We start from the raw sequence: 144,179 nt of genomic DNA on the forward strand, positions 1-144,179 counted from the left end.
AAAATTTCCTCCTCTGCAATAATAGTTTTCTTTGTGCCTTCCTATATAAACTTCTTTGAGAGTCTCTTTATGATGCGCACTTCAAACCATGCAAACTTCACCGTACTGCTTTGCATTTAGAATCCCTATAGTAGAAGATGCAGCTTTATTTCTGCCAGGTGTGCAATGCTGGGAAAGTATTATAGACAGCTTGAACTGCTGGTGCAGATAATGATGTACACTGGCTAATGTTTAAATGCCCTAGACCATGTTCTTCTTGGTCATTCAAAACAGATTCCATGTAATCACGGCTTGTAGCTACAGTGCGATCATTACTGTTGCAACTGCTTGCACTGCCACCGAGCCCACATCTTGGAGAGCCCTGGGCTACAATTGCCTGATATATTGGCTCAGTGTTGAATTTATTATTGCCACTCTTGTGTTTGGGATTTGGTTTCACTGATCTATATATACCATTATTTACTAGTGAGTACATGGCAGTATCTGTGATGTTTTGGGAGTAATACAGTCCCAATGATCTCAAGTCATGGCAATTTCCAGCCAATGCAATAACACTTTGATCTGCACCATGTAAAAATAAATAAATAAATCAGCACAAATTTCATGTTCTGTTATTAAATTGAACGAAAGTTTTTGCAGTACATATGCTAACTTTCATTTTTATACCTGTTATTAACACATAACCACACAGGTCTAGAGCTCTTAACTCAAGGCAACATTGTGCCAATCCTGTAACACCAACATTAGTAACCATCTCACACCAACCCAGATTCAAAGATTGCAAGTGGCAGCAATTATGAGCCAGTTCCTGGGAATCACAACGTATATGCAAATGTTAGATACCAAACACAAGTTGGAGCTTTTGGATTGCAATTGATCCTATTTGACCTACTAAATTAGTAATGAAGAATAAACTTGCTTCCCATACCATCTTGAAAGTCAAAAAATTCCATTACAGAACCCTTTGATTTTCAAGAAATAAATAAAATCTGCCATACTTGCTAATAGACCTACCAATAAAGCTCTGTCAGATGCAGCTCTAATGCAGCCACACAAATTTAGATGCCTCAATTTGTTGCACTGCTCTGATAGAAAGATAAGTGCATGATCGCTGACTCTAGAACATCCACTCATGTTAAGCTTTTCTAGTAGACTACAACCACGTGCCAATGCCTCTAGAGATTTATCTGTTAGTTGTGTGTTGTTTGAAAGATCTATAGCACACAAATCATGGCAATGCTTTGCAACTATTTCTATTGCTTGTTTATTGAGTTGGTGTTGATTCTGGCGTAAATTAAGAGATTGCAAACAGTTGAACCTAGGAACAATTGACATGACCAAGTTGCTCATGTTTCGCTTACACCTACATTGCAAAAAGATATAGTCACTGCACTTGACATAAAAACACTCGTGATGAACCCCCACTTAAACACCTTTTGAGTAGGAATAGACTGAAAGAATTATATATGGTGCACAAAAGACCTACTATGAGGACATTTCAATGGAAAAACCTTTGGTGAAAAAGGAAAAGCTCTTTAGGAAAAATCAACTAGAATCTCCCTCTTTTAAGTTAAGCAAACATTTAATCTGTAGATGATAGACGTTAGCTTCAGGTGATTATAATTTGTAACGTCCACTATAATTACAATTTGAAGAGCAAAATTTAATGTAAAGACTTTTAACGTAAATTGGAGGCAAACAAACAGCTTGAAAGACAACAAAATGATATTCTGGTTATATCATTCACACACCATTAATAATAAATATATATTCCAATAATGACATTTCAACATATATATATATATATATATATATTCTGACATTTCAACATATAAGCGAAGGACACACACCACTAGCTGAATTTACAAATGCACTTTTGCACAATTATTTTAACTTGATGAAGATCAAGCCACCAATCTTGAGGTCCTAATTTATGGAAAAATGTAAGGAGTCCAACAGGATTTTCAAAAATGACTACTTTACTACAAGGAATGACCTTTAACGACATTAAGGTCCATACTAACACGGCAAGCCATAAAACTGCTTGCTAATGATGCCTCAGAGGGCTAAAATGCCTTAGAATGATGTTCAATCATACCAAAAAAATTGATGCTGAAATGTTAAGATTCACTACCACTGCTCACATATCAGTATATAGCAACCACAGAACTACAAAAAGCCAAAAAAAGGCCACCTTGGGTAAGAAACAAAGTAAATTTGCAAAACTGTAGGTAGCTTAACCCAAGTAGCTGGCATCATTTATTAAAAAATGTCCAAGGCAGTCACATGGGCATGAAACATAGGCAATCACATGGGCATGAAACATAATCACCACCTCATTTCCAGAACTGCTACAGAGGATTTCTCAATCAGACAGCTTGTTTGAAAAGGATAATTTCAAAACCCTTAGGAGGCATTACTTCTCTTGTTTCTTGTTAATCATTTAGACCACCATATCTATTCTTGTACTCAAGCTAAATTGTTCAATCATACTTAGAGATCCTTCTAATTTATTTTATCGACTATTATGATTGCTTTTTTCCTTGGCGAGGGGACCTTCCATGGCCCCAGTACTGTAAATTTCCTCAACAGTGAAAAAGATAGAATCAATTTTAATTGGCTTGGTTACTATAAAAAAGTAAACATCAAATTCTCACCATGAGAGTGAAAGATCTTGAACACCAACACAGATTACATCTCTCCAGCCAGTGCATACACCCAAGGAAACAATGATAGAGCGGTCATCCGCAAGCACAAGAATGCGCACAACGAGCTCCATGGGTAAATCATGCCATTTGGAATGCGTAGCATCATCTTCAATTTCAATCTGCACATTGTATAAAACACTATAATTCTGCACAACAGGATTCTTTTCTTGCTTGATCATTGTGAAGGGCATTGGCTCCAATGCTTGGGGTTGTTGGGGGATCATAGGTTTGATGTTTTCTTTCCCTGACATACTTAATGCTTAGCCAATTCCCCACCTTAATTCTCTTACAGTGTACACAATATGCTAAGTTATTAAAATCTGCACACACAAACACCAAAAGAATAAGTAACAGGAAGAAACAACAAAAAAATTAACTTCCAAAGCAAAAGCAACTTACAATAAGGTACAGAAGGCTAAAACACAAAAAAGTAACCTCATCAAATAGACAACAAAGTTATAAAGTTCTTAGTCATATTTATAAATTATAAGGATAAATAACCTTGCTCACATCAATAGGCGACTACTTTTCAAATCAATCAAGTTTAACCATTTGATGTCTCTATATAGAGTGATATGACTAGAGGCAGCACACAGCCATCACTTCATATACGATTTTGTTTACAACAAGGCTAACAATCTTGGTATCTTCAATTTCAATTTACATTCTAACAAATCAAGAATTGCGACCAATATAACAGTATTTATAATGTTTAAGCCCATACGTAAAATTTGTTTACGTGATTCCCAAGAGTGCTTAAGAGTTCAGTCTCTAAGTTCAAATAAAGAACTTATAGCACATTATTGATCATGTCTTTGTTATAGGGCCATGGGTCAGTCCTGTTTTAGGCCCCATACAATATCGATGCACAACATCCAAGTCAGTGCCAACAATAGAGAACAGAGAGAGAGAGAGAGAGAGAGAGAGAGAGAGAGAGAGAGAGAGAGAGAGAGAGAGAGAGAGAGAGAGAGAGAGAAGAGAGTTTATGCATCTAATGCAAGAGAACTTTCCAAAAAAGCAGGATAATCGGCCATGGGTCAGTCCTGTTTTAGGCCCCATACAATATCGATGCACAACATCCAAGGAGAGAGAGAGAGAGAGAGAGAGAGAGAGAGAGAGAGAGAGAGAGAGAGAGAGAGAGATTTTATGCATCTAATGCAAGAGAACTTTCCAAAAAAGCAGGATAATCTACTTTAAGAAAATAGTAAATACTACTTAACAAAATGTCAAACTGTGATAAAGGGAAGTCATGAAAAGATTAAAGAAACTTTACAAAAACAACAGATCAAATCAAATTAGTGTAGAACCTCTGTTTCATTAGGCTCCTGGATTAATTTGCAGAACTAGCATAATATCAATAGAAAGGTAATACGCCAAAAATTGTCACAAGAAACATAAAAAGGATTGGAAAGACTCTTGAAAACATGCTTGACAATTATATTGTCCTCCTCACCATTCTTGCAAGTAGGTGTATGTGGTTAAAAATAGTAGCTTCTACAAATATAATGTGAAAACACAATATATATTAATAATGATCCCGATTCATGAGTTGATGGGTGGGATGAGTTTTAGTGGTAAATCGTTAGGCTTTTATATGCCATACCACAATGAAAATGAGAGATAGAAGTCCTAGGTAGCTTTACAGATGAGATACCCTTGGTAAAGACACCTAAGTCAAAATTTGACCTACAAAACGAATTTACTAGTGCAAAAAAATATTAATTCATGGATTTGCCAAGAGAACACATGGGCAGTAGCATTTGCAGATGTATCATTGACCCAGGAAGTGTGGTGACATTGCCTTTGCACGGAAACTAAAATAAATTAAGTGCAATCAATATTTTATAGTTCTAAATCACTACAAAATAGTCTAGACCTGCACCTGTACAAACCTGGGATCAACCCAAAATGATGTATTATCAAGCTCTGGAATCACCAGAGTCAAATTCAAATACCATGCTATGGTCAGCATATCACAAATCTGTTCACTTAGACAGTAAAATTGCTACATTTTTCCAGAGCTTCTCATTACAACATAACATAATTCAATAAAACGCTCAATCTTTATGCCATTAGAAACATAGAAACATAAAAGGAATGTTAATATAGGTTCTTAATGTGACATAATAAGTTCTAAAATGATTAGTGCTCTTGAACATATAATTTTTAAACATACCGCTGCTCTCATTTGATTCAAACGTCCATTAAAGGACACCTTCAAGTAGCCATTATTGTTATATATTCCTGCAAAGAGAAAATTGTGCTCATAATTAAATATATATACAACTCAAACTTCAATAATAGCTAGACATGTTTTCTTAACTTATCAGACTTGTTAGTATTTAGAAAAAATTATCAATGATTCAAATGTCCTCCCTTTGTCAAACTGATTTTAAAACAAAAATGGATAAATATTCCATGTGAATAAAGCAATGATAATTTTACCTTCAATACATAAGACAACTTCTCTAGAGTAGTATACCATGGACTTCCTTGGAATACTTACTACATGTGAAGTGGTAAAGAGAAAATATTGACTATTTTACTAAGTGATTCTTGTCCAAAAATTATACATGTGCATTAGATTTGGAAGACTAATGGAATTGTATAGATTGACCTAGTAATAAACCATGTAAGAATCTAGATTGTATGAGATAGAAGGTCATTAGATTTAATCCTTGCCTGCTCTACTCTATCCCCAACATTTATGTCCATCTAGAATGAATTGAGATGATGGAAGTTGGATCCTCAAACTCTTACAATATTTTAAAAAATATATATTAACAACTTTAAGTCTCCATTTATGCAATTATATGACAATTTGTGTAATGATCTAGCCATCCTATCATTATGTTATGATGTGTAAAAATAGAGGGTGAGGCTGCAAAAGATTTCTGTGAAACAACAAGATCCAATACATACATTCTTGTCTAAAATTGATCACATTGTGTCTTAGGATATAGCTCTACAACCTCTACAGAAATCACTGACTTGAAGTATTAAAAAATTCTTAAAAGACGCATACCTTAATTTTATCCCATCCCTTCATATGCTAAAAATAGTCACAAAATGCAGTCTTGGTAGAAAACTTGGCAAGCCAAACAATCTAAACTTAGACTCAAAGTTAAAAACACAAATGACTAAAAACATGAGAACACCAAGAGTATCAAAAAATATAAAGTAATGTAGCGTACCTAAATAATATGAGTAATCTACATTTTATTAATCTGCATGGCCTTTAAAAATTGGTTTATTTAGCTGCAGGACAACCTAAAGCAAGGTATTTGTCCACTTCCATTGGCTATAAAGAGTGGGAATGAGAGTTCGGGTACCACCAGTGGTGCAGTGGTGCCATCAAAAGCGCTCATAAAGAATGTTCCCTGTTTTCTCTACAAAATAGGACAAGTTTGAACCAGTCATATATTCATCATTATGAGCTCTGTTTTGAGAAGCACCCGCTGCAATCTCTGCCCACTCTATATTGAAACAGGTTCCACATACACTGAACTAGAAGCCCAACGCAAGGGCATAATGTCAAACAATTTAGGGGCTTATTCTATTTTCGCACTCTGCCTGCATTTTAAACAGTCCATCTGCCATGTCTATGTTTCCATATTTTGTATGTGTGTCAAACGATTTACGTGTCTTACCTCTATTTTTGGATTTCACATGCAATACCCATGAGTGTTTTAAATCTTCTTTCTCATATTTCGATGGACATTCATATTACATGCAATCTTCTATATAAATTTCTCAGTGAGATTTTGTCAAACAATAGGCAAACATTTTATTTAGTTTAATATTTCATTAAGGCATTTTGTCAAATGGTTCAAGTGTGTTACCTATGCTTTTGCATTATGCATACATTCTACTAGGGTCGTTGCAATTTGAGGTATCTAAATAAATTCCTCTATCCTTTATGCTTCGATGAATATCAAGGCTCTGTTCTGAAGCCTCACATTTGGGTATGGCCAGGCAGGCAAAGGCTAAGGAGTATGACTTTACACCCACCATGCTTATGTGTTTTCATACGTGTCTAAAATAGTTTTCCTGCTTTGGCTGTGTACTTCTACTTGTATAGAGGGGTTTTTCAGAGCATTTTTTATAAACAACGGACAGGAAGAAAACAAAGACAAACTTCTAGCTCAGAAAAGACAAAGAAAGACATAGATTAGAAATCACAAATTCAAAAATTAGGCTAACATTATCCAAATGAATGATACAACACATGCGCACAATAGGTTTCATACAAAATGCATAAACAAATGGTGACAATCCCACAACACGAGTGCAATAAAAAATTAGGAGAAAAAGCCACACTTACAGCAAAAATCTACCAGACAATTGCAGACACAGATCCAAACAATCATTTTCGCATTCTTTAGAAACTTTGTGCTTATTTAATTAACAATTCAACACAAATTGATGCCCTATAGTATATGGCAAGTGTCGGGCATGCGCAAAAATTCATTCTTTTTATTACTAATTGTTGTTGTGCCTTGCATTCGACCACATATCCTAAGTCCAATCTCTGCAAGTGTTTTTTCCATAGACATCTGTTTCAAACCACTGTCAACAACCTTGTTTTGATGGCCTGCCATTGTCTCTGGAGACGTGCGTTCTCTCTCGTTGAGAACTGCGCAGCCCCTGCAAACCGCCACAAGGCAGCGCCAACAAAGCTCAGAGTGTAAACAATACACATGTTTACCGGACATACAAGGAAAAACGAGGAAATATTTACAAAGAAGCATGTTTGATTGGTTGCCAACACTTGCGTTTAATCACGCGTTAACCAAAATAGCCTTTGCTATAGTTTCCTGCAGGCAGGAACTACTAATAACTAGTGTATGAGTCGACCTTGGTAATAAAAGCAAACATGTGTCATTCATCAATTTTGAGAGATTAATCTTATCTGTTCTACTCAACCACAGGGAGTAAAGCGCTGTCGAGCACTACACATAAGGATGCTAAACACGAGCCCTGACAACAGATCAATCACATAAAATAAACCCACCAAAACAAGAGATCAAAATGACCTTGAGACATCAACACTGGCTCCATGATAAGGTGAAAAATCGATCTCCAACTAATCGGTTTGCAATTATGTAAATCTTTCCAGAATGTGGTGCCCACTAAATTGAGTTGGACGAGTTGGGTGCAACTCCACATACACAACACTTAGATTTGGTAATAATATCTCATGTCTATTGGAAACAATATCAACAATATGGGTCTCCTCGTGACTATAACACTCCAATGTGCAATAATCCAGATGCACAAGATTAACCTTGCTCTGATATCAAATAAGAGATTTTAGGCAAATAAAGAAATTTATCACACATCAAGTATTTTTTTCCTCTTCATCCCTTTCTTCAATGAGATATTAAAAATATATAAAAGTTACATCTCCTATTTTATAGGAGGAAATCCTATAACAAATTATCTATTTTGATGAGTTGTTTTAACAACTCAACAAACAAACATTTACCTCAACAAATAATCACAACTATAATAGCTACGTAACAACTCACATTATGTGAACACTAACAATACCTTTCCCAACAATATAAGTATACCATCGAATGAAATGAAATGAAAGTTTTTAATGACATCCACAAGTCCAAGTAGTCTATGAGGCTTGAGAGTTCAACCATGTAGAAACTAAAAAAAGTTCCAACGGACAAACCACAACCCTTATTATTTTCGACTATGCCCTATTTCTTTATTAATCATTTTTATTTTATTGTGGATTGCGATAAAGCAATTTTTTATTTTTTCTATATGTTCATCCTCAAAGAAAGTTGTTAAATATTTTACTTTTGGAATATTAACACAATTGATTCATATGTTCTTGTATGCTATACACTCCATGATGCAATGCCATTCTATTTTTCGTTGATCTTGATTTGTAGAGACATCAAACCTTGTTAGCCCACTCCACTTTAGGTGTTTTCTACTTCCTTGTTTTGCACCTAAAATGGTGTAAGCTAGTTTTTAGCTAGGTCACTAGCATTTTAGCTTTTCATTTCATATTGCCTTGTATAGTGCTTTTACTTGTGTTCAATTGTGAGATTGAATTTCTAGACATAATAATATTTTTTCACCTAAGTTATCTTGTTGACATGAATGCCTTGACTTTCTCTCTCACATACCTTTTGATTTATAATTTGCATTTGGACACTCTTGCACGATAATTTTCCTTTTATTAATTCACTTGGTGTTTTGCTTCATCATGCGTTATTTCTTTGATTTGACTTTTCCTTTGCTGCTATTTTGAGCCAGCCATGTCTTTCCATGTTCTCTATTCTCTTCAAATATACTAATATATGAATCATCACTACTATTTCAATTGGAAAGGCTCCAATATTAGCTAAGATAATGTCACATAAAATCTTGGAGTTTGTTTGAAATTGCTTGTAATTAAATATCTTTTTAATCTTTTTATTTGTCTCCATTTTGATATCAATGCGTTGTTACCCCAAGCTTCACAAGCATACAACACCACCGATGCAACAAGCAAGCCAAATTATATCTTCTTTATTTTCCAATACGAAAATTAAGTTGATCTCATTTGTTTAGACCTTACCTTATCTTAAGATTTACCTATCAACTTAATCATTGCACACTCGTACTCATATGGTTAAGTGTGGTGGGCACAGTCACATGGCTTGTGACTGCACTAGTACATGAATAACAAGTGTATGATCACATGGGCTATATCTTTTTTGGTGTTTGTAGGCTCTACTTGTACTCCAATTTCCTCACAAGCATAACTCTTTTTGCAAAGTTTTTGTCAACTATTGATGTTTGTTGTTAGTCCCTACCTATATAAGAAGGAGGCTATTGTTTTCATGTCAAAATAAATAAGCTCATTAATTCAATTCACCAGCTTGAAATTTTTTGTATTTATATAGTTTAATTTGGTTTTGCAAAAGTTTTGTATTTTTTTTCTATTAAACTGTTTCGTAATTTGTTATTTATTTGTTTTATCATTGGACATTGCGTATTTTGCTGAGGTTTATTTTTGAAAATATATATTATTAATCTTTATTAATTTGTGCATCGATATTTGTTTATTAATCTCATTCACTGTGTAATTAATTTCTGCATTGATATGTGTAATTAGCCGATAGGCTATTTAACGTGGGCATAGCCCACCGATATTGTCTCATGCACATCTAAAAAGTTCCACACCCGACCGATTTCCTTAAACTTTCGGCAGGCTAGAAAATGAGATGTCATTTGTTTACGATGGATACCATTTGAAAGAATTGATGACTAGACAACTCATAGGTTCCATCCTATACCTCTTCTTCATTCTTTGTTTGGGATCCAATGGACTCTAAGTTAGTATTGGCCCTTAGCTTCGGGAAAATGTTAGAATATCATATATCGTCGACTGACAGTAGCAGGTCCCACATAAGGAAAACATGAGCAACTCTGGTCGGAAACTGGCTAATTAAAGTCCTGTAGTTTTTTCTACACCCATGATGATAGATTTGATATTTTTTTGGATTTAATGGAACCAACATTAGTTTTGAATTTTATAAAAGAAAATATAAACTCTTTACTAGTGGCATCCATTGCTTCTTAATATATTTACTTATTGGAAAAGTCATGGAAGAGAAAAGAGTTGGGTGGATTGTGCAAGCCATATTGTCCAAATGTTAGATAGCTTAGAGCGTAAGCATTAGTTACTTGAGAACTCTAAATTTTTGCTTCTTTCTTTTGTTGTGAAGTTTCATGGGATAAATTAATATAGATAAATGCAATTGTAGGTAATAGAAACATTAGGTAATAAAAAAGGCTTATGTAGACATAGATATAAAAACATAAAGTAGATGTTTAACTAAAAAATATAAAGTAGATGTTTAACTAAAAAAACATAAAATGTAGAATAATTTTAAAAATAGTAAAAAAATATAAAAAACAAATACAATTTAAATATAGATTTAAATATATCAATGGAACATTAAGTAATAAAAAGGGCTTATGTAGATGCATATGTAACAAAAGTTTGAAAACTATTAGGTACTTTTACCATTAAAGCTAACTACATTCCTCTCATCTTTAAAGATGACTTGTTCTAAACTATAATATGATCTAAAATTACATTGTATGCACTGCTTATTAAAGATAGAAGATAAAGGTTACACTTATTACTAACTAATTTTATAGACTAATATGTTTCAACAACATGCTAATTATATTTATATAATATGATTCTACTATGTGTTAACAAATCATGGCTTGATTTAATGAAGAACTCAATATAATCACAATTTTAAATAGATTGAGATTGAGTTTAATTGTGCTTGCCAATAGTACGAGACCAAGAATTTAATTATAATTTAAAAGTTTGAATTATGATTCATGTCTTAGTGAGGAAGATGTAACATTAAAACAAATGAAAAACTCATATTCATATTTCTTGGTCAAGTGTTTCAATTTTTTTATTATAATCATGACTTCAATCATAATGACAATCTCCATTAAAAACATGTGAGCATTGGGTGTTACATCAAGTGTCCTTTTATTTATTGATGAAGTTAGTATTCTTTATAAAAGCTCACTAAAAAATCAAATCCACCCATCATGGATCCAAATTATGTTAGAGTTAAAATCCCCAAAGAGTTTCACTTTCTTTTATGAAAGAAGAAAATTGATATATAAGATTTATCTTAAGGATTTTGCTTTATATTATTGTTTATGATTTAAGTAGTATACAATGCCAAATAAAATATAGAGCAAAATACAGTAAGTTTTCAGCCTTATAACAAAGAGTTCAAGATTCAAAACAAGACATAAGACTTTCAACCCTCTGCAATGACTTCAAACCAAAAAGAAAAAAATGAAATAGGGACAATTACATTACAAAAGATTTGTTTCAAATGTGAAACATGCTTAAGCCCTTAACGACTATAAAATTAAGAATTGTTTGCTATCCTTTAAGGCAGACTCCACTTATTTGTGTATGGACTATTATTTAAAAGTTCAAAGCACAAGAGGATTTCAAAAAGACATTTCAGCCTCTAGACAAATAATGATTTATGTTTTATATTGTACAAATATTTTATATTAAATTTATAACTTCAAAACTTTAGTATATATTACTATCGGCTTTACAATTGCACCTCTATTTGGTGCAAGCGCTAGTAATATTAATAGTTTTATGGGTGTCATTAATGCTTTCTTGTGCTGTTAGCTTGCGCATTGTGTCTCACAATAAAATGGTTAGTGCATGATTAATATTCAATAAACCCAAAAACCATTTTATATGAAATATCAAGAAAGATTGAATAAGAACATCATGAAAACAAGACAAAATATACTCATGAAGCTCCCATTGCAAGTAGCTCTTCCTTGTCCTCCTTGCCTCCATGAACTTTGCTAGCTCCAAAGTTTGACTAATGGAGAGTTGGAGAGAGATGGAGTGAATGTGGATTGTTCCTTGTGCTCAACAAGATAAGTGGATTTTATAGGATTGGATTTGAGTGATGGATTATGAATTTGATAGATTTGAGAGAGGATTATAAGAGGATGAGAGAAGAAATAGGCAACATGACAATGCATGAGAAGTGGTTGATTTATGAGGAGAATAAGCTCCAATTTATAGATTGGAGAACTCCAATGGAGGGCCAAGATTGATTTGATCACGAAGGGTTGAGATTGATTTTAGATAGAAGGCATGGATCAAGGGTGCCTTGGGAAAATAAACATGAATATAAAATTCCTTGGAAAAGTGGGGGAGAAATTTGAATTTCAAACATGAGGAATTAAAAATTCCAAAATAAGGATGCATTGAGGGATTCAAAGAAATGTGAATTTTTTTTAGAGGCTCAATGTTGATGTGACATGAGTGGGAATTAAAAATTGACGGATAATGATAAGCGTGATTATGAGAGATTCTAGAAGGATTAATTAGGCTAAGTGGGATTAGGAAAAGTGATTTGTAGGAATCACATGACTAGGTTAATTAATTAAAATTAATTAACTGAGTGGGTTTAGAAGAAATGATTATTGGAGGGGATTTTTAGAAGAATAAGGGAATAATTAAATAAATTAATTATTGGACAATAGTGACAAGATTAATTAAATTAGATTTAATTGATTCTAAGAGGAATAAAGATAACACAATTAAATTAATTAATTATGTTGATAGGCTTAAATTAATTAAATATTAATTTTAGGTGTCCACACATTGATATTTCCATCTACAGGTTGTGAGTTGAAGAAAAGCCTATGTTTCGTTTATTCTCAGTAGAAAGGAGGAGAGCGGTGGGTAGATTCTATATGATATATTGTGGCTAAAGTGTACCCATTTTTAGAAATTTGGGCAGGAGCTTGAGGTGAATCACTTGCTATGGTTTCAAAATACTTTATTATGTTGTTTTCAAATTTAAAGCTCAAATTTTATAGTTCCTGAAAACAATTGTTAAAAAGGGTTTGTTATTTTGACTGATGTTTCTATGTCAAAAGAAATGAATATTAAACCGCTTCTTGCTTCCATTACATAGTCATTTGTTGCATGCTTGATGCTTTAGTCCAGACATTATGTGTAATTAACATTGTAGTCTATGTTTTCATCTATTTAAAAAAACTGAACACCCCTTTCACTCATTTTGCACATCAGATAAGTGGCAATCAAGATAAAAGCTTACATTAGAAACCATAACAGTTTTATACTTTTGTCAATTTATAACAATATATTTTAGGTGTACTATCACATTTTGTAAGCAAAATCAATTGTTCAAATTTGTTCTCTTTCATACTTTCCAATATAAGCTTCTATCTTTGTTGCCACTTCACTGATATGCATAATCAATCAATACGGAAAAAAAAAGAGTATTACTCCAGTGCACTAACCTGAAAATTACAACCTTTTTTGTCAAAAATTTGCTATTTATTTTGATTATCATTGCACATTGGGTATTTTGCTGGGCTTCATTTCTCGAAAATATTTTTATCAATCCTTATTGACCATGACATCTGTGCAATTTCACTAAACAACAGTTTTAAACTTTTGCCCATTAATACTCACACATTTAAAATAAAATGTTTTGCTTGCACTTAAACAAAAATATATTACTGTTACTTGATAATATATTGTTTTTCATGCATACTGTTGAGCATATCTGCTGGTGGATGTCGAAGACATGTACAAGTTATTCTATACAAAACAGTTTCACTTCAATCTACTTACTGCTATTTTCTAATGCAATTGACAGGGACTATAGCTCTCGAAGATGTAATAACCCACCTTGTTTAACCCAACAAAATTTGACCATTCTTTTTTTTTTTGTTTAATTTAATCATTTGTGTTTGATTCAATCGCATACTCTGGGTATCCATCGATTAGGATTAGGCATTCATCCATCCGGGATGAGCATCTAACCATACAGGTTAGGCATTTGTCCATACGAGGCAGGAGGTTTCATCTATCCAATACGGGATAGGCATCTACCCATACGGTGTAGGCATCTATCCAATTGGGATAGGAGGTGCTTTGGTCAGAGACTTAGACTCATCGAGACCATTCGGGTCCTGAGTCACTCACTAAGTACTACACTCTTCTAATAGGAGTGCACCGAGGTCGTCGTCCTTAGGAGAAATTAAAACAACATAATACAAGCTTGAATTCCGCCTCGAAATTTGGCTTAAAGCCTCGGGAAGTTAAGCGAATCCATACGTGATTCTTTTCGAGTATGCATTGAGTTACTTTTTCCTTTTTATTATACTTATCTTTCAAATTTAGGAATCTACTCAATCCTCCTTCTTACCAAACCTAGACCCCACCCATGAACGCCTGAGTACTAGGGATAACTCCGTCCCAAGACTACCTACATACCCGTTTCGGCACTGGATCAAGGCGTAAAGTATGTAGTTCTATTTTCTACTCTATGGTTTGATGTAAACTGATTAGTGGGTACGCAACCCTTTCTAGGGTCAATGTCTTAGACAGTTTCTCAGCGGTTGCTACCCACGGTGGTAGCACTTAAGCAAAGGCTCAAGATGGCCTATTGCTTGTGGCCTAAAACAACTAGATCTTAATACCTATCATAAGCGTCACCCTTGACCAAATTGTCAATCGTCAACAACTCTTCAAGATTAAATCAATTTCATAAAAGCATTTCACTCAATCAACCTTAAGGGGGTTTACTATGGTTTAACTCAGCGGATGTAAAATCATTTAAGGATTATCTTATTAGATTATCGATCCAAGGGGGATTACCCGCCCCTTGGATTTTAACTTCCAAGTGTCCCTTATTACTCCCCGACGATTTATAGGGACAATGCCACATACGTCGTTGATGCAGCTTTATTAGGCATTAAGTGTAGTAGTTCAACACGACGACATTACCCGTAAGCATGACCCAGAGGCACTGTATATACCGAACGCTGTTAGGTTTTGGTTTCCCGACTTCCTTTATTTAGTTTTCTAACTAAGAAGCTATGAAAAACATCATGCTTGAACACAATTATGGATTGAACGTACATAATTAGACATTGCAAAGTTTAATTAATTGAAACAACTACTTCGATGGCATTCAAGTACCACTTGATAAAAAAATACCATTCTTCTACAACTAAACTATTCAATATATAATTGCATGATAATGACAATTATGAACTCACATATTAAAATATGTAACTTGCATGAAGATGATGGAAATGTAACTTGCTCATCAATGAATGCAAATTAATATATAAGTAATTTGTATGATGCAAAAATAGTCTCATTTACAGACAAAATTAAGCAATGTTTACTTCTATCGTGAGAATAATTAGTTATAGAGTTATTAGTTCAAAATGAGCAATTAGTTTATACTTTTGGCAATTTTGGATCAAATCACAATAATAAGACTTAATTGTTTTAAATGAACCTAAAATTACCAACCAAGTAACCCAATAAATCTCAAATGGATTGAGAGATTCCAATTATACACAATAATTTAAAATTACAAATTTATTACACAATGATCCTAGTTATTTATAAATTTTCCTAAGTTTAATTTACTAACTTAAAATTTAAACTAAAGCAATTATTAACAATTAAACTTAAAATTTAAACTAAAGTAATTATTAACAAATTCCAATTTGCAATTTAAAAAATATATATAAAATCTAAATACATAAAAAAATAATAAGCGAAACTTTGTTTTAATAGTTAATGGGGGAGAGTGGGGGCCACGGGTCCCATCACCCCTGCGGACCTGCAGGTGCAGGCCCGCAGGGATGAGGGGACATCGTGGGCCCCTCCACTCCCCCTGCAGCCACTGCCGTGATAGTGACCACAGGGGTAGTGGAGGGTACCACTGCCCCGGCGGTTACCTTATCTCCACCTCCCCCCTGCACGTTGCCCAAAACAAATTCGCTTTGAGATGCGAATTCAATAACGTCGAAAAAATGTGAATGTAATTATTTATGTGTATAAAATATGGTAATTTAAAAAAATATATAATCTGGGTTTAATTAACTTTCCCATGAGAATAATAATAATATAGATAATAACGAGTAAATCTAATTAGGAAATTTATGATATAACTTTGATCTCAGGGGTTATAAACTGTTTGTGAATACACAAAGGAAGATCCTTTTTGTTTTTGAAGGCTATTCAGATAAAGATGAAGTCTTCACAATATAGTTGGAATTGAGGTAAATAGAGTTTTCTCAGGAAGAAATTATTTATATTAAACACCTAAATGTACACAGTTTTGTCACAGAGAGAGAGATTTATACTTTATTTCCACAGAGAATAATGAATACAGTGAAGTTTATACTCTATTTCCAAACGTTTTCTGTTCACAGTGAAGCAAGATTGCTCTTAGAGGAGAATGAATTAATTAAGGAATTAAGATTTACACACAAATGATCAAATCTACATTCAGAGAGAAATGAGGTTTTTTCCTCATAGGAAGATATTTAAATAACTACATATACAAATGATCAAACTTATATTCACACAGAGGCGAGATTTTTCACAGGGAAGTAAGATTTAATTTAAGAAATAAGATTTACATTCAAATTCCCATTCCAGTAATAAATTTAAGAGAAGAATAATAAGGAACAAGATTCATACACCAATGATTATCATTTAATCACACAGAGAAGAGTTCAATCTCAGAAAAAAGAAATTTAAATAAGGGAAAATATGATTTTTGCACAGATCAATTTTTTTTTTTGGAAAAGCAAAAGCAAGATCTGATATATATTTTTTTCCTAAAAAAAATTAAATAAATAATAAAGCTATCTTTTACATGCATTATATGAAAAATACTTTTATCAATATTTATCCCTAAATAAGAAGAAAAGATTTAAAATCTAATAATTATTAATTTTTATATAAAGGAAGATCTAGAAGCTATATTTTTTGATAATACAAATTTCTCATATGTAAATGAGAGATGACAAAAGAAGAGAACCTGGCTTATCAAAGCTCGATGTTGAATCCTCTCCAATCCTCTAGCTATCCTTTTTAGGTCCTTTCTTGCAACTTGAGAGAAATCTTTAAGAACAACTTAACAATTCTACAACGAAAATGAGACTACCAAAGAAGATCCTACTACTAAAAACTTGAAAATTTTTCTTCAAAACATAATCAACTCCCTCTTTTGAAAACTTGTATACAATATATAGGAAAAATCCCTTAATTCCACTATCTAGAGAAATTAATTAAGAATGAGATTCTTTTCCAATATTGGACTCATGCAAAATTGATTATAATCCTAGTGGGGGGGGGTTACATGCAAGGTATTGAAGATTCCTCTAGAGGCTTCTAATTCCTCCTACAACATTTGCCATAATTGGGACTGGGAAAATAAAAATAAAAATAAATAATGCCTTTTGAATTATATTCTCCAAGTGTGTGTTGTGGGTCCATTATTTATTCTTTTATAATATTCATTCAATTATTTTCAATAGCTCAACCAAAAATATAATATAATTGTATCAAATCAAAAAGAGATAAAAGAGGGTTGTGATAGAAGAGCTCTTGTTTGTATAAGATTGAATTGTCACACACATACACCATTGACCGTATTAACGTATTTATTAATTAATTAAAATTTAAAATACAACAATTTTTTTATTTTCTTCTAATTTTATTTAATAAATAAATACTCACTGCATAGACATGGCCATATAGGGTGACTGGAGCGTACACATGGCAAGATTTTTTAGTACCCATGTATTGTGCCCTTTGAGAAAGAGAACACGTCAGCAGCAGAGGTCCTTTGGGAAAGTGTTTTTAATGATGTTTCTGGATTGTCGCGCTAATAAATTATGATACCGAATGCGTTTTCGCAGGAAAAAATAAATACATTTTTACTGCACACTAGCAATCAATACACCTGATCTCAAGTGCTAGAATTAGTTTCCATCTGTAAGCGAAAGCCCACATGAACATTCTATATTGTCGCTCATAAAGAGATCAAAACTTTCAGAAGTGGCACTGCAAGGAAAACAAGCTTATTGAGGCAGGGAATTAATTGTTTTCAGCTTAAAGCATTAGTATGCTTTGATAACCGTGCAAATTGAAAAATTTAATGTTATATTAAAGTTTCATTGTCTAAGTTTTTGCTGGGGTTTATTTTATTTTATGTTTTCAAAAATATTTATGGTTTTCTCGTGCCAACACTGGCATTTGTACAGGTATTTTAATGGTTGTAGTTGGCATGCGTTGGTAATTGCCAGTAGGAGTTTTAATAGTTGTGCCATTCATTTTTAAAGAATGCACTCATTGCAGATGCAATTTTGTTGCATTCTCCTTTAGCAAGGGTGGAAGGCAGAACATTTTCTTTCCAGAAAGTTTCAAAAGAAGACGACGTAAATCCACAGCATAAATCTAGACGACATAAATCCACTGCATAAATTCAGGTATGGTCTATAATTTGGTATATATTGTTACCTTTCTAGACCATTATTTCTCTGTTTTTGTTATTAAAAATTTCTAATTTTTTTTTTCCCCTATGTTTTTTGCAAGTAAAAAATTCCAATTTTTTTGGTTGAAACCCCTATTTATGATAATGAAAACATAGCCGTTCAAATTTCAATGGGTTTTGTCCTGCCAAAAAAACAGCTTCGGTAACTACCCAGTTGCTTTGTCCCAGAATCAACTGGGGACAAAACTTTTTACGAACCCCAATTCGAATTGCCCTGATTTCACCTCTAATTTGACGATCATCGTAGAAACGCTCTTCCTTGCGGAAAAATGGCATCCTTCTAAAGATTGGTGTGCAATGGTTGGGCCATTAAAGCTTACAACGTTTTTCACAGCGAAACATACCTTCATTGCATATTGCAAAAGTGCTCTTGATTCGTCTCACCGGGTTGCAATTTCGATTCTCAATATCACAAAATTATAGAATAAACCCTAGGTAGGTTTTACTGTCATGTCTTTTTCTTCAGCCTCTTGCATTCAAGTCCTGTGCACAATGTCGGTTCAAATCCAGAAGTATCTTTATAATTTATTCAATCATCTTTTCAAATTTAAGCAAAAGCACCAAGAATACTACATCTTCCATCTACATTTTACCCAAGAATCTGCCTATGTTTTCAAACATATAGAGTTAATTGAAAACAATTTCTCTCCAACTCACTTACCCTTATAAGCAAAAGCTTGCAAAAGCGGAAGTCAGAACTCAGAAGTACTGCCATTCGCTATTTGTTGCCAGCACAAAATCTGTTGGGTACAACAGAAACCAGTTTGTTTTCCATTATATGTCAATACAAAGACAAAGCGTGACATGCATGGTGAAGTTGGCCAAAATGCTCCACCTTGTTAAATTTAGTGGCCAGTCTTGCTATTTGTAGCGATGATTAAACAGTAAATCCTCTAGTAGTTTATAGTGATATATTTTCATCTATGGTGGTTTTTTTCATTGAAGGAGGTCTTGAAATGAGGATTTTGCATGTTAGATATTGTAATCATTTAATTCGTTTCTTTGAAAAAATGAGCCTGCCTTGTTGAATTTAGAGCTTCTCTATGATAAATTTAATTTTCTGCTAAATACATCAAATAAGTTTACATAATTTGCCTGTGGCACTGTGAGCCATTTCAATTCTGACAGAGGTTGATGATACGTAGTTGCCAAAGTTCATGTGCCATGTTTATAACAAGGAACAATTAGGTCTGGAAAATTAAACACTCTAGGTAATTCTTGCATACATAGAAGTTGCAGGATTTTTTAAGCCGGACTTCACCAAGTGGCTCAATAGTAACATGGTTATTAGACCAGTTGCATAGTGTTGGATGTTGTCCAGACAGAGACTTTGAATTACAACAAAACTTGCGATGCCTTCACTCTTGGTTTCCCTTATATTCGCACTCCAGTACTGCTTTACATTTATTGACACTCCAGTGCTACCACTGCTACTGCTTGTACTTATGTACTCCATATCTTTTCTTTTCTAAACTAACAGAGAAAGAAAATAATGTCAGCTCTGCCCAGAATATTGCTGCATTTGCCACCAATTTTGTCTCGTGGTGAAGATAATGAGCAATAAAAAACAAGTCCCACAGTTACAAATTTTGTAATTGGTTCAGGCTATCACAGACAATGTTCCGTAGAGTCTAGTTAACAAAATCAATAGTTTCAATAATTTATATTTAACTTTGTTTAGTATTTAATACTCACTCAGCCTTTAATAACCTATTCCATATGAGTAGTAATTTCGTCCATGATCTTTTTGGTAAACAATCTCAATAATATCAGCAAAAACATCATCAGAATACCAAGTTAATTTTGCTTTCATTTTTTCCTTTTAATTGATGCATATCAATCATGTTGTCAACCCCATAATCAAAAGTGTAAGGGGTTCCATGAGTTTTAACTTCATATCACACCACTAGCCAAAATACAATTTAATTTTTATTTTATTTTAAAGGGATGGTTTCCATTCTGCACATTGATTCCTAGTAGAAAATACACATTGTATATCCTAAAACTTTGATAAACTTGAGTTTGGCAATCCACCTACATCATCTAGAGAGGATTTCAATGGAAAACCCAAATACAATGTGAGAGGCAGCTTAGGTCTCATCCTGAAACTTACACCATGACCTCATCAAATGATTACAACTTAAAAGAGGTGAGGAGATTTCAAGCCGCCAAGCTCTTAAGAGAATTCTCGTTGCAGAGGCCTGCCCTGTCCAATATTATAGTTACAAATTAATGTCCCTGACATATGAAAACTGAATAAGTTAAACCATTTTTCTTTTGATTATTATCTGCATTTATTCCATTTAAGTTTGGGCTCTAACATTTGTAATTACCATTGATTTTGGTGCTGCTATGCTTGGCAACTACATATGATGACAGGCTGATTTTGGGCATGCCATATTCCTTGAATCATGTTTGATTTTATGCCCTAAGGTTGTTTTCATATAGAACAACAATTTTGAATGCAAAGAATCATGTTAGAGGCATATGTTATTAGACAGGAGGGTTTGCTTGTTGACTGTTGAATGTCACTGCAAACTTAACTTTAGCTTGTTAAATCCAGCTCTGCTGTTGTATATGATAAGGTTATTAAATAATTTGCAATTCTAATTACAAAGAGTGGCTTGAATTTTCATTGCAATTTATGTAGGGAAACAATTTTTATTTATTTATTTTTGGTAATTATTAGGTCTGTGGTAGCTTTAAGTACCCTTAGGTTCTCAAATTCAGTTATACTTTGTTCTATTGTAAGGAAATTATTTGCAATCACCATTGCAAACATAGCCTCAAATTTTCCATGCAATTTCCTTACCGAAAGCTATACCACTAGATAGTGGATGCTGCACTGAAATCCTCTAACTATAGCAGCATTCAATTCATTCTTACTCTATGACACAGCTGAAACAGCTTGCATGGTGTAGCTATTAGTTTCCAGAAATTATCTATTTCGTTGTAATTTAAAGATTCGATCTAGATATTTATTTGGTTGGAGGAGCGTATAAAAATGAGCTACTGAAACTGTTCATTTCAGTGAAGTTTATGCAAATCTAACCTTGGAGTTAAAGACTATATGTAGCTATTTGCAAAGGATTCAGAGTCTATCTTCTCTCTAGCTTTACAGAGGCAACACCTGTGTTGCTATGGTCATGTTTTCAATTGAACATATGGTGAATGAAATGTAGATATCATTTTTTCAATTTGACAAAATTCCAACTGCAACCGGACTTGTGTATTTGCTTACTATTGGTTATCTCAGTATTATTTGCACATTACCTGTAAATTTATATATATTTTTCCGAATTTTAAAACTCTTTAGTAGTTAATGGTTTTTGATTTAAGAATAAAGTGCATGTTGATTCCTTTGCTACCAGCCTCCTCATTTTTTAATCGAACCTAATACACTTCATACCACTGCAAATCAGCATTGTCAATTCACTGCTCTTTTTTTTTTTTTTGGCAATAGGCAGGGACTCCAGCTCTAACAGAGCTCTTGTTCAAGGAAGGTATGGTGCTCGCTCATTATCTCAAGGGCATACTTTCTATTGAGGAATTAAAATATCTGTCGAATTGACGTCTCTAATTTGCTTTCCAATTTATCATGGCGTGCGCAGAAACTGAAGGGAAAAAATTATTGAACAATCTGTGTAAGCTGTTTGTCTAGCCTATTGGTTACAAATTTAAACTTTGCCCTATAGAATACACCCGAGCCAAGGAAAATTTTAGGAAACAATTGAAAAAAATGGACAAAATTTTTATGAAGCAAAACTTCCTTTATATAGAAACAGGAAAAATTAACCCGCAGTCCAAGAAGGTAACAGAGCAAGCTTTTGGTAAAACTGCTTAGAAGATTTTTCATGTCATATACTGTATAAAATCACATTTTGTGATTCATCATATAGATGAAAATAAATATCAATAACATTCTTTTCAAATAAAGAATAGAAAACTTTCTTTATATTTTTAGAGGGCCAAGGCTCAAAGTTGTTACACCTTCCTTTCAGAAAGAACTGGTATGGCTCCTCTGTCTCTTTTTAATATTTTTTTTTCCATTTTGGAGATTTTTTAAAGCCGGTAGGTCCCTAAATGGTTACTGTCTGGAAGTAAGGCCATCTTTTGATATCAGTCGAGTATTGAGTTTAGCAATCTATCCAAAAAATTGTTAGATATTTTGTCGTTTTCTTGGTATATCTTGGTTAAGATTATGTACCAGATGGCATGGAGCAAATTTGGCTCATTTTCTTGTGTGCATTAAACTTGAGTGGTATTTGTAAATGAGGTAAACATCAGATTCTAAAGATTAAAATCCAAGTTACACACAAAAGTATTCTATTAACCCCAATTCCTAGATTGTTTATTGCTATCATTGTAATATTACAACCCTTTAGACTCTTTCAGTGATGATTGTTTTCTCAAATGATTATTTCTTTTCTTATTGCCAGAAACCTTACATGTGAGGGTCATTTTAAGGCCATAGCCTAACTGGAAAGCTTCCTCGGCTAATGTGATCCCTCGTGGGAATAAGAATGCTTTTTTTTGCTTTGCTTTGTGTATATTGTACTTAGTTTGTAACCCCTTGGTTTGGGCCTTGTGACTGCATTTGGACGCAAATGAAACATTATAGCACACTCGAAAGAGCACTGAATTCCATTTTATAAATTATGCCTAAAATTATATTGTGGGAGTATATGCTGCAACTTCTCACTAGACTACAACCTGGCGGATCATTTCCTTCCAAGAGAGAGCTTTTTAAAACCCATTTGAATTGAATCCAAATTAACTCAAGAGAATTTCAAGATAGGATGCTAGTAAAATTTGGGATCTAAAAGTCTATTATTCTTCGCAGGTGGGTGCAAGCACAAATACAAGAGGAGACAAGCTCGTAGCTTTTTAATTTGGCAGTATGGCTGAGCTGAAGCCAACAGGATTGACATCATCACTCGCATTGCCTGAACAAAGACTGATTTGTCGAGTGTATGTTGGGATTTCTTTATCTTTCTGCTTATAAGTGTTTGTTTTAGCTTCTAAGAAATCACGAGGAAAACAATGCTTATTAGTAACACACCAAGGTGTGTACATATGTTGTGTCTACTTTCAAGAAGAATAATATCTTTAATCCGCTTTTTCTCTGCAGGTGTCAAAAACAATTTTCACAGTACACCTGTCCTCGCTGCAATGTGCGCTATTGTTCAGTTGCATGCTACAAGGTATCCTTCTATATGATCTATGTCAGAGCTTTCACCTTTGATTGAATGAAAAACAACTCTATAATTTGTGTCTATAATGGAAATTTGTCTATGATCCCCAGGAATATGTTCCCTGTAAAATTTGACCCCAATCCCTTATAGTGGGGCATTTTGGGGATGTGTAGGAAACACCCCCCCACCTCACCCCATCACTACATGATCTGAAAAAAAATTTATGAAATGTTTCAGGGATAAGCTTTTTTTTGGCCGGGAAATGACTAGCCTTCCCCTATGGCCTAAGAACTTTTATACATGACTAAAAGCAAAAAAAGGGATGTGGGCCCCTTTAAATCAACCTTAAACTTAAAACAAATACAAAAACAAGTAAAAGGAAAAAGTCAACCTCATTTTTGACGTTTTCCAATTTGCAAAGAAGAAGAGAAAGAGAAAAAGCAATACTGTGAAGAGGAGAACAACACTTGGAAGAAGGCAAGAGAGCATCAAATCCATATAATTTGAGCTAAGTTTACCATCGATTATTCATTTGCTCAAATCTCTTCACATTTTTTCCCTTTTTTTCTAAGGTTCCGAATACTTAAGAAGGGTTTTTTGTTCTATGTTTGCACTTACACCTGTGTTTTGAGGGTACTGAGAGTAGCAGTGAGGGTATTGAGAGTTTTGAAAGTGTTCAAATTCAACGTCATAGAAGTACTATTGGGGATTCTTTTGAGAGTGAGAGTGTTGTAGGAACTGTAAGTTCAAGTAACCCATTTGAATGCCTCTGAACTTTTCAAAACTATGCAAGGGACCTGTTTAATCCAAAAAAGCCTCTTTTACAATTTGAAATATGCATAGACATAGATGAAAAAAAAATTCAGGGGGAATTAGAGTATGGCTATGTCATTTGTGCAAGAAAGACCATGGAGGCAGTTACATGAGTTTATTCTCATCTTTTGTGCATAAGTGCGCTAAGGGTAAAAGGTTGTGAGAAAATAATTCTAGTTGAGAAGCCCAAGTTGACTAGGTTACACATGGAGGGGGAGACTAATGGAGACTATGCAACCTAGTGTGTCATTGCCTACCTAAACCATAGATGTTGGGAGTCAAAAGGGAGAGGGTTCTACTTTTACCAAGGCAAAGAAAGAACTCCTATTGTTGCAGGGTTGTTTAATTCACAATCACGAAAGGTGACCAAGTCTTTCATTGCCAAATTTTTTAATGTCCATATCATACCATTTCTTGTGGCACATTCTCCCTATTTAAAATAAATGTTCAAAGATGTACTTATTGTTAGTCCCTCATTTGTTCCCCTTGGAGAACATAAGTTACATACCACTCTCCTTGATAGAGAATATTTTAAGGTCATTGTCAGTTGAAGGGGGCACAATGAGCCAATAGGGACAGCTATTCCACGCATAACAGATCCAGATTTATATTGCTGGAGTTTCATGGCTAGTCCCTTCAAGAGCAAGCTACCACTACACCAAAAGCTTAGATTGATGGTTAATGACATCCAGTGGCATTAATAGTGAGGTTTTCCTCTAACTAGAGAGCCACATAGGCAAAGCCCTCATGGACAATGTGGCTGCCCGATTGTGGGTGGGTCCTAGCCCCAAGTACACACCCAACAAGAATATACACCATCATAGCACTAAGTCGAGATATCACAGCCCACCACACTCTATAGGACTCGAGCTTAAGACTTTGGCTTTGATACCAATGAGATATACATAGGGTTTCTTAGTCTGTTGTAACCAATTTTAAACCACTGATTCAAGTAGCAACTTAGAATTCAAATTCAATACAAACATAAAATTTGAATCATAGATAGATGCACAATAAGATAACAATTTCAAAAGATAACATATTTAGTTTTCGGGGTAAACAAGAGAACAAAATTTGGTACACATGCAATAGATAATGGTTGCTATAAGAAAATTAAATGTATTGAACAAATCTAAGAATTTCCCTTCACAATCTATTGCCTCTTAGAATAGGAAAAAATGCGATAGTGTCAGTAGCCTATTGATGTAAACAACTGACTAGCAATGGTACCTTTTCCTTAGGTGTTGGCAATTCAAAATCCTCTCAAATCGCCTTGTGAGCAGACCTATAATATGCTTGTTGCTGGATGACTTGTATAATTTGAGGGTCTTTCACCTACAAAGTCTAAAATCACCCTCCTCGTTATTTAGGGCATACATAACATTTAAGATCAATGATCCAATTGATTGGGACCCTACAAAAGCTTGAAGTCATCTCACACTCAGTCTTTGGTGATTTGAGGCGTGAAACCCTCAAATACCATTGAATTTACCTATAATGATATCCCGATTCTAGCTTTGCTTGATGTTTGGTAGAAATACTTGTTTTTCTTGGGTTGAATCTGATAACCAACTTGATTTTGGGTGCATGGGATGGTTTTTAATAAGTTCACTCCAATTTGTTTCCTGAAAATGCTTTAGGTTTGTTACAACGCCATCTAATCTGCTCTATGTGGTACCTCTGTTATCAACAATGGTTTGAGATGATTGGCGCAATACCTACTGAAGAATGGTTTCGTTCTCTTGAGTTCATTTATAGACTTGTTTTCTCCACTTGTGGAGTGATTGGAGATATAATCCTAAGTTACCAGTTCGGGTTTGAAGAACCCGGTACGCCGGTACGACAAAATTTTGAAAAGGGGTTTGGGTTCGTTAGTACAAAAACATGTAATTTTTTTTTATATATATATATATTTTGATATTTGTGAAGCCTATAAGCATGAATTAAAATTTGCACGTCACCTAGCATCATATAAACAACAAAACAAACATAAGCTTGTAATCATAGCATCATGATGATACCATAATAACATCATATACATCAAGTTTAATATCAAAATGACAAAATATTCAAGTATCATTGTTTCAACTTTCAACAATATAAAGTTTAATCATCAAATGGATCATCTAATTCATCCTCCTCATTGACAGTGACATTAGATGAGCCAATGCCACTTTTAGAGGTGAAATGAGTGAATATAATGTTTTAGAAGTCACTTTTAGGGTATAAGTTTCACTTTTTAGCAGGCAGAATTAAAAAAAAAATTAAATTTTGCATATAATTTGCTTTGTTGGGCCGCCCAGCCACCCGGGTTCGACTGGGTTCAACCAGGGTTCGCTTGGGTTCAACCCGGGTTCGCTTGGGTTCAACCAGGGACGAACCACCTCTGGGTTTTTCGAACCTTGGTCGAACCTAGTCCGAACTGGACTCGAACGAAGAACTCGTTCGAACCAGGACCGGTACCAAGGGGGTCCAAGGGCGAACCCGGTAACTTAGGAAAAAGCAAATCAGGAGTGCCATTGCAAGTCCTATTTCTATACAAACTATTCTACAATTAAACTTCTCTTTCTAGAATGACAATATCCTTTATTCTCTAATTGTCTAGTAATAAGGTTGTTCCTCTTGACTGATCGAATGAAGCTATATGTGGACCAATTCCTCTTTACAACAAAGGAAATGACAACCTAAGAAAAGAGGCAAATGGCATGTATCCTCAACTCTAGTGCATCCTTGCCAAGCCACAACCACCATCCAGTAGGGTTGACTCGAGCTAATGTAGCTCTATCTGTCTTCGCCTCTAATTTGTTGAAAAATGGACCACGGAGATTGACAAAAGCTAGCAACTATGTGTAAAGTATATAAGCCTCCTCATCAGTATAATTTTTTTAAGGGCTTTCGTGAGCCCTTCTTTAACCTCTTCATCATGGGATGGCAGCACTCACCTAAGCCTAGCTACATTTCATTTGAGATTTAGAGCATAGGTTGCCATACAACGTAGGGTGCTCATAGTATTCCACCACCACATCACAATCGACCTAATATGCTCTTCAAAAAATCCCAAAGTAGGATCCATGTTATGAATGGCTTGCTTCATCTACCCAAGCATGATTCAAATGTTTCATAAATCTCTCCAAAGCTAGAAGAGTATATATCAACATATCTTTTGACTTGTATAATAGGTGAGATTAAGGAGTAAACATATCTACAAATGCAAACAAGTCACAAAAATTAAAATTTCAAAATAAATAAAATACAAATCATAAAAAGTGAATGCTATTACAAAGAATGAAAAAAAATTTACAAGTTGGAAACATAAATAAATTAACTTTTTAAAATTTGAATAATAAAATCAGTAATTTCTTACCTACTTGTGGAACATTGCTTCTTCCTTTAGTCGTGCTTGCCTCTAGCCATCTACCCCACTTTGAGTTAACTACAATTAATCATTAAAGCTCTTGCACCTCAAGCATCCTATCATGTCCCTTCCCTATTGAGATTAGCCTCCCAACATAATTCTACCAAAGATGTTTCTTAACAACACTTAAATAAATATTCGTTAATTTATATTTAAATATAAAATAAACAATGAATAATAAAATATAATATAAAGCTAAAATTTAAACTTGAAATCTAGTGCCTAGATTTTGAGCCTTGGGGACCTATTTCCACAAGGGTATAAAGCCAAGTTAAAAGCAATTTTGGAGTTGACTTTTTTTTATAATTGACATTTTACAATTAGTACTGTTTGTCTTTCTTCAAAACGGACAAAAACCTTTGTTCAGAACACCTTGAGGTCAGCACAAAACCCCTACCTCATTGGATCAAAACTTTTATAGTGTTTTCTAACTATGAACTTCCTAAATGACATCAATAGTTGCTGATTACATCTAAGTTACCGGGTTCGCCCTTGGACCCCCTTGGTACTGGTCCTGTTCGAACGGGTTCTTGGTTCGAGTCCAGTTCGGATTGGGTTCGACCAAGGTTCGAAAAACCCAGAGGTGGTTCGTCCTTGGTCGAACCCAAGCGAACCCAGGTCGAACCCAGTCGAACCCGGGTGGCTGGGTGGCCCAAAAAAGCAAATTATATGCAAAATTTAATTTTTTTTTTAATTCCGCCTGCTAAAAAGTGAAACTTATACCCTAAAAGTGACTTCTAAAACATTATATTCACTCATTTCACCTCTAAAAGTGGCATTGGCTCATCTAATGTCAATGTCAATGAGGAGGATGAATTAGATGATCCATTTGATGATTAAACTTCATATTGTTGAAAGTTGAAACAATGATACTTGAATATTTTGTCATTTTGATATTAAACTTGATGTATATGATGCTATGATTACAAGCTTATGTTGTTTTGTTGTTTATATGATGCTATGTGACACGCAAATTTTAATTCATGCTTATAGGCTTCACAAATATCAAAAAATATATATATATATATATATATAAAATTTACATGTTTTTGTACTAACGAACCCTAACGAACCCAAACCCCTTTTCAAAATTTTGTCGTACTGGCGTACCGGGTTCTTCGAACCCGAACCAGTGCCCGAACCCAAACTGGTAACTTAGGCTTTTTCCTTATCACAACATCGAAAAGCTGACATCTCATTATGAGTCAGCAATGCATCATGCTTCCCTTATGTTAAATTTTTTTGAACCTCCTGGTTTGTGGGAATTTAGTTAGTTGATACATATGAATTCCTTCTTTGGCAATCTAGGCGTTACTAGAGTCTAGTAAGGCTTGCCATTTTACTAAGTATATTTTATGATTCTTTTGTGTCTACTATTTTTTATTGTGCTCTCTTTTTTCTGCAGCAACAGTTTTGTCCTTTCTTAATGCACACTCTCTTCTTGAATTGCTTACTACCTGTCTGATAAGTATATATATCTGCAACTTTAAAGATGTGACTGATGTCAAAATTTTCAGGCATATTCACCAAATAGACATTCTCATTTATTTGCTTGAGTATTTTGCATGTAAGTTTTTTCTCTTGTTTAAATTTATGTTAAGTTCCTATAGGAAAACTCCCTCTACAAAGTTAATCCATGAAGAGAAACAATCTTACCTCTAGACAATTAGAGAATAAAGGATATTGTCACACTGAAAAAAGAAGTTCAGTTGTAGAATAGTTTGTATAGAAATAGGACAGGCAAAGACACTCCTGATTTTCTTTTTCTTTATCATGACATCCAACAGCTGACAACATCTCATGCATGAGTCAGCAATGCATCATGCTCACCTTATGTTCAAAAATTTTGAACCTCTTGGTTCATGGGATTCTAGTTAAGTGATACTTATGAGCTCCTTCTTTGGCAATCCAGGTGTTCGCTAGAGTCTAGAAAGGCTTTTTTTTTCACTACATATATTTTATGATTTTAGGTTTCTACTTTTTTTCAATGTACTCCCCTTTTTTCTGTGGTAAATGTTGTGTCCATTCTTCATGCTCATTTTCTTCTTGAATTTCTTCACTCCGTCTAATAAGGATATATATCTGCAACTTTCAAGAGGGATTGACGTCAAAATTTTCAGGCATACTTACTAAATAGACATTCACAATGCTAATTATTTGCTTGATTATTCTGCATGGAACTTTTTTGCTTGCTTAAATTTATGATAAGTTCTTGTAGGAAATCTCCCCTTCCAAAGTTAAAACATGACTTGTTCATCAACTTGTTGCACCTTTGCTTTTATGATGTAAATCTGCACTTTTCTTATAATTTTGAGTTCTCATTCATGATTTGTAGCTTTAGCCTAACTTCTTGTTGCATACCAAACACATGCTCTGCAAAACCCTCCGCAGTTTGACTAACTCATGTTCCCTCAAGAAGATATATTAGATCTACCATCCCTCTTGGATTGTCTGCAAAAACAATCTAGAAAGGAGACCTACTCGTGGATCTGTTGACAATAAAAATGAAAGAAAACTTTGCCTATGTGAAAACTAAAGCCAGCGGCTAATCTCCACACAAATTGGCACTGTAAAAAAAATCCCAGATCTGCAAAACACAGTGTTTTTTCGCCTGATTTTTGGTGATTTTACAGTAATGGTGATGCAGATCATGAAGATTCAGCTACTGAAAATTTTGCAAAAATCTGTTGTGTTTTTGCGGATTTTAGAAACTATATGGAGTGCTGTTTTGTGTGGAGATTAGCCGCGTCCCAAACTAAATCCCACTATTGTGCTTCTTGTCGACTAGGCTCCGAAGCAAATTTCTCAAACTTGTATCTGCTAACTCTTTTTGCACATCTGTTTGTGGGGGTGGTAGGCCAAACTATATAGCAGCTTACTGTCAAGTTTTTCACATAATGTCTTGTAAAAGTAACTAAGGAACCTGTATCTTGGTCACTTGTGATTGTCTTAGGCAACCTATGTAAGTGCACAACATCTTTGAAAAATAAACAGCAATCTTACTCGCATTAGTTTTCTTGAGTGCAAAGAAATGGGCCATTTTGGAGAATTTATCCACTACAAAAATGGGATTGTTACCACTTTTTGTACAAGGAAGCCTAGGGACAAAGTCATTGAAAATTATAATCCTTGGCCCCTTAGGTATCGGTAAGAATTTATGTAAACTAGTGTTTTGCTGGCCACACATAGAAACCTGACAAACTATACATGTATTAACAAATTTATTGAATCCTTCCTCATTTGAAGCCAAAAAAGCTTTTCACTTACCAAGCTGTATGTTCTGTCTCTACCAAAATGTCTTCCCAAGCCTTTTGAATTCGTTTCCTTAATCAATTTTTTCACCCAGATCCAACAAGAATACAAAGTAGGAATTCCTTAAATATAAATGTCAGATAACAAATATTTTCCATAAAAATGTTTTCATACAACTCCTGGATCATTCACAGCCTCAATAATTTGGCTGACATAGGAATCAATAGCATATACTTCATTCATTTGTCCAAATCCAACAACCTCATTCATCATTGTGACAGATAGAAGATGTGGCATCATCCATAACATTAATTTTACGACTTATATGCTTTATTACAATTCAAAACTTCCAAAAATAAAACCCATTGGGCATGCTTATGTGACAATTTTGCTTGAGAATTTATATATTTCAGCTCTTGATCGCTTGTCAACATGATGAATTCACTATGCAAGAGATCATGCCTCCAGTGTGTTGACGTGTTTTTTAGGACAGCACCTAACACAGAATAAAGTTCCCAATAGTCACTTCACTCTCTCTTGATCAAAGTTTAACCGTATGCTAAGATTGTGACAAGATCAAATGGCTAACTCTAGGGTTCCTTCATGCAATGGATGTGACTCAGTTGGTAGATGTGATATACTGGTAATCCAAGGGGCCTTACATATTCTCAAGGAAGACTAGACAGTCTTTTAACTTTCAAGGAAGTTCACTTGCAAATAATTTATCAATGGTAGCTCTCTTTTAGGTTTTTTTGGGTTTGAAATGCAGAAAGTAAAGAGGAATGGTTTAGGAGGCTATGCTAAATCTAGTCTAACTCTAAGAACAAAGAGACAAGATCACTTGTGCAAAATCAAACCACACTTCCGCTTCGCCAGCATAGCACAACTACACGAAGGCAGTGCAATCTTCAGCGGTTGTGTAATAGTTTTTCACATCACCAATGAAAGCCATCAATTTGAACAACATTCACTAGATGTTTGAAGTTAAGCTCACACATACAAAAGGCTCAAACTAACCTTGCAAAGTTGGCAACAATCAGCTGCAAACCAAAGGTATGAGCACGGATCTCACAATAAGCAACCTCATCAAATCCCGTTCATCTAAATATTTGAAAGCAAATCTAATCTAAATGAAGAGAGTGAGACCATGCAAGTCTTAAAACAACACAAGAATACACCAACAACTTGAACAATGTATTAAGTGGATTGCTTCAAAACTTATAGCAACAATTTCTGAATACTATCTCTCCTCCCCTTTTATAAATGAGGGTGACCCCTTTATATAGGCCTCAAACCAAGAAGGCATGCAAACCCTAATTAGGGTTTTCCCCAAAAGATTCCCCACACAAGATGCAACAAGGTGGGAATCTACAATAAATTCCCCTTAAAACCCATATACAATCAATTCAAACATACCAAAAATGGCATCCATTTGTGCATTAAATGCACCGCTTTATCAAGCTTGTCCATCATGCAATGAATATTCCCTGTTCATAAATGTCCACCATTCCATGCGACCACAACATGCAAAAGGAATCTGTCATAAAATCATAAATATGGCGGCTGCATGCAAAAGATGCTCCATAAATTCACCATGCATTGACCGGTCCACCACTTGGTCAAAATATTCCTATAATAAGTGCGCCACCGCTACTTGATCAAAAGATTCTCGTCCAAGAATGGACGACAGTTGTTGCGCTCATTAATTGCATATGTGATGAATTTGGAGAAGACGGCTTCCAATTCACTCACAATGACACTTGGCGCACTCTCAATCTAGTATTCCATCAAGGTGATTTGCTCTTCGCTTTTGGAGAAAAAGTTCTCCCATTCCAACATCATTTCCTGCATCTTCATTGTGCTGGATAATGAAGAAACATTTCCAAAATGTTCCTTGGAAAATCATCCTACAAAGAAGAATTCATGCAACTGGAACCTCAAGAAGTTCAGCGTCACTCCATTCTTATTCAACTTCTTTGCAAATAATGCCTCAATTGCGCTGATAATCTCTTTCTGTATCCTTCTAATTGAGTCTTTTAAAGTTAAAGACTCCATGCTGAATCGTTCAAAGATATCCTTTCCGGAGCAAATAGCACAAAACCACTGCAGGAAGTTGTAAATTTCATTTTCCTTTACCTTCCCATCCAACAATGTCTGCTTCGGAATTTTCATCAAAACTCTTATGTCACGGAATGGTCAGGTCTTGGTAAATGTGAACATCCTCCTAGAAACCATCCGCTACTTCCAATCTGTTCAGAAGGGTAACAAGATTGGAATGAAGATGAGCCAAGTCTTCAATGAATTTCCTAGCCGCAGCAAAGACATCTTCCACCCATTCTTTAGCATCTTGGGCCATTCTCCTGATTGTTTCAACTTAATCAACATCCTCTTGAGGAAGAGAGGAAGGAGGAATGAATGAAGGATCAACTTCCCTGAGTGGATGCTTAAAACTCTTGACATAGTTGCTCAAGGCCTTGTTTTCACCTTTCAACCTTTTGCATTTTTCCTTCAGTTTCTGCATTTTCTCCCTCATTGCCAAGGAAGACCCTTCGAAATCCTCCACAACCTGCGTCATTGAAGCGTACCCAAATCAATTTCCTTGATCGCATAATCATTCGGTGCGATTTCATTCCTATCTTTATTTGCCACGGGCTCAGCTAAATGTAGAGTTCTGGATCTGGACTCATTCCTCGTGACTTTGGAAAATTTCCGGGCAGCCTTCTTTTCTGCTGGCTGATCCGTCCTCTTCAGGCGTTCCTCCAATTCTCGTGCTGGATCAATTTGTTTTTCTGGTTCCTTCCTCAACTTACCCATCAGCCAATTTGGAGCAGTTGTCGGTGGATCTTGTATTTCCATATGCGCGTGCTCTTGTGATGTTTCCTCCATCTCTCCAAGGATTGTTTCAACGAAACTATCTTGGCGGGGTTCTTCTTGATGAGGAGGAAGTTCCTGTCTCTGATTTCCTGGCTGGTTGGGCCTATGTGAAGCGCTGACACTGAGAACATCTTCCGTTGGAGCAATGTCAGGAAGGTTACCTTGAGCTGGATTTCCCTGTGTAAACATTTCTACCTCCTGCACATTGGAAGAGCTAACTGGAGATCGAGTCTCTTCCACTCTTGTCCTCTTCTGCGATGTCTCTTCTTGCTGGACCTCTTGCTGAATTTACGACTGGGTATCTTTTTTTCTTATTGTTCTTGGCCTTTTTGGAGCACTCTTTCCTTTACTAGGCTCAACTTCTTTTTGTCGAACTTCTCCTTCCTTAGCCTGAGCTTGCGAATATCCTTCAGTAGCTTCACTATGGGAATCTAGACTTCCCATCAATTGGTAGGTCAGGTGGACTTTCCTTCTTTCAACCTCCTGATATGCCGATCTACCCAATTTCGGGTGAATTTCAGAACTGGTCTGGCCAAAATGTCTAGATCATCAATTTTTGGTTACGACCAATCCGGGAGCTGGATGTGTTGATCCTTCACCTTTTCAAATTCAGGTTGCACTAAGTCCAAATCCTCCTTTACTTGATCCAACATCTGCATTATTTCACCTATCCCGATCGTATCAAGGGGCAGTCGGGAAAACATTTTCTTTTTGACCTCTAGGTCATCCTTAGCTCTTGCCCAATATTCTTCTAGGTGAAACTTGTGTACAAATTTCAGTCCTACAACCTTTCCGATCTTATGATATGGATCGTAGTGAGATCTAGATGTGTAGAATGCCAATTCCTCTGTTGCCTTCTCAACTGCTGCTAGGTTCGGGCACACTTCCACATAATCACCGAGGACAACTATGTTGCCGGGAATGATCATTATGTCATGTTGTTGTATTATGCTATGTTGTCATCGGTAATTATGAGTTACGACAGTCAGTTAGTCGTCTCGAAGGGCAGTTGGATGCAACGGTTGGTCGCATCCCTTCGGGTATTATATATTGCATACCTTCCCTTCGTAGTGGCATCATCATAGTCGTATCTGGGTGTGATGTTATAAGCACTTGATGTACATGGACTGTTGAATTAATACATAAACTGGTTCTTTAATATATTTCAATTATGTTCTGTGCATTTATTTTCTGCGTTTAATCTTTAACCCGTATGTGGCAAACAAACTAGGAATTCTATAGACAACTTTCTTTTCTTCTTCTGCATTTGATCAATACGCCATCAATTGTCTCATGAGTTCCAGTAGCAACACCAGTTTGTCGAACGGATACCTTGGCAATTTATATGCCTGGTACGAGAATTTTGTGCCCTAATATAAGTGAACTTTGGGAATTGCAGGAACACGGCCCCAAATTTTTGAACCAAAGCCCTAGCTTGTGGTGACACTCTTGTGTGGAGCTCATTTTGCATAAGTTTGGTCAGGTACATGGTAAAAGTGTCATTTGCCAGTTCGAAAGAATTAGTGTTGTAGAGGTGCAATTGAGGATAACATTCATCAACTTTTAGCCGTGCTGGTCTGCAACCCATAACTCCTTTTCTCGACAAACCATCAAAGCCACCCATCCTTGCAAGTCAATAAATCACGCAAGAGCTCATATAAAAGGATTGGATCTTTTTCTCCTTCAGATCTTTTAGTTGTTCATGAACATAATGGCTGATTAGCCAGGCCTTGTCCACTAATCCATTGGCATTCATGACTTCGCTAATGTAGAAAAACATCCATGGCTCGAAATTTGTGGCATGTGGACATCCCATTATTCTGCTTAACATCATGATCAGATCCACATACTCCTGCTTGAATTCAAAAATAGTGAGCGTCTTAGGCATTTTGGAGATGTGTGGTCTAGGCTTCTACAACCAACTCTTGTTGATGATCTCTGCACATCTGTCAGGACCTGCTTCGTACACTGCTTTAGCTCCATTCATAGTCTTGTAGGTCATGGAATGGTGTGAAGGAATTCCAAAGGTTTCACCAATAGTCTCTGGAGTCAGGTTGGCCAAAAGCTTGCCTCTTCCGGATTGTAGTGTTTTGCACATTCCAAGATCAGCTCCGAACATTGAATAGACAGAGGAAAACCTGCTGCCGCAACAATTCTGCTTTTAACAATCCTGACAGTGGTAGGTGATGGATTATGCCCTGCAGTCCTGTTGATGTGTATTTTGTACACGACCAAACACAGAATAAAATACCCAGAGGTATCTTATCCTCTCTTGAATAAAGTCTCCGAATGCTGAAGATGTCGCAAAAGGATCAATCGGGATGACTTCAAGGTTCTGCTTTGTAGGATCTCTACTTGTGGATAAGCACCAGTGGTCGTTGTGTTTGCTGTTTCTTCAAGGGGCCTTACGTACTTTCAAAGAAAGCTTGTCCGTGTTACTCTCTTTCCAAATGAAGGAACAGGATTTTCCTAATGCTGACAGATTTTCAAAAATATCAAAAGATAAGGGTTTCAAGGAAGAGATACTTAAACTAATCCTAAGAATGACTCAATGAAGGCTAGACTTGATAAGATTCTACCAATTTCAGTATTGCCAAGAGATTACAACTCTACTGGAATTGATTTGATCTTCTAAGGGGATTCAATAACTTTCAAATCATCAAGGATATAGATACTATCAAGGAGATACATATCAATACTTCCAATGATGATTGAATTCTTAATCAATCTCAATGTTTCCAGTTGACCACACAAGGCGTTCTTACAATCAGTAAGAAGCTAGTGGTTTGGAATGTGAATCTTATCAAAGATCAAGCACAACAATTTGTCCTTCAAACTTAAAATTTAAATGCTATTTCAACTGAGAGTGATTCAAGAAGATAAACAATCATGAAGATAGCCACAAGTATTGCAATAAAACATCATAACTTCAATATTTTATTGATCTCATAGCCAAATGGATAGCAATTGTTCAAAATTCTTTCTTCACTACTCAATCTTGCTACAAACAATGACTAATTTCTCTCCAACTTTCTAACTTTCTAAACTTCTTTTTCTAACCCCTTAAAATGAAATGAGTGAGGGCTTATATAGCATCCTCAAATACAATGAACCGCTTGGATCAATTCGAGATCAATGGCCAAGATTTTACAATGAAACCCTAATTAGGGTTTGTTACAACAAACTTAATTTTGACCAATGAAATAATTGCATTATTTGGACACATGTCTTCTTTGGAATATTCGACCAATGGATAGCCGGGGTAGGTACATCGAAGTTTGCACCATCTTTAATGAGTCAGGTACATTGAATCTGAACATGCTGAGGTGGACCAACCCGACTGGAGGAGTGATGACTGGGATGCCACCTTGTCTAACACTTGGTTGATGCTCAATTTGGTAATGCTTTCCTTCAAATGCTGGACTGGAAGATAGATGGAGAACGTCGTCCTTAATGAAATTGGATTGGAGGAGGTCGTCCTTAATGATGCTAGACTGGAGGAGATTGTCCTTGTCCTGCCTTGATCTTCTTTGATGAGAGTCTACCAAGTAGTTGATCCTCCACCTACACAAAAGATTAAAGTTAGTCTAGTATAATATCTTAAAGCATAGGATCTAAGACCTTTCAAGGGAATAATTTAGACTTTAATTTGAAAATGACATGATAAATCCAAGAATTATAAATTTTCAAATTAATTATGAATGAAATCAGATTTTACAAGACTTGAATTTTAAAAGATTGCTATGAAATCAAAATAAGTCTTGAATAAGAACTTAAAAAAAAAATTGATTCTTCATACCTCCTTTGAAAGCTTAACTATCAACCTTGGAAAAATGAAGAAAGAAGATCAGATTTTGCTGGATAAGGATTGAATTTTGGTCTCCCTTTGGATGAATTATGCCTCAATTAACCTTCAAAAGAACTTCGCCTTCCACTAGCCTCCAACCACTTAGCAAATTCTGGAAATTAGCCTCCAATTTAGCAAGAAATTCGCCTCCAATCTGGTATAATTCGCTCCTCCAATCTGCTCTTGAAATTCGCATGAGAAGAATAATGAATGAATGATTTGAAAATGCTACAACACTCCTCTCTTATATAGGGCGCTCACCCTAATTAACCATGAGGCCGACCTAGGTTTTTAGCAATAAAATAAGATAAAATCCCTTTTAAAAGGGGGCCGACTTGCTTGTAAAAGCAAATAAAGGAATTTGAGCGCTCACCTTTATTTTTAAAATTTTTAAAATTAATTTTAAGGCTTGAAAGGTGTTCTTTTTCATTTGTTTTAAGGCTTAAAATTAATTGATTCAATTACAAATGCCTTAATTCATGTGAATTTGATCCAACTTCCCAAATGTCTTAATTTTGACAAATTTAGTGAAAATTGAGGAATATTGAGGTTTGATCAAGGCTCAATGAAGCTTCTTTCCTCCTTAGGCATTGAAATATCCAAGATGATGAAGGTCTAAACCACTTCAAGGCTTGTTTGAACTTTACATCTAGGCTTGTTCACTTCATGAATTGAAATTTCACAACCAATATTTGCAAATTTAATGTCCTTGTCTTCACAATCTTGCAGTTTGCCTTTGACTTAATCCAACAAGGTTGAATGATAGGCTTTTTGATGATTTCGCCCAGGACCCTTTGGAAGGGTTAGGAGCGATTTTTCCAATTAGGTCCTGAATATCTCATTTTCTTGACTCCAAAATCTTCCGGAAGGCGAGCTCATGTTTGTTTTGACCTAATCAAAGTCTTGCATTTCAAATTTTAGCATTTCACATGAGCAAATTAGGTGATAATGTGAATTTCGCCCTGGACCCTTTGGAAGGGTCAGGAGCGATTTTCTCTTTTTTAGGTCACAATTTACCTTAGCTTGATCATTAACCTCCTTCAAGGCAATCTTCAGGGTATATTCATCTCAATCACTGAGTTGACTCATCAATATTTTGAAGGAAATACCACCTTTTTGGGAATTTCGCTTTGGACCCTTTGGAAGGGTCAGGAGCGAAATTCTCTCCCGAGCTCAAAATTCTCATTTTTTGAAAATCCAAATCTTTCCAAGGCATTCTAAATGGCTTTTTTCACTATAGTCTAGGCCTAGTTTTACTTAAACTTTGGAAGAAAAGGTGGCTTTGATGTTTTTCGCCCTGGACCCTTTGGAAGGGTCAGGAGCGATTTTCCTTTCTTAGGCTTACTCCTCCATCATTCTGACTTCAATCTACCACTCAAGGCTAGGAAGTAGTCTTCTTCATTCACCCAATCCAAATTTGATTTTTTCTTGCAAGGCAAAATAGGGGATTTTAGGATTTTCGCCCTGGACCCTTTGGAAGGGTCAGGAGCGAAAATCTTTCTCTGACCTAGAGTCATCATTTTTTGAAACAAACATCCACTCAAAGGTGATCTCAAGGGCAATCTCTACCTTGGTCTAGTCTTGTCTTAGCACAAACTTGAAAGGAACATATTGGTTTTAAGATTTTCGCTCTGGACCCTTTGGAAGGGTCAGGAGCGAAAATCAGGTTTTTAGGGCAATTTTCAAATCCTTTCATCTTCAAATTACTTCCAAGGCATAGAACATCTTGCCTCACTCCTCTCCAAGTCATGAAAAGCAAAATCTTGTCTTAAATTTGCAAGGAAAAAGGAGGATCTAGAAATTTCGCTCTGGACCCTTTGGAAGGGTCAGGAGCGAATTTCTCTCTTGGCTTCAAAATTGGCATTTTAGCAACCCAATTCCACTCTAAGGCAATCCAAATTCTCCTCTCACACCCTTGTCCAAGCTTAGTTTTGTCCAAAATTTGGAACAAAGGATAGTTTTTAGGATTTTCGCTCTGGACCCTTTGGAAGGGTCAGGAGCGAAAACCTCTCTTAGGCTCAATTCCTTCATCTTTTCAACCTTAATCATCTTCAAAAGGCAAAAACACACTTCCTCATACCCATTCAAGCCATAAAAACCAAAAAGTTGCCTTGACCTTGCAAGGAAAATAGGTGTTTTTAGGAATTTCGCCCTGGACCCTTCGGAAGGGTCAGGAGCGAAATTCACTATTTGGCTCAATTCCTTCACTTTTCAATGATTTCTTAGCACTTCAAGTCATTCCCAGGGGGCAATTCCGTCTATATTTCACCTTATCCCACACTTGACTTAGCAAAACTTGATAGCAAAGAGTGATTTTGAGAAAATTCGCTCTGGATCCTTTGGAAGGGTTAGGGGCGAATTTCTCAATCTTGACCAAAATCCTCACTTTTTAAACTTGAAACTTCTTTGCAAGGTGGGATTTCATGTCTCATTGTGCTAGGAATAGGATTTCATGTCCAAGAAAGGCTAAAAAATAGGTTTATAAGGAATTTCGCTCTAGACCCTTTGGAAGGGTCAGGAGCAAAATTGCCTTTCCTGGCCAGAATCCTTCATTTTCATGACTTCTAAACATGCCCAAGGGTTTCAACATGCTCATTCTTCCTTTCATCATGCCTTTGACACCTCAATTTGACCAAACAAGACAAGAAATGTCTCTTATAGGAATTTTCGCTCTGGACCCTTTGGAAGGGTCAGGAGCGAATTTCTCATTTTAGGCCTATTCCATCATCATTTCAAGTTGAATTCATCTCTCAAAGGAAGAAAACACTACTCCTCTCTCATCCAAGCCATACAAACCAAAACTTGACTTGATTTTGCAAGAAAAATAGGTGATTGAGGAATTTTTGCCTTGGACCCTTTGGAAGGGTCAGGAGCAAAATTCTCCTTTTGGGCAAAATCCTTCATTTTTCCAAGTTAAAACATCTTCAAGAGGCAAAAGCAAGTTGTTCTTGTTTCATTCATGCCAAAAAATTGACCTTCTTCACTGCACAATAAGAGCTTTTGGGAATTTCGCTCTGGACCCTTTGGAAGGGTCAGGAGCGAAATTACCCTTCTTGTCCAAAATTCTTCATTTACTCATGCTTTCCAAATCTTCAAAGGTAACAATAATGTCCAATCCTCCATCCAAGATACCCTGCACATCAAAAGTTAGCCAAAGTTAGGAAGAAATAAGCTCTAATAAGATTTTCGCTCTGGACCCTCTAGAAGGGTCAGGAGCGAAATCTCCATTCCAGGCCAGATTGCTCAGTTTTCATGTTTCAAACCACCTTATAAGGCAAAGTTAGGTCATTTTCCAAGCTAGGAACAAGGTTGCAAGTCTACCCAAGGCAAGAAATAGGGTTTAAGATGAATTTCGCTCTAGACCCTTTGGAAGGGTCAGGGGCGAAATTTTCCTTCAGGCATCATCTTGCTCTTCACAAATCAATCAAGTCCCTCTCCAGGCAAGAACATATCAATTCACCTTCAAACATGCCCTACTTAGTCAAAAATGAGAAGCAAAAGGAGGTCTATAAGGATTTTCGACCTGGACCCTTTGGAAGGGTCAGGAGCGAAATTGAGATTCCAGGCCAGGTCTTACCTTGGTTTGCTTCATTTTCCATCAAACTTGATCATATCAACTCCCTTTCTTCACTGACTCTGCTCAACTGACTGAAACCCGGAAACAAACATGACTCTGACAAGAAAACCTTCAATCTAGACTTGACCTGACCTGAGACCTATTCACCCTGCTCCTTGATCTAACCCACTTGACTCTCCTGAAAAGCATGCTTCATTATGGCAAACTTAAGGCTCCAGGCAGACGACTAACAACTCCCAAAAACAAGGCTAGACTTAGCTTGAAAGAAACCCTAAAATGAGCTTCAAAGATTAGCCCTAATCTAGCTAGCCCAGGCAAACCACTCACTCACTAAAAAACCTAGAAAGCAGAGAGAAAAACAAGCAAAGAGAAAGCAAAACCTAAAGCAAAAAGAGGGGGTCCCCATTCTAATGTGGCGATGTTTGAAATGGTCACAACAAGTCCCAAGCAACCTGATTCGGAAGGCAACCATGTTGAATGTTCCTAAATTTATATCATTGATCTCCTTCCACCTGGATATCATCTTTGACTACGGAAGGAAGCCTTTCATCTTAGCTTTTATCTGTGCCTGCCTGGTAAAAGTTGCTGCCTTGCTTGCTTCTACCATTTTGGGAATAAATCAGCACCTTTTGCGAACAAAGCTTCTTGAAGAGGATGAAAAATTCTCTTTGTCTGACTTTTCTCCAACTCTTCTTTCCACAAATTCGCATGTGAAGAATGAATTGTACTTGTGCGTTTATATAGAGTTCTTCTAACATGTTGCTAAGTTGGCAAAGGTTAATTTGGGCAGTTGTTTTAATTATGCGTCATAGTTTCTTTTCCAACACACCATGCAATCGGGACCCACCTTCGTAGTTGAGTTCCAATATGGAACTTTCTCTTAATGCCTTAAGTTCATGATTTGGAATATTCTCTCGCCAGCTTTCCATTTTTTGAATTTTGGAGGGATTTTGGAATATTCACTTGAGATTCACTTTATCCATCCACTTGGCGCAAAAACCCTAGGAGACAAAACCTTAAGGAGAGAGAATCTTTACCTTAGGAGGAATTTTCTTGAAGTTTTTCAACTTTCCTTGCCCTGGAGCAAATTTTCAACAATTTTTTACCATCTCCTATTTTTAGGAACTTTCCTAAAATTAAGATCCTGGGTCCAAGAAAGAGAGAATTCTCTCACGAGTCCAAATCTGCAAAAAAATTGAAATTCTGACGAGATTTGATGCCTAAAAATGGATTTTTAAAATTTTTTTCCCATGGGGATTTCGTGCTTTTTCATTCCATTCCTAACCCTCAATTCGCTCTTTGCCTTGGAAAATTTCCAACCTTGGGTGTGGAGTCAACTAAGTGGTGGAATTTCATTGTTTCCATGCCTTACCATCTCAATACCTTTCCCTTGCCCTAGGCGTTGTTTCCTTCTTGTGATGGAATTTAATCCTTTGATGAATTTTCCTTAGCTTCTTGGATTTGGCGCCAGGCTCCACACTTGGGTGCCATTTTATTCTTGTGAAGGAATTTTCACCTTTTTCACTTTTTCATTTTAGCGCCAAACTCCTCTACTGGGTCGCCAGATCCACTTCATCAAGGACTTTTATCATTCAATAACTTTCCATGGAGACCTCCATTTAACGCCAACCTGATTGCCTTGAGCACCAATTTGACTAGGTGGTGGAATTTCATTTTTTAAGCATTTTCTACGACCACCTTGTTTTGGCACCCTTCCTAGCACTTTGGGCGCTAAAGTTACTATGCCATGGAATTTGACTTTTTGAACATTTTCCGTGACTTAGGCATTTTGGCGCCCTTCACCATCCCAGGGCGTTGATTTCACTTCCTCTTGGAGTTTCTAATTTGCATCTTCTCCTCGCCATTTCATGCTGAGCAAGGAATTTGATGGTATTGGAGATTTTACATGTCATGCTTGATTTAGCGCCCTTCTCCATCCTTGGGTGCTATTTCCATTGTATCATGGAATTTCACATTTTTGTCCTTTTCCATGGAGACTTGGATTTAGCACCCTACCTTTGATATGGGCGCCATTTTCATTTGATGGTGGAATTTTAACATTTTGAGTGCCTTTCCAGACTTATTAGACAATTTTGAGGAATTGAGGAATTTTCTAGACTGAAAAGATTTTCTTCAACATTTCCACTTCTGGAATGAATGCTCACATTTAAACCATTTTTTGATCAACTTTGCCTGCTTTTGACTTTCCGGATTTAGACAAATCTTCAGGAATGATCAGTCTTCAATGTCTGTCTACAGAGGAACCTACCACAAATGAACTTTCCAATAATAGAAAGTGTTTCAAAATGTCAATGTTAGGGCAAAACAAGACGCAGAGACACTATAAATAGAAACTTACTAAAAATAGAAATTACTAAAAATAGTAAGTTTGATTTTTTTGGTGAAATAGACAATTCGGGAGGCAGTGAAATCCCTAAAAAACAGGAACTTTCTAAAAGTAGAAAGTTGCTCGAAATTTGCTCAAATTTCACGTGCAGGTTCCTTAAAGGGTCATGATTCTAATGCAAAGCTCAGTTTTTGAAAACCCTAAAAGGAAAACCCTAAAATCTAGGATTGAAGGAAAAAATCCCAAAACTGACAAAAAGAGCCCTAGACTAAGCCAAAACTGCCCAAATGAAAAGCAAACTTGATCAATTTAACCCCCAAACACTTGCAAAGCAGAGAGATCGAAGAGATTGCCGCGAAAAGACCCCCCAAAAACAACACCAAAAGACAGAGAGGGCTTAAAAAGTAGGGGGTCCCCATTTTGAATGGGGTGATGTGTGATGAGGTCACAACATTTGGTGACTCCACGAGTGAAGTGTTGAAAAACACTTCAGGGCTAGAGTCCAGGTAAAAAGACCTTCATAGGAAATTGTTTAAGTGCGTGTATATGAATTAATTCTATTTCATAAGACCATCCAATCTCTTAGAATCAGTTATGGGAGGCTAATGGTATCTATACTTCAAAAGCATCCGGGACATTGCCTCGCTGCCAGTCAAGCGTCCATAGCCCCGACAAGGTTGTCTTTGAAATTCCACGAATATTGCTCCACTGCTGGCTGGGTGTCCATAGCCCCAATGGAGTTATCCGTATATTCCCAAAGCCAATAATTTGATATTTCTTTTCATTTTTCATCTTTTCTTTTCTTTCTTTCAATATTTCATTTTATTTCCTTCAATTCCTTTTGCTCGCAAGCAGTGAAGCCTACTATGGGTTTGGAGATTTCGGTGGTGTTGAAGCCAGATGTAAAGTTTTCACCAGCTATAACCTCTTCTAAGAAATCTAAATGACTCAGAGCAACTGCTTAGATGTGAAAAGAATGACAATCTCAAGATTTAGGTATCGTGATACAACATAAGTGGAATACAGCCAGACCTGTGCAAAGGAAAGCATCATCACCCCGTCTGCAAACAAAGACTCCAAACAATCAGGCCACTCAAAACCCTAGACCTAAGCAAAAACCACTTGAGTGGACAAGCTCAAGGGAAACCAGCACCAAGGCTGAAAAGTTGAAAACCAAAAACCCAAAGCCCAAAACCCAAAACCCAAACCCAAAGCAAAGCACAACAAAACAAACGAGATCCAAAACAAAACAAGCAAACCAAAACCCCAAATGGAAGAGGGAAAAACAAACAAAACAAACCAAAAGGAAACCTAATCTTATGATTCAAAGCAGGTTCTAGAGGGAAACCTACGACTGGAAATAATGCTTGAGGAATTGTCCATTGACGAGCAATGGAATATCTTCCCTTGTTAATGTCTTCAACTTAAATGCATTATCTCCAAGGATTTCAGAAATCTGATAAGGTGCCATCCACAACTTGTCAAACTTGTCATGATCACCTCTTCTTTTGTGAGCCTTATCCCAATATAAAACTAAGTCAGAAATCCTGTAACACTTGATTTTAGCCTGCTTGTCAAACTAACGTTTGACCACTCCTTGATGCTTCACAAAATTATCTAGAGCCTGGTCCCTTTTCTCTTCAAGATGCAACAATTGAGAGAGGCGCATCTGAACTGTGTCTTCTCCATCCAAATATTCCTGTAAAAACTGCAGAGTCGGGGTCCTCAACTGAATTGGAAAAACTGAATCCCTGTCCATAAACCAAATGATAAGGAGACGTTCCCAAGGAATTCTTTGTTCTTGTCCTGTCAACCCAAAGAGCAAACCTTAGCTGTGTATGCCAGTCCTTAGGATTCTTATCCAACAATTTCTTAATCGCGCTCATTTGTTGATCCAGCCAGCCCATTAGCCTATGGGTAATAATTTGAAGAGAACTTGAATGCGATGCCATAAAGGCTTAATTTGAAAACTTCAGGGATGAAAATGTGGGGCCATTGTTGCACACCAACGCGTGCGGACATCCAAACCTTGTAATAATATTCTCTTCAAGGAACTTTCTCAATGACCATCCCGCTTGATCTACATACCGTTTTGATGTTGAATGCATCAAAGCTCTCAATGAGATCCCAGACTTTGTTGCGGTATCGACATAATCTTTTATCATGACAAGCATACAATTTTCTCACTTGCCGTACAACAATCTCTGAGTCTCCAAATACATGTAGAGTTTTTGCACCTTTCCGGATAGCAAGGAGCAGCCCATGGACCAACGATTCATACTCTGCAATGTTATTCGTACATGGAAACTGTAATCTATAAGCAGCCAAGTAAGCTTCTCCACTTGGACTAATAAGCTCAATACCGGCTCCATTTCTGCTCTTGGATTTTGATCCATCAAATCTTAATGTCCAAACTTGATCATCAGATTGAGCTTCGGGCGGTTGATCAACTCCCTTCTTCTTTTCTTCTTGAGGAATCTCTGCCTTTTCAGATTCACCGTCTGGCGCCACCTTTTCATGAATATTTCCAACATTACTTGTTTTTTCAACATTCTCCATTGTTGGGGCTTGCGGCACCATCTTGGATACTTGCTCAATGGCTATCTTGCACATTGCACATGTAAATTGTGAGTGAAAAGTGTTGTGAATTCTACACCAGCTGGGTAAATTATAGATCACAAACACAGGTGCTTTTTCCCAATTCAATCTCTTGCTTAACACTTTTCAAAACAAAATCTTTGAAACTCTCGAACATATCTTCATTTCCACCAGGTTGTACATCTGGATCATCTTCAATAAGTATTTCGGTGGAATCAGGTGTGTCCTCCACTTGCTTCCCCTTCGTTGAGCCATGCAGCATCAAGACTTCTTCAACTTTGGGCATGTAAGTACCCAAATCCGTCTCTAGAAACAATATCACATTGTCTTCTCTGTATTCGGTGATCATCAGGCGCAATCTGGTTGTGCTATCAATCTTGATTTGATTAGGAACTCCTTTCCATGGCGGCCACATGTGAGAAAAGTCAGTGGAAATGTATCCATTCAGCTTCCCAAACCAATCTCTGCTCAATAGTGTGCCATACCCATCCGGAATATCTACAACTGAAATGTCAATACAACTTTGCACTCTTGGGTCGACAACCAACTGCACATGGATGTTATTAAATTCCCCAACAATTGGTAATTCCGTCTTATCTAGTTGGGTGACCTTCTTGTTGATATGAATAGGCATTATCCCCAACTTTCTGCATACGACCAATGGCATTACGTTGCTTGAAGCACCAAAATCTATTGGGCAGTTATGTAAGAGCTTGCCAAAAATCTTGACAGAGACCAAGAAAGGAGCAGGTTTGACTGGGGCTCCTGATCCACTTCATCAAGGAATTTTATCATTCAGGAACTTTCCATGGAGACCTAGTCAAATTAGCGCCCACCTGACTACCTTGGGCGCTAATTTGACTAGGTGGTGGAATTTCAGCTTTTAAGCATTTTCCCCGACCGCCTTGTTTTGGCAGCCTTCCTAGCACTTTGTGCACTTAAGTTACTATGCCATGGAATTTGACTTTTTGAACATTTTCCATGACTTTAGGCATTTTGGTGCTCTTCACCATCGTAGGGCGCTGATTTCACGTCCTCTTGGAATTTTGCATTTTTGAGTTTTCCATGACATTGCCTTTCTAGCGCATTCTCCTTCACCTGGGTGCCATTTCATGCCGAGCAAGGAAGTTGATGGTCTTGGAAATTTTCCATGGCATGCTTAATTTAGCGCCCTTCTCCATCCTTGGGTTCTATTTCCACTGTATCATGGAATTTCACATTTTTGTCCTTTTCCATGGAGACTTGGATTTGGCGCCCTACCTTGGACGTGGGCGCCATTTTCACTTGATGGTGGAATTTTAGCATTTTGAGTGCCTTTTCAAACTTAGACAATTTTGATGGTTTCCGGATCAGGATGCCATTTTTGAGGAACGAAAGAATTTTGCAGATGCAGAAGATTTTATTCAACATTTCCACTTCTGGAATGAATGCTCACACTTAACCATTTTTTGATCAACTTTGCTTGCTTTTGACTTTCCGGATTTAGACAAATCTTCAGGAAGTTCAGTCTTCAATGTTTGTGTGTGAGGAACCTACCACAAATGAACTTTCTAAAAATAGAAAGTGTTTCAAAATGTCAATGTTAGGGCAAAACAAGATGCAGAGACACTATAAATAGAAATTTACCAAAAATAGAAATTACTAAAAATAGTAAGTTTGATTTTTTGGTGAAATGAAGACAGTCCGGGAGGCAGTGAAATCCCTAAAAAATAGGAACTTTCTAAAAATAGAAAGTTGCTCGGATTTCGCTCAAATTTCACACGCAGGTTCCTTAAAGGGTCCTGATTCTAATGCAAAGATCAGTTTTCAAAAACCCTAAGAGGAAAACCCTAAAATCTAGGATCGATGGAAAAAACCCAAAAACTGACAAAACGAGCCCTAGACTTGGTCAAAATTGCCCAAATGAAAAGCAGGCGATCAATTTAACCCCCAAACACTTGCAAAGCTGAGAGATAGAAGAGACTGCCATGAAAAGACCTCGAAAAATCAACACCAAAAGACAGAGAGGGCTTAAAAAGTAAGGGGTCCAAATTTTGAATGGGGTGATGTGTGATTAGGTCACAACATAGTGTTTCAACTCTGGATGTAATTACAGCCCCTGATCATTTTTGAAAATTTCCAGTTAATGAACAATATGAGACCAATTGATGAGCATGCAAAATCTTTGTTGGTTGTCACACTTTTCTGTTATAGAGTTCTTTCGGTCTTTTCATCTACTTTCACATATCATGGTGTTTAATAAATCAAATGGATACTCATTACATACAAAGGACATCATAAGAACTCATCACAAACAATAGACTTCCTTGCTGTTATAAATTATTATTATGGGTTTGAACGTGCATTCGATTTTATACTGTTGTCATAAACTGAAAACTCATTGTTCGTCATACAGTGGCTGCTATTACACATTTATTGAGGTGTACACATTCATTAAGAGTTTCATTACATACTATGGAAAGTCCTTAAAGAAAAAAACTAAAAATACCTCATCAATGTTGCATAGGTTGAACCCCATGGTCTGAAACCTTCATCTAAAAGTGGATAGAATTGATAATGAACATGAAGCTTGCTGTTTGGAGCGTGGACAGTGCAACAATGAAGCTTAAAGATCCTCCCAAACTGAGAAATAACACTAGAAAACTTCAGTGAAGAACTGAGCACCAAAGTAGGTGACTAGACTCCTCTCAAGCCTGAACAAAACCAAGCTACAATTCTGCAATTAAGCAACAATCATACCCAGCAAATTAAAATGGAGCAACCAGCTAGGGCATCATCAAAAACCCCCCAAAATTTTACAGCTAGCAACTTGTAGTTTCAAATCACCTTGCAAATCCTTATTAATCTCTACAAAATGCAAAACAAACAAACCCCCAAAAACCTGCAACTAAAAAAATTGCAAAATCTTTTTTTTTTTGAAACCCCAAATTGCGAACTCATTGAAAACACTGTTGATTACTATGCGAAATCACGAGACCTGCTAGGAAGGAACTTTCATCATCCAAAGTAGTGATTTGGTGAGGGTTTTTGTCCTCAAACAATCTTGGAAGAACTTCTCCATTCAATCTAGCAGCATCTAGTTATGTGTGTAAACTTGAATAATCCAAATGAGAGCTTCAATCCTCCTTTTATAACTTTTCAAGAGCTATTTTAGGAAAAAGCGTTTTTTGCTTTTTCGAAAAAACATTTTTTTTCTTTTTTCGTTACTTTAAAAAAACCACTTTGAGTGTTTTTATTTTTAACCTTTTCGCTGTTTTTTTACAAAGACAGTTTGCTTTTTTGTTGCTTGTTTTTGTAAAAGCAATTTTTCCACTAAAAAAGACCTCTTCCAAATATTGAAAATATTTCATGTGCAAAGGCCCCCCTTTTCTCCTAGGTGTCCACTTGAGAGACAAAACATGATACTTTAATATTTAAACATTAAAGTGAATAATTAAATGTCACTTTATTATTTAGTGCAAATATTAAATAATACCATTCACCTTGTGGAAAACTAATGCTTAAGGATGATGATTGCTGCCGAAACGAGTATTGACTATAAATATCAATGTTCTCCAAGGACTAAGGAGAACAAACCTAGACGATTGGTGCCAAAACGAACACTTACTATAAATAGCAGTTTTCTCCAAGGATTGAGAAGAACAAACCCATTAAAACCTTGAAGACTGGTGCCAAAACGAGCACTTAGTATAAATAGCAGTGATCTCCAAGGATTGAGATGAAAGCTTAGAAAAACCTAGAACGCTACAAAGAGCATTGTCACCATCTAGAGCACCAACTAAACTCCAACCATCATAGGATGCCAAGAAAACCCTCAAAACTGAGCCAACACTCACAGAATAGGAAGGCAGTAAAAATGGGAATATTACATTGGACAATGGTATACAATTCTTTATCATAAGTGTTCTACCTTTTCTTGGCATCATTTAGCTTTTCACTAAAATAGGCAATGAATTTAAGATGATTGGCTTTGAAAATCATCATCATACTTCATGAATTGCATACTGCATATTTTACATCTCTCTCTTCCCTAGTCTAGTGAAAACTTGGGAGAGGTTCTAATCCTTGCACTTTATTGTAGCTCCTCAGTTGACATTGAAGGCTATGTTGTGCTTTTGACTCGACCAAATCAATGACCTTTAATTCGTTGTCTACCTTTCTTGTGCAAAGTTGAAGATTTTGTTGTATTTATAATAATAATGGTATTTGAATCTATGATGCTAATTGTATGCTACTTAATCATTAATCAATGATATTATGATAGCGATAAAGATAAACAATTAAGTTGTCGATTTTGGTCTCCACTCCCAAATCCCATCATTGTAATCAAATTTCTTATATGAGAAGAGATTCCAATAACTAGTAGGGGTCTAGAAGTGGAGACCCCAATGGGGTTCAGGGGTAGCGTAACTTATGGGGGTTTGGGTGCAATGCCTTGTCGTGTCCCCAATTTTTGAGGTGACAATTAATAAAATTGATTTCTATTAAGTTGTCAAAAAAAAAAAAAAAATTCAAATGATGACCTAATATTAATTAATTTGATTAAATAATAAATTATTAGTAAATGTCACTTTATTAAATGAAGTTCTCTAAATATGATTAATATTAAAGTTGGACAAGTCGGCCTAATATTGTAGATGCTTCTTGGAGTTCTTTATAAGGAGGCTAGATGGAGGAAGTAAGGCATGCTATGGATTTGATAAATGGTTTATGATTTCTGGAGACGAAAACCTTCAAGAGTTGATAAAATGGTTGGTTGAAAACCTAACCTCCCTCGGAGTGGATTCGCAACGGAGTTCACAGTTGAGCCAAATTTGGGAAGTCATCTTCGAAGACAAATTTGTAGAAAATAAAAGATAATTGCCGATTGAGGTAATTTGTATCTATTTGGGAAAATATGAATATTTTATTCTGAGCCTTTTAAGTTCATGGAAAATGGATGTGTTTGCTATATCTTTGGCGTGAGCCTTGTTTGGGGATTCCCTTTAATCGTGGAATTTAGGCGATTGAAATTATTTGTTTCTAGCCTATCAAAGCATAAGTTGAATATGCATTTGAGATTTTTATTATCGAGAGGAAATAAAATTATGTTTGCCATATTCACTATTGGCGATTATGGTATGAGTGGATTCATATAAAGCTGATATATTAAGGATTAAATATTTTAGTGACTTCAGACTCTTCTAAAGTCAGGCTCATGATATATTTGATTTATGGTTTGGTATTAGCGTGGCTTCTTTTTGAGCAACAACGTGAAGAACCGAATAGCTTTGGAGGCAAAATATTCTTTCTGAGTAACAACGTGAAGAGCCAAATAGCTCTGGAGGCAAAATACATTAATGTTGTGAGATATTGAACCACGATTCGAGCGGCCACTTGTGTTTGAATTGGAGTCTCTTACTAATCATTACATTATGAAGATATGTTTCATATTCGTTAGTGGTATCCATTGCCTCCATACTGTTGTGAGGTATTCACACATCGCCCCATTGAAAATGGGTACCCCTACTTTTTGCTTTCTATGTTGTCTTAGAGTCTTTGCTATTAATCTTTGCATTGAAGGAATAGAGTTTCTCAAATAGTTAGAAGATCATCAAGTTAGGTTGGTCTCCTTAGGGTGGAGTGAAGACAATAGGTTGTGAGCATGAAAGTAGATCTAGAACCCCTTGGATCATGCCTAAGTTTCTTGTTTATTTGATCATATTTCTAGTTGCAAGACTAAACCTTAGTTGAATGAGTTGTGTCCTCCTTGAATTTCATATAGACCCCTGTACCTTGGAGAGGACCCAGAGTGAAATTTTGCATTTAGCTCCCGCACCTTTCTGAGGTCCTAGAGCGAAATTTTCACCAAGTCATGTACCTTGGAGAGGGTCCAGAGCGAATTTGAGAAATCATGTACCTTGCAGATGTTGGCATAACTGATAGAGATGATGATAAGATGACCAGTAAAGTTGATATGATCAGGTATATGATGTCAAGGGGAGATTGTTGGCTTGATGATGATGATATAATTATAATAGGATGTTTGATGACTTTATTTGTGTTGTCATTGATGGCAATCATGTTTGTTTAGTCATCTAGGTCATCTAGACCAATCGGTATAGCCTACCCGGTAGTGGAATGAGTTAGACAACAAAATTGCTAAGTTGTTGTCAACCGGTAAACAGGAACAAAGCGATGATCAAGTGACTGGTACACACAATTGGAGAAGATTCAGGTGTTGTAGTTCAGAATATATGTTCATAACATTGGCATGAGTCTATGATTGAAATCGCATCAAGATTGGTGAACTGGTAAGCACATTTATAATTGATTGTTAAGAACTCTGTGAAGAAGAATGAATACCGGTAACAAATCTTTAACCGGTAATGATTTAAAGTTTGGCGGTGGATCTTATCATGATCATAACTTAGTGATGACGTGTCAGAATCCGTGTGTAATGATAAGATTGTATTTGAGCGCGTACAAGGATCGAATTTCTTGGGAAACAACAAAGTGCTTAGTAGAATGTAACAAGGGTTTGATTGCTTATCAAATCGATGTGCGGTGATCATTCAACAACGAAAATCATCTAGAAATTTGTTGTAATGATCTGTAATATATTTTGGCGGAGTGTTTTGCCGCGCAAAATGTAAATTCATTGTATCTTGTTAATGTAATTAGGGTTTGTAGCTGCCCTAACTGAAAAGTGTATTTAGGGTGGGTTGGAGGAGAGATTTTGTGTCGCTAATTTGAGAAGAAGGTGTTGATGAACCAGATTGAAGTGTCTGCATGTGTGTAGCAGAGTTGTGCTGAAAAGGATCTGTACTAGCAAGCAAGGAAGTGCTGTAATCAGATCATTTAACCTGTTGTTCCCTAACATTTACAACAGTTTGAAATCCCTTAACCGGGTAGATCCTAACAAGTCTTATATTGTAAATCCCTTCATCGGGTGGCTCATTAACTTGAGTTTGAAATCCTCTAACAAGGTTACTCCTAACAAAATGGAGCTCCTAATAGGGCTGAGGCAAAATCCCTTAACCGGGTGACTCCTAATAGGGTTTGCTCTTAACTGGGCATATTGTAAGCTCTTAACTGGGCTAGGCCTTTAACCGGGCGCATCCCAAAAGAGTGCAAATAATTTGTGGGTGCTAATTCCCACCGTGGTTTTTCCCAGTTGGGTTTCCATGTGAAAAATCATTGTGTTATGGTTTGCATTCTTTGTTGGATGTTTGCTTATGTGGTTATATTTCTTGCATGCTTATTGATTATCAAGTTGGTGAAAGTTGTTATTAGATTTATTAAGTTTTTGCTTGCACTGATTCACTCCCCCCTCTTAGTGCCTTATAAGTTTATCAGGAGATGCTTGAGAGCGAACTTTACAAATTATGTACCTTATTGAGGTCCAAGAGCGAAAATTTCACCAAGGGCATGTACCTTCCAAAGGACCAAAAGCGAAATTTTTATCAAGGCATGTACCTCTCAAAGGTCTTAGAGCGAATTTCTCACTTTGGACCCTGTCCTTGCTAAGGACATGGAGCACATTTCATCTCCAAGTCATGTACCTTGCAAAGGATCTAGAGTGAACTTTGACTTATTGATGTACCTTCCTAAGGGTCCAAAGCGAAAATTTTGCTAAGTTGAGTACCTTGGTGAGGATCAAGGGCGAATTTATCGAAGTGAAGATTGAGAGTAAGAATTGAAGGAGAGGTTTTGGAGCAAATTTGTTGAAGTCATGTACCCTGTTAAGATTTGAGATTGAACTTCCCTAATGGGTCATGTACCCTCCGAAGGACAAAGAGCGAATTTCATGATGTGTACCTTACCAAGGTCCTTGAGCGAATTTTTGAAAGTGTGTACCTTGCCAAGGTCCTAGAGCAAATCTTGAAGTGTGTAAGTTGGAGAGGGTCCAGAGCGAAAATTTTCAAATCGTGTACCTTCCTGAGGTCCTGGAGCGAATTTTCAAGCAGGTACCGTCCTAAGGGTCTAGAGCGAATTTTCAAGCATGTACCTTGGAGAGGATCCAGATTGAATTTTGGAATCATGTACCTTGCTCCAAGTTTGGAGCAAATTTCATCAAAAAAATGGCAAATTCACAAAGGAAGAAAGGAACTCATCAAGGAGATAGCAAAATTTGTTCAAAACCAAGGGGTGATCTCCCCAAAGATTGTACCTACTGGACCTACAAATCATACAAAATCAGAGATTATATAACTTATATATCAAGTGTATTTGATACTTGCTTGTTTGTTTTGCAGGTGATGGAGAAATAAATAAGGAGATCACACAAGAAACATTCACTTACACAAAGGCATGATCTACAACATCAACGACATGAAGGGAGTCACAGGAGAAGGAATTCCGAAGGAGAGAGACAATGGTGACATCAAAAGTTCATCAATACTTCAAAACTAAGATTTATACCTTGCACTTCCATGATCAAGGCATTCAAGAAGACAGTTTCAGAAGAATTAATCAGAGTTAGAAGATCATTGTCATCATCGTTGAAGCTGGATAATGTTGAGTATCAAGAGATATTCCTTCATGATGATCCATCAAACCTACAAAGTGTGAGTTGAAGTGGCATCCTAGTCATCATCCTAGTCACCATTCACCAATCAGGGAAGGTCTACCTCAGCATGTCTAGATGCAATCTACCGAGTTCATACATGAAGGCTCAAACTCCGATGTACCTACCCTTGATATCTATTGGTCCACACTCACTGGATGTAGTTTTCTCATTGGCTAAGGAGAGTTTGTTGTAACAAACCCTAATTAGGGTTTCATTGTAAAATCTTGGCCATTGATAGAGAATCAATCTTGGATGTTCATTGTAAATGAGCTCTCTATATAAAGCTCAAACTCTTCATTTGTAAAGGTTAATAGTTAGCTAATAGTGAATAGAATAGAATAATAGAAGAATAGCAATTAGAATAGAAGTTAGATTAGGAGAAGGCAAGGATTGTTGCCAAACCTTGTTGTAGAGAACAATTGATTTCATTGAAGTTATGGTGAATTTGATTCGTTACTTCAATAACTCGCATGGTCTTTGCTTTCATGTAATTAGATTGAGTGGAGGAATTTGTTGAATGTATTCATGTGGAATCTGCCTAATCCATACCACTAGCCTCTTGCTGTTTGTAAGTGCGCCTTGTGTGGTCAACTGGAATGATATGAGCTCAACTTCGAATCGTTCTACACTCATTGCTTATGCATTAACTTGAATGGTGATCAATGTTTGATGGTATTGATTCGAATATCCTTGAAACGTCCTTAGAAGATTGCATTGAGCTTGTGTCAAATTGTTCAGTTTGATGGTGAGACCTCGCTTAGTAGGATTCTGTCTAATCATTCATCCATCTTCTTATACTCTAGGCCTTAGTATAAACTCTCTCAACCCTTTACCTTTTGTCATTTTTTAAAACTCAGGTTAGTTTAGGAAATAAAGCATCACCATATTGAAATATTAGATGATCAAGTTCTAGCAAATCAAGCATTCAGGCAATTCAAATGTAAGTCCCCTTGTGATTCCAGCATGATCACATCAACCAACAGAGCTTATCCACACGTAGTGATCCTACATTCATGAACCTTGGAGTCTTCTCAAGTGATCCTTAAGCTAATCTTCAACATTTGAGAGATTTTGTTCAAGAGAGGATAAAATACTTAAAAGTATTTTATTTTGTGTTCGCATGTGCATAAAAAACACATCAACACATACCAATCACGAGGGTTAGGTTGGGACGCAGCTCTAGGTATTGGCGATGGATTAAGAGTGCAAGAGATACTGAGCGGAGTTCGTGGGTCACTTCTTTGCAAATTTTGGCCAAGGGGGAGTTGATATTATTCGTTGCGTCCTCATAATGCAGAAGCACCTTTATTTACACTTGTTCATGGGTCCTCTTTAAGCACACACACTCTGAGTATAGTCTAAATTGAAGCAATCCTGGTAACTCATTGTTCTTCTTCAATTGCTTTGGTTCAGAGTGATTCTTGATGATGATCATTTATAAACTTTTGATATATATATATATATATATATATATATATATATATATATATATTGATTAATGCTAGCAACTTCAATGCTGAACATTAATATATTGGTTTCCTTGGTGTCCTGTTTGTAAGGTGCTGCTAGACAAGAGGTGAAAACTGTTCTATTTCTGCCAATCTTAGTTGTGTTTTATGTGTACTCTTGAGCAACAATAAGGAGTTTTCACATTTCTGTTATCTCAGTGGCATGCTTGAAATTGAAACTTAATGATTTTGTGGTTTTGAAGCACGATTGATATGATTATTTGAGGAAGATATTGTTATTTTCATATTATCCCTATCGGGGATATTTCAATGGTATTAGAGCTATGCATCCTACCAGCCTAAGAGTGATAGTCAAAGATGGATAAGAAGTTTATTGCTGGTATGGAATATTGTGTTAAGATGATGCAAAAATTTGTGCAAACCAATATGGAATATCAACAGAACTTAATCAAAGGGTTGCAACATCAGGACATGAGATGCTATATAGAAGAGGATTTGCCTTTGTGTAATTTGCAGCCTACAAATGATCATGAGAAAGGCAAAAATCAGTCTTCATGTGGGAATCTCAAAGAAGATGAAACCATGTTCACAAGTTCGCTTTCGCCATATGAGAATGTGGATCGAGAGGAGTCACATATTGTGCCCTTGAGTTTTCATGATGATCGCGAAGTTGAAAAATATGCAATCATTAATCAGCCACTTGGAGATTTGAAGGAGGAGAATACCTATATTGTGGCACAATCTTCACATAAAGCGTTGGCTTTCAGCTATGGGATTGGTGAGATCACTTTTGGGTCTTGTAACAACGAAGGGCATGAGAAGGAGTATATAGATTCCAATTACATGCAAGGTATGAAGCCCATAGTGAGATTGATTTCCCTTGTTCCTACATCTGATTACATTGGAGGAATACTTGTTAAGATCATATGAGGCATATTGTCTTAGAGAGCTGATTGTAGGGACTAAGAGATTGCCTAACAAGAAGATCCTACAATTTGATTTCGTTTGTCATGGATACCTCACCATGGAGTTGGTTGGAGCCAAAAACATAACAGATAATGAAGTGTAGGTATGGATCAGTTTTATGACAGCTAAGGCAGCTAGGAGAACATGTGACTTTCAGCTGGTCACACCTCATAGACCAGCACTTATGAAGAAGCAACCTACCTTGGAAGAAGATGCAATAAAGAACAATGAAGACACTTTGAAGAGGCATGAACATGATTCTGATTTTCTAATTTTGACCAGCAGTCCTTTGTTGGCACATGAGCCTTGCATTGAGGACACTTGATGAGGTAAAATTTGAAAATTCGGTCTGCTCGCAGTCTGATTTTATATCAGCAGTTAAAGAAAGGCATGAGGAAAGTACTGATATCCTATTTTGGAACAGCAGTTCCTTACCTGTGCAGAATCATGAGTTGGCGTCCCTTACATATGAAGACATCCATAATGTAGATGTGATTGTGACACCTACTTCTTTTGGGTATGCTGTTGTCCTAATTTTAGGACTTGAGTCAAATAACATGGATACTTTAATGGTTGATGGCTGTCCTATTTGGCTGGCTATAGTATCTTCAGAATTGCCATTGTAGACACATAAAATTTGTCATCCTAATCCCTGGTGGATCCACTTCATTTTCATGCATTATTCTGTCTATTATCATTTATCATCAATGTTATCCATTATTAATATTATCATTAATATTATTATCATTTATCATTTACCTGTTAATATTATTATTATTTATCATTTATCCATTACTATTATTATTATTATTTATCATTTATCCATTAATATTATTATTTATCATCAATAATATCTATATTATCATTTATACATTATTAATATTATTATTATAATCTCATATTCCATTTATCATTTAATAATATTATTATTCTATAATCAATTTATCATCTATCATCTATATATTTAGTAATGATAATATTATCTATCCATTTTTCACAAACATATGCTTAAGCATTTACATCATTCATTTATGCTTTCTCCTCTACCCATTTACATCCGCTTCACACATGTGGGATCAAACTCTCAAACCCTATTCTTTTTCCCACATTCATCCCACAATCTAGATCCACCCAGAGAACTTCTATTTAATCCAGCCCCTCTCTCATTTCAATCCATCTAGTAATCTAGCAATTTAGTTTACTTCTGCACTCTTGCATTCTTATCTCATACTTTTGCTTTTCCTAGTTTTCATAATTTAAATCTTTCAAATATCCAATAGATCATAGCCTCTTGTGTGTGCTTCTGAGGGCCATTTTACTTACATAAGATCTTGATTTGAGGAGTGCAATAGAGATAATTAGTTTCATTTCCTGTTGTTATTTGTATATGCATACTTGAATAATCTTCTTGCAGGTTCTCTATTATTTGCCTGTTGGAAATATTTGGATCTTAATCTATAAGGTCGCATGCAGATTTCATTTCCTCCATCTTCAGTCATGGCTTACATCAGCTGGTTGGTTGTGGCATGAGATGGATACTAAATCATTACATGGTCTTGGAGACATCATTGACATTATCTTAGGTCTGATTTTCAGTTGGTATGATGCTGGCCTGATTTATAACAGCAGTGTTAGATAGATTGGTATGCTTCTAATGCACATGTGAACAGTACTTTTCCCATCATTTTGATCATCTACTAGTTTAGATGAAAGATTTTTGGTGTAGCTATAGCAAGAGACATCTATCTTTTTATATTCAGCTGGGATGGTAGATAGAATTGGGATCCAGGCATTGGCGTGTGGTATGCACGCATTGTTACACATGGGTTTTAATGAGTTGCTTCACAATTTATGGCATAGTTGTAACATGCCGAAACTAATAAAACAAAATAAACAACAACTTTGCATATTCTTAACGGAAAGGAGAGAAAAACTATATATATATATTTTTGAATCAAATGATAGAAATGAAACTACATCTTCACTGAAAGCTTGAAATTAACAAAGATCTGTGCTGTAAGTATGAATATAAGATACAAAAGTAATTGCAAACATTTCATGTATCACTCCTTAAATTAGTTCTTGATCTTTGACTTTTACACCTGATCTGATTCACTGTACTTATGATAAAATTTGCTGCCCTTGTGATTAAATTCGCTCCTTTGCTGATTGAATTTGTTACCTTGCTCTTTTAGAGGAAGAATTTGCTTTGTTTAGGTGATCAAATGACCATTTTGAATTAGCCTTTATATGTGCTTGGGTGAAGGGTGTGTCTTTTTGGTAGTAGGCCGACGACTTAAGGCTTTAAAAAAAAATTGGTATTATCCTTAAGGTGGCCGACTTGATTGGCATTTCAAACATTTTCTTTTTAAATTCAAATTTTGGCACGAAAAGATACTCCTTCAATCGTTGCTGGGCGTGGATAGGAAGTTCGCTCTCTTCCATTGGCAAAGGAAGTGAATTAGCTCCAATTGAGGAGCAATGGAAGCAAATTCACTCCAATTAAGGAGGAAAGGAAGTGAATTCTCTCCAATTGAAAAGCAAAGGAAATGACTTAAAATTCAAACTTTCAGCATCATTCCATCACTTCTTTATCAATTTGTCCCTTCATCAATTCATGTCTTGAGGTTTTGCTCTCCATGTGTCTAAGTTCACCAATTTATCTTCAAAGAACACCTTGGAAGCCATGTCGCTCTCATGAGGGAGCAATGGAAGTCACATCCCTCCATTGAGGGAGCAATGGAAGTGACTTAGCTCCTGCCAAGGGGCAATGGAAGTGACTTCACTTCAACAATGGAGCAATGGAAATGCATTAAACTTGCCATCCCCAACAGTTCTTTATCAAAATCTCCATCAATTAGATCCTTTCAATGAGCAGAGGCGAGATCGTATTCAAAGTGAAGCATAAGAAATGCTGAAGATTCATTCCTCCATTTGCTCAAGTTCACCAAATCACCTCTTAGAATGCAATGGAAGTTATGTCGCTCCCCTCAAGTATCAAAGGAAGGGAGGTCACTCCTTCAAGGGAGCAAAGGAAGTCACTCCTCCTTTGGAGGAGCAAAGGAAGTGAATTCGCTCCAATTGAGGAGCAAAGGAAATTTGCACATACTTAGCCAAATTTTCAGGTTGCTGGTTGAAGATCAAATTCTTTGCTTGACCAAGGTTCCATATTGCAATTCAAGGCGTCTTGGACTTCCTAAGTGGCAAGGGAAGGAAGTTCGCTCCTTTGAAGGAGCAATGGAAGTCATTTCGCTTCTATGAAGGAGCAATGGAAGTGGGTTTGCTCCAGCGGGAGAGAAAAGGAAATTTTCATACACACAATCAAATTTTGCCCTTGCAACCTACCTCTTGGATGATGAAGGAAACTTTGTTTGGTTAGTGAAATTTGATCCAAGGGATTCATCCATCAAACTTCCTTCTAATCTTGATCAAATTGACCTTACTTGACCTCTTCGATTCGATGCCTTGCCACCATAAGATTTGATCAATTAGATTGATGACCTCACATTAACCTTATTCATGTCTCACATTTTGCTTCTGTGAGGTCAAAGAAGTAACTGTCAATGCCAAGGAAGGGCAATGGAAGTGACAGTCCATGCCTTAGCCAAGCATTTCATCCCTAGTTTGTAAGCAAAAGATGAGTCATTCATTCCAAACGCCTTGATAACTGATTGACTTCGCTTCATCCTAAAGAGATAAGCCTGACTTGATTAAGTTTTGATGCGTTGGCTTCTTCAACACAAAGGTTAATAGAAAAAGACTCTACCACTATCTAGAAAGCAAAAAAAAAAAAAGTGGGGGTCCCCATTTGCAATGGGGCGATGTGTGAAAATGTCACAATATGTTAGTGATATCATTTACCTGATTTAAATCCTACAACATGTTAGGACATCATATGAAGCATAATTCATGAAATAGATCTTCCTTATTAAGAACAATTAATTTAAATGATCATCATAGATCTTTCCTACTAAGTTAGAAATATTAACTTAAATATAAGATCTCTAATTTATTGGGAAAATTGAACCATAGGGAAACTAGGATAAGATGACTTGATAGGGTGCCCAAGAGATTCTACCATAGGCCCAAGAGTGGATATTCAATCCGTCTTAGCCTCATGTAGCCCTTGCTATCCATATGAGGTGTCCTATAACTGTTTCCTCTTCATCTTGCCAACCTACTTAATTCCCTATGATTGGACTCCTTAGTCTATTGACCAACCATGATAGAGGATTGCGGTACATTTACAATAGGGTGTCTTGAAAATCGCTCCCTCCTAAGCCCAAGGGCAGAGCACTCCCTGCACCCCCTTGGCCTCATGAGACCACCGGTCAACTACCATGAGCTGGTGTACTCAGAAGAGGACCTCATCGCTGTTTCCCCTCCTTGAAATCCCTACTACCCTTATCATGGCTGATTGAAGCATTTAGACAAGTATTTAAAGAATTACTTATTACGTCCTTTTTCTACATATACATGAAATCATATAATAATATTATATCCCTGAATTGTATACAAATTGTTCATAAGTGAGCAATTATAATTAAAATTAATTATGTTATATATATGCATCACAAGAATTCCATACCATAGTTATAATGTCAAATTGGTGTTATGCCTGAGACTGGTTATCTTTTTATCAGATCTCCCTCTTCGATGATTCCTCTTGGATGCTGGAATGATCTTTTATACCCCTTCTATGTTGGAGAGTCATGCTCTTTCCCATGGTTGTGTTGGTTGTCTCATTCATTATGATGTGGACACTTGTCAAGCTCTCATTTAATCTTGCATTAAGGTTTGCATCTAGGGTTTGATTTATCCTTTTATAAGGATTCATTCATTCATTTTAATTGAGGAATCTCCAATAATTGTGTGTGCAATAATGCAGAATTCTCAGGTTGTTATTGAGCATATTATCTTTGCTTGGTCTTTTTAGTGTGACAGGTGTTTTGCTTGCAGATGATTCTTGGCTCCTATGGTTGTATCATCAACTTCTGCATAGTATCAAAGTAGATCTGTTAAGTTTTTGTCCACATGCTTGAGGGATCTATCTTTGAGTGATTTTTCTATGCACATTGGGCTCAAATGGAGGTCACCATCGCATTCAGAATGGCCAAATCGTAAAAATTGGTTGTCTGTTGATGTGTGTTTTATTACTCAGGCAACATAGAATAAAATACTTAGTATTTTATCCTCTCTTTAACAAAATTTCCTCTTATGCTAAGCTTCGTGATCATAGGAGGTGACTCCAAGGTTCCAGATGTCAGGTCTTGACGTGCTCTTGGATAGGCTTAGTTGTTTGATGTGAGATTGCTGGAATCACAAGGGGGACTTACGGTTTACTTAAATGCTTGAATGTTGTTGGAACGTGGGATCTTACTTGACTTTAAAAAAAAGGAAAAAGAATGAGGGTTGAGAAAGCTAATCTAATCCTAAGAATGTAAGAGCAGTGGACAATCTTTGATGAAACTCAACGAAGCTTTGCTTTGACATGTAGCGAACATCTCCACAAGGCTAGTGTGATCTTTTAGGGATAGCTTTATGATTTTCAAATCATCACTACAAGCATAGATACCATCAAGACGATGCATATCAATGAAGAAGTAGCAATTGAAGTTAAGCTTGGCTAAGATGGATCCAATTGACTACGTAAGACACTCTACAATCAGCAAAGTGTTAGTGGTGTGGATGTACAAATTTCACCATTGATCATGCACAAAGTTCTTCCATTCATCTAAACGACATGAAAATTAAATGAAAGTAAAGACCATGCAAATTGCTGAATCAACATATGAATTTCACAATATCTTCAAGGAAGTTTACATGCTTCTTACGACAAAGTCTTGGCAACAATCTTTGCCTTCTCTTCCTACTGTACTCTAGCTATCTACTATTCAACTATTAGCTTTTGAATTTTTCTCTATTAACTCCTTTACAAATGAAAAAGTGGAGCCTTATATAGTGCTCTCATTACATTGAGTGGCTTAGATTGATTCACAATCAATGGCCAAGATTACAAGATGGAAACCCTAATTAGGGTTTATTACACCCATTACAAAGCATTTAATGCTTGACCAATGACAAAATTATATCTTATGGGACACATGTCCTTCCTTGAATATTTGACCAATAGATCATGAGAGTAGGTGCATCGATCTTTGTGCCCACGTGTGGTAGTTATCCTTGTTGATGGATGAGTTAGGTTCATTGAATTTGGATGCCTTATCTTGATTGTATGTGATTGGATAAGTGATGACTGGGCACCACTTTAGCTTGCTTGATCTTTGTAACTCATCACTAAGGTATGTGATGGTGGCATATCTCTTGATACTCAACATTTTCAGGCGCTTGTAGTGAAGAATGGAATGATAGTGGGACATACTCCCAAATTGCATCATCTTCTTGACTTGATCACCTTCGCCCTGGAGCTTCCATCTTGCTATATTGGCAATAATTGCTGGATTTTAGGGGGAAATTCAAGATTGTGCAAAATTTCTTCCTTGAGTGCTTTATCTACTTTGTTGATATTGCTTGGAGTTTGTGATGATGATCCCATCAGCGGCCTTGTACGAGCTTGAGACTTGAAGTGTTGCAATGTCTTCCTTGGGCTCTTGTCTTTGCTTATGTGGTGAAATCTTGATGTTTTATGTGAGCTGATGAGCCCTAATGCACATGAGTGATGGTCCTTCGACGCCTTGAAGTCTTGACCCTCTTCACATTCCTTTGCATGTTCATTCCACCTGTATCAAACCTGGAAACAAACGTAATTTGAATCAAGACATTGTGAAAATACTTAATCAACTTCCTACTACCTTCTCTAAATCTGGAAATGAATTTTCTGATCATGGAAACATCTGATTTCTCTCCTTTTGACTTAATTCTTCATCAACTTGAGTCTGATTTTGTGTCTTAGGCCTGATTAATGTCTGATTTCTCACTTTTATATGCCTGATTTGATAGGTTTCAGGTCTGGGACAGGCCTGATTTGCATTGGTTTCAGGTGGCAAAGGAATTGGAAGTGGGAGTAGAAGTGGAACTGGATGGATGGCAAGGCAAAGGGAATTCGCTGATTTGGAAGGGTACTGGAAGCGATTTCTTCATTGATTGCTTAACTCGCTACTTCATTCGCTCTCAAATGCTAGATCACGCTTCTTCTTGGGTGGCAAAAGTGACTATGCTTAGGTCACACTTTGGAGGCCCAATTGGAAGTGATCAATGTGTTGGTTGAAAATTTTGAACACTTGGGAAGGCGTACAAAATTATGGTTTCAGCCATAGCATGAGTTAAAAACTCTCCTAATTTTAAGGGAAGGCTCCCCCTTTCCTACTATTACAAACTAAACACTAATCTAACTTGGGTTGGACAACATCCTTTTTTCTTTTTTTAGAAAAGATGATATTGTTTTCTCTTTTCAGAAAAGAAACTGCAACTAAAGTAACAAATACAAAAATTTAGAAATTTCAAGAACAATAAAGATGCTTTAAATGAAAGGAAGCAAAGTTTCCATTGAAAGCACAAAGTCTTTCACCACTTCCCCGGGACGGGAATATAGAAGCAAAGCTCAAAGTCTTCGCTTGTCTATTATTGATAATGATGTACAACTCACAACAGCTCAAAGTTTGTTGATATGTTGCACCTCTAGACTACTATAACTAGGAGCAACTACAAGCACAAAGTCTTATAATCTCTCTCTATTATGAACACCAAGCGTGAATAATTTAATCCTCAATATTTGCAGCACAAAGTCTACAAGAAGTTAGATTAAAGCTCCTTTCAACAATCTCATTAGAATCTCAAGTATATGTAGAAAAATATACCACTATGACATAAGAACACAATAATATAAGAACAAGGTTTCAACACAAAGTCTGAAACTCAAAATGTCTTCTTGATATTGCTTGAGAAACCAATTTACAAGTATAAAACTCAAAGTCTTTATTACTGTAAATTTCTGCAAAGTTTTCTTGCTTGCTAAAAAGATAAAAATTACTCAGACCACCCTCCAATATATATAGGAGAGGGGCTAAGAGCAAAAAGTGGGAGAACAACTAACTAAGACTTATTCCACAAGTAACTACGACTTATTCCAAATTACAGTCTTACTGACTTTCAACTTGTAATTTGTTTACATGTAATTACAAGTTACAAGAATACAAGTAATTTGACCACTTGTAAATACAAGTTTTGAAATTACATGTAATTTTTCAAAGGGACATTACAATTGTATAATTGAAACTAATCTAAGTGTCCAAAACATGACTCTATTTACATCATCCTCTGCCTAAGATGTCTTCATGCTGCTACAAGATGCTGGAACTTGAAGTATTTGAGATCGGTGAAGGTAGTTGTCTAGGAACATCAACTTGCATCATTGATAGTTCTTATGTCCTTTGCCAATGAACTCTGATCTCATCTTCTGCCTTGGGGTAATACTGATTCTTTAGGAGAAGTTCTCTCTGTGCTTATGACATTGTACTCTTTTCAATTCACATCATTATTGTCATCAACATATGACAACACTAGCTTTTGTTTATTGTCCTTACATGCATTGAAACTCCTTGCAATTGGGTCTCTAGGACCCGATTACAAGTGCAAAAGTATTTAACATTTATGCAATATCGACTTGCAATCGGGATTTGGAGACCTGATTACAAGTAAAGGGAACTTGCAATAAAGGAGACTGTGTTACATGCTTACAATCGGGTCTCTAAGACCTTACTGCAAGTAACTTGTAATCGGGTTTCTAAGACCCTACTGCAATTAACATGTAATCGTGTTTCTATGACCCTACTGCAATTAAAGTCAACTTGCAGTTTGAGCAAAAAGTGCCTACTTGCAGTGACATCAAAAAGTTCCTCCTTTTCGTGACATCAAAAAGTTCCTATTTGCAATGACATGAAAAAGTTCCTACTTGCAGTGACATGAAAAAGTTCCTACTTGCAGTGAGGAACTCAAAGCCCAAATTTGCACAAAAAGCTAGGAAAGTGAAAGCAAAAACCAATCAAAACTTGGACAACGATGACAAACATATCCATTGATGGTTTGACATTAACAAATATGAGTTTTAAACGACGTAAAACGTGCCTTAGAAAAGAAAACTATGAATTTTGAGTAAAAATTTGTAGGGGTTGTTTAGTTTTTGAAAATTCGAAAATTGAGACAACAAAATGCTTAGGTTGCTGATTTGAGGCTTGATTGGAAGTTCCATTCCTTAGTTCGTGCTTTGGAGGCTTCATTGGGAATCAAAATCCTTAGGTTGCTTTTTGTTGGCCTCATTGAAAGTGATCAATCCTTAGGTTGTGCTTTGAAGGGGCCATTGGAAGTCGAATTGAAAGATTGATCTGCTCGCCACACATCCTTCTCCTTAACTTGCTATTGATTAAACTTGCAATATCTTCTTGATAATGCACTTAGTAAGGTCACGATCTCCTTCCAAGCAATGAAATGCACAAGGCTTAGTTCGCTGATTTGGATGGCCACTGGAAGAGTCAAGGCTTAGTTCATGCTTTTGGAGCCTCACTGGAAGTCTTAGTTCGTTCTTTGAGGGCTCCACTGGAAGTGATCCCAAAATGATAACTTTGCTATCTTGATCTCTTTGCCTTGAACCATTTCATGATGATTTGAATTCTAGCCTACCCCTCTTTCGAGTATTAACTCTTTGATTTTGCAAACCAATGATGATGATCATCATGAAATCATTCATTTCCTAAGTCGAGAACTGACTAACTGCTCTTCATCCCAAAGAGAGAGACTTGACTTGATTACTTCCTAGCCACTTAAGATACTACACCTCTTCGAAGTGAAAGGCTAATAGCTAAAGACTCTACGACTAACCTTGAAAGCAAAAAAAAGTGGGTGTCCCCATTTGCAATAGGGTGATGTGTGAAAACGTCACAACATTGTCTATTTGTCAAAATTTGAGAAGTTGAGAAAAAAACAATTTTTTGGTAACAGGATTGTTTTCATAGGGATTTGTGCCAATTTGCTGCAATTTCTTGATCTACATCTAGGGGTAGCAGGGTTCTATTTCTGGGTTTTTAAATTTTTTCCTCTAAATCAATAAAATTCTGGTTTTAAGCCTTTATTTTTTCCAGAAAATCCCCAAAAAGAGGCCCAGAAAGAAAAAATAAAAATAAAAAAATGTTTAGTTTTTAATTATTTTTTTCCAGAAATATCATTTTTTCAAAAATTTTGCTTTTCCAAAATTAAAAAGAAAGAGCAAAAAAAAAGAATCAGGTAAAGGAGAGCAACTTTGGTTTTATCAAAAAAAAAATTAATAAAAACTTTGCATGCTTTCACATGCATGTGTTTCCAGTCCTCACACTCTACAACACCTCCTCTATACACTCACATGGAGCCAATTTGGTCGTTCACCTACCCTAGGGAATATTCCAATCACATGTGAGTTGGCATCATTTTAGATTCCAGTCACATGTAAGTGTTTCTTGAAAGAAAGTATATTCCAGTGAGATTTTTTTGGAGGTGGAATTTTCTAGCAAGTGTGAGAATAATCAAGCAATTTTTCAGCAGGATATGACTTTACATGTGTTGGAATTTTTTTGGGAATATTTTGTGATTATGTTGGCATGCACTAGTTGCCCCTTTTTGAGCAGGTTTGGTAAATTGGGTATAACTTGGGCATATGAACTCGGTTTTTCACAAACCATATATCATTGGAAACCTAGTTCCAAGCACTTTCTTTTGGTGGTGGTCTCATAATCAGATTCTGATATAATTTTCCATACTGGGCCTTCAAAGTCGGCATTCATTTTTGCATTTTCCAGGGCCATATCTTGCACATCCGGACTCCATTTTCTGAAAAACAAATATCTTCGGAAAGCTCTTAGAGTACTCTATCTAGATCACAAGTTCTTTTCTGTAGAATATTCATCAGGTACTTAGAGATCTCAATGTTGTCCTTTTGGGCTCCTTTCTTGGAATACATGCAAATCGGTTCTCTATTTCTATTGAGGTTTTCTGTTTTTTAACTATTTTGGAGATTATCTTGAGGAGTGAATCATGTATAAGGGTTGTAGATGTAAATATTGTGGGAGCAATCAACATGGACATGAATTGTGTCCTGATTTCTCACATAATGCTTTTCAACTCTTGGTTGAGAGTGCATCAAAATCTCAAGCTGCTCCTTCTCCACCTGTAGAGAAAGTTGTTGTACTTTCCTTGATTGAGACTCTTATTCCTGTTAAACAGGATAATTCATCTATTTGTCTTCTTGGTTGGGGTTCCTGTTTCATAGACATTGCTTCATTGTTTGTGGAGTCTCACATTTTAGATTTGTTGGACACATTTGAGGGTTTATCTCTCCTATTTGATTATAGTCATAGCACAACTATTGTCACATCATGTTTGTGTTTGGAGATTGTTCAAAATCAGGTTCCATTAGTTCATTGTTTGTCACATTCTATTGTGATTAGGCATGTATCTGATTGGTTTGTGGCATCTTCATCATCCAAGGACTTGACAAGACGAGCAGTTTTCAGAGACATCATCATATATTTGGATTCTACTTCTTACCAATTCCTATCCAGAATGGGAAGCATTCTTGCATTTGTACTTGGTTTATATTCTTTCTAAGGGGAGAAATGTTGTTTGTAGGCATTGGACTATGTTTTGTCTTTAAGCACTCACCAATTATGCAAGAGATTATACATTGAGGGGGGGGGGCTATGGTTTGTGGCATCTTCATCATCCAAGGACTTGACAAGACGAGTAGTTTTCAGACACATCATCATATATTTGGATTCTACTTCTTACCAATTCCTATTCAAAATGGGAAGCATTCTGCATTTGTACTTGGTTTATATTCTTTCTAAGGGGAGAAATGTTGTTTGTAGGCATTGGACTATGTTTTGTCTTTAAGCACTCACCAATTATGCAAGAGATTATACATTGAGGGGGGGGGCGCTATGGTTTGTGGCATCTTCATCATCCAAGGACTTGACAACACGAGCAGTTTTCAGAGACATCATCATATATTTGGATTCTACATCTTACCAATTCCTATCCAAAATGGGAAGCATTATTGCATTTGTACTTGGTTTATATTCTTTCTAAGGGGAGAAATGTTGTTTGTAGGCATTGGACTATGTTTTGTCTTTAAGCACTCACCAATTATGCAAGAGATTATACATTATGTGGGTTAATGTATTCTCTCTCTTACCTTCCTATGGAGGGATACTTGATTGTATATACATGGTGTATGTAGTCCTTAAGGGGTATCATTGAGTCGTTCATGCATCATCTTGTTATTTCATTTTTTCTCTCTTTTGGAAAGGTGTTTTTTCCCACTAGGTTTTCTCCTTTTCTTCGTTTGTGAGAGTTGTATTGCTTTGTATTGCTTTGTACATGAGTACCTAATGAGGCCTTTGTTGCCGATACTCATTTTGCATTCATATTGACTCTTTAGCTTATCCCTAAGTTAATCTTGAGGGGGGCTGTTGGAGTAATTAGGACATTTTATCTAATTATTTATTAATTAGGTCCTTTAATTACTTTTCCACTTCAGTTAAACATAGGTGCTTTTTCCTTTTATTAGATTTAGCTTTATTTAGCACATGTTGTCTTATTCAATATGATATACACACTTGTCAAGCTGTCATATGATCTTGCTTTAGGGTTTGCATCTAGGGTTTCATTCATCCTTTTATAAGGATTCATTGATTCGTTGTAATGAAGGAATCTCCAATCATTGTGTGTGCAATAACACAAAATTCTCAGGTTATTATAGAGCATATTACCTTTGCTTGGTCTCTTTTGTGTGACAAGTGTTTTGCTTGCAGATGATTCTTGGCTCCTATGGTAGTATCATCAACTTCTACAATGTCCAAGATTGGACTTGGCAGGAATATATTGAACATCTTTTTCTACTATTTACTTTTGAATGATTAAAAGTCTGATTTTATGTGACCTCCTATGTCAGCAAGGTGTCAATTTTGCTTTGTTTTGAGAAAGTAGCTGTATGAGTAAATTTTAGTTCCAATTCCCAAGTCACTGCAAGCATAAATTTCAGTTGTGGTATTTGGAAATGTGTGTGGATCTAATTGTTATATGCATGTGCTCAAAAATAATATCTGTGTATCAAAACTCGTAAGATTCTTCTTTTCAGCAGATTTAGATGTATTCTTGTTGTCAAGTCTCTTTGACATCTTACATAAATGGATTTATATGAGATATTTTGAAAATCATCAATGATTTATAATAACTTAAGCGCATAATTTTACTAATGCACCTCTTCCTCCAGTCTTGAGATTCAATGGTTCCTTATTCATACATTGATGAATGAAATCTATGTGAGAGGAAGAAAACTTTGTTCAAGTCTTAACTCTTTTGCATTTGCTTACCCTTTTTTTCACATTTGGCTGGAAAGGACTTCGAACTGGATCCTAATGAGAATCTGTTGCTGTGGGGGAGGTTTCCAATATTCTCTCTCGTTCACTCTCTCCCTAACTCCTTTCGTCTATTTAAGCGTACATCTATCATAGTTTTCTATGTTTTGTCATCAAAATGAATCATTGAAAAGTATTCTTTATCTTGTTGCTACAACTGATGCAAAATTTCTTTTCTACATTTAATTCGTTATTCCAAAGCAATACTTGTCATGGTCACTTATTTGTATATGCCAGGGACACAGTATTCGCTGTACAGAATCTTTCATGCGGGAGAATGTTATGGATGCATTTCATCAGATGGAACCATTGAACGAGACAAAGCAGAGAATGCTGGAAATTTTGAAGCGCTTTCACTCAGAAAATGAAGCTAGTACTAGTGAAATGGAAGACAGTGATGAAGATGGTATGATGCTCTCTATCACCTTTTATACTTATTTTTGCATTCTACAAAATATTGTCTAGATGATAGAAGTGGCAGAAGATTCCTTCATTTATGCATGCAAACAAATTGTTGATGGCATGGAACAGTTTCTACTTGTAAAGGGAAAGAAACCTGATTAATCTTTAGAATTGTTGCATGTTCAATTTAATGTAACAGTGCCATTGTTTTGATGACAAATTCCAATTAGATTCAATGGATTCTACTTCCCTCCCCACTTCCCAGGAACTTCACAATCTGCCCCAGTTCAGATCAGAAAGGATAACTACATAGCCTTTTCAAGATGCTCAAGGACTTCATATGAATTTTGAATTCAACGAACTTTGTTTGGGATAAGCCTGCTTAGATAGCAATACAAACTTGCAACCCCCTGTTGTCTTGCCTTCGACTTTAGATAGGTCTTGCACCCTGTCACTGGCTGTTGTCAATGCCACATTGTTCTCTGAGTTGTGGCTGACTTGGCAAAATTTTGTTCTTTTTTGTGGAGTGACATGCTTCAAAGCCTGTGGTCATATTGGCCCATACAAAGGATGCTTGGCTTATGTTGGGTTATATATTCCATACACTACATAAACTGGGCTGAATTCAAACAAAACTACCAATCCTACTCGTTGATTTGTTTTTTAGACACCTCAAACACAATAAAATACCAAAAGTATTCTATCTTCTCTTGATCAAAATTCTTGGATGCTAAATTAAATGATCAACCAAGATGACTCCAAGGGTTATTTAGTCAGGTTTCGATGTGTAGATAGCTCAATTGGTTGATGTGATTGCTGGTAATTTAAGGGGCCTTACGTATGTGTTTCTTAAGAGATATTACTTAGTTTCAAGGAATGCTTTTCGAATGAATTACAATATGGCTCTCTTACTATTACTAATGGGTGATTGATAAAAAAAAATGCAAAAAGTTGAAGGGTTTGAGGGATACTAAACTATTCCTAAGAATGCAAGGATGAAGGACAATTTCGATGAAACTCTACTAGTCTTTGCTTTGACATACAAGAACAACTCTAGAAAGGCTAATGAAATCTTCTAAGGAGATTGTAATATCCCCTACTCTAATTGCCTCAAATTAAACCCTACAAACGCAAATTCAGGAGATTAGGGTTAAGGGAATTACTTGTAATAATTATCTTTCCAACAACTTCTTGGCTTTTAAGCCCTACAATCATCACACATAAAACACAAGTGCATATATATATACAAAATTGAGCTGTTAATGTTGTCAATTAGAACATGTAAAGCAATATTCTGCTTAACTATAATCATATTAATCCTATTCTAGGTTTGGATAGGACATGATAAGAGTGACCCGGCCAAACCTTACTAAGCCCAAGAGCGGAATATTGACCCTCTTGGCCTTGGTGGCAGATCTTAGGCCCCATCCAAGGTGGCCTACTTAGTAGGATGCTGGTCTTACTTTCCTATCCATGCCTTATCTTCTGTGTTGTTACCAACTTATCAAGGTAGGTTCGGTAGGGGGGAATGTAGTGGAATTCTCAGCTTAACCAAATGTAAAGGCCCCTGTCCTTCTACACTATTCAACTCAGTTTACTTGGTTTAGCATTTTGTCAAACAGTTGGCAGGCTGTCAATGAAGGTCTGATTTTTTCCCTCGTCTGAAGTTTTCTATGGTTTAGTTGTCCCTGTTGCGTTTTGGTGTAGGATGGATTTCATTCATAGAAAATACCAACATTCAAATGACAGTGCAAGAAAATTCATGATCACATTTAAATTCATTCTATTTAGCACAAAACTGGAAATTACAAGAACTAGATTACTGTATTTCTTTCTCAGATTTTACTGTCTTTATTTATAGCATGTCTTTCAAGCTTAAGAGTATGCACATTACATTAAAGAAACCAATAATCAAATGTAGAGCTGCACCAAGAACCTGGTATGAACCCACGGTGAAGTTTCCAGTTAGCTGTGTAGTTGTCAGAGAGATTGTCACTGTGCCCAGCACCCAAACTTCACGCCCAGCAAATGTCTATGACTACGTTTTGAGGCAGAAATTTATTTTTTCTAGATTCTGGCTACTCCATTCACGCCCTACATAACACTAGGTAGAAGTTCCAAGTGACCAAATCTACCCAGTTTGGCCTGCAACCTGTAAGTGTAATCTTCAGCAGCAATATGAACACGTTTGGGCATGATTTTTGGAGTCCAATGCAAGGTGAATGTGGGTCGAACCTTTATCCAGGCCTCCAAACTGAAACCACACTCTTTCTACACTTATTTTGGCCACTATCTCATGCAAAGGGCATTCAATCTTCAGAAACTGCGATTAGTTTCTTCCCCTAATGCTGTGACTTTTCCAATTGCCGCCATTACTTCCTTTCATTACCCACGCCAAGCAAGCCCTGACCACAATCTGTCCTCCTAAACCCTGCCGACTCGCTACAAAATACCGAGCTGAAGGTCATTATAAATACCTGTAAGTCCACTGTGTAGACTTCCAGCTGTGCACAGGTTCGAACTTTAGCTTGAGTGCTCTTCAACTCCTCTAATGCAAAGTTTGTTCTTAAAAATTTCCCAAACCTGATCTTTCATGGGCAAAAGAAATGTCACATCCGAGGGATTTCGTCCCCAAATGCCAAGAATTTCCAAACTGAATCCAGAAAACCCAATTCTAAGAAGTCGCAATTCCCAAGATGTCTTTTCCAGAATTAAATGCTCTTATATATGACCTAACTTGGGCTCGAATCCCAATGCACCAAGAATGTGGGATAAATAACTTACTTTTTAAAATATCACTTCTCACTTAAGTGAATAAAATGTACCTTTTAAAAAATAAAGTGACTTTTTAAATAAATGTACTTTAATTTAATAGTCACTTTATTAATTTAAACTACCTTTTTCCTATTGAAATGCCTCTTTCAATAATATAATAATTTTTTGACACTTAAGGTCACTGTTTTATGTGCCCAAGATTTAAAACCTTTTGCCCTAGTTCCAACGAGCTATAACACTAAGGTTGGAATTAAATATTTTAATTAAATTTAAGCTACCTTAGTAAAATAATTAAAATGACTCATTAGTGCACCAAATTGGCGAAAACTTGTCAGAACACATTGGAATCAAGTTCCGATCGCACTGGAGTGATCCTGATGACAAATAATAGCAAACAAGGGCGATCGGGACTTACCAAAAACGGATGGCTTCTCCAAGATTCTTGGAGACCAATCCAAAGGCCAGGAAATCACTTCGGAAAGTGGTGTATAACTCCACTAAACCAACTGAGCTCATTGGAAACATCAGATTACTCATCTGAACAAGCTGACGTGAACCCAGAGTGTCAACTACTAAAGCTTGCTAGAGAACTTGAAAAACTGGGGACATTACACTGAACTAAGCCCAAGAGTGGAACATTGACCCCTTGGCCTTGATGGCAGAACTTAGGCATCCAACAAGGTGGCCTACTTAGTTGGCAGCCTTAACCCTCTTCCTACATCCCTCATCCTTCCCTCCATGATGAGTTTGAATATGTTATATCCAGGCACTAATATTAAATTAGAATGGGCACTAGATTCTATTCATATGAAACTGATATGAATAATACATGGTAAGTGAGAAAATACATGAAAGGCCAATATAATATTTTCATTATAGTTCTGTCAATGACTAATGCTGATCATATACTGATACACTGTTAGAATGCTGGAATTATAACAGATTGATCATTTCTGTGTAACTTTATTATTTGTATTTATTCCTTCTTTATGGTACAAGACTATGGTTGTACTTGTGATTGATTATAATTATTAAATTGTTTGAATGAGAGATCCAATATATTTCAGTCATAAAATACTGAGAGCGGATTATATCATACTAGTCTCTGAATAGCTTCGCTGCCTTTTCTTGATTTCTGAGTGCCGTGTTAATTTCCAGCCCATTCCTTTCTTTTTCTTAATCCCTGTGGATACCACCAAGAACAATGATGTTACTGCCTGTAACTTAATAATAGTTCTGATCTGATCTTATCGATGGTGCTCTCACTAGATGCTTTTGATTCCCTCTCAATGTGAGGGAGAGGTCACACCTTTTCATCATGTATGCCCTTTGGCAAGAGACACACCCTTTCACCATTAGCACCCTTTGAAAGAGTGCAACTCTTCATTATTTCTGCCCTTTGAAAGGGACAAAATCTTATTTAAATCAGATCTGCTTTTCTGATTTCCAAATTATCCCCCTCTCAAATGAGGTTCTCTTTTCCCTTTTATATCTCATTGCTGAGGGAGACACAACTTTCCCTTTCATGTCTTTTGACTTTTCATTAACTTAATTAATTTTTAATTAATCATATTTAATTATATTATTTAATATTTTAATTATATTATTTAATATTTTAATTAATTTTTTAATATTTTAATTAATTTCTTAATATTTTAATTTTATTATTATCATTTATTATTAAGTTCTATTTCAAAGTGGGACATTATAGAGATTAAATTATTTTCAAATCAATACCAAACATAGACACCATCATTTGAATGCATATCAATGATTGAATAATAATAAGTTAAGCTCATTCAAGAATTCCAGTTGACCACACAAGGAAAACTTACAATCAACAAATCACTAGGGGTATGGATATATGAGTTTCACCATGAACCATGCACACCGTTCTATTATTCATCTTAGATACTTACACAAATTTAAAGCTTGAATTGAGAAGATGAATAACCATGCAAATGCTCCAAAGATTGAATAGAAAACACCACACTTCAATGTCTTTATTAATCCAGTAGCAAAATAGCAACAATTCTTCAAGTCTCTTCTTCTTTTTACAAATGAAAAAAAAAACAATTCTTCAAGTCTCTTCTTCTTTTTACAAATGAAAAAAAAGGAGTTTATATAGAGCTCCAAAAGAATGAAGGGCCAAGATTATTCTAAAATCAAAGGCCAAGATAAAACCATTTGAGCCCTAATTAGGGTTTCCAACAAAATTACCAAATACCAAGCAATAAAAGTGGAGCATCATCTTCATCATGAACAACGAAGAGCAAGAACCAATGAGAAATTTAGATGACAACTAATCATCAAACAAATTGTCTTCTAGAACTTTGTTTCCCTTATCCCTTTCTTTGATTACGTATGCAATGAATTTGGTCATGATTACTGTAGCGACACTTCGCAAAGCATCTAACTGCAAATCTACCACATCCAACTGATCAGTAAAGGCTTCAAGGGTTTTCTCCCACTTTGTTTGTCTTCTTTGGAGATGACTCATGAAGATCATGAATAAAAGAATATCATTCAATTGGCTTTATTGAACAGATTTTGTAATGTCCCCTTTTCCGCTCTAGTTTGTTTTGGGGACCATTAGCCTATTTCGGAGACCCGTAGGCTAGTCAAAAGTAGAAATTAGAGTTTCCTACCTCTGGGAGGATGTTTCTGCAGTTTCGAAGGCTTGCATGTTGGAATTTGTCTATTTGGATTCTGGATTCCTTTTGGGTTTTTTAAAAGCTTCATAGTGAGGGTACATGCATAGCGAGTTATGGAGTTTGATCGACTTACTATGTTTAATAAGTGGAGGCAGAAGCAGTTGAGTTCTCTAGGTTTTCTGAGAGCTCTGCGATGGTATAACATTCAAACCAATCTGAGGACCTTTTTGGGGCTTACTATTTTTAGTAAGTTTGGCAGCTGCTTAGAATGTGGTAAAAATCATTTTGGAAACACTTACTATTTTTTTAGTAGTATGCAATGCTATTTTTGGCAGGGATTCTGCAACTCAACTTAGTGGCTATTTCTGACAGTATTAGTTTGGCAAGATCTTGTATTCATTCAGATAACTATTTTTAGCAGTTCAGTTCAGAGCTCCAACTCAGTTAAGTTTTGGTGATTTTCAACACTTCAATCTCCGACTCAATTTGGCAATAATCAGTATTTGAGAAGGTTTTTTTTAATATAATAATACCTTAGGCATGAGGTATTAATATTTGATTATTTTATGGATGAATGACTTAGGAAGGGAGAAAATATTAATTTTATCCTAAGTCTTTTTGGGTGAATTATTTCACCTTCTTTCTGGACGTCTAAATGCAATTTCATGAATATTAGTTTTTAAGCATTATATTTATCAAAAGTGGTGATATGGATGAAAATGTGCTTTAGTTATAATGTTTTTATGTTGCAAAGTGTAGACCAAGGGAAAAGTTCGAACTTGAAGCCAAGGTGGTGGATTTTCATCTTGGACGCCATATACTTGAAGGAAATGAAATGAAATAAATCGTCAAATGTGAGTGGGATGAAATGACATGTGATTTGGGCGAATTTGGAGGCATTTGCATTTGCATTTGAATTTGAATTTGAGCCTTCAAAATATATAAATGAGAGCGTTGGGCTTCTCATTTGGCATCTATGAAGAAAATTATAACGAAGTTGGCTTCTCATTTGGCATCCTAGCTACCGCTTGGTTTCTTGCTTGCAATACAACAACTAATTGAGCTTGTGACTGCTCTTCATCCAGGAGAGTAGATTTGAGGAATAATGTTGCAGATTTGTCACTTTCAGATATTTTGGAGTGTTTTATGAGCGTTCATGTTGCTGGTCGCGGTGTGTGTTGAAGGTGTTTTTTGTTCGTGGCTCCCTGTGTGTTCGATGTGTGGTTCTGGGTATCAGCTCCATCTCTTTGTGATATAGTTCACCATTTTGCGGATCTTGAAAAGCTGATTTGGATTTTATGTAGCAAGTCAAACTTCCCAGCAGAGCCGTCCCCTTTCCTTGTTTGCCTCGGGTTGCGTGTAGATTGTGTGTGGTGTTCGTGGTGCAGGTTTGAGGTTCTATTTGTGTTGTCAACGCTATATCTCTCATTTGCTTTTGTTTTTGTGCGATTTGGAGTTGATTTGGAGAGGTTATGAGCATTTTGGGGTGTCCATAGCTTGCTGGTCTGCGTGTTTTCTGTGCGTGTTATTGATTTTCAGAATTTCATAGTTGTGTGTTAGAAGAGCTTTTTGGTGTGAGTAGTCTAAGTTGGTTGGGGAGTGATTATCTATTATTGTTGTAGTTGTTGGACTTGTTATCAGCACTTGATTCTTCATTCTATATGTTTTGTAATGCTGGTTAGTAGTACTAACAACAAAGTTTTGTTGTTTCTTAGTCCCACTGCATAAGTGGAAGAGGCTGGCTATGCCGCCTATCTTTGGGATAGTGATATTTCATGTATTGATAATCCATAATGTGTATTGTAAAGCTAGTTAGTAGTACTAACAACTATCTTTTGGATTATTGCTTGTAGTCCCATTGCATATGTGGAAGAGGCTGGCGTAGTTGCCTATTTTGAATATTGTAGTACTATCCTCCCGCTACACAAGTGGTCAAGTTGATTGTAATTTCATTTCTAGTCCTCCCGCTGCATAAGCGGTAGAGTGATTGTTCTTCAGTTTCTTGTATCATCCTTGGCTGGTTTACCGCCAAGTGATCTTCAATATTCTCCATATCCTGCTGAAAAGTGGAAGGGGCTGGCTTGCCGACCATATATTGTAAGCGGTTTTCAGTTTGCATCTAACGATCCCCATGCACTTTATGCTCTCACCCTCTCAGATTGGGCTCTCGGTGATCAAAAAGTGAAAGGGTTACTTCTAGTATTTCCTTTTTGTGCAAGTTTGATTATTTTAACCTTAACGGGTGAATCTTGTGTTGGAATAAAAAACAATTAAGGGGAATATTGTAGATTCCAACCCTTGGAAGTAGAGACTTCTCACCTTCTTCTTGAACTCTTCAAAATCCAAACCATCTTCTTCATTCATCTCTTGTCCTAACAACTCCTCCAATGATACAAGGATCTTTGATTGAATCCCTTTAATAAATTCTTCTATCTTTTCACATTCTCCCTTCACCCTATCAAGTGTTGCCTTTATCATCATCAAAGCGCTGTGCCAACGATGGAAGTCATAGATGTTTCCTTCTTCAATTACACTCTCCTGTGTCAATATTCGAGTAGGAATACATCACAGTACTTTAAGACAAGCAATCATCTTATCTTGTGCCATCGGGAAATCTTCCCATTGATTTTTCATGTTTTGAAGCCTTCCTTTGAGCAATACCACCTCATTGTATATTCTTACCAACTCTTGTAGAAATCCTTTTGCTTGCTTTGAGATGTTCTCTATCCATTTCTTCAATCCTTGGTTTGAATTTCTCATTGCCTCAAGGCTTTCAAATGACTCCTATGTGATGGAAGGAGGTGGAACAAATGTTTCATCTTCCTGTCTAACTGGCTTTATTAGCCGTTGTATGTGTTCCTTCAATTTTGCATTCTCTGTTTCCAACTTATCCTTCTTTTCTTCTACTTTGCAGAGCCTTTGTCGGATTGACATGACAGTATCACCCAATTCTTGAAATTCTTGTTCTTCAGTTGTGTGCTTGAGGTCAATTGTTCTAACCTCATACTCCATGGCAGTGATTTCATCTCTTGGCTTGTCAATAGTGGGGATTGCTACTTGTAATATGCATGATCCCGAATCATCCCTGGAGATGTGGGAGAACTTCTTTGCCTTCTTTTGTTCTTTAGCCTTAGTGATCCTTGCAAAGAAATCATCTATATCCCCAATGGGTTGAACTTCTACAATTGCTTTCTTCTTCGTTCTCTCTTTTAGCTACTCGGGCTCCATCCCATCTTCCAATTTGCTATCTCTACTGATTCCTTTCAAGGCTGAAATGACAACTTCATCTAGTTTCTCACTTGTGTTTAGGTTATGATCTCCCACATCCTCTATCATGATTGTCCTTTCTCCTTCCAGGCAATTCTGAATTGGTGACGTCTTGTCTTGAAAATATGTATGTTGTTCCATTCTTTGCTCATTACCTAAGTTGCCTTCTTCAATTGAAGTTTGATTCATTCCTAACTCCCCCACTGACGAAGTACTTGTGATTGAGGACGTAGTGTTTGTCCTTGACCTCTTCCATCGAGATTCAACACTGACAACTTCCATTTTGACACTTGTATTCTTCCTTTTCTTGGAGACTTGAACTTCTCCTTCACTATTGACTTCTTTATTGCTCTTCGTTGCTTCATCCTCCTCCTCAGAAGAATCATCTTCATCCATCTTGCCATATGTAAGTGATATCCCTTGACCTCTCAAGTTGTTGATTTGTTGATCAACCCACTATCTTGAATTATCTAACACATCCTTCATTAATGTGTTGATATCAGCGAGTTCCGGCTGCGACCCACTAGTTGTTAAAATAATTTTATCCTTTTCTTGTTCATATTGTGGTAATACCCGCTCTCGCTCATCTTCGACTTGATCTGGAATTGGAAAGATGTTACACCTTTTGACGAAATCAATAGACATCCTAGACCACATCTTTTTTCTTACCTCTAACTCATCTGTAAGGTTTGCCCAATAATCCTCTATGTTAGTTCTATGCTTATACCTTTTCCCTCCAATGGTAGGTATCTTATAGTATGGATCAAAGAACGATCTTTGTTTGTACACACCGAGTTTATAGAACTCCAACTCCATGTTTGTTGTCTCGGCAGCTCGAGGTGAATAACATGTCTCCACCAATTTACCTATTGAGATAGGGTATGCAATTCCTTGCCTTTGTTCTTCTTTTTGGATAAAATCAAACTCTGTTAGTTGCCTTACTACTTCAAGTAGTACCATCCTATCAGTGGGATATTGTGGGAGACGATATGGATGATATGAACACCCTTGAATTCTGATGTATGAGAAAGTGGGAAATTGGATAAACCATGAACCAAAATTTTCTACCAACGCCATAGCTCCTTTTGATAATCTTGTATGTATTCTTCCTTGCAATAATCGAGTAAGATACATAGTGAATGCATCATTGATTCTCCTGAAGTGTTGCTTCTCATGAAGTCATAGCTGAGCATAGCAGTCATAAACCTTGAGTTGTCCCTTCATAATACCTACCTCACCCTTGCATATCAATCCTTTATACCTTATGTGCCTAGCCAATGCATACACCACATAAGAACTCATGTAAAATGTTCTTGTTCTTTCCAATTCTCTCAACTGGATGTCTAAGTTGTCACTAATCAACTTGGCCCAATTTATCATTTTTAAGCCTAGAGAGACCTGTAGAAAACAAAACATCCATATCTCAAATATTGCTCCTTGTGGACGTCCCATGGTCCTATTCAACAAGAACATCATATCACCATGTTCTTCTTTGAAGTCAGAGTATACAAACTTATTCGGTATTTTGGATTGTGGTTTCTTTGGTCCATTTATCCAATCTGAAGTAATAAGATTCATACATCTTCTAGATGCTTTCTCAAAAAAAGCTTCCAATTCTTGTTTAGTCAAGTCAAACATCTCATCATAGTGAGAGATACTAAATGTCTCTCTGATTGCTTCTTCTGCAAGGTGTGCTAAGACCATTCCATTGGGTGCCACTATTGTCCTTTCTTGGGGGTTATAGTTTGCACATTCCATTGTTAATTCGTTACATTGGATTGCTGGTGGGAAACCAGCAGCTTGGCAGATTCCATTCTTGATCATGTTAGTTGCCATGGTAGAGGGCATTTGCTCACTGTGCCAAACATTCTCCTCTTGAACTTGGTCAAGTCAAACTGCTCCAGCTTGGTGTCCCCAACTTTCTTCCATCTTGAAGTTATCTAAGATTCTGGATACAAGCCTTTGAGTATTGCTTTCATTTGATCCTTTCTTGTACTTTCTCCTGACATGCTCCTGTACAAAGCTAGAAGTTAGACAGTTTGAAGAACATTTTAATGCTTAATTGTCTTGTTTACAAATACAAACACTTTCAGGTTTATAAAATCAAACTTAGAATCATTTATATTTAATTCTGGAAGATAGCATGACAATGCATTCAATTTGTATTATAAAACCTGATTTCTATGACTCTGAAAAGTCTGTTTACTACCCAGAAATCTGAGATAATTCTTTCTTTCCTAACTTCTGGAACAATTGATTAATTTCTTCGATTTGATTTCTGAATTAATGATGGATGCAGCTTTAATCAGCATTCAGAAATTAATATTTAAAAACGACTTTGGCTTTTGTCATTGACCAGCCCTCTTTTTATTCTTCTTCTTCACAATTTTAATGTTTGAACTCCTCTCTCTAAGTGTATTTCCTGAGTCTTCCTTTTGATGTAGATCCAAAACAACCTCTTTTGATTGAGGTTGGCAATATATCTTGGAGTAAATTTGAAATGATCTGCAGCTGTGCGATTTTGGAGGAGCAGAAGTAATTCAGTTTGAATTTATTTCAATTGTTAAAAGGCTTCTCTTCCCTTACATATATATCTTCTCTGGAAAATCGCACCCTTATATCTTCTTACAAAAGCCGACTTGGGTAAGTATTTTGTTTTCAAAATTTTCCTTGAAAAGAAAAAATTCTCCTTGCTGCGATTTTACTGAGTCTGACCTCCTTTTGATGTGAATTATGAAGAGCAGGTTTGATTTTGAATTGGAAATAATGACCTTCAATCATCATCTTATTGGCTTCCGATTTGAAAGTCGCACCCTTCCATCTTCTTAGGAGGGTGGACTTTCTTAAAAAAGACATTTTATTTGTCTATCAAATTCGCATTGCTGTTATCTTCATCCAGCCAACTTCACCTTTAAAAGAAAATAACTTTACCTCTCGTCATCTTTCCCAAGTCGTCCTTGTCTCTTAAATCTCTTTGCCTTAATAACTTCAATCTTCCAGCGAACTTCATCTTAGGCATTTGTGAATGTTATCTCCTTGAACTTTGCCTTTTCATTGCTTATGAAACCAAGTTCGATGGATGTGTCTCTTCATTGATTTGAAAGAGGGAGGGGTTAAACTTTAAATTTCAATGTCTACCTGTTATGACGTATTCACACATCGCCCCACTGCAAATGGGGACCCCTACTTTTTTCGCTTTGTGGGGTTTTCCTTTCTAGATTTTAGAGTTTTGTCTGTTAGCCTTTTCTTTTCGAGTGTCGCCAGGGGGATCACTAGGATGGCAGGTTCTGCTTGAGCCGAGGTGAGTCTTTGGGGCCCCGAAATTAGGGTATCTTTGAAAGTCTTCCTTAGGGCTTGGTTTTGCTCTCGTTGCTAATTGTGTCTTGTTTGAGTTTGAGGAGGTCAATGAAGCTTGGTGAGTGAATATCCTCTTTGAAGGTCCGAGTTAGGTCAAGTTGGTGAGTGATGAAGTCTGGAATGTCATCCTGATCTTCAAATGCCCTGAAATTTGGCTAAGTCTGGAATGTCCTGATCTTGAAATTTGACTGTCTGGAAAACTGAAGAATCCTCCAAAAACTAGATTTTGCAATATAACTCCTGGAGGTTCGAAACCACTCTCAAACATCCTGACAGTATATATGGAATATAACTTAAAAGTATAAGAAAGATTATACTTAAATGTTATATTCCATAAAATGATCCTGACGGAGGGACCAAAATGTCAAATTTCGCTCGTGACCCTTCCAAAGGGTCCAAAGCGAATTTCGCTCCTGACCCTTCCAAAGGGTCGAGAGCGAAATTCTTCATAAGACATTCTACTTTGACCAAAACCTAGAACTAACGCATTCCCAGGCTTGAATGAAGGTAAAAACGCTTGTTTGAATGAGGAAATGTGAAAATGAAGTTAAGATTTGAGCCCAAGGATGATTTTCGCTCCTGACCCTTCTAAAGGGTCCAGAGCGAAATTCATTTTCTCCACTTTGCTCTTTGACATGACTAAGTTTGTTGACTTCTGGGGCGTGATGGGAAGGTTTTGATGCACATTTGTCTTTGAGAGGAGATTTGATGTGACAAAAATGATGGAAATTAGTCTAAAGTAGGAATTTCGCCCTGAACCTTCCAAAGGGTCCAGGGCAAAATTCTTGAAAACCTCATTTTCTCCCTTGTTTAGACCAACGTTCCAGTTTTGAGGTGATGGGATGTGAAATTGTGAAGGATTTTGGCCAAGATTAGGAATTTTGCTCTTGACCCTTCCAAAGGGTCCAGAGCGAAATTCTTGAAAACACTCATTTTTCCTTTAGCCAAAGTCAGGACCAAGGTGGAAATGAAAGGAAAGTAGTCTATGTTTGCCTCCCAAGGAAGATTAGAGTTTGAAAAATCAAGAATCAAGGTCAAAACATGATTTTCGCTCTTCACCCTTCCAAAGGGTTCAGAGCGAAAATCCTTATATCTCTTGTTTTCTTCCTTGTTTTGGCTAGGCGTTGGCATGATGAAGGAGGAATTAGTATGTTCTTGCCCTGAGAGGGAGTGGGATGCTTTAGAAAATCAAGTTTTTGCCTAGGAGATGAATTTCGCTCGTGACCCTTCCAAAGGGTCCAGAGCGAAATTCATTATATACTTCATTTGCTCCCTCGTTTTAGCTTGAAACCTTGCTCCTTAGATGAAGAATGATCTATGTTTGCTCCCAAATGAGATTGAAAGTTTGAAAATTGAACAAACAAGCCCAAATCATGATTTTCGCTCCTGACCCTTCCGAAGGGTCCAGAGCGAAAATCTTCTTAGACCTCATTCCCTTCCTTGTTTGACCAAATTTTGACTTGCAAGGTATCTTGAAAGGAAGAGTGGACATGTTTGGCCTTTGGAAATGTTTGAAAGCATTGAAAAATGAAGGATTTTAGCCAAGAGGATGAATTTTGCTCCTGACCCTTCCAAAGGGTTCAGAGCGAAATTCTTGGAAACTCATATTTTCCTCTTGGAGATGGTCAAATTCTTGAGTTTTATGGCATGGTTAGAAGGACTTTGATGTGTTCTTGTCTTTGAATATTGGATTGAGGTAATGGAGTAGTCAAAACAAGCTCAAAATAGGAAATTCGCTCCTGACCCTTCCAGAGGGTCCAGAGCGAAATTCTAAAATCCACCTATTCCTTTCACATTTAGACCAAGCCAGGCCTAGACAAAGATGATAGAATCCCTTGAAATTGCCCTTGAATGGATTTTGGTCTCCAAAAATGATGATTTTGGGCTAGGGTAAGAAATTCGCTCTTGACCATTCCAAAGGGTCCAGAGCAAAATTCATCAAAATCACTATTTCCCCTTTGTGTCAAGACAAGATTTTGATTCCTAAGGCATGAAAAGACTGGGAGGAGGTTATATAAGCCTTGTAGGGTGAATTGAGGTAAAGGAAGTGTAAAATGAAGCCTAAAGAAGGAATTTCGCTCCTGACCCTTCCAAAGGGTCCAGAGCGAAATTCCCAAAATCACCTAGTTTGCCCATGAGGAAGGTCAAGTTGTGGATTCCTAGCCTTTGTTGAGGAGAAGGATAGCGTATGCTTGCCTTGGAAGACATTTTGGAGCAGAGACATGATGGAATTTGTCCAAAAATGCAAAATTCGCTCCTGACCCTTCTAGAGGGTCCAAGGCAAAATTCTTATGGGGCCTGTCCTTGGGGAAAATCTTGAGCAAGCTTCATTTTAGTATCTTTTGTTGATGACTTAAGGTGTAAAATACTATGTTGAAATGAATTTATTATATGTCCTTAATCATCTTTTGGTTTGTTTTGCAGAGGAAAGAAGACCAAGTCAAGGACGACCTCCTCCAATCCATCATCATCGAGGACGACCACTTCCAGCCCAACATCATCAAGGACGACCTCTTCCAGTCCAGCATTTGAAGGAAAAGTACTCCATCCATCCTGCACATCAAAGACAAAGGAGGTTAAAGCAAGGGTCCATTGGAGAAGCAGATAGTTTCAGAAGAGTTAATTAAAGTTAGCTTCTCAGCATCATCAAATTGAACATCAACCAAGTTGCAAGTGTCAGACAAGGTGGTGTCCCAGTCATCATTCCTCCAGTTGGGTTGGTCCACCTCAACGTGTCCAGATTCAATGTACCTGACTCATCAAAAATGACACAAACTTCGATGTACCTACCCCGGTTATCCATTGGTCGAATATTCCAAAGAAGACATGTGTCCAAATAATGCAATTATTTCATTGGCCAGAATTGAGTTTGTTGTAACAAACCCTAATTAGGGTTTTTATTGTAAAATCTCGGCCATTGATCTCAAATTGATCTGAGCCATTGAATTGTATTGAGAGCACTATATAAGCCCTGGCTCCTCATTTGTAAAGGATAATAGTTAGTTAGTAGTTAGAAGGTGAATAGTTAGAAAAAGTGAATAGTCAGTTGATAGAATAGCAATTAGAGTAGAATAGAAAGAGAAGGCAAAGATTGTTGCTAAGATGTTGTTGTAAAAGACTTGTAAAACTTCATTGAAGAAATGGTGAAATCTATGGGTCGATTCAACAATTTGCATGGTCTCTATACTTCTCAGATTTGATTTCATGTTATTAGATGAGTGGAAGAAATGTGTTTGATTGATGGTGAAATTCGTATATCCATACTACTAGCAGTTTGTTGATTGCAGACTTGCCTTGTGTAGTCAACTGGAATCATTCAGTTTAAGCTTAACTTCAATTGTCGCTTCTTCACTGATATGCATCAGCCTGATGGTGTCTATGCTTGTAGCGATGATCTGAACATCATAAAGTTTTCCTCTGAAGATCGCACTAACCTTGTGGAGATGGTCTTGGGATGTCAAAACAAGACTTGGTTAGAATTTCATCAAAGGTTATTCATTGCTCCTACATTCTTAGCATTAGAATTAGATCCTTTCCTCGCCCTCATCCTTTTCCCTTTTTTTCAAAATCTAGACTAGTGAAATCCTGCGTTCCAGTAATATTCAAAGCGAATCAGATGTTCAGTCATCAAGTGTAAGTCCCCTTGTGATTCCAACAAAATCACATCATACCACAGAGAGCTTATCCACGAGTAGAGAACCTACATACAAGAACCTTGGAGTTGCCTCGACTGATCCTTTGGCGAGATCTTCAGCAGTCGGGAAACTTTGCTCAAGAGAGGATAAGGTACCTTTAGGTATTTTATTCTGTGTTCGCATGTGCATAAAAAACACATCAACACTACCTCATATGTTTTAAATCATGGGGCAAAATTTTACCTTCTAGGATTGGAAGTTAACTTTTACCTTCTTGGCCCTTCTCATGAACTTAAGTTGATTTGCACCTTTTCATCTTCTTAGGAAGATGGACTTCCTATCAATGTAAGTTGATCCGCACCTTCTTTCTCATTATTGAGGGTTGAACTTGGTTAAGCAAATTTCGCTTCCTATCAACCTAAGTTGATCCGCATGCATGATACTTTTTAGTTCTCATCAACCTAAGTTGATCCGCGGGAGACTTCCTATCAACCTAAGTTGATCTGTAGGCTACTTCCTATCAAACTAAGTTGATCCATAGTCTCTTTATATTGTAAGTTGAAATTCTTTTTACCTTGATTAATCCTTCAAACTTGATGGTGCCTTCCAGATTTGATCAACTTCTTAGTTTGGAAGAACTATTCTTAAATTTGCAAAGAAAATGTGACCCTTTCAAAATTGACCCTTCTTGTCAACCTAGGTTGATTTGCAATCTACTAACCCTAGCATAATGAATGACAATTACTTAGAGCAAAAATTACCATTTTGGAACTCTGGGAGCCTACTCGAACCATCATACCATACAAATTTCTTAAATCAGGATTCTCTCGAGGCCAAGTTACTGCTGGATCAAAAACCGTAAACAACTAAAGCAACTAATCTATAAGCAAGCAAGAGCGGGTCCCCATTTGCAATGGGGTGATGTGTGAAAAAGTCACAACACTACTCACCTTCCTGCTGATGCCAGGTTATATATATCACGTCTGATGATAATATTTTTTTACCTTGTATGGGTTGATAACTACTTTATGTCCTCAAAGAATTCCATCTGCAAAAGGCTATCCTGACATCAAGGGCATCTCAATATAGTCTATGGTACTCTCAGTAACACAGATATGCGGAGAAGGAGAAACAGTATGAAGCAAGGCATTTGAGTTGCTACCACTTGTTTACACATCGACAAATATTATTATTAAATTTTGTTGATTGTAGACAGCATCATTGGAGTGCTCATAGCATCTCATATTGTGTAAGAACCTTTCCTGTATCTGTTGGTTTAGTTGCTTAAATAGTGATGCCTTTATATCTCTAACAACTGCACCATATCCCATTTGCATACTTGACCGCAACATCATTCTATCTGTCTATTCCAGGTATTGAAGCACTCACCTCACTTGAAATTTATGGATTACTGGCAATGGATTGAGCATGACAGTGATGATCTTTTGGTTTACTCTTTATTCATATCTGTTGATATGTTATTCAAACTTCCATAGAAGGATGGTGGTACATAATCCACTTTCTCCAGAGAATCGTAATGACATTCTTTTTGTTTTGAGGTGTGGAAGAAAACATGGAACTTACAATCTATGCCGTAAAATGCAAACTCTTCACAAGAAATATCTCCTTCCCTTCTCTGTTTTTGACACCAGCCTTGCAGTTTTAAGTGAAGAGGCGAGTTTTAGAATCATGTCTAAATTATAAATAGTTCTGTACTCATGTGTGTCTGCCCAAGTCTTTCTGTTCCCCATTAGCTAGTACAAACATGTTATAGGAAGAGGAAAAACTCTTTACATAGTTACCAAATCCTTCCGGATCCAGATTTTTTGGACCAGCCAGATTTTTCCAAATTTTACAATTCCTATATAAATTTTACTTTTCTTTATTGAAAATTCTTGATTTCTGAATTTCTTTTGACCTCCGAAATGAATTGAAATTATTGGACCTGGTAACTATCTCCTATTCTGAAGAATCCATGAACAGCAAATAGTTCCAAAACTGTCCCCAAAGAGATTCAAGTCACTACTATTTCAGATCAAGAGTACACTGTTTGTCATATTGCTGGTGAGGAGTCTGATGCTAATAGTTACCCACTATCAAAACTAGGTTACAAGCATTGGCCATTGCTGCCTTCATCCCTGTTTCTAGTAGGTGTATCTCTCTTGTTTCTTAAAGTGATCAATACTACTAAACTCTTGTCTTGGAATGACAGCTTATTGGGTATTGCTTGGCATCTCCCCACCTCTGTTGGGGCCACTTCTACTATTTCCAGTGCTTGGCTCAAATAATTGGTGCTACTCCTAACTTTGGTGATTTCCCATATGTTCCAATCCATCCAAAGATTTCAACAAGCCAAGGCCATTCTGAGAATGAAGTTGATGCCACCACTCTTCACCTTGTCCTAGCTAACATAAATGGCATTTTGAATGAGGTGAACTCATTCAAAGTGCCATTTGAGGTGAACTCACAGAACACTATTCACGAAATTCTTCAAATTCATTTGAGGTTAACTCATCGCCTCTAGCTGATCTTAGAATTTGATTTTTAGTCCAATTTTTTTCTCAACTAAGGTTTTGAATACCTTTAGCTTCTCAAAAGCTTCAGATTTTTTTTTTTAAAATGTGACCCAAGTCATCCTGGAATACTCATCAATTAGCAACATGAAGTAGCTCTCACCTTGCATGCTTTTTATTTTGATTGGCCCACATAGATCAATATGAATAAGTTCCAAGTGTTTAGATGTAGAATGTTCCTTGGTCTTGAAGCTCACCCTTGTTTGCTTCTCATATTGGCATTGCTTACATACAGTTTTTGAAGGCTTTGAAATATTTGGCATGTCTCTGACCACCTGCTTATTGCTGATTTTTACAAGATTGTCAAAGTTTGTGTGCCTCATCCTTTTGTGCCATAACCAACTCTCATCTTCTTGCCCCATATAACACACTTCACCTTTGATCTCATTAAGAATGTAAAGGTTATTGTTTGTTCTTCTCATATCTGCAATCATTTTTCCTTCCTTCTTGATTGCACATCCCTTAGCATAAAATGTGTGAGTGTGTCCTTGGTCACACATTTGACTCACACTTAGGAGATTATGCTTCAACCTTTCAACATATAGAACATTTCCAGGTTTTGTTTTTCCATTATCTAGGATAAGAGTACTTTTTCCTTTTATATTTGCCATAGCATTGTCCCCAGATTTCACTGTCCCTTCATTCACTTTCTTCAAGGTGTGAAATTTTCTCTTTTCACCTGTCATGTGGCTTGATCAGCCACTTTCAATATACCACCGGTCTCTTGTTTTGGGCATATAGGGAAGTTTGCACAAACATGTATCTCTCCTTTTCTTTCCATACTTTTGTACTTTCCTCCTTTTGCTTAGCCATGGTATCCTTCTTGTTTTGCTTGGGAGGTTCTACAAAATCACTTCTACAAAAACGTGTAGTGTGCCCAAAATTGTTGTACGTATAGCATATAACATTGTAGTATACTAGAGGGGCAAAAGAGTTATAGTTCCATGAACCCATAAGGACTTTTATTCTTATTCCAACCAAAATTTCTTGCATGATTCCTAGAGTCTTTTGCTTTATGACCAAATTGATTACGCAAGAAGCAATAACCAAAGAAAGAGTGTTGGAACCTGGTCATTTGTGCTTGCCTCTGAGGAAATGACTTTTTCAATTTGTTCTTGTTAACTTTTGAGGGAGTGCCTGATTTCTGTGGAGCTTGACGCTCTTTCTTCTTTTTGCTTTCACTTTTGATGGGACTTTTGAGGATTCAACATAGCCTTTTGGTTTTTCTTCATTCACTTTGTTTGGTGACTTAGTGGCTTTAGAATTTGAAGCTTCTTCATCATAGACAATACCTGTCTTAATAAATGGTGACCTTTGATCATTTATAATATCAATTAACGTCTTGGTACTCTTTCAAACTTGATGCTTTCTCTAATTCTTTCCTCAAGGAGACAATTCGGATTCAAGCCTACAACAAATTTTTTGTTTTCCCTTTAATTGTATTCTCACGTCTTCAATTCATTTTTCCTCTTCGATTTGAATTTTCAGATTGATGATCATATTCTCTAACTCTTCAAGATTGTGACATTTTCGCCTTAGATTTACAATCCTCTTGAAGCTGTAATTTTTTCTTCTTCTTAACTTTCTTTATTTCATTTAAAGCACAAATAAGTTCTTCCAAGTCTACTTCTCCATGCATTCCATCATTCTCTTCCCCTGTTATCTCCTTCTCTACCTTTTCTTCACTTTCTAAGGCATCATCTTTTGTTTCTATCACCAAGAAAAGGATCTCCTATCGAAGCAATTTTCTTTAGAAGAACTACTTTCTTCCCTTGAATAGAAGCTTTTCTTGTTCTTATAAGAGTTCTTTTTCTCAAATTTGCCATGTTTGTGACCTTTTCTATGTTGATTATGTTTGCCACTTCTTTTTACATTATTCTCTTCTTCTTCTTCACTACTTTCTTTTTCATCATATGGGCATTTAGCTGCAAAATGTCCTACCTTTCCACAGTTAAAGCATTTAATAGGTAGCTTACCTTTATACTTGTCGGATCCTTTCTTTATCTTTTTCACGAAATGAGCTTCTTGATTGTCTGATTAATCATCGGACCTATCGCTTGGCTCGGGCTCCTTTTTCTTCATCTTCTTTGAGGCATTGAATGCTGCCTCTCTCTTAGATTATTTCTTCTTTCCAGTTCTCATTTCATAAGTAGTGAGAATCCCATGCAACTCATCCATTTTGAGTGTATCAAGATCTTTCATTTCTCCGATAGCAAAAACTTTGGCATTGAATCTCAAGGGAAGAGACCTTAGAAATTTTTGCATAATTATTGCTTGCTCAACTGTTTCTCCAAGACCTTTGATAGTATTAACAATTTCATCTAGGCAAAGAAGATAGGCTGCAATGTTTTTGTCATCCTTCATTTCTAAGCTTTCAAATTATCTTCTGTGTTTGATGCTTGGCTCTCTTTACCTTATCGTCTCCTTTGTAAGTTTTTTGAAGATTGTCCCACATTTCCTTTGCCAACACACAATACATCACTTTTACAAATTCTAATTTCGATAATCGACACAAAATTGCATTTGGAGCTTTGGTTTTATAAACACTTGCCTTCTTTCCCATTGGATCTGCTGGAAGATATGATGGAGTCACATATCGGCTTTCCACTGATTGCTAAATATCAAATCCAAGAGCCATTAAGTAGGTGCGCATCCTTATGCTCCAGAAAGCTCAGTTTGATCCATCAAACAAAGGAGCCTTTCTGGAGGAGAATCTTTCTGGGTAGGCCATGTCTGTTCTTAAGATCTTCTTCTAGTGATTAAGCTATACTTCAAAGGAAGCAGCTCTAATACCAATTGATGTGCACAAGCTTATACTGAGAGGTGGGGTGAATCAGTATAAGACAATCTCTTTTAAATTTTTCAAATCAACAACTACAATAATAGCAACCTAAAAATATTAGCAATTAAGAACACAAGATTTACGTGGAAACCCTTTCAGGAGAAATCCACAGCAAAAAGATTTGCTTATGTAGAAAAACTTCTCTTGCCACTCTGTAGGCACCAATCTACTGGAGACACCAATCACCACAGCTGAGCACCAACCTAGTAAGAGACACCAATCTATTCAATGGAGAGGCACCGACCTCTTCAACAACAAAGTCCTAGTCTTCTTGAAGAATAAATCTCCTTAAAATCTGCCTTAAATCTGCAACAAAACCACCTTAAAAAGGTCTACTCAAATTTGCTACAATTCTCCTTGTAGATCTGTTAAAACTTGTTCACAAAATCTGCCTTCAATCACTTTCAGAATGTGCAATAAAGGTCTGCTCCAAATCAGCTTATATGTTTGCTCTACTTCTGCTGCAAATCACCTTTAGATCTGCACATGAACTTTAAAATCTGCTCTCAAGTCTGTTATGAATAGGAAAGATACTCCTTAATAGCTTGCATTCTAATCCTCAAAACAACCTTCTTTTATATCACACCAATGTATCTCTTCGTCTATTCCAAGATGGTTGGCCTAACTTAAAATACAAATAATTTATTTAACCTCCCAAAAATGGGCGATCATCAAGAGCGATCGGCCCCTTAAAGACAATATATCTATTTCACCCAAGGAGGGTTAGCCAAACTTTAACAACCCTCAAAAATATTAAAACAAATTTAGAACAATTTGGGCACCAAAACTAGGATTACATTGGCCAGCATTTCCTTATGAAATAACTTGTAATCAGGGCACAATATCTCCAGCCAATAAATGCCTTTTTTCAATATTAGGTCGTCTAGCATTGTACAAATAATTTTATCTAATGTCTGAAAACTGATTTCGTTGCATAGAACTTCTAAATTATTTCTCCATAAGCAACTAAATGATGTCTTTTGATTTCTCTTTTGACAGTTGACATTAATGACAATAATCCATAAGCTCAAGGAGGTGAGTTCATGTTCTTTTTGGCTATTCCATATTTTTCACTTATTTTTTTTAGTGTGATGTATCAAGAAAGGTGATCAGAGCGATTTGAATGCAAAACAAACACCCCATAGTATTTGAGAGTAGGAAGCTCAAGGAGTCAGAAAGGACTTTTTCTATCTACAATAAGGTGATCTAGCCATCATGCATGCCCTAGCCAAGTTCAAACAATATTTGGTTTGTGGGAGATTTTTGGTGAAAACAGATTATAATAACTTGAAGTTTTTCCTCAATTAGAAGGATTTGAACGAAAGACAACAAAAGTGGGCAAGTTACATGCCTATGGTTATGATATTGACTATGTTAAAGGGAGGAATAATGTTATGGCTGATGCATTATCAAGGAATCCCTACTTGTGTTCCATGACTGACATATCTATTGATTGGAGAATTTCTATAATATCTGAATATGCCAAGAACACATTTGCTATTGATATTTTGGATGGCAAGCTACAAAGATGACATGTACAAGGTGGTTGATGAGTTCATCCTCTATAAGGACTGAGTTTATGTTGTTCTAGGATTGAAGATGAAGGAGAAAATCTTGAGGGCATGCCACGACAGACCATTAGCTAGTCATCCGGGGTATTACAAGACATACAAGCAGGCGAGAGAGTTTTTTCATGGAGGGGACTCAAAAGTGATGTTTTGAGGCATGTTAGAGAGTGTTTGACTTGTCAATAAATAAAATCAGAATATTATTTTCTAATTGGATTGTTGCAGCTTTTACCTATTTTACATTTGAAATGAGAGAGCATCTCTATGGAGTTTATCATGGATCTTTCGAGAGTACAAGGTAAGGATTGCATTTTTGTGGTAGTGGATAGACTCATTAAGTATGCTCATTTTTATGTTGCATCTTCAAGAAGGCTCCACAAGTGGCTGGTTTGTTTTTTAGAGAGGTGTTTAGATTCCATGGGTTGCCAAGGAATATTGAGTGACAAGAACAACAGGTTCATTAGTTTGTTTTGGTGAGAATTTTTGTTATTGGCTGGTACAAAGTTGACTTCAAGCACTAGTTATCACCTCCAACCTGATGGACAAATGTACATTGTAAACAAACGGCTCAAAGGGTATTTGAAGAACTATGTGACATGGCAACAAGAAACATGGATTAAGTGGTTTTACCTTGGGGACTATAGCTACAACTTCACTCATCATACGTCTATAGGTATGACTTCTTTCAAGCCACCATATGCTTATGATACATTATCATTTTTGTATTTGATTCTTCTGGATGGTAGGGTTGTTGGACCTAGAGATTTGGTACAAGAAAGTTTAAATATTTTGAATGCACTCAACAAGAACTCATAGTAGACCAGGGGCCCAAAATCAACAAAAGATGTATGCTGATTGCCACTGTTTGAAGAGAACTTTCAAGGTGCGAGAAATGTTTTTTTTGAGGTTATAGCCCTATACAAAATTTTCCCTCAAGGGGAGTGGTGTTGATGTATAGCTAGGTCGGATCCCTTCTTGGGCTGACCTAGCACATTTATGTGACTAATTGGCCTTTGGCCTTAGTCATGCCCTATATGGAATTTGTAACTTGTAATGTGTGAGATTGAAAGCATTATATCATTATTTGTTATTAGGCCGACCTATTGTGAATAGGTTCTTGGCCAACATGTTATAATAAGTGTCTACCTCCTATATATTAAGGAAATGAACATACAATCAGCGAATACAATCATACACACAGCAAATACATTCTCCTTCAGCAGTGATCAGCGAATACCATCTACAGTCAGTGAATATCTCCTAAGGACAGCAAATTCACTTCTATGCATAGCGAACTACATTCCAAGGTCAGCAAACCTGAATCAAGATAAGTTCTTATACTGCTGTGCATACCTTGCTGTTCTAAGTGCTTCAAGTGTTGAAGTACAATTGTAAAGACTCATACTGATTTGTCTAATAAAGATCTGAAATTAGTTGCTGGGTTTTTCACCTCCAAGAGGGAGGTTTGCTCAGGGTATTTTGGAGTTCTTTGTATGCATTGTTTTAGTTCTCTGTTATTGCTATCTATATATAACAGTCTGATCTAAAATTAACATGGTAACAGAGCTAAGGTTGATTCAGTTGTGATCAGACTGTGTGATAGCAACACTTCTACTTCACCTTCTTCACGCCATTTCCAACATTCAAGATCGTGTATGGTTTGAAGGTTGAGGACAGACTTGAAGGAGACAATATTTGATTTGATTTAAATCGATCTCCACAAGTGAAGGTACATTTCCAGACTTACAAATCAGACTTAGACACCAGCTAGCGATCTTCATCAGATCTGGAGCAATTTACTTATACTTGGAAGTGAGTTTGGATATCAAACATGGGTGTGAACTTATAAGGTTTGATATGAACGAATTTGGGAAACATTTGTATTTGTTTTGAGGTTGATTTGGAACGAAATCATCAGCAGCCTGAATGTGAGTTAAGCAAACCTGATTCAGATTTCCAGATTCAGATCTGCATCATTGAAGTCCACACTAATAAGCAGATTAAAGGTTTGATGCAAGCAAGGAATAGGAAATGTGGAGCATGGAATGAAGAACTTTTTCACCACATGAAAGGGGCAACACTTTCAAGGTTCATTCTCCAACATGGTGAATCGAGAAGAAGATAACTAGCAAAGAACACAAGAATAAGGCTGTTGCCCGATGAGTTTGTGGAGAAAATGAAGGAGCGAGTGGATGGAACTCGACAATTGAAAGCATAATCTCGGGGGTGCCCATGATATGCTGGCCGTTCTTTGCAGAGCAGCCGACAAACAAGAGATTTGTAAGGTGGCAAAGATGAGTCACTAGTACAGGTCTAGCACAATGGTGTATCAACAATAAAGAGATAAGTATTTCTTTGTTTGTACCTTAATTAAATGATCATGAATTTATGTAGAATATAAATTCATGCAATAAAATTCGTAATGATGAATCATGTATGCTTCATTAGATGAACTATTATTAATCTCTTGAAATGCTTTTAGGACATACCAAAAGTATAAGAGATTGCATTCAAGGAAGGAAGAACTTAATGCTTGCTGCCATGAGATTGAGTTGGTGGCTGAAGACATTTCTTCGAAATCAACATTTAGAGGAAGTCTGACAATTCATCAGAGGCAACCTTAGACAAGGAGGTCAGAAGGTTGATATCAGCTTTAGAGGGAGCGTGATATTTCAGCTTCAGAGGGAGCCTGACATTTCAGCTTCAGAGAGAGCCACATCATCTTGAAGATCTTGTTAATGCATTCTTCTCTGCGAGAGAAGTTTGAGGTGCAAGCCCTTGTTAGTGCATTCTTCTCCGCGAGAGAAGTTTGAGGTGCAAGCCCTTGTGAGCACATTCTTCTCTGCGAGAGAATTCTAAGGTGAAAGCCCTCGTTCCACCCTCTGCGAGCAGGTATGGTGGATCCACCCTCTGCGAGTAGGCATGGTGGATGTCATGGAAGAAATTCCATGATGTAGCACTTGTGTTTATCCACCCTCTACGAGTAGGTATGGTGGATCCACTCTCTAGAGTAGGCATGGTGGATGTCATGGAAGAAATTCCATGACTTAGCACTTGTGTTTGTTCACCCTCTGGGAGTAGCTATGGTGAACGTCATGATGTTTATTTGGTTTCCATCCATGGGAGTAGCCATGGTGGACCCACCCTCTTGGAGTAGCTATGGTGGTTGTGTACATTTGTAATTCCATTCATGGGAGTAGCCATGATGGACCCACCCTCTGGGAGTAGCCATGGTGGTTGTGTTCATTTGCATTTTTCATGGGAGTGGCCATGATGGTTGTCACTATGTGACTCGGTTATTGAGAAGGAATCCTCCCTAGCTAAGAGGGAGTGTTGGTTTATAGCTAGTTTGGATCTCTTCTTGGGCCGACCTAGCACATTTATGTGACTAATTGGCCTTTGGCCTAAGTCACGCCCTATATGCATTTGTAACTTCTAATGTGTGAGATTGAAAGCATTATATCATGATTTGTTATTAGGCCGACCTATTGTGAGTAGGTGCATGGCCGACATGTTATAATAAGTTTCTACCTCCTATATATAAAGGAGATGAACATACAATCAGCGAATACAATCATACACACAACGAATACATTCTCCTTCAGCAGTGATCAGCGAATACCATATATAGTCAGCGAATATCTTCTAAGGACAGCGAATTCACTTCTATGCATAGGGAACTACATTCCAAGGTCAGAGAACTTTGTTCTAGGGTCAGCGAACCTGAATCAAGGTAAGTTCTTATACTGCTGTGCATACCTTGCTGTTCTGAGTGCTTCAAGTGTTGAAGTACAATTGTAAAGACTCATACTGATTTGTCTAATAAAGATCTGAAATTAGTTGCTGGGTTTTTCACCTCCAAGAGGGAGGTTTTCCCAGGGTATTTTGGAGTTCTTTGTGTGCATTGTTTTAGTTCTCTGTTATTGCTATCTATATTTAACAGTCTGATCTAAAATTGACAAGTGGTACAAAAAACATTAAGCCATGGTTTTATAGACCTTACAACATATTACAAAGGATAGGTGAGGTTGTATATGAGCTGAAATTACAAAAACAACAAAATTCAAAACTTTTTTCATGTTTCATGCCTTAAGAGGGCTCTTGACAGCATGCTACACCTTGGAGCTGCCACCACTTGATGACAAAGGAAAATTGATCTTGGAAAACCTGAGGTTATTAATATGAGAGAAAGGAGGTTAAGAAACAAGGTCATTTTGGAATACTTGGTGAAATGGAATAATCTTCCACTAAAGGATGCTACATTGGAAGGAGTGGATATTTTTGACCACCCAAATCTGAAACTGCCTGAGGGCAAGCTATTTTGGGAAGGGATGATTGTCACACTCCCTCCTCTTTGTCGACATTGACATTTATTGTTCAACATAAGATGTTCCTTAACACAGTTAAAAAAACTAAAATTAATAAATTACAAAGTGTATGACTATGTATTATAAAATATATATTTACAAATGTAACTAATAAAATAAATTCAAATTTTGGTTCCTAGGAATAGGGTCCACGAGTCCTATATGAGGAGGGTATAAATGCAGCTTTGAGGCTTCATTTTGGAGTGCTTGATTTTCATTTGTTCCAATTGATATTCTGAGGTTCATCACTCTAAGCCAGCAAGGACAAAAATAAATAATAATAAATAAAGTATATATTATAAAATATATATAAAAAAACATAATTAATAAAACTAATTCAAATTGTGGACCCAGGAATAGGGCCTATGAGTCCTTACTAGGAGGGTATAAATGCAGCTTTGAGGATTCATTTTGGAACTGATTTTCTTATGTTCCAATTGATATTTTGAAGGAAGTCATAGAAGTTAGGACGAAAACCCTACCTTTTTTTTGCAATTTTATATAGGAAAATCCAAAGTGCTGATTAAAGATCCTTGTTCTCATTTTAGATTTATATGATCAAGTCTGCAAGCAAATTGTGGAGGATTATTTGTGATTTCTTTGGAGTGCCATTTTCCATATTGTTGAGGGGTTAGGTGACCAGATCTGGTCTTCAATCTTAGATCTAAGTGGTGATCACCATTTTGACTCAACTCGTGAAGCACAACATTAGGAGGTCGCCATCATTAGACTCAATTGAATTTCCTATCCACACAAGAGCAAACAAGGTCATAAGCTGTGCAAGTCTCCTTCCAACTGCAACTAGTTGAAGGGAAATTGCCACCCAGAAGCTACATCAGATCACACTACACAAGGATAGGCATGAATCGAACCAAACCCTCCATAGCTCCAGACTTCAATGCATGAACATCATGATCGCTGATCCCTCAACCAAAGTGATCTGAATAATTTTTGGTTTAATTTTCAGTTTTAAATTGTAATTTAGTAGATTTTTAATAATTTTAATATCATTTATTGATAATAAATAATCTTGTAATTATTTTAATGAAGTTTATTGTTATTAAACTTAATTCATTGGTCTATATTTTTTTCTCATATATTATTTTATTAATCAATATTAAATTAGTTATTTATTAAGTTTAATATTATTTAATATTTATTATTTAATTGTTATATATATGATTTGTTTTATTAATGTTGTATTGAATGATATTTTAATTTATATTGAAGTGTTTTGAAAATTACTTTTCTTAATAGCAATAATACTGCATATGTCATAAATAGTATATGGTCATTAATTGTTGTCCTCATTTTTGTTTTAAAAAATGGAGGACCATTACATGAAATTTTTGTCAAAAAATGAAAATTTAACTCTATGGCACCCTTCCCGAGGCAGAATTTCGCCTAATCCTTGGACTGATTTAATCCTCAGTCCATCCTCGAACTGCGTTTCGAATTTCGTTGCATTTTGGGTTCGTTTGCTATGTCTTTCCTTCAATTTCGGGTTTTTTCTCCTTGACTGCAGGTGGGAAATTTTCCTTGAATTGCAAGTTTTAATGATTTCCTTTGTTTTGGTCTTTGTAGGGAAATTTTAGGCTAATTACAAGTGCACTTTATTGAAAAATAAGAACTTGTAATTTGCTTTTTATTTCCCCCTTTTGCTTTTTGGTTATTTAAGTTATAATAAAGATTTTTTTGGATAAGTTACAAGTTAACTTGTAATTCTTATGAAAAACCCCTATTTTAACGTCTTTTGCTTGTAATAGGGATTTTTAACCCCTCTTACATATGTGCAAGTTTTTAAAACTTGTTGTAGGGATTTTATTTTCCCTTTACAAGTAATTTGTAACTTGCACATCGCTCTGCAAAATCCGATTTTGCCTAGAAATGAAATAAAGTGATATTTAAAACTTGTTATATTGCCCAAAAAACCGGATTTTCTCTATAAAGTGCAATTTGGAAGATTTTAAACTTGTAATTGCATTTTTAAAACCCTATTTTGCCTTGTTGATGAAAAAGTGCAATTTTAAACTTGCTATTTCATCTAAAAAACCCGATTTTCACCCATACATGCAAAATCGAACTTGTTCATCTTTCTAAAAAACCCGACCAGCCAAGAAAAACGGATTTGTTGAAGATTTCAAAGCAATTTTTGTGGAGATTTGTTGGAGATGCAAGGCATTTAGGATTCCTTCCTATTCTCATGCAATTACAAACATCTTTCATGCCATTTGGGGTTCTTGTTTGCTGATTTTCTGCTAAAATCGCCTTCCACGTGGTTCCTCGAATCCACATTTTGGGGGATTTTTACTCCACAAATCTGCAATCTCCTAAATTGTTTTTGCCTCTCTTGCCTAGGCGTTGAAGTTTGAGGAAGATGTGGCCACTTCTTGTGCCATTTTGCTTGCATTTGATACCACGTTTTTCTTCCCTAGGCGTTTTGGTAAAAACGTGGCAAGGGTTTTGGGAGTTCATTCATTGCTTATTCAAGGGATTGTTTTCTTCATTCAAAGATTAATCATCTTGTTGAAGAAGCATTTTCAGATTGGAGCAAAGTATGATTTCTTTCCTTTTCATGTTTCATTTTCTTGTTTTCTTATTTTCCTTTCTAGTTGTAAATTTGTAAATATGTTGTTCTTGCCCCAAAAATCGGTTTTGTGAGAGAGATTTTCCCCCTTGATAAGCAATTTTTGAATTTCATTGATCTTTCCCATTTTCCCTTTTTACTTGTATTCGGGATTTTAAATCCCGATTACAAGTTGGATGAAAATCATTGTTTTTCCCTTATGGTTAAAATTTTTAACCATCTTTTGTTGAAATTCCAAGTTGCAAAGATGAAAAATGCCCATCCTTCCAAAATCGGGTTTTTAGAACTGGATTGCATCTTCAAATTTCTTCCCATTTTTATGAAAATGTCATTCCCAAAATCTTTCCATTTTTATCCATCCACAACGCCTATATCCGTACTTTTCGTTCACATCATTTCCCGCAAGTCTAATTCTCATTTTTCACCCATTTCTCCATTTACCATTTTACAAGTATACTTGCATTCGGGTTTTAAAAATCCGATTGCATGTGCGCTCTTCCAAACTTGTAAAATTTTCCCCAAGATCCGAAATTGGTCAAAGTCAAGATTCCTGACATTTCCCATTTATTTCCCCTCTTTCTCTCACAAAATCGTGGAGTGTAAGGGTTGGAGTTCTTCCTATTTGAAGAAGGAAAAATGTTAGTTGCAGCTGATTATGATGTTGCCTTAACACTTTTTAAGTCTTCATCGCAATATACTAGGTTGTCTTTCAATGTTAGATTTGCCGTCATCTCCAATTCCGAAGAAGATGAAGTATAAATATGATAAGTACCAAAATGAGGTTTCACCTTCTCAAGTCTCTTCTCCTTTGGATCGCATAAAAGATACTGAGATAGGGCATGTGGACATGTCAGAATTTGTCAAGAAGGTGGAGGATCCGTAGGATAGCAATATGCAACGGCTGTTGGACAACCATATCCATCACGCATCTTCTTTTCCAATGGCTGCCCTAGAACCTGAATTTGTTCTCGTTTGCGCCCATCACTTTTACAAGGAGACGAACCATTAAAAATGATGATGGCGAAGCAATAATCCACCTTGACGCAGACACAATTGAGAAAGTCTTTAGAATACCACCGGCACCTGTTTATATGGAAATCTCCAAAGATAGTGCAGCTGAGTACTATATGAAAAGGGAGAAGGACTGCAAACATCATATTAACAGGTGGATTCATAAGCCACGAACCGCCTTCTCAAGGTGGGCTAAGTTATACCGCTGTGACTTCAAATGGCAAATTGTAGACATCATAGCCCTCCTCAGTAGGATAATGGGTCTTGAACATTCTAATGTTTTTGAGCTTTGGATGTACTAGTTCGTCATGTTCATAAGGCAGTCCCATCATATATCATGGGGAGAAGTCATCAGTGATGCCTTGTGCGAACAACTTGCAGCAGTCCTTTCCACCATGACTTTCTACATGAATTCATACTTAGTGTATTTGGTAGCATCACTCAGACATTTTTCTGGTCTTTCTACCAAGAGTGACTGCTCGCTTATAGAAGTATGGGAATACTATGATCAACTGCCTTTGAGACCCAACAGATTGCATTTTAGAAGAGTTCAAGATGCATTCTTCGGTTACTCGTGTCAGTTTGACAGAACTCTGAAAAGAACAAAAAGGTATCAGATGAGGCATGGGAAAGAGTGAATGAGTATGGATGTTTGTTTCTTCAATTCCCAACCTTTACCTATATGAGAGTCGGATGCTATAGTGGACAGCCTTACATGCTCCCTAGATACCCAACTGGTAAGATCATTCTTATGGATTTGGGAAGACAGATCATGGCTGTCCACGCTCATCAGTCTGTTAGACATAAGGTTGGAATGGGGATTTCTACAACAAATCCATTGAAAATTGGCCCGTATTCTCTTGTCACATCCATCAAAGCCAAGGCTATGGAGACTGAGATGCAGGAAATTAAGCTCAAAAGGTTTAAGTCTAGGGCTGATTTTGATTACCGGGGTATGAAGGAAAATATCAAAAAATCTTTTGTGCACATGCATTGTATTGAGGATATTTGGGTATATCTCCATACAAAGGTGGAAATTTTGAAGATGGATTACTGCAGGCTCACTGTTGAGTAAGTTGTTGATTTGAACTTGGTGGATATTCCACAAGGGATGATTGATGATGGGCATGTACTTGATCCTGAATATATTTCACGAAGGGTTGAGGAAGCTCCACTTCCTTTAATCCAATGGTCACACAAGGAGTGCATATCCATTCTTGAGAGATTTCAGCGTATCTTGGCTAACACCAATGCTTGGTTGAAAAGTAGTGCTGTTAGACTCATTAAAATCAAGATTGGAAAAGAAGATGATTCTACGGGGCCTCTTGGACGTAAGTCTGAGATTTAGGTTGACAACAAGGAAGACGCATCATCTTCTGGCACCAGGATCAAATTGCGAGTTAGTTGGGCAGTAGTGCTTCCTCCTGAGGAGGCGACAGATTGTAGAAAAGAAAAGTCACGGTTCCATGTTTAGGTGATTGATCTTGATAATCCAGAAGAAGGGCAGCAATTTGATGATGCTCCTAAGTCTCCAGCTTTGGACTCACCTCATGAGATCCCTTCTTCAGTTTCCATTGAGACGCCCCTTTCTCCTCCTGACACAATGGTGGAAGAGTCTCCTCAGAATGCCGTTCCTATTTCAGCATACGAGCCGCCCCCTGATCATCAACAAGAGAGTGTGTTGGAAGTTCTTGAAGGTACTCCTGCATGTATTCAGCTGTCAGAGATTGATACCTCCACTTTTGGCTTTGAAGAATTTATGAGGCAATCTTCATGCCCATTGGTCACTGAGCAAACCGTGGTCGCCATACAAACAGACACTCCTCCTAGGATGACCACAGTTGTTCAAACAAAAACTGCTTCTCCTTTGCTTGCAGCTGTTATTGAAGGAGAGTTGATGACTTTACCTCCGTGGCTTAGTTCTTTTACCCCAAAAAGGAAGAAGCAAAAAATCTCACTTGATGCCTTTGATTATCAGCAACTTAAACAGTCTAGACCCAAGGTTGCTAAAAAGGTCTCCAGAATAACTGTTCACAACAACAAGATGAAGGTAGCTGAAATTGTTAAACCCATTGCAGATAAGCCACTTGAAGAGATGTCAACTGTTGATTACAAAGTTACAAGGATAGAATTGGGTAAGCAAACGCATGAGGTGATTAAACATGATGCCCAGTATTCTATAGCTTCACTAGTGCAGCGATACGATGAACTTCTAGCTAAGAAAGATAAGCTAGAAGAGGACAACCGGCAAGCCCAGTATTCTGTAGCTTCACTAGTGCAGCGATACGATGAACTTCTAGCTAAGAAAGATAAGCTAGAAGAGGACAACCGGCAACTTGTTGCAGCTGTTCGTAAAATCACAAAACCAACTGGTGAAGTGAGTAATTCTACAAGTCCTTCCGAGGCACGAGAATCAATCCAGGGAGTTGAGAGAGCTTCTCAAAAGGTACAAGCACTAGAATCTTGGGTTGATCAGCTTCATAATCTATCTGCACAAGTCTTGAAGGAGGTTTTCCAAATGATAGCCAAGTTGAAAACCGTTGAAGAACAATTGAACCAAGTTTCTGATACTTACAAATGGAACTTGGAAAAGGTAGAAGACAACTTGACTATTTGGCTTAAAATTCCTCAACAAAAGTTAAGCATTCTTCTAGAACGTCAGGGAATTCCTTCAAGAGTTGTATACTTGGAATATCAGGAGCTCTTGGAGAACAAAGCCCTTGTTCTCAAGTCACTTATTGAAGACATTGATGATGCTATGAGGTTGCGAATGAAAGTTTTTCAGGATATGGTCTCTCATTGTCAGAAAGCTTCTTGCACTATCATAGGTCATGATGGAGAATTGTTGATAGAAGGAAAGGTTCTTTCAGATCTACAGTTAAAGATCCGTCAAGAGTGGAAAAGCGAGCCATTTTCAGCTGCATCCATTCAAGCCTTAGTGACTTATCAAGGTTACTTACGAGAGATTCAGTCTTTCTTTGAGAGAAATAGTGCCACAATCCTTCGTTGCAACGATGTTGTTGTGAAAACCATGATCGTGGCCAAGAACACCCATGAACCGGATCCTGATGAGTTGCAAATGATCATCCAAAAGTTACATGTAAAAGTTTTTTTGTAAAATGCAAGTTAAGTCTTTACTTGCACTTTTGTAATTACATGTAAGACAACTACAAGTTGTGTTCAGTTAGGACTGTAGTTGGAATAAGTCATAGTTAGTTATTGAATAAGTCTTGGTGGTTGAGAGAATTTCTCAAGTTAGTTAGGATCCTCCCACCTTTTTTTCAAGGCTCCTCTTCTATAAATACTTGAGGGGTCTATTGTAATTTTTATCTTTTGGGAAAGCAAGCAAAAACTTTGCCAAATTTACAACAAAGAAGTCTTTGAGCTTTCATGTGTGAATTCAAGAATTGAAAGAAATATAAGGAAATTGCTCAAGCTTTGAGTCTTTGTGCTACATTCTTGAGATTGTGTTCTATATTATCTTTCTTGCAAGTGTTTTTTCAAAGAACTTAATCGAATTTGATTTGCAGTCTTTGTGTTGCAAGTATTTGAGGTTAATATAGATTAGAATAAATATTCTTTTGAGAAAAGCTGTAAGTCTTTGTGCTTGCACTTATTCTTAAGAGAATTTAGGAGCATATTTTGTGAGAAATAGCTGTGAGTGTTTGAGCTTGTACTACTTCCCACTATTTTATATAGGAAAGAATAAGATATTCTAGTCTTTGAGCTGTTATAATTTGTTCTTGATAGCATTAGTATAGAAAAGGGTAGATAGGACTTCACATAGTCAAGTCTTTGAGCTTGATATTGCTGTCTCGTCGCGAAGGAAGTGACGGAAGTCTTTGAGCTTTCAAGAAACTTCATTTCCTTTCTCTCATTTCATTTCGAAAGTTGTTACTGCTGTTTTATATCAAATCGCTATCACTTTTCTGTGAAGAGAAAATGATATTGTCTTTCTTGAAAGAAGAAGAAAGATTGTTGTCCCATCCTATTTTATTTTTAAAGTTGTAGCTAGATAGGGGGAGCCTTCCCTTAATTAAGAGAGTTTTATTCACACGCTGTGGTTGAAACCACAAATTTGTATATTTTTCTAAGTGTACAAAATTTTCAACCAAGAGTTTATATTAAAGTGTTTTGAAAATTATTTTTCTTAATAGCAATAATACTGCATGTCATAAATAGTATATAGTCATATATTAATATTGTATATATAATTATTTATGATCTTTATATGTTTTTTGTACGGACGTACCCAGGCCCCCAAAATAATTTGCTGTACCCACATACCGTACTTGTGTACTGGATCCTGATTTGGCAACTTAGTAATAATATTGCTCAATACAGCTCGACATACAATTTCCGGATAGCTGATTGTTGGAATGTTGGATCAGGATATTGTGCTTAGTATAGAAAGAAATTACCCAGCTATACCTGTAAGTTGTTTAACTGCGATAAAGTCACAGTTGTACCTACAGTTTGAGTCACATCAGATCAAGGAAATTTATCTATGAGTGTTTTGAATCCTGCAGTCATTAAACATCATTTCCAGCTCAGCTAGGGTTAATGTAATTGAATGATCTGAGTATTTTTGAGGTCTGAATTGTAAACTTTCAGTTTCAAAATAAGAAGCTTGACAGCAGATTGTCTTCATAAAGTTCAATCTATCAATTACCCAAAATGACCCAGCAGCAGAGATCTGCAACAAGGTTTCTATTTCAAATTCATTGTTGGAGTTTTCAGCCGATCTTCTAATTGCTGTTCTATAACCATTTTAATATCCAGAGTGAATATAATTGTGAATTTGGACTGCTGTAAATCAGTAGATCGGTAAGTACAGTTGAAGGATTTGAGTTTGCTGACAGTTATTAGACTCCCAGTTGCTGTTCCAGTTTGCATTTGTTCAGAAATACCTGAAAATTACAAAAGGCAACTAGAATACTGTAAAACCCCTAACCAGGGACACCACAAAGAGAGATCCTTGTGTGTATAAATTTCTTTGAAAGTCTTCCATTCTGAGTGTAAAACCTGTGCTCGTGATATTTTCTGTGTGAAATTTTAATTGTATTTTAATAAGTTCATAGCATGTTTGTAATCCATTTGAATGTTAATTTTCAGAGCAAATATAAGCACTACTTCTGTTATTTTGCTCTCTCTTGTGTGTGTGTGTCTGAAAGTACTGAGGCTGCTAGATTAAAGGCATTTGTTCAATTGACCCCAATACTATGTGCATGTGCATGCATACAGAGGGTAGAAGCTGCTTAGCTAAAATAAAATTACACAGTAATTAAAAATCTTGAGAAGGTAATCCATTGATTAGAATGTCAAAAGTTTTGAATCTCCTTAACGAAATCTTCTGTTCTAGTTTTAGATATTGTGTTATGAATAACTATTGAACAAGTGCTGATCGGCAACCATGATAAGTCGCCACTAATTATTTGATTCTTAATTATTTATTTTAATTTATTTTCTCTTTTATTTCTGTCAGATTACAGTTGTAGGATATGTAAATGGTAGAGTTACACTATTTGTTTATTTACTCGCTAACTCTTTTTTGCTTTTTCTGGACAGACTTTCCATTGTCTATGGAGATGATTCAAAAGATAGCTAAAGGTATTTGTCATTTCTACCTCATGCTAATAGTGGAATAAACTACGTGAGGACTAGGAGTAAAGGCGGCCAACTTTAAAAGCTTGTTTCAAGGAACATGTAACATATAGGAAAATGTTTTATTTTTGTTCTGGTACAAATCACCAAAACCTTAAAATGGTCTGAGCACAATCAACCTACAGAAAGAAATCCGTTTCTTTGTAAACTGGATACTAATTCTTAATTTCTTACAATGTCTTGTACTTTTATTGTTGTCTGAAATGCAAGATGTATTACCTATTCTTATTAAGCTTGTCAAAGGCTTTAGTCCAACTCCAGTCTTTCCTCTCAAAATTGCTATCCTGTGTTTGCCCAATTTCCTATAATTAACGTCTGTCTTATACATTCTATTTTGCATAATTGTCATCCAGTGTTAACCTAATTTTCTATAGTTTAGTGTCTTATTCTAGATTGTTTTCTGTGTGCATATATTATGTCATTTATATATTTTTCTGCATCATTTTTATTTTATTGCAGAACTTGATCCACTATTTTAGCTTGTAAAATCGCTATGAAACTAATTATGCATTTTATTTTGGTTTTGCTCGGTAATAGTTGATTTTATTAAGAAATTGGGTTTTGAGCTGGCCCAAACCAGTTGGGGCTACATCTAGGGAGCCCCTCCCCACAAATACTGATCATAAAAAAGATCAGCGATTACATTGCTGGTCTAATACCCCCTCCTCTTGAGAGCAAAGTACCCTGCTAATACTCTCATCCGTAACCCTCCTATCCTTCTTCCTTTTCACCTCAATCCATCCTTCCTCCCTTTCATCTTCCAGTAACATCAAATTGGAACCACCTAACATTTCCTTCCCCCCTTCCTCCATGCGAGGTGGAACAGATTGACTCGTCTCAAACACCTCTGTAGTAGACCCCATCTTTGGAACATCATTCACTGCGACCTCTTGAGACCCAGCCTTACTCTGTTTTGCCTTTCCATTCTTTGAAGGACCTGAACTGTCCTTAAATTCTGATTCCTTCCTGCCACGCACAGCCTGGGGGATGTTATCATTAGTCACCACCTTCTCCACCGTGTAATGATGAGGAACAGCCTCCTTCCACCACAAAGCTAGCCGCTTCTCTCTACGCCTGTCACAGGTTGCTGCAATGTGCCCAATTTTAAAGCTCCTCCTGCATCTAAAAGGGATCCCTTCATAATCCACCGACTAAACCCAACTACCTCTTGATGATTTCAGAGAGATCTCCGAGGGAAGTTCCTTGGAAACATCCATCTCTACCAGGATTCGGGCAAAAGTAGTGTGCAGCAAATTAAGAGAATTATCATCAGTCATCAGAAAATTACCTAAAGAGTTGCCAATAGCATCAAAGCAGGAATCAAACCAAAACCGCGTAGGGAGATAAGGGAGTCTGACCCAGATAGGGATCCGATCGAAAGACTCCGATAATGGATTAAAAGCTGGATGCCATGGTTTCAGCATCAACAGACGACCATCCTCCCAGCACCATTGACAGTCACAGAGGATTTTGTTCCTGTCCACCTCATTTTCAAAAACTACCACAAACAATCCTCTAGCATGCAGATAGATCTGCACACAGCCCTCTACAATGGGTTCCCAATGCTCTGAAATCCATTTATGCAGGTTACCTAAACTTGGCCACAATCCTCTGAAACGCCCAATAAGCCCCAGCCCAGAAAAAACCCTTTCGTTATGATCCACCTCTTCCACCTCCTCTGTCATATTAACTGTGACAGGCTTAGCCGTCTTTGATCCATTCACAGATGAGGATCTAGCCGAAGTCCCAGCTCTATGAGTGAAATCCAACTTCCCACTCGGCCTATACCCACTCTTACCCCTTTTAACACAACCTTTCTCTGCAATACTACCATTGAGGGCTCGTATCCCCAAACCCGGCCACGCATCAAAACCCCCATCGCCGTTATGGAAAGAGTCGTTGCACAACAACCCCAGTCCACCGTTTTTGGCATGACTAGATGCAGCAGCGGGAACATTGCGGCCAAGCCCGTTCCTTGCAACAGAGGCCCAGGAGACCCGTCCTCTTCCCGAAGATCCAGTAGCAGGCGGCAACCATGGCCTCCCAACCCTAGCAGCAGAAGCTCCTTGAAGCGCCATCATTAACTATTCCCAACTAATTATGCATTTTATCTTGTGGCCAACTATGTTAAACATTCTTCCAAAAGAGCAATTTTCTGAGGCATGTTTCTCAATCTCCAAACTAGCTACAATTATGTTCAATAGATATGTCATTGTTCATATTTTCTACTTAGTGCATTCTCATCAGAAATTACAGCTGGCTGTTCTTTTAATATCCCATTGACCAGCCCCCTTGGATATTATATACAACTCAGTAATATAAATGCCTAGACGACTTTTGCCCAAGAGTTGCAAGTGTCATGACAATTTCTTCTAATATATAAAAGTCTAAAGCATAGTGTGGATCATGATCATTACATTCCAGTTCGTATTGTGAGATTCAGATTTTTTCATGCCTTAATACCATTATCAAAAGTTTGAAGTGTCAATCTGCTTCCTGTGAAGTAGAGATCTATCTGTTTATCTGAAAATCAGAACCGTGTGCAGTAGGTGATGAATTTTTGTTAAGGTTTCAGAAAAGGAAAATTTGGAGTGATCTTTGTTATTCCAGGTGTACTGCAGTACAGGTTTTTGGATCATTGAGTATTCTAGAGCGGCCGATTCTTTTCTTAAAAAAATTAGCTTGTGAAGTTGCTTTCTGAATGTTTAGTTTCTTAATATTTTTTTGGTTGTTTTCAGGACGTGATATCTCATTGGATGACCTATCAGTGAAAGATAGAAAACATTTCCTGCAAGCTGTAGCATCAGGTAAATTAAGCCACTTGATAAGGCCTTGGGAACCATGGTGGTTTAAGCCTGGTGTAAATAAAATAACTCTTTCCAAGCAAGGAAGTCAACTTGTTCAGCCATTAGATGCATCAGAAGTTCACGTGCAAGCAAAATTAAGTACAGAAAATGCACATCAAGATGGGAATGGTGTGAGTGGCATACCTCCAGGTCCTGAGAATCCATTATCATCCGTACAGCAATTGACTTCTATAGAACCATCACCTTTGCTAGTTGTTCATTTGGTGGATGTAATATACAGCTACTGCTTTACACTTCGATTTTTTAATGGAGACTGGAAAAGTGATTCTCTGGATGCAGCAATGGTTTGTTTAACTTTGTCTGCAGTGTTGGGCCAAGCAGCTTTACCAGAATCTGTCAGTGAAGCTTTGTCAAATTGTTTAGAGACAGCATGTTCTCCAAGTTTTAAACATGCTGGTGGATTGCAATTTGGGATTGGACTTTTTGATGATGTTTCTGCTCTTTTAAGGCTTGGTAGGGCAGCCTTAGTATGCGCGCTTATGGACTTGTATAGACTGCTGGAGGCTGCAACAAAAGAAGCTAAGGTTGACCAATCTGGAAAACGGAGACAACTCAGAGAAAAAGTAAATAGAAATAAGGAAGCAGAGAGTCATGATACAGGAAGAAATGGAAGTTGGAAATTACTTCAATCGGCTTTGAGAAAAGTCTACTTTCTAATGTGTTGGACTAATGAACAGCCAAATGAAGTCTGGTCTTCCATGACCATTCTTATAGAAGCTGTAAAGAGAGAATTTACTACAATGGATTTTGGAAACTCTGACAAAAATCATTTGAACGTCAATAATCAGGAAAACCCAAAAGATAAGATTTTGATTGAAGAGGTTATGTAAGAATTGTGTTAGGAACATATTTTAGTGGAAACAAATGTATTATCAGGCACAAGGGCTGCTGTTCAAGCTTCGGCATTTCTTGTGTGTGTGTGTTTTCAGAGATATTAGTTCTATTTATTGTCAAAAGCAATATATACAATTTGTTATTTCTGCATAATACATATTTTGCCGCCTGATTCACTTACAGTTTTGCACTTTGCTGGTTGTACGTTTGAAGAATAAATGTTTTCTTGAATACAAGAAGATACAACAAGAAAGAGGTTATGGTGATTAGAGATAATGATATGGTTTTTCTGGAAGTTCAATAACCTGATCCCATATTGCTATATGGGACATGATACTTTTTGAGATATGCTCTATGGCTAGTTCACAGCCCACCTAGATTACACCAACCAATGGCATAGCGCTACATGGCCACCATGTTGTTGTCTTCATTCTAATAGGTTAATAATGGCTCCCACACGAATTTTCTATTGAGGGTAAATTCCATTGATACTTTGGAGCCCTTGCCGTTGGTTAAACCATCTCTAAAACAATCCAGGTCCACAAATACACTGTTAGTCACCATTTGTGACTTGAGTAATACATACTGAAAGAATCATGTATCAATCATCAGGGTTTAGTCGATAGCCAATATTGAGAAAAGGTTTGTGTCTGTTTTTGATTATGTATATTACACTATTCTTCTTTCTTGACTGAATTATTTGCACCTTTGCCATCTAGAATCGTGAAATAAATACAAAGATTTCAACCAACCAATCAATATTTTCAGGCAGAATAAATCATGGTATTTAATAAAAAATTACAAATATTACAGAATTAGGTGCTTCATGATATTTCCTTCCATACCCACATAATGCAAGACAACATCTTTCACTGACCCTCACAGTCACCTATGGTGAGATAACACCTGAAAGTTATGGAGCCCATCATCAGAGCCGGCTTTTGCAGATGCTTATGTTCAATTCATGGAGTCCATCTACAGAAAAGTTTAAAGAACATGGACAAGCACAAATATACTTTTCTTTGGTAAGAAACTACATTTTTGTGTTATGATCCCTTTGCTTGATGTTAAGCTTGTATACCCAGTTGATTTAAGGCTTGAACCATTTATACGCTGCATGCCAATTATACGGAGTGACAATCCGAGTTATAGTCAATCTCTCCATGTTGATTCTTCTCTACATGTAGCTGCTTAGAGTCTGTTCTCTAGATCAATAAAATTTCTTATGCTAAAATGTAAAATGTGATTCTCATGAAGTATTAGTTCCCAAACTATCCTCAGTCCTTATTTTTGAGGACAAAGGTGACAGTCCTTTTTGGTGTATATGGAAAAGTCATGGAGATTTGTGTCAGCAAGGAAAATGAGCGATTTTCCCAAGATTCGCAGGTTGTGTCTGGGCAGATGTGTGCAGTTTTTCTGTCAAAACTTGGCGAGTCTTGGGTCAGATTTTTCTACTTCAACAGATCTCTCTATCTTTTCACTAAATGCTCTCAACCATAGGTGTATTCTCCTCCTTTTTCACCACCCTCAATACCTTTGCCGATACGGTCATGGACAAACGATCCAATTAGGGATTATTCAACCATGCAGCCTAACACACAAACTCTCACAACTTAATATTCACACCCAATTCACATTATATAAGAAATATGTAGAACAAAACAGTATAATTGATTCATAGTCTGTAAATACATTTCTATACTTTCCTGCTAGGGCTTACAATTAGAATTAGGCTTTAGCCATGAATTATAATCACAAACTAGCACATAAAAGTGTGTGGTCTCTCAGTCATAAAACTCAGGAGCTAATATTCTTCTTGATGGTCTTCCTGATTTTCCAGATCTCAACCTTTGCATCGTTGCCAACCTTCTTGCTGAACTCCCAGCTACTCTCTAGTGGAAAATATTGTGTTTTATAGGTAAGGTTGATGTAATGATCTTGTACTAACCACAAATGTAGTATAATGCTCTATTCACATAGGATAAGGATCATGGATCCAATATTAACTGATTTGACCTTTGATAACACCTAATGCTCTTTCACATAAAATAAGGACCATGGATCCAATATTAAATGATTTCACAGTTGATCCATCTTTGGACTTAGATGTACTATCTTGAAACATATGAATGCCCCTCTTTCTTAAGTGTGGCAAGATGTAAGCTTCCAAACTCAATGCGGCCTGAACTGCAAATTTCCTTGGGACCAATAACACCATAAGTGACATTATCTTTTGTGCTAGATTCAAATTCATGGAACACAATCCAAATAAACCTTCCTTAAGATGGTGCAGCTTGCCATAATTTACAATAATGCAAGAAATACAAAGTTTTACGTGGACATGCTGAGGACACCCTTATGATGACCTGATTAATTATTGAAATTGTTTTGATGAACTAGTAGTAATGCAAAGTAAGATTACTCTCTGGTTGTTTGAGTCTATTGTTTGGTGACTGCAACAAACATATGCATTTATGGCAAAAATGAGATGACCGCAACTAACAATAAACCCTATAGAAGACAAACACAACAGAAATATTTGGTTGATGCAAGATTGCTTTTAGCTCTATGAAGCCGATACCTCTTTTCATACTTCTGTTAGTTAAGCGCGACTTAGCATGCCCACTTCTCTCTACTCTCATGCTTCTCTTCCACTTCAAATGGAGGAAGCATGTGCAACACCCAGATACTTTATTGGGCTGTTGCATATGTTCTAGAGGGAGTATGTGGGAGTGTTCCAGCTGATTTTAGAACTAGGAATAAACTTATGTGCTCTCAAAATACATCAATTTCAGTTTTTTGTATAATTGTGCTTGTTTTTTTCCTAGTTTTCATGGAGTCCCAAGTCCTTGTCAAAAATTTGGGCTGCCAAGTATGTATAGATTCCAAGTTTTCCAACCATGATTTGTACTTAAGATTTGTTGTCCATACCTTCACTTTTTTCCATCTTTACACTTAATGCGTCTCCTATCATTTTCACCTATTGTAGAGTTTCCCTTGTTCAATATACTGATAAATACTGGCACCGTCTTATTTTAATGCTTTTAGGTATGCAATAGCCGATATCAGTCTTAGATAGTCATCCAGCTTAAAACCCATGTTTGAGCGGTATCCGTCCTATCAAAATTCACTTTGGAATTACACCCCAACTTCATTTAGGTAGTCTTGCATTATCATAGCGCATTAGTATGAGAAGCATGCCTAATGGGGCTTGAACCCAAATGATTATCATGGCAATCTTCCTTAACAATAGGCCATGGCTTGTTGGACTAGACTTGCCCCCTTTCTAGTCTTGCGTGCTCTTGTGGTTGTTATTCTTGACCATATACTTAAATATCATTTACATACTTTGGTAAATTGTGAATATCAATATAATTTAAATTTCTCCCTAGTTGTAGCAGTTATCTTTCTATCCATTCCAGTTATTATTCTAGTGTATCATCAAAAGTATACATCCTTCTATCTCAGCAATGTAGGATCGGCTTTAATAAATCCTAGGTACCTTGAATTGGAATTAAGCTGCATTGCATAATACATCATCCTAAGTGATGATCCCATAAAACTATGTTTGTGCCATGTCTAAATTCAATTTCTAACCATATCTGTGATGCTGAATTGAGGCCTAGAGTTCGGATCACCCACTTTATTGCAAACACTATCCTTGAAGATTGCATGTTGACCAACCTGTTAATGTGTTTTTTTATGACACCTCAAACATAGAATAAAATACTGAGTATTCTATCCTCTTGAACAAGGAAACCTTATATGCTAAACAATGTGATCAAGTAAGGCTACCCCAAGGTTTATTTAGTTAGGTCTTGACGTGCAATTTGGATAGACTTAGTTGATATGATGTGATATGCTGGTAACACAAAGGGACTTACACAATTGTTCCAAGTTTTTACCACTTCTTTTACAAGGAAGACTAGCAATTGTAGTAACGTGATTTTGCAATTAGGTTCTTGAAACTAATCCTAACAAAGACTTTGAAATAAAATGCAAAAGGAATGGGGGTTTAAAAATCTATTCTACTTCTAATAATGCAAGAGATTACTATTGACTTCGTGAAACCAAGCCACACTTTGCCTCACCATTAGATAACAACTATACAAAGACGATACGATTTTGTAAGGTATGCTCATGATTTTCAAATCCCTTATATAAATTAACACCATAAGCACAAGAATCAATGAGCACAAAGCAATTGAAGTTAAGCTTTTGAAATAAGTTCATGCTAAACATGCACTGCAATTTGCAATCAACAAACTACAAATGGTATGAACATAAGAGGTTTCACCATAAATCAACAACAATGTCTTCCATTCATTTAAAGAACTCCATAGAAAATGATTTAAAATTAACTTGAGAAGTAGCAAAATGAATTCTAACATTCAAAACAACATAGGCTCACCTAGGTTCAATGAGTTTGTAGTTATTTTGGTAGTATCTTAGCAACCATTCCATAAAAGTCTCCATGTACAAATGAAATTGGCAAGCTTTATATAGAGCTCCCGATTACAACCAAGGGCCTAGATTGATTTGAAATCAATGGTCAAGATTAAGACAACAAAACCCTAAAGGAGGGTAGTTACAACTGCCACCTTATCAATTAAGTTGACCAATGAGATAAAATATATCACCAACAACGCATACTACAAAGAGGAAGAGAAAATAAGAAAATCTCATGTTGACTAGGATTACAACAAACTATCATCTAGGATGGTGTGCCCCTTGTCTCTTTCTTTGATAGCAAATTTGATGAACGTGGACATGATAATTTCAAGCACATCCATTGTTGCACTTGGCATATTCTCCACTTTATACTTCATGATTGCCAAGTTAGCAATACACGTGGCAAGAGTCTTTTCCCATTTTGATCCCAATTCTCTGATACCATTTATGAAAATCAGAAATGAAGTAGCATTTTCCATGTGATCCTTCGAAATTGAATTTGTAGCCTTGAAGTAAATACTTTGCATTTTGTCCTTTAGGTCATTTACATTCATGTTTCCATCATCACTCATTTCTTGATCAAACATTGCTTCTACTGAAACACATATTCTATCTTGAATATCCTTGACCATCTTCTTTATTTGAACAGAGCCATTCTCTAACCTTCCAAGGATCGGTATTGTGGAAATCACATGCTTGGTTCACCTACATCATATTTCCATCAACTAAAGTTTGCTTAGAAATGTTCATTAATACATGTAGACGTGGAATAGTCTTCTCTTTGAGAACATGTAATTCTTCACACAAGGCAACTGTGGCCTGAATTCTATCCAAAAGAGAGACAACTTTCCCATACATCTGAACCAATTCTTCCATGAATCCATTTGCTCTATCTGAAACACTTCCAATCCATCCTTTTGTTGCTTGAGTCGTTGACCTCATTCCCTCAAAGTCATCAATTGATTCTTTTGGAAGTGCTGCAGGAGATACAAATGTTCCTTCAGCTCACCTGACAAGATCCATCAAATGTTGTATGTAGTTTCTCAATTGCTTGTTTTCTGCCTTCAATTGATTCTTCTTTTCTTCCTCCTTTCTCAACCTTTCCTTAATGGTCATTATAGAACCTTCCAATTCCTCAACTTCCTGTTCCTTTGTTGTTGGCCCCAAATCAAATGTTGTAGCATCACATTCTTCTTGAATGTTGCAACCTGGATTTTGTGAGACCGAAAACTTTCCTTTGTGATCTTGGAGTATTTCTTTCCTTTCTTCTTTTCCACAGTCTTACTTATCCAACTTAGAAACTCTTCCAATTCATCTGCTGAGTCACTTTCTATTATAGATTTCTTCATTCACTCCCTCAACCATTTATGAATTGACTATTTTCATCCTCATCTAATTCTTCTTGTTCTTAAACTCCTCACAATGGTGATATCATATCCCTTGATTTGAAATATTCATCCAGAAATCTCATGTCTGGATTTCCAAGAATTTCTTCAATTGGCACTACTTCTTGATCCTTTGATTGATTGTCGGGAGGAATTTCCATCCCTTGAGAAGAACTTCTTTCTTGACTCTTTTGTTGAATGGACTCCAAGAACTCATTTACACTTCGTCTATCCTGCACACTTTGAGTTAATCTAACCTCTCTTTGTAGCCCATTCTCTGAAATAGATGTTGCATTCTTGCTCATGAAAGGATCAACCTCCTGCATTGAAGAAGCTGATGAATGAGTTGTTCCTAACTTATATCTTTTGTTTGGGTTCTTCATTTGGAACTTCCTACCTTTTTGTCTTTCTGGATTGTGAATTCTCAGCTTTATTCTCCCCTTTCTCATGATTTATATCATGCTGTCCATCTCTATCTTCTTCAATTTTGATCTCTTGTGATTCTTCAATCATTTCATCATCGGAGGATCATGATTCCAAGTCCTTCATCAACTCATGAGTTATATGAACATCTTGCTCTTTCAACTAGTTTACGTTTTGACTTATCCATTTCCTTGTATTCACCATAACTGGTCCCAACAACACATCAAGATTTGTCACTTCTTGATCAACCCAATAAAGTGCGGGAAGAGGCTTATCTTTTCTTCTCCAAAATAACGTTGAACTTGATTTCCATCTTCCTCAAATTGATCCAAAACGGGAAGTACTTGACAAGCTCTAACCATCTCCACTGATAACCCGAAACACATTTTCTTTCGGATTTCAAAATTATCAACTGCATTTGCTCAATGATCCTCAAGATGTACCCTATGCTTATAGTTCCTAACACTAACCATCTTGATAATATGAAAGGGATCAACGTTTTCTCTTGATGTATGAGTCACAAGGTTGTAGAATTGTAATCCCTCTTCTGATTTCTCCGCTGTTTGCATTGATGGACATACTTCAATTGAATTTCCCATTATGATTGGGAAGGTTACCTTGGCCTTGCGTTTCTTCTTTTGGATCTTGTGATATGCGGACAACTGCCTTGACACCTCTAAAATTATAAGCTTATCGGTTAGATATCTTGTAAGTTGATAGAGGTAAGACGAGAATCCTTGCAATCATATATAGTTGAATTTAGAAAATTGAATATACCATGAGCCATACTTCTTCATGGAATTCATAGCCTCCTGTGACAATTTCTTATGAAGACCTCCGTGTAGTGTTTTAACAACATGCATTGAGAAGGCATCATTGATCCTTTTGAAGTGAGAAACATTGTGCAAGTGCAATTACTCATATACTTAGACTTGTCCCTCACCATTTCCCATTGGTCCCTTGTATGTCAATCCTTTGTATCTACAACTTCTTTCTAACATGTAGATAACATATGAACATGTAAAATGATTAGAAATGTGTCATATCCCCATACTTGATTAATAATATTATTTATTTATTTAATTAATGTCTTGATAGATAATAATATTTATTGTTTATTTATTGTTAATAATAATTAATGCATTGACAATAATATAATTATTATATTGATTATTAATTGTTTATTAATTAATATTGGGAAGGAATTAATAAGAATTAATTGCTGATTGAATATCGCCAACACTAGCAATTGGTTATCACTAGCATTTTGACTGTTGACATCTATCTTAACACGTTACACAAAGGTTGAGATGAGTCAATTTAGAAAAGGCAATGGTTTAAGAGGCAACAATCAAACTAGAAGGAGACACCTCGTTTAGAAGGGATGTCGCAATAAGAAGTCATAACCCTCCATCACCAATTGAGGGGTTATATATTGTTGTGCAACACTCAAAGGAAACAAGAAAGAAAATCAAGGAGAATTGAAGGCTGATAATAGTATCTAAGAAAATTGAATTACATCTTGAGGATAATATATAACTGCAGATTGGTATGCTATCTTTCTACATCTTTATATTGTTTGATTAATAACGAATGGATTTTGCAATATAAATTAATACGTATATGTTAAGTTATGCATTATGTTTAATAATCAAAATATATGAATGCACAAACATAGATAACATACATATATTAATAATTTGATAAAAGTAAATTTACAAAATTATGTAATAAAATTATATATTTTGTCATAATAGGAATATCAAATGAATATATATATTTTTAATATATATGTGTATTCATAACACTATTATGTTAGTAACCAAATCCTAATTCAACCACTATGCCCTGAGTGGATAGGTTGGTGTGGGTAGGGAAAGACGAGTAAACCTAATCACAAGTGATGGTAAGCTCAAAATGGGTAGGGACGTAGTCTTGGGCCGTGAGGGAGCCTCCTTGTAGGTGGTATCAGCATCCTATGATAGTAAATCCCCATCCCTCATTAGGATTAGTGATGAACCTATGAATACTAACTCATGTAATATTATTTAGAATTATAAAATAGAAACATAATACTGTATAGTAATGTATGTTATTCATTTGTAATGTCCCCTACTAGGAAGCTACCATTTTCCAAATGAATAACATACATTACTATATAGTATTATGTTTCTATTTTATAATTCTAAATAATATTACATGAATTAGTATTCATATTACATTAGCATTAATTACATTAAGGCCTATCTTAGCTTCTTCCCTAATCCTAATGAGGGATGTGGATTTACTGTCATAGGGCATTGACACCACCTACAAGGAGTCTTCCTCAAGGCCTAGCACTATGTCCCTTCCCGTTTTGGGCTTACCATCACTTGTGATTGGGTTTACTTGCCTTTCCCTACACACACCAACCTATCCACTCATAGGGCATAGTGGTTGAATTAAGATTTGGTTACTAACATAATAGTATGTCACATGTTATGAATACAAATATATACTAATAATTTAAATATTCATTTGATATTCCTATTATGATAATATATAAATTTATTCATAATTCCTTAGATTTGTTTTAACTCAAATTATTAATATATGTATGTTAACTATGTTTGTGTATTCATATATTTTGATTATTAAGCAGATCACAAAACTTGACATATACATATTAATTTGTATTGTAATATACATTTATTATTAATCAAACAATAGGTAGACGTAGAAAGATAGCTAACCGATTTGCAGTGATATATATTATTCCCAAGATGCAATTCATTTGTCTAAGATACTATTCTAGGCTTCAATTCGCCTTGATTTTCTTTCTTGTTTCCTTTGAGTATTGTACAATAATATATAACTCCTCAATCAGTGATGGAGGGTTTTGACTTCTTATTGCCACGTCCCTCCTAAAAGAGGTGTCTGCTTCTAGTCTAACCATTGCCTCTTAAATAATTTCCTTACTAAATTGACTCATCGCATCCTTTGTGTGACATGTTAGGAGAGATGTCAACAATCAAAATGCTAGTGATAACCGATTGCTAGTGTTGACTATATTCGATCAGGAATTAATTTTTATTAATTCCTTCCAAACATTAATGAATAAATAATTATTAATCAATATATTAATTATCATTATTATCAAGACATTGATTATTATTATCAATAAATAAATGATTAATAGTATTATCTATCAAGATATTAATTAATTAAATAAATAATTAATATTATTAATCAAGTATGGGGATATGATAGTCCTCTCCTCTCAATTTTGCTTGTCTACAAGCAATTTCAAGTTTGGATGATTGAAGATTTCCTCTCCTTCCCATGTAGCATCTTCTTCAAGTAGCCCTTTCCATTTAATAAATAATTTAGGAATGATTTTATTCCTCAACTGCTTCTCCCTCATATTAAGAATTGCTTCTAGTTCTAAGATTAGCTTACCCTCATCATTAAGCGGGGGTAATTCTACACATGGAGTGATCTATTGTCTAAGGACATTTTTAAGTTAGGACACATGGAAAAAAATGTGAATTCTATTGTTCTCATGCAATTCTAACTCATAAGCTACCTTTCCTATTTTCCTTAGGATCTTGTAAATTCTATAAAATCAAGGCTTTGGTTTCTTTGCTCCATTAGTCTTGATAGAAGACTTCTTATATGGTTGTAGCCTCAAGAAGACCAAATCTCCAATTTCAAATGTTCTTTCGGTACATTTATGGTTCTAATAGATCTTTTGTTGGTTTTGGACATGGTGAAGATTGTCCTTGAGGGAATTTATGATTTCCATATTTTGTTGCACAAAATCCTTAGCTCTTGGTAGCTTTCTTTCTTGGAGAGCCAAATTTCCAAAGGAAGTTGCCTCACAACTATATAAAACTTTAAATGGACTCATCCCAATTGATAAGTGGCGAGTTGCGTTATAGTGATATTCTCCTAGATTCAACCATTTTACCCATGCGTTCTATTGGCCAGTGGCATAGTTCCTTAGATATCCCTCGATCTATTTGCTAACAATTTTTGTCTGACTGTCAGTTTGAGGATGGTAAATTATGTTGGGCGTCAATTCAGTTCTTGCTAAATCAAAGAGCTCTTGCCAAAATAGGCTAAGGAACTAGCTATTTCTGTCACTGATAATATTTCTTGGTAACTCATGTAATCTGAACACTTCTCTAAATAAAAAATTGACCACTGGAGGTGCCCTATATTTTGTAGATATGGCCATGAAACGTGCATACTTGGTTAATCGATCTACTACCACATATAAACAATCTTTTCCTTGGACTTTAGGAAGATCTGATATAAAGTCCATGAAGACACTATCCCACTTTTGGTTTGGTATGGTAGGGGTTGAAGTAAGCTTGTTGGGTGTGTTTTCTTTACTTTGTTCTTTTGGCATGTCATACACTCTTGGATGTGTTTTAGTATGTCCTTCTTATGTCCCTTCCAAGAGAATTTTTCCCTCACCTGTTTATATGTTTTGTAATAACCTTGGCATCTTGCTAGGGGATTATCATGAAATTTCCTAATGATCTTTGTCTTGATTTCCAAACTAGGTATAAGATATATACCATTTTTTATAAAGAATGAGTTCCTCTACAACCTTATACTCTTCATTTGGCAAGTTCCTTTCTAGAATATCATTTGCATATAGGTCTTTGGCATATTCAATGATGATAGAGTTCTTCCAATATGTGGAGATACCTATTATGGTGTGCAAATATATCTTGCGAGATAATGCATATGCTACAATATTATTTTTCCCCATAACACATTCTATATCAAATTTATAAGCTTGTAGTTTGCTAACCCACTTATGCTTTCGGTCATTTAGGTCCTTTTGTGTAAGAAAGAAATGTAAATTGTTGTGGTTTGTTTTAACCAATGTGAATTTTCTGTAAACTAAATATTCTTTGAATTTGGCTAAAGCATGTATAATGTGCGACATTTCTATATCATAAATAGAGTAGTGTCTTTCAGTTGTAGTGAGTTTGCAACTTTCAAAGGTAATTGGGTGCTTACTCTGCATGAGAATTGCTCCAATCCCCTCTCCGAATGCATCACATTGCAATTCAAATGGTGGGGTGAAGTTAGGAAGGGCTAGGAAAGGACTTGAACTCATTGTTTCTTTAATATTCTCAAAGGCTTGTTGGGCACCTTCATTCTAAACAAAAACTCCTTTCTTGGTTAGGTCTATGAGGGGGGCTGCAATTTTTGAGAACCCCTTAACAAATATTCTATAATAACTACATAAACCCACAAATCCTTTTAAACGAGTTAGGATTCTTAGTTCAAGCCATTCTTTAATAGCCTTGATTTTCTCATCATCTATGCTTACTTCCTGTGCATTGATTTTGTGGCCTAAATAGAGAATTTCCTCCAACTCAAATTCACATTTTGAAGCTTTGATATATAACGACTCTTGCTCAAGGATTTCTAATACTTCATCAATGTGTTTAAGATGATCCTCCCATGTCTTGCTATAAATGAGGATGTCATCACAAAATATTAATAAGAATTTCCTTAGTTGCTTCCTGAAGGTATGGTTCATACAAGACTGAAATGTAGCTGGGGCATTTGTTAATTCAAAAGGTAGGACTAAAAACTTGAAATGTCCATAGTGGCATCTGAACGCTGTCTTTCGGATATCCTCTTCTCTCATCCTTATTTGGTGAAATCATGATCACAAATCAATCTTGGAAAAATATTTGGCCCCATGGAGCTCATTAATAAGCTCATCCACTCTAGGGATAGGATATTAGTTCTTAATAGTTTTCTTGTTGAAGGCTTGATAGTTTATACACATCCTCATCATACCATTTTTTTTAACAAGCACTACTGATGATGTGAATGGGCTTGAACTTGGTTGAATGTGGTCCATCTCTAGAAGTTCATTAATAGTTTTTTATTTCTCCTTATTATTTTGTGGATGCCTACAACCTAATTGATCAATTTGTCCAATCAAACATCATTAATCCCTATCAACTATTGTTTGTCTTGTATATGATGTGCTATGCTTGGAATTAGACAAACCTAGCTTATACAAACTACTTCATTTTTAGAACCATACATCACAATGCTAATACAAACTATCAATGTTGACAAAAAGATCAATATGATTGTTGACTTGTTTGGTCAAGTGAGTCTTATATTTCATTGATTTATCTTCGATCATGTGTTCCTATGGTACTCAAGGATATCCACAAGTGATTAAAGGAGAGAGGATGGTTCATGATATTGTTTTTTATTTTCCATTTGAGGGATGTTTTAATGAAGTTTCAGGGCAAGTGTGTTTTGGGTGTCTGTGTTGGCACTTTCACTTGACAAAGATCCTATGCAAACTTAAGATTAGGGTCTAGGGATCATTATGCTTGTGATTGTCACACATGTACCTCGATCCTTAACGCAAGTTTTAGAATGGATAAAAATATTCCTTCTCTGCAATGTGTCTGCTATTGCAAGGGATACCATCATCACCTTAGCTTTTTATGCCTTGGTGCAAGATATCCATTTGCCACATAATAATGCTTTATTATGATAAATATGTACTAATGAAAGCTCAACTTCAATCTATTCTTTTCTATCAACTAACATTCTTCACTTCTTATTAACTATTCTTCTCTTTCATCATATTCCTCTTTTATCTAACATTCTTCTTCTTTTTAAAGATCATTCTTGCCCTTCATATGTTGGGGCATAATTTAAAGTATTTTTTTCTTAATTTTTCTTTGAAAGAATGCTCAAATTCGCATTGTCTCAAAGAGCGACAAATCGTACACACTAAAAATAGTCTGTCGTCTACATCGACACTTTTCACTAATTTTTCAGCTGCATCAATTGAGTGATCTTTATTTTTCGATCGATGCTTATGTTATTCTTCTATCCTTCAATTAAATAATTTTAATTATTTAATTTTTGTTTCTTCTATTTCATCATTCCTATGATGGATTTCGCTCTTAATTGTTTGATTATCCATTTAACATTTCATCTTCAAATTAATAATAATTTAATTAGTTAGTCTCCTAACTAATTTTTCTTCTTAAATTAAGTAATTCATTAATTATTTAATTTATCCCTATTTTTAAATTCCTCACAATTAATTAAATTAATATTTGATTAATTATCTCTCATATGTCGGTAAAATAAATAAATTATATTTGCTATTTTCAAACCCACTTATCACTCTCACTAAATTCTCTTCTCACTCAGCTTTTACATATATTTCCACTTAACTCCCACTTGCTAATTTCTCTCCTCATATATGTTTGCTTACAAATTTGTCCCTTTTGAAATATTAAAAAAAACCCTTTGTGCCCTAGTATGATAGAGACAAACATGCAACAAACAGTTGAAGAAGTTGCTTTTTTGAATTAACAACTTTTCTTTGAATTTTAGAGGCACAACTCCCTCTTATGATATAATTGAATTTTTTTGCAAGGTATGCTTTTAACTAGAATGCTGGAAAGGCAAATGTGAAGGGGAAGGAACCAACTGAAAGGAACAAATAAACTATTCAAAGCCCATTCATTCGTTATACATGATTTAAAGTAAAGGAAAATTGGTAGGCATTCTTCCCAGATGATATAGTTGCATCATGACTCAATGTTCTGTAAACATATACATCTATAATTCAATATGCAAAATGAATTCTAGGAAATGCTCACAAATCATAAATTATTTGTCGAATGGGAGAACATGCATGAATATACAACTTCAAACACATTCCCACCCTTAGATTCATTTTCAAAAGCACACAATCTCTTTCTCTGCATATATAAATTATGTTTCTGGAAAAGAAATCATGCTATCAAGTTCTAAACTTAAGTTAGAAAACACATCAAAAGAAAACTAATTGATACCCACTCATGCATCAAAGTGCAAGTAGATTGGTCCTCCTTTTTCCCTCCCTTTTTCAATAATATATATAACAAAAGACAATAAACTCCTAAAGATAATAGTTTCTTTGAAACAAACCATTTTTTTTTACTTTAAAGTCCACATGGCATATGATTTCTTGCCTCCCGAATCCTTTGCTGAATCCGGGCATCAATCATCTCAACCTTTGCCTCTTCTTCGACTAGCACTAGAATCACCATCACAAACTCCCTATCATTGTTGTGGAATTCCCAAGCCAAAACAATTAATCCAAAAAGAATATCCTCCTATGGATTGTCCATCATGTTTTCCCTTGACTGCATAACTAGATCTAGACCATTACCTAAGAGAATCACCTTCTTCAACACAAGTCAATTTGTCTAGGCCCTAGTTGCGTTGATTCTTTCTTATAGATGGAGTTGATGCTCTTCAACTTGCCTTTTTGTTTCTCTCAATATAAGAACTATCTTTCTATAGTCCAAGAAATCTATTCGTTGTCTCCATGCGAGAGGTGTTCAATCTAGAGATATTATCCACTTTCTCACTTTCTGGCCAGTTCAAATTAGGATGGTTGATAGGGAATCGATCTTCACGCGGGAGAACCATTCTGAGCCAAGGCAGAGGAATAATCCATTCTTAGCAGCTCTAATATGTTAATCTAGCTAATCATGATAGGATCGAAAGCACTGCCATATTTTCTTCATATATATATATATATTTAATGCATTAAATGTGAGCTATGAGAATTAACTCTATTTACTACCCCCCACTCATGCTATCACCTTTGCATGTCTTTTACCATTTAATTAGCCATTATGTGGACGAACTTGCAAATCTTCATAGGATTATGCCTTGGAAAGAGTACAAAGTAAGATAATCGATGAGATGGAGATTTCAAAGCATGATTTCATAAGTCTTCACATCCTAATGCCGTTGTGAGTTCTCCATCACTTAATATGCTCTATTGCTCACAGTGGCATGTCAGCCGCTTGGAAGGATCATGTACTTGATTATTAGTGGAAGTGATATCTTTTTGCTATCGTAATCTCAAGCATTGAAAATGCCCAAGTTCACAAACAAATCTAAGAGCCCTTTTCCAAGAAAATAAGGAAGACAATGGAGGCTACATGAGATGGATGCAAGATCATTTTGTTTTCTTTTGCTTTAATGCATTCATTTTCATATTCTCTATTGGTTGAGTAGGCATTTTCCTTAGAAATTGGGTTATGTGGTTTCTCTAATGGTTCGTTGTAGCTTTCTTATTTCCATCGCCATCAACCATCTATAATAAATTATCCTTTACAAAGGCACAAATTTGAGCAAACCAAACACGATAACACACAAAGCATTGAGGTCAACAAATCACACAATAATAACAAACTATCAAGCCGTCCTACAAACTAACTAATCAAATTATCCAATCAAACATCATTAATCCCTATCAAGTATCATCTGTCTTATACAAGGTGTTCTATGCTCAAAATCAGACGAATCTATCTCATACGAGGTACTTCATTTCTAGAACCAGACATCATGATCGTAATACAAACAATCAATTTTGACGAAAAAATCAATATGATTGTTGACTTGTTTAGTCAAGTGAGTCTTATATTTCATTGATTTATCTTTGATCATGTTCCTATGGTACTCAAGGATATCCACAAGTGGTTAAAGGAGAGAGGATGGTTCATGATCTTGTTTTGATTTTTTGTTTGTGGGATTTTTTAATGAAGTTCTGGGGAAAGTATGTTTTGGGTGTCTATGTTGTCACTTTCATTTGGCAAAGTTCCTATGCAAACTTAAGATCAAGTTCTAGGGATCATTATGCTTGTGACTGTCACACATACCTTGACCCTTAACACACAAGTTTTAGAATGCATGAAAATATTACTTCTTTGCAATGTGTTTGTTGTTGCAAGGGATACCATCATCACCTTGGTTTTCTATGCCTTGGTGCAAATATATCCTTTTGCCACATAATAATTCCTTATGATGATAAACATGCACTAATGAAAGATCAAATTAAATTTATTCTTTTCGATCAACTAGCAATCTTCACTTCTTACTAACTAGTCTTCTCTTTCATCATATTCCTCTTTTATCTAACATTCTTCTTCTCTTGAGAGACCATTCATGCCCTTCATACGTAAACAATCTCTTGAGGGGAATCCTACCTCCATCCCTTGGCATACTGGGGCATAACTTAAAATGATTTTTTCTTAATTTTTCTTTGAAAGAATGCTCAAATTCACATTGTCTCAAAGAGCGACAAATCGTAGACACTAAAAATTGTCCATCACCTATGTCGATGCTTTTCACTAAATTTCAGCTACATCAATTGAGTGATCTTTATTGTTCGATCGACGCTTATCTTATTCAAGTCTATCCTTCAATTAAATCATTTTAATTATTCAAATTTTTGTTTCTTTTATTTCATCATTCCTTTGACTGATTTCTCTCTTAATTGTTTGATCATCCATTTAACATTTCATCTTAAATTAAATAATTATTTAATTATTCAATCACCTAACTAATCTTTCTTCTTAAATTAATTAATTCACTAATTATTTAATTTATCTTTATTTCTAAATCCCTCATAATTAATTATATTAATATGTAATTAATTATTTCTCATATGTGGGTAAAATAAATAAATTATATTTATTTATTTTCAACTCCACTTATCACTTTCACTAAATTATTTTCTCACTCAACTTTTCCATATATTTCTACTTAACTCCCACTTGCCAATTTCACTCCTCACTAACTCTTCCATCTTTCCACTCATGAATTTTACTATCCAATTTCGTGCTCTACTTTTGAAGTGGTAGCTTTTCTTGAATAAATACTTGCTTTAATTATTTCCACTTAAACTTATTCTTTACTCCTCCTTTCCTCCACTTCCAAATTAAAATTTGAATTTCATTCAATCCTGTCCATTGATCTCCTAAAATCTTAATCAATCTTAGCCATTGATCAAAACTCAAATCTTCTATATAAATATGTCTTTTATTTTATTTGAATCGAAACCACTATCTTCAATATCATCTTGCTATCCTAATTTCAAGCATTGAGAATTCCCAAGTGCACAAACAAATCTAAGATCCCTTTTCCAATAAATTAAGGAGGGCAATGGGGGCTACATTAGATGGATGACCTTGATCATTTGGTTTTTTTTTTTTTAATGCATTCAATTTCATACTCTCTATTGGTTGAGTAGGCATTTTGTTTAGAACTTGGGTTTTGTGGTTTCTCGAATGGTTCGTTGTATCTTTCCTATATCGATCACCATCAATCATTTATAATAAATTATCTATTGCAAAGGCATAAATTTGAGTAGACACATAAAATCTAATTTGAGCTCAACAAATAACACAACAATAAAAAACTATTAAGTTGGCCTAAAATATAATTTCAATCAAATTGTCAAATCAAACATCATTAATCCCTATAAACTATTGTTCATCTTATACAGGGTGTGCTATGCTTGAAATCAAACGAATCTATCTTATACAAGGTACTTCATTTTTAGAATCATACATCATGATCCTAATACAAACAATCAACACTGACAAAAAGATCAGTATTATTGTTGACTTGATTGGTCAAGTGACTCTTATCTTTCATTGATTTATCTTCAATCACGTTCCTATGCTGCTCAAGGATATCCACAAGTGATTAAAGGAGAGAGGATGGTTCATGAACTTGTTTTAATTTTCTATTTGTGGGATGTTTTAATGAAGTTTTGAGGAAAGTGTGTTTTGGGTGTCTGTGTTGGCACTTTCATTTGGCAAAGATCCTATGCAAACTTAAGATCATAGTCCAAGAATCATTATGCTTGTGACTGTCACACATACCTTGACGCTTAACACAAGTTTTAGAATGGACAAATATACTCCTTTGCAATTTGTATGCTATCGCAAGGGATACCATCATCACCTTGGATTTCTATGCCTTGGTGCAAAGATATCCATTTGCCACATAATTATGCTTTATGATGATAAATATGCAGTAATGAAAGTTCAACTTCAATCTATTCTTTTCTATCAACTAACATTCTTCACTTCTTACTAACCATTCTTCTCTTTCATCATATTCCTCTTTTATCTAACATTCCTCTTATTTTGAGAGATCATTCCTTCCCTTCATACATAAACAATCTCTTGAGAGGCATCCTAACTCCACCCCTTGGAATGCTTGGGAATAATTTAAAGAATCCTCAAATTCATATTGTCTTAAAGAGTGAAAAATTGTAGACACTAAAAATTGTCTATCACCTACGTCGATGCTTTTCACTAATTTTTCAGCTACATTAATTGAGTGATCTTTATTGTTTGATTGACACTTGTGTTATTCTTCTATCGTTCAATTAAATAATTTTAATTATTTATTTGTCATTTCTTATATTTCATCATTCCTTTGATCGATCTTTCTCTTAATTGTTTGATCATCCATTTAACATTTCATCTTAAATTAAATAATTTTTTAATTATCTAATCCCCTAACTAATCTTTCTTCTTAAATTGTAATTCATTAATTATTTAATTTATGCCCATTTCTAAATCCCTCATAATTGTTGGCAAGAGACACTGTTTTGGTGAATATTAATGCATGATAGATGCTTAGGGGTTGTCATTGATGGTAACTTAGTTTGTAGATCACATCCGATGTGCATAGATTTGACCTACCGGAAGTTATTTTGTTCATAGGCATAAGTTTGGAAGGTGGAACTCAGTAACCAATAGAGCATGAAATCATGATGCATATCTTGACATTGGTATTGTAATTTTAGTTGCGGTGATTAAGGCAGTTGGTTCGAGGTTCGAGGCAGATTATATCATGATCCTGATATCCGATGTTGAATTGTGTGCAAGTTTAGAAGTCCAATATTCGGTAATTTAATTAGAACAAAGATATTTTGGTGTAACGCGTGTTGCGGATTTGTTGAGATAATTTCGGTGATCAATTTCATGTTTGAGGTGATTGGGATAACTTATGGGAAGTCTATTATCATCTTGTTTTGGTCCATATTGAATTTTTTATCAGATTGACCTGACTTGGTGATACACGTTTCATGCTACATGTTATGCGGTCTTTAGAAGCCAACATGGTTAATGATTTTTTTTGTTGAAGCGGATATATAAGATCAATTTGGTTGATCATTTTGGTGTGTGTTGTGCATGAGGAAAGTATGTATGAGCGAATTTGCTAGGTTTGTGAATGTAATTGAAGAATTAGGTGCTCCGGTGTGTGACATAATAAAATAACAGATGAGTTGCAGAAGACAATTTGAGAATAGCCAAAACAATATTTTGGCATAGTTAGATGTTATACTTCAATTCATTCTTTATTGTAATCATTTTGCAATAGCCTATATGGTAGTGAGCCTTCCTCTGGGTTGTAGCCCTTTTGTAATTAAGCAGTGAGCTCTAAGAAGTGTGCCTAAATGCAAGTGCATTCCCCTTGTGTAATATTGGCATACTTTTGGCCACAGTATAATAATGTTGTGGGTACTCAATCCCACCGTGGGTTTTGCCTTTCTGGGTTTCCACGTAAAAATCTTGGTGTTATGGTTGCATGGTTAATTGCTTTATGTTTCAACATTTTACTTTCTTTCTTATGCATCAGATGGATTAAGAATCAACTAAATAAGTTTGCAAATTTTTAAACACCGATTCACCCCTCCCGCCCTTTGTGTTCTTTGATTCCAACAATTGGCATCAAAGCCTATTTCCTCGGATGAAGCGTAACTGCTTGAGGAAGATCCAAAATATTGAATCAATGGAATCTAGTTTGCAGAGAAAACTTAGTGTGGCACTTGAAGATCTTGATGCAACAAGAAAAGAACTAAGTTCCCTGAAAAAGAAACTTGAATGTAGTTGAAGACTTCATTGAGACCCTGAAAGATCAAGTGAGCACATCTAGAGAAAAGAGGAAGGAATTGATGGACAAATTGAAGGAGAAAGAAGAACAAAGCATAGATAATCAAGTTCTACAATATAAGACAGATGAATGTGAGAAGTTGGCTAGGGATAATGCAGTCTTGAAGAATGAAATGCAATCCATTATAATGAAGCTGACAAAGGAGATAGAAGACTTAAAGAAGAGTGAAGAGAATCTGACCCAGTCACTGAAGGACAAATCTGATGAATGCTCTAGATTGACATATGAGAATGATCAGTTGAAACTTGAACTGGTGCAAACAAAGAATGATGGATAAGAACTTGAAAGGAAGATCATAATTTTGAGAGATGAGCTTTTTACTGCTAATGAGTACAAAGAAAAATTCAAAGCCAGTTTAGCCTGGTTGGATGAGATGTTGGAATGTTAGAGACATGGGAAATACATTCGAGGACTTGGATTTGAGAAAGGAGAATCTTCCAGTTCTGGTTAGAGAAATCATCAGCAGAAGAACAAGACACCTCTAGTAAGACAACCTAATGCCTATAAATTCAATGGTAAATGTTTTGTTTGTGGTAAATTCGATCACATGGCAAGTCAATGCTGTTAGAGTATTCATGTATTTACTTGATTAATTAAACAATATTTGTTTAATTATTTAAGTTCCCTTTATCTCTTTTACACTTAAGCTAACTTTAGGTGCATAATAATTAATTTTTTTATTAATTATTATGTGCAAACCTAGGTTTTCCTTTTTAGGGTTTCTTGACCTATTAAAGGTTGAGTTCTTTCTTTTCATTGTAAGAAGGATTATCACATTACACATTTTTGTGAATATTAAGCTCTCATCTTTTTGAGCATATTTTTCTGTGTATTTGTTTTATCTGTGATTTGCTTCCTTGCTTCTCCTTGTAATAGGTTTTTCAGCTTGCATAGATCATTTGGGCTCCTGTGGTGTTGTATTTTCTCAACTCCAATATGGTATTAGAGCTTCAGATATGCAGCTATCTGTTCTTGTTTTGAGAATTTTTGTATTGGAAGCAGATATGGGGTTTTAGGAAGTTTTTTTTTGTACTTAGGGATAGGATTTTTTTTCCAAGCACTTTGGGCCTAAATGGACCACACCATCGTGCTCAAAAGGATCAAAAACCCCTATAGTCATATAAAACTTGCCTAGTTTTGGCTCCTAAGCCTCTGGGAGTATTTTTTCTCCAAATCTAGGCCGTACGACCTTGGCATGCAAATCGAGAAAAATATTTCAAATTTTTTTTTTTTTTTGCCTTTTTATGACATGCAGGCTGAATGATGTTTGTTTAAAAAAACTCTTTGGAAAAATTAAAAAAATTGGAAAAAGGCAAAAAAAACAAAGTTTTTTTAACAATTTTTGGTTGGGGGTTTCCCCATGGTACACAGGGTACCGTGGGGCCCCCTAACTTGCTGCAGGTCTGGCATTGCTGGCAGTCCTGACACCGCTGACCCCTGGCTCCCCGCCAGTCCCCGACCCACCGACGTTGGTCTTCCCGGCCCCCGCCGACCCCTCGGCCCCTACCGGCACCTCCCTCTCGGCCCGACCACTGCAGCTCCACCCTAGGCCCCTGCCACCCATAGCTTCTCGGCCTTAGCCCTCGCAGCTCCCCAACCTCTGTCGCCTGTAGCCACCGCTAGCCTCGACCCTTTCTTGCTGCTGCCGCCCGTGCTGCGCCCTTCCTACCGCCTCCCTTCTCATTGCAGCCAGTGCTCTCCCTTGCCGACCGCTTCCTGTGCACCTGTGCCTGTTGGAACCCACTGCCCAGCCACCGCCGCTCCACCCGACCGCCACCAGAGCGCCACCCACTGGCCACCTCTGCCCACCCCTGCCACCAGACTACCCCTTCCTCTTGTTTTGAAGGGGGGTTTGGTTTTTTGGCCATATCTTGGGCATACAGAGTCGTGTTTTCGAACAAATAGGCGTCGGAAAGCTGGTTTCAAGCTGGACCTCATTATGTTGGAATTTTTTTTCCAATTTTTCTGTTTGACTTTTTTTTTTTCTAGTCAAAGTGGGGTCTCTTTTTTGCACTCCGGGAGACGTAGAATGAGCATCCGAACTCCGTTTTTCAAAAAAATTATATTTTTGGAAAGCGTGTGCTATGTACTTTCCAGCCATATGAGTTTTATTTCTATATTCTTCTCCATGCATATTTTATTTAGTTTTTTTCTTTTCAGCATTCTGGTGGATATCTTGGTTGTTTCAGGTCCTGGGATCTCTTCTCTGAGTATGATGTCTCTATTTTGGTTCTCCTTTCTATTTCCAGTGCCATCATGCATTGTTTACTTGGGATCTTGCACATCTTGTGCCTTATTGTACATGCACTACTTTTAAAGTGCCATGAGGGGGTTGATGTTTGCCTTGTTTGCCATCTATTGTTGTCTAGTGAGTGTTCCTTCCACGACACCATGTAATTTCTCTGTGCCTTCGATGTTCCTAGTTCTTCATCATGTAGTTCTTGTTGGCTATTCTTTTAAGTGTACCTGTCCCTCTCCCTCTTCAATATTATGGGGAGGTTTGTCCTGTTGGTTCTAATGCTTCCATGGTTCGATTGATCAACTCTTTAGGCTTTGGTTTCTCATACCATCTGTATCTTCGAGTTCAGTTGTTTGCCTTTTTTTGCCTTCTGATTCGAGTAGTGTCATTTGAGGGCACTCATACAAATTAGAGTCTTCTCTACCTGGTCATGTTCTATTTCAATGGAGGTTCGTCAGATCAATAGTTTCTCTTCGACAGTGTTTGCATCTATTTCATGCTTCAGTGGTGTTCTTTTCCATCTCTTTTTGGAGTAGAGTTTTTTCCCACGTGGTTTTCTCTCTTTCTCCATTTCATAGAGATTTCATTGTATTGGGTACCTCATCAGGCCTTGTTGCCGGGACCCATCTTTCCTGCTTTCAGTAGCTGTTCTAGGTTTTAGCTTCTCCCTAAGTCTAGCTTAAGGGGGGGTGTTAGAGTATTCAGGTATTTACTTGATTAATTAAACAATATTTGTTTAATTATTTAAGTTCCCTTTATCTCTTTTACACTTAAGCTAACTTTAGGTGCATAATAATTAATTCTTTTATTAATTATTATGTGCAAACCTAGGTTTTCCTTTTTAGGGTTTCTTGACCTATTAAAGGTTGAGTTCTTTCTTTTCATTGTAAGAAGGATTATCACATTACACATTTTTGTGAATATTGAGCTCTCATCTTTTTGAGCATATTTTGTGTGTATTTTTTTTATTTGTGATTTGCTTCCTTGCTTCTCCTTGTAACATGTTTTTTAGCTTGCAGAGATCATTTGGGCTCCTGTGGTGTTGTATTTTCTCAACTCCAATAAATGTAGAAGTAGGATGAACAATGGGATGATGAATAATGGTCCTACCTTTACTGATCAATGTTTCATGTGCAACAACTTTGGTCATAAGTCAAACACGTGCATAATAGTGATCAATAATTTTCAGAATAAGAGATACTATGCTTGTGGAATGTTTGGACATATCTCTAACTAATGCCAGATGAGACCAAATCAGATGAACTTCAAGCTTGTGCAGAGAAATGTTGTTTGGTATGCATGCAATAAATCTGGTCACATTGCAAAATATTATAGAAGCAAGAACTTGAGAAACAATGGTCCGGTTAACAAGAACAGATCAGATGAAAAAGAAAATATAAGGTGGAAGAGATCAGAGAACAACATAAGATGTGGGTTAAAAAACAAGACTCAAATGTGTAGAATGGCTCCACACCTTATTCTGGTGTTGGAACCTTATCCGACAACCAATGATTTTTTTAGTTGCTATTATTCATCAATTGGCTATTTTTTAAAATTTGGAAATCAAAAATTGGCTAATAATTCAAGTTATAAGGTGACCTAAATCACCAGATTTTTACCAAATTTTATTTTAGTCTTATTTAAATCGTCACAGAGTTTATTTTATTAAACTTTTAAACTCAAATATTTGCCAAAATATTTGATACATGATTGGATTAGATTCACCAAAATTTTATAATTTATTATAAAAAATTAAATTAATTTGTCAATAATACATCATAATTATTAGTTACTCTAGGGTTTTATCAGTGTGAGAATTTGCCAAGATCTAGAGGCAATGGAAAGCACTAATAAGAGAGACAAAATGGATGACAGGAATTAACTGTATTCTATCAAGATGCAAAATATGATCAACTGGATCATTACAAGATGTTCAATGAATTGCCCGTGCAAACAATGTAGATGAGCCTGCTTATATAGGCAAGGCCATATGGATATGTGAGCACAAAATCATGACATGTGGCTCAATAACAAACAAAGGTAGGTAGGAAATAGGTGTGGGTAGGTAGGAGAAATAATATAATATTCCACACGAGGTGGAATGTAACAACAAGATAAGATCAACACCATAAAAGGTGGAAATTCTCCTACACACACTATCTCAATGTGGCACAAACACCCAAGTGTCTCATGCTCAAACTACTACGAAATGCATTATCCTAAGTAAACTTAAGTAAGGTGTAATAATATCCAAGATGAATAATTATTTACACCAACAATCAACAATCTTTAGTTGCCATCATTGATTCAAAATATAATCTAATGAGCATCATTGCATTCCATGAGGTAAATTTTCCCTACAAGTTGTAATGCTTATGGGGGTTGATTTGCTTTGCAATTGTTAACCTCAATGGAAATCAATGGTATGAAAACAATGAATATTATAAATTTTAAGTACATTTTATATAACAAAATATAAAGAGGCCTATTAAATTAATGGTAGTAACTAAATAAAGTAGGGAAAGACCTCTACTTTTTTATAAGAATTTTTTTTTTGAATAAAACTATTTTCAATGGTAATTAATGCATACTTGTATTTTTTTATAAGATTCGCCAAGATTTTCTACCAAAAAAAATTGATATAAAAAAAATCACCAATAAAATTGATATTTTTCTTTTAAAAAATGAAAGATTCATTAATAAAAAATATTATTTTTATCCAAACTAAATAAAAATTCGCCAATATTTTATATCTTTTATTGAGGGGGGTTTCTTAAAGTTATCACTGCCGGTAACTAAGGCCAAATGCCTTAGGGGGAAGATTTTCATGCAGATCTTTAGAACCCTCTTTTAGAGATTTGTAACTGGTCAAGGATGGTTGTAGATGATGGAGATTAGCTATGAAGATGATATCCAAAAGATTTCATGGTGGTTTGAGATTTCGGTGAGTGAAGTCATGAAAAATAAAGTATTCGAAAGTCCTCAGGGTTGTACATTTATTAAAAATTAAAATTAGGTTTTTGGTGGATAAAAAGGCATTTCAATAGCTCATTCTTCACAATGCGATCGAGAGAAAATATCAGAGAAGCAAAGTGAAAAAGATATAGCAATAAAATATGAGCTTGAAGTGGTTAGTTAGTGATTCCAAGCATTTGGTTGTGATTGAAAAGGTACTTTTCATTTGTGAGCTATCTTTTCATACCCTTATTTCGAAATGGTATTTGCATCTGCATTTGGTGTTGTGACCCCACTTGTCATTGAGATTGTTGAAAGAGCTAGGCCCATATTCAAGAGGCACCCATTGAAATCTATCGAAGATGATTCACAAGATGCTTTTTCTTTTTTCTTGTATGGTGTGATTCATAACGAAGATATTAGGGCATATATCCACTACAACATCGAAGAGCTTGGAAATGCAGATATGCTCTCACTTTATACCAAGCACATGATGGATGGATTTGGAAATTTGAAGCCTGATTATAAGTCACTATAGGATAAGGGTTTCATCTAGTTTATTCACTTCCTGGTGTTTGATAAACCCGAATGGGTCTGATACATCTTGAGCCGAATCCATGATGAGTTCATATGGCTGAACCAACCTCCCAAAATCACCAAGCAATCCATTCAAGCAATTACCTATTTAAGTGCAACTGATGAGATCCCTAGATTAAGAAAAGTTTAGAATACAACCATAACAAAGTTTAGCGGATCCTAGCATGATAGCCGATAGATGACTATCAGTGATATCATAGAGCATGATGTTAGATTTGCATCAATGGTGACCAGATATAAGGTGTATCAATCTAGCAGGCAAAATTCCATTTTCGACACTGCTATACTTTCCGCCTATGAAATGCTAAAGGAAGACAAGAGGTATGATCTTCGTGTAGTGCTTCTTAGTGAGCTATTGAGAAATCTAAATAAGATAAAACAAGATAAGAAACATGTTTTCAAATTTGGCCCCCTGATTGTTTATATAGCACTATGATTCCTGAATGAGATCCCCGGTATTGGGAAGATTCAATGGGGTTATGATAAACTAGTGGCCATTCAAATCAAGGAAGGATTACAAGGTCTAGGTGATTTAGTTGCCGATTTTTTTTCTTTGTGGGGATATTTCAAATCCTTTCAAGCCATGATGCAAAGCAGAGAAAGGATACCTAAGGACATTTTGAGAAGTATGAGGAAACCATCTGCTTTATGGTTGATAAGGACCAATGCCACATGGAGGAAGTTGATCCAAGAATAGTTTGGATCATGCCCATGGGCTATGAGGTGGATGCTACCACACTTGATGCATATACTCAACATTTGTTGAGTCAGTTGGTAGATGATAAGGAAGAAAGGTTCGGTACTTTCAAGGAAAAATATCTTGATTTGCACAAGAAATTCACTAGACCGACAAGGAAGAGGAAAGTAAGAAAGGAGGTTGAGGAGTTAGTTGAACAAATGGGTATATCCAAGGAGGCTGTGCAAAGGGAAAGAGAAAAAACATACTGAAGGAGGAGGATGTGGCAAAGCCCAAGAATTCTAAACTTGTTTCCACCCCTCCGAAGCAATCCAAGCCAAGACAATCTCACTATGCACCTACCTCTAGTGTGTAGAAGGAATTTCCTCCACCAAGTCACAAACAACATCAATTAGTGGAGCAGAGAAGAGAAAGAAGGAGAACCCAACAAGAAAATATGTATCTGTAGAGGACAAAAATTGAATTTGATGAAGTGACAAATGAGGTAAAGAGGGCAACCACTTATGCTAGAGTGGTGAAGAAACCTCAGCTCGGTGGTGCCCAACAATCAAAGAAGACAAGAGCAGAACCCGATTCATCTGAAAAAGTCAGAGCTAGCAAGAAACAAAATTTAGAGATGGATGCATCTCTTAAAACTGGCAAATTACAAGGTACATATGAAGTTGTGCCCCCATTGACCTTGAAAGAATTAATTGATGAAATTCTTAAGGATGAGAACTTGAAAAATGTGCCTATATATTATGAAAATTTTGATGATAAAGATTAGAGGAAAATTAAGGAAGCAGTTATTGAATATATGGATGTCTATAGAAAGACATTTATAGAATTATCATCCATGATTTCTAAAATCCTATATGGCATTTTGGACGCTAGGAGGAATACAACTAGTTTAGAAGATGAAAGAATAAAGGAGTATGTGTTAGCGAATATATCCTCTATCATCTCCAAGGATGAAGTTATTAGATTATTTAATCTTTCCAAGGATACATTCCAAAGAAAGAAGAGAGTAAATAAGCTTATGCTCGGGAAGATAGATGAGGTGACTAAGGAAACTGGAATAATTTTGAAATAGTTTTTGATAGATCAAATAATTGATGTGAATGCAGAAGAGCCATCTCAAGAAGCACCTGCTTTAGAAGTACATTCTTCTCTCCCCGATAAGAAAAAGGATCAAACATCTGAAAAGGACATTCTGAAAGGACAGTCCAATGATCAGACCACAGTTGATGATGATAGTGCCAATGTTGATATCTCCGGTGATGCTATACAGGAACCTCCAGTTATAGAAGTTGTGTCAGAGTAAGCAACTGAGGAGACAAATGAAGTGGAGAAAGGAAAGGATGGTACAAAAGATTAGAGTGCAGAGGTAGGTGAAAAAGGAGAGAAGTAGAAAGATCAGGCTCTGGTAACAGTGGCAAGAGACACTGTACTCGCCAAAGGGAAACAAGTTGCTATTGATTCAGATGATTTTGGTCAAGGGACGATTGGATTGAGTTCTTTGCCTCCTATTCAAGCACTAAAATTGGCAACTCTCACTCAAGCCAAAGCCAGTGAGGACTTGCTTAAGCCCCATTTTTTTGACAGAGAGTTTATATTATTGGTAGGAGACATGCTGGAGAAAATCATGCCATATTTCCAACCAGATACATCTGATCCCTCCAGTAAGCTCAAGAGTTTGTTGAATGCTATGGGTTCTCATTTTGAGTCTTTGGAGAAGGCAACCGATATCCAATTTTTGAACCAATTTAATGATATTAGATTAAAATAATTTTTGAAAATGATTGAGGATGATAGAGCTAGTTTGGTTACTTCACTGAAAAGTATTCAATATGCTCTTGATGAAGGTAGTAATATATACAAGTCATGTCTAACTTTGCCTAAGTTCACTATAGACATTGGCAAGAAAATAAGGGAATGTGAAGGCTATCTAGAAAGAATATCATAGTCACATACATCACAATCAACCCCAACTAGTAATTTTAAACCCCAAGTTTTGAGTGTATTGAATAAGATCAAGACTTTAAATCAAGAAAATGAAATATTTTTGGGTAGAGTGTCAGAAGTGAGGAGTCTTATTACTACCTGGATAGACTCCTTGATGAGTATCATGCAAGATGCTACAGATGCTCTAGGTAAGCATGTTTTGGTAGAAAAAAGAGTAGAGATACATGCTTACCTTTTCAGCAGGATGATAAGCACCTTGGAGAGCTTAATGAAGGCATGAGATAATCATTTGCATGGTTATTCTTAAAGAAACAATGAGTAAAATCTTGGTGTCACTATGTATCTTTTCATGCATGGTTATTCTTCTGCAATAGTTATTTATATTGATGAATTTTAAGTTAGTGATAACTTAAGTTAAAAGTTTTTAATTGAGCAAAACTGGTAAAGTGTTGATTCACCCCTCCCCTCTCAGCACCGGGTGGGACCAACAATTGGTATTAGAGCCATATTCCTCTGAAGTGAAGCTTGATAGTTTGAGGATAAAGATCATGGAAGAATACCAGTATCATAAGCAGATTGATGAAGCAAATGAAATCATTTCTCAACTGAAAGAGAGACTAAGAAAATATCTTGCAAAAAGGAAAGAATTAGCTTAACAACTAAATGAGAGTCAGGACATCATAGATCAACTCTCTAAACATAGTATATTTGAAGAAGCTGAACAAGCAGTCTCATAACTCATGGAAAAGAACAAGAAATTGACTGAAGAAATCACACATCTCGAAAGAGAACATGAAGGTCAGGCCCTAAGAATGACTGAGATATTGGAAGCCAACATAGGTGCTGATGAAAGAAAAATGGGAAGCAGAAGAAGAACTGTCAAAGGATGAAAGAGATAGGAGGCTTGTTGAAGATGCTTTGAGAGAAAATGAGGCAATCATGATTGAGAAAGATGAAGAAATCCGAATTCTCACTCAGGAGAATGAATACAGACATAAGCAACTACATGACAACACAAAAGAAAAAGAAAAGATGGTGAAAGAGATTGAACAACTCAAGAGTGAGTTGAAAGATGAGAATGAGAGAAATGAGAAGCTGAGAAAATTCAATGAAAGCTCTGAGAAGTTAGATAAACAGTTGAAGGCTCAAAGAAGGACAAAAGAAACAACTAGTCTTGGTTACACTAGTATTGGCCCTACGGAAACTGGTGAATCATCTAAATCCAAAAAGATGGAGGATGACAAAAGGAACCATTCTGAAGTGAAAGGTATGAAGCTCTCTAAATCCTCCTGTAATCATTGTGGTAAATCAGGTCATAAGATTAATGACTTGAGAAATAAATTGGTTAGTCAAAAGAAGAATTTCACATTTGATGGGTACTGCCATAATTTTCATAAGTATGGCCACATTACTTATGAGTGTAGATCTCAATCTAGTAGTTTTCCAAATAGAAGAATTTTAATGGAGATTGATTCACATGCAATAAGTTTGGACAAAAATCTGAAGAATTCAAGCTCAAGTCAAATATATCAAGACAACCATTCAAACCAGTTAGTCCTAATAAAAGAATAATCAGTTCAAAGCCACCTGTTTCACTTGTGGTAATTTTTTCATGTTGCAGCACATTGCAGAGTGAGAATGGGGCAGAGAAATAATGCAAGACCATGGAGGACAACTGATATGGCATGTTTCAATTGCCATAAGATCGGTCACTTAGCTAGAGAATGTAGGAATTAATCCTATAACTGGTTTGGAGACAAGAAATGGTCTGGCAAGAAGAAAGGACAAAATGAACTGAAAGGGAAGAAGACAATTTAAGAGGTGGATAATTAAATGAAAAAGACATGGATTAAGAGAAAAGAAATCAAAGAAGGAGAAAATCTTCCAGAAACCAAATCATCATCCACCGGTGATGACAATTCCTCTTCAAACGAGGCATACCGATGCTCAGGAGGAGCACATATGGTAAGATTACTTTTGAATCCCCTTAACAAATATAAGGATATGTTTATCTTCATAGTTGTGATGCATAAAAGCTAGTCTAAAAGTTCTTGGTTGAAGAATGTCTTGTGAGTTAGTTATTTGTGTATCGATATCGGTAACAAATAAATGGTAAAGTCAAATCGATGTACTTTAAGTTGTAAATTTTAAAATTGATCATTGTATTATAACGCTGATAAATCTCAACGGATAAATAAGGAAATGTAAACACATTTTCATTTATCCTACTTTTCTTGTGAATATCTCGAGCTTCTGTGTGATCAAAGGCGATTGGAATCTTGCTAAGTTTTATTTGTGTGAAAAATTCAAGCAAAGCGATAGTGGTGTTTGGTATTCCCAAAGAGAAGGTATTCAACTTCATCTGATAAAATCTTGTTTGAAGGTCATCATCAATGCCAACATCGACTCCTATGTTGGTTGAAGCTATCAAAGAAACCCAACCTGAGTTCAAGCTGCATCCGATGAAAGCCGGTGAAATCAACATGATCGATGCTTTATCATCTGTGCCCTCTGATGTATTGTTGGTAGAAGATATTCACTCCTACATTCATTGCAATCTCAAAGAACTTGGAGACAAGTTCATTCAAAATGAGTTTAAAGGGTTCTCTGTCAATGATCATTTGAAGGCATAATTTCTATCTCTGAAGACCAAGGGTTTGGCTAATGTTATTGATTTTCCTGATCAATTTCATGACGACTAGGTTAGATATGTACTAAGTAGGGTTCATGATCAATTTTTGTGGCTGGAAGCTCATGCACCAATCAAGATTACGAAGGAAGTGATTCGAATAGTGATAGGGTTCAGTGCAATTGGTGAAGCATTAACCCTAAGAACAATTTCATCAACTGAAGTCATCTGATTAACCAAATCCCAATGTGATAGTAGAGCAATGAAAATCACCCATATTGAGGATGCTGAAGTAAGATTTTCCTCTGCAGTGTTGGGTTATAGGGTTTATCAATCAAGCTGGATGAATAGTGTGCTGAGCGGTACCATACATGCTGGCTATCGAATTATCAAAGAGGATGCAACCTATGATATTTGTGAGATGATTCAAAGCCAATTTATGGTGAATATGGAAATAATTAAGAAGGGCAAGAATGAATCTTTCAAATATGGCTCACTACTAGAATGTATATTTTTCTATGTGCAAATTTTTTTCCCCAGTAAGGGTAATGTAGTATGGTCAGAGGAGAAACCTATCATGGTTCAAATAGGTGAAATGATTAGGGATTTGGGAAATAAGATTGGTGGAGCAGTATGGGGATATTTTAAGGAATTTTAAACTAGGATGCATAAGAGGGAAAGAATTCCAACCGAGATAGTGAAAATATACAAAGACAACATTTGTTTTCTTATAGACACTGACTGTTGTATCATTCAAGCGATTCAACCTAGAAATTTTTGGGTTCCACCTATGGGCTATGAGGTTGCAACAAATCTTGTTAAAATTCATGTTAATATGCTACTGTCCAAATTAGTAGACTCGAAGGCAAAGAGATTTGGAACATGTGAGGAGGAAAGCTCCAAAATAAGACAGGAACTTCAGGTGCCAATCATGAAAATAAAAGTAAGAAGAATGATTGATACCCTTGACAAGAAATATGGAGGTGAAGCATCTGGTGCCACTACCTCCACCGGTGCTAGTGAGAAAACAGGGGTCACACCTGCTAAAGATGAAGAATTAACAGGTGGAAAGAAGAAAGTGTCAAAGATAAAACCTAAGGGGACTGGAGGAACCAAGCCTGCAACATACTCAAAAGAAAAGGATCTAGGTACTCCTGTATCTTCCCCAAGTAAAGATAGACCGGTAGGAGTGACTTATACTAGAAAGAAGAAGAGTGATTCAAAGCTTAATAAGGATGAGAAAGAGGGTGATATCACTGACACCCTATTAGATGTGGAAATTAAGGAGGTTAGAAGGAGTGGAAGAAACAAAGCTCGAACAATTGATGAATTGGTCCATGGGATCAAAGAGTTTGGAGGTTTATCTGGTGTTGGGAGAACATATTCTCTTAGTAATGATGAAGATAAAAGGAAAATTGAAGAAGACCTAATTTGTAACTTGCATAAGTTTTGTAGGACACCTAATGAATTATATGGAATAATCCGATCAGATTTGCAAGATCAAATTGAAGGGAGATGGAAAACAACTCTGGCTGTGGAGAAAGAACACAAAATAAAAGAACTCATGGAAGTGCAACATGATTTAGACCTTGAGCAAGCTTCACTAGTGGCTGAAGAATGCATTCAAAACTTCAAGATAATAAATAGATCAGGGAGAGTGGCAGTAGGTGAAATTGAAGCAGTGCAC

General features: G+C 36.2%; 2 protein-coding genes across 6 annotated transcripts; one reads left to right on the top strand and one right to left on the bottom strand.

Annotated features, from left to right (window-relative positions):
* Positions 1-145: 145 nt before the first annotated feature.
* On the bottom strand, positions 146-2,994 carry LOC131050236 (F-box protein SKP2A-like). Its single transcript, XM_059209630.1, has 5 exons — positions 2,658-2,994; positions 1,015-1,363; positions 667-808; positions 454-561; positions 146-297 (listed from the first exon to the last, which is right to left on the bottom strand). Exons 1-5 carry the CDS (start codon positions 2,957-2,959, stop codon positions 146-148), a joined length of 1,053 nt encoding a protein of 350 aa, XP_059065613.1. The 5' UTR covers positions 2,960-2,994.
* Positions 2,995-17,961: 14,967 nt separating this feature from the next.
* On the top strand, positions 17,962-111,541 carry LOC131050228 (uncharacterized). 5 transcript variants are annotated; one of them, XM_057984413.2, is made up of 7 exons: positions 17,962-18,218; positions 18,360-18,584; positions 23,493-23,620; positions 23,781-23,853; positions 71,194-71,362; positions 107,563-107,604; positions 110,397-111,541. In XM_057984413.2, exons 3-7 carry the CDS (start codon positions 23,550-23,552, stop codon positions 111,353-111,355), a joined length of 1,314 nt encoding a protein of 437 aa, XP_057840396.2. In that variant the 5' UTR covers positions 17,962-18,218; positions 18,360-18,584; positions 23,493-23,549; the 3' UTR covers positions 111,356-111,541. The 5 variants fall into 5 exon arrangements, with proteins under 5 accessions (XP_057840396.2, XP_057840395.2, XP_057840394.2 ...); XM_057984412.2 differs by having other exon boundaries at positions 17,962-18,184; XM_057984411.2 differs by having other exon boundaries at positions 17,962-18,184; positions 18,454-18,584.
* The last annotated feature ends 32,638 nt before the right edge of the window (positions 111,542-144,179 follow it).

Source organism: Cryptomeria japonica, chromosome 1 (assembly GCF_030272615.1).
Source record: "Cryptomeria japonica chromosome 1, Sugi_1.0, whole genome shotgun sequence".
In the NCBI taxonomy this organism is placed as follows: domain Eukaryota; kingdom Viridiplantae; phylum Streptophyta; class Pinopsida; order Cupressales; family Cupressaceae; genus Cryptomeria; species Cryptomeria japonica.

Bases quoted from the DNA above. Each gene is read 5' to 3' on its own strand.
- LOC131050236 (XM_059209630.1), bottom strand. From the start codon at position 2,959: ATGTCAGGGAAAGAAAACATCAAACCTATGATCCCCCAACAACCCCAA. The intron at 1,364-2,657 runs GTGAGAATTTGA...TTTGCAATGTAG, and splicing joins CAAGATCTTTCACTCTCATG to GTGTAAGCGAAACATGAGCA. The intron at 562-666 runs GTATAAAAATGA...TACATGGTGCAG, and splicing joins TGGTTATGTGTTAATAACAG to ATCAAAGTGTTATTGCATTG.
- LOC131050228 (XM_057984413.2), top strand. From the start codon at position 23,550: ATGGCTGAGCTGAAGCCAACAGGATTGACATCATCACTCGCATTGCCT. The intron at 23,621-23,780 runs GTATGTTGGGAT...TTTTCTCTGCAG, and splicing joins CAAAGACTGATTTGTCGAGT to GTGTCAAAAACAATTTTCAC. The intron at 107,605-110,396 runs GTATTTGTCATT...GGTTGTTTTCAG, and splicing joins GATTCAAAAGATAGCTAAAG to GACGTGATATCTCATTGGAT.